At 41.2% G+C, this 122,820-nt stretch overlaps 2 protein-coding genes and 1 non-coding gene across 4 annotated transcripts; 2 read left to right on the forward strand and 1 right to left on the reverse strand.

The window, feature by feature from the left end:
* Nucleotides 1–5,694: 5,694 nt before the first annotated feature.
* SUZ12 (SUZ12 polycomb repressive complex 2 subunit) lies at nt 5,695–56,839 on the forward strand. 2 transcript variants are annotated; one of them, XM_066363777.1, is made up of 16 exons: nt 5,695–6,221; nt 8,432–8,478; nt 8,568–8,632; nt 13,230–13,298; nt 23,673–23,722; nt 31,300–31,385; nt 35,547–35,778; nt 37,119–37,212; nt 43,175–43,280; nt 46,215–46,392; nt 50,098–50,189; nt 50,385–50,528; nt 51,788–51,945; nt 52,296–52,494; nt 52,914–52,993; nt 54,550–56,839. In XM_066363777.1, exons 1-16 carry the CDS (start codon nt 5,930–5,932, stop codon nt 54,893–54,895), a joined length of 2,238 nt encoding a protein of 745 aa, XP_066219874.1. In that variant the 5' UTR covers nt 5,695–5,929; the 3' UTR covers nt 54,896–56,839. The 2 variants fall into 2 exon arrangements, with proteins under 2 accessions (XP_066219874.1, XP_066219875.1); XM_066363778.1 differs by lacking the exon at nt 13,230–13,298.
* Nucleotides 56,840–71,869: 15,030 nt separating this feature from the next.
* Nucleotides 71,870–116,012, reverse strand: CRLF3 (cytokine receptor like factor 3). Its single transcript, XM_066363779.1, has 8 exons — nt 115,819–116,012; nt 97,688–97,895; nt 92,649–92,736; nt 90,909–91,086; nt 88,902–89,124; nt 87,947–88,079; nt 74,510–74,622; nt 71,870–73,314 (listed from the first exon to the last, which is right to left on the reverse strand). The coding sequence occupies exons 1-8, from the start codon at nt 115,933–115,935 to the stop codon at nt 73,058–73,060; spliced, it is 1,317 nt and encodes a 438-aa protein (XP_066219876.1). The 5' UTR covers nt 115,936–116,012; the 3' UTR covers nt 71,870–73,057.
* Nucleotides 113,438–113,573, forward strand: LOC136396068 (small nucleolar RNA SNORA5). The gene has a single exon (XR_010749494.1). It is a non-coding gene; the product is annotated as a small nucleolar RNA SNORA5 (small nucleolar RNA).
* Nucleotides 116,013–122,820: the final 6,808 nt, after the last annotated feature.

A 122,820-nucleotide genomic window follows, 5' to 3' on the forward strand; every position in this document is an offset into this window, starting at 1 on the left:
TAGCCTGACCTGTGGTGGCGCAGTGGGTAAAGCATCGACCTGGAAATGCTGAGGTCGCCGGTTCGAAACCCTGGGCTTGCCTGGTCAAGGCACATATGGGAGTTGATGTTTCCAGCTCCTCCCCCCCTTCTCTCTCTCTCTGTCTCTCCTCTCTCTCTCTGTCTCTCTCTCTCTCTCTCTCTGTCTCTTCCTCTCCTCTCTAAAATGAATAAATAAATAAAAAGAAGGAAATAAAGAAATATACCATTATTCTTTAAAAAAAAAAGACACTGTAAAAGTAAAATCGAAATCTAGGTTATTTTCAGCAAATGCATTCAATACCAATGATTATTCATTTCAATGCATCAGAGGCAATATTTACTGATCTTTCCTGACCTAGAAACATCATGTACAAATATGTCTCTAAAACGCTTTAGTTTCATAACATCATGGTCAAGACTGAGGGCTCTGGAGACTGACTGTCTGGGTTAGAATACCAGCTTGGTTACTTACCTTGTACAAGTTGCTTGTTAAGTCTTACATTTGTTTCTTCATCTATGAAATGAGGATAATAATAGTTGCCTACATCAGAGAGTTGTGTAAGGATTGAATGAGCTAAAAATGTTAAAAAACCTAAAATACTGCCTGGCACATAGTACACACTCAATAATTATTATAATTATTTGTATTTGTGCACTGATGTCCTTATACTTCAAAATTAATTGGATGAGCCCCTCTTCTAGACACCTCAGTTACTAAGACAAATCAGCCATCATCCTGCCTCCAAGAACTTACAGTGAAGTAGAAAGAAAAAGACTTGTTGCTATAATGAAGGGGTTGTTAACTTGAATTTGATTCAGGGAGTGCAGGAATTTAAATGAGAAAAAAAATTAAGTATTTACATAAACCTCCAACTGAAATTTGGCATTTCCTTCAACTTCTAATATACTCAATAAATCACAATAGTGTTAGCGGTGCCTGTGGCTTTATTTGCAAGAGAAATTAGGTATTTCCATATCAACTTACAGTTCTTGCAGGTATCTCAAAATATTCCTTACCCTCACCACTATTTACAAATTATAGTAGTTATAGACTGGTCTGCTGCTAGATCTTATTTGGGACAATCAAAAGGAAGCACTTATATTAATACATCATAACTTAACTTTTTACATTTTTGGTAATATTTTATTATAATTGGCTTATTTTCTAATCTGATAAATTTCATATTTGTGCATTATTTTATTTTATTTTATTTTTTTGTATTTTTCTGAAGTTGGAAACGAGGAGGCAGTCAGACAGACTCCTGCATGCGCCCAACCGGGATCCACCCGGCACGCCCACTAGGGGGGCGATGCTCTGCCCATCTTGGGGCGTCGCTCTGTTGTGACCAGAGCCATTCTAGCGCCTGGGGCAGAGGCCATGGAGCCATCCTCAGTGCCCGGGCCAACTCCGCTCCAATGGAGCCTCGGCTGTGGGAGGGGAAGAGAGAGACAGAGAGGAAGGAGAGGGGGAGGGGTGTAGAAGCAGATGCGCGCCTCTCCTGTGTGCCCTGGCCGGGAATCCTGCACGCCAGGCCGATGCTCTACCACTGAGCAAACCGGCCAGGGTCTGTGCATTTTTAAAAGGAGGGGTCCACAGTCTTCATTAGACTGCCAAAGGGGTCCATGCCACAAGGAAAATAAAAATCCCACCACAGAAGCCTGTGGAAGGCAAAGTGGGGGTACTAATAAAAGAGTGATAATTGGGAAGAGTACCAAATGTGTTTTGTTTTGTTCTTGTAAGAGAAGCAAGGTGGTCCTCGGTTTTTTTGTTTTTTTTTTTATTTTTTTTAAAAATTTTTTATTTTATTTATTCATTTTAGAAAGGAGAGAGAGAGAGAAGAGAGAGACAGACAGACAGAGAGAGAGAAGGGGGGGAGGAGCTGGAAGCATCAACTCCCATATGTGCCTTGACCAGACAAGCCCAGGGTTTCGAACCGGCGACCTCAGCATTCCAGGTCGACGCTTTATCCACTGCGCCACCACAGGTCAGGCTGGTCCTCGTTTTTAAAACAAACTTAAAAACAGTCAACTTGAAGTACTAAGAATTACTTTATTCTGATTGCAAAAGTGCACAGGAATTTGGAGTTTAAAAACCTGAATCCGACTCACAGCTCTGCTACTACATGAGCAAGTTAACCTCTCTGAGGCTATTTTCTCATCTGTTAAATGAAATTAATGCCAATTTCGTAGAATCATTATGACAAAGGCAATATATGTATTCAATAAAAGCATATCGATAACTATAAAGATTAAAACAATTGCTATTCTTTCCTTGAGCACATATCTAGTCCTGTGCTAGGAAATATAAAAGAAATGGACAACAGCCTTTGCCTTTTAGGAGTTTATCAATTACAGATATGGCATGAAAGCAAAAACAAACAAAACTCTAAAAGCAATTCAAATTAAGTGTGAGGTAGGGAACTTGTGAATTGGTGCTGCAAGTCTGAAAAACAGGTGCCACACCAAACTTAGAAATAATGAATAAAATAAAAATAAAAATTTAGCTGGCTGCAAAATTGACCAATCCTGAAATCATCTGTAAATGTTTTACCTATAGAACAAAATCTGATTAAGAAAACTGTAATGTAACCAATGTAATCAAGATAACCCCTCCATTAATTACTTGTCTGAGTTAAGAAGTCATCTTTTTTTGTGTGTGTGTGCTCTACATACATAGTAGACAAAGGAGAATACAAAAAGCAAGAATTTGCTTCTATGCCTTTCCCAAGACCAGTACTGGTTAGCTGCTGGACATTAAAACCATGCCCATGCTGAAGCTTAGAATGCTACCCTGGTGTTCTTTTTTTTTTCCAAGTGAGAGAACAGGAGGATAGATCAACTCCCACATGCACCTGGACCAGGATCCACCCTGCAACCCCCCCCCCCCTCAATCTGGGGCCAATGCTCCACCCATCTGGGGCCATGCTCACAACAGAGCTATTTTCAATGCCTTAGATGGAGGCTCCAAGGAGTCATCCTCAGTGCCCAGGGGTGATGCACTCAAATCAATCAAGCCATGGCTACTGGAGAGGAAGAAGGGGGGGCGGTTTAGAAGCAGATGGTAGCTTCTCCTGTGTGCCCTAAGAATCAAAACCCAGGACATCCACACGTCAAGCCAAAGCTCTAGCACTGAGCCAATTGGCCAGGGCCTACAGTTGTGTTCACTTTTTAAAAAAGATTTTATTTATCCATTTTAGAGAGGGGGAAGAGAGAGAGAAAGAGGGGAGGAGTAGGAAGCATCAACTCCCATAGGTGCCTTGACCTATGGGAATCCTGTGGTTTCAAACTGGCAAACGTCAGCGTTACAGGTTGACGCTGTATCAGTTATTGTTGCGTTCTTAAAGGATTTCCTTTTAAGCACATCCCTACTGCCTTCACTCCATGTCTCTGTTCATCAAAGATTTATGATAACCTATAACATGGTCTTTTCTTTTGACTGTACCTGTTCCCCCATACTACTTCCAAGAAGGAGGACCCCATATAAATGATGAACACTGATAATTTTGCCATTTATATTTACTGTTAATTAATAAGTTAGCATTCTGGTTTATAACTTGTCATTTTGTGATCTGCTCCATGTGATTTAATTCTCCAGACATTGACTGAATTGATGAAACCTCATTTTCTAACCCAGTAAAGCTAAAAACCAGCAATTTACTAAGATCTAAAAACCCCACGGACTCTGTGGGTTGGCATTAAATCAGAGAAGGCTTTTTTCAGAAATCTAAAAAAAACCCCAAAAACTCTTTTGGGGGGAGAGGGAACTAAAAAAACAGTAGCTAGTAATTAGTATAACAAATAGTATAACAAAAGAAGCATTCTGAATTTAGATTGTCTGATGAAAAAATATTCCTGAAATGCCACATTTTATATTAAATGCATCATTTGTTGAGTTGTGTTTTGTTTTTGTTTGTTTGTTTGTTTGTTTGTTTTGGGTTTTTTTAGCGAGAAAGACACACAGAGAGAGAGAGAGAGAGAGAGAGAGAGAGGGACAGAAAGGGACAGACAGACAGGAAGGGAGAGAGCTGAGAAGCATCATTCTTCATTGTAGTACCTTTGTTGTTCATTGATTGCTTTCTCATCTGTGCCTTGATCAGGGGGCTCCAACCGAGCCATGACCCCTTACTCAAGTCAGTGACCTTGGGCTCAAGCCAGTGATCATGGGGTCATGTCTATGATCCCGTGCTCAAGCCAGGGCCCCGTGCTCAAGCTGGCGACCTCAGGGTTTCCAACCTGGGTCCTCAGCGTTCCAGGTTGATGCACTGTGTCACCGCCTGGACAGGCAAGTTCACTTTCTTAAGTAGCAAATGCTTTGATATTTTAGATTTTTAAGTCACCAAAGATACAAACGTTTTGTAAACAATTTGAATAACCATTCCAAAGACTTGTTTACTTGTGAAGTATTTTTGAAACTAACTGTAAAGACCAACGCAGACATTTAAAAAATGTTATTGAGCCTGACCTGTGGTGACGCAGTGGATAAAGTTTCAACCTGAAACACTGAGGTTGCTGGTTCAAATCCCTGGGTATGCCTAGTTAAGGCACATATGGGAGTTGATGCTTCCTACTCCTTTCCCTGCTTCTCTCTCTCTCCTCTCTAAAATGAATAAATACAATCTTAAAAATATATATTAAAAAATGTTATCGAAAGCATGAAATGGTTATGTTTATAGATTGGGGTTTTGGAAGATTAGACATTAGAGCCCAGGATTTGAATTGGAAAAACATCCTTAGAAGATTACCATACTCAACTCCAAACCTGTCTGCACCGGAAGGTTGAATCGGGTCTATACATCTATCTTTTTAAGCAATACCCGCAAAACTTAGGGTTCAAGTTTTTGAGCCGCAAAATTAATCAAGGTGTCTGTACTTCTAAGAGATCATCCAGTTTATCCCCTTGACCGCTCCTATGGTGTCTGCGATGGGAATAAAATATATCATATATCTAGGTTTGTCTTCTACCACGTTGAGAAGCCACTACGTCTCTCAGTAACGATCCTAAAAGCCTCACAGCACCTACAGAAAATAGCTTTCCTCACTTAATAGGACATTCTTGTTACATATAAATCTTTCCCTTTGGTGGAGCCCAGTCGCGTCCCCTTGGCTGCCCCCAGGCCTCTCAGGGGCTTTGCAAGATAGGATTCGGCCAAGGGTGGTCTGAGACACGTGGTGACAAGGGGACTTGATCCCCGCCCCGGTACCCTTCCTACGAGAAGCGACCCGACCAACACCCCAGGCAGGCCCCTTCCAGGGAAGTTAGAGACTCGATGGTCAGTAATGGATCTCACTTCATTTAACAGGCCCCTCACCCCCAGTTCCTCAGAGGCCCGCCTCTCGTCAGGAGTCCTGTACCCCCTGGGGGCGGTGACTGACGACGCTCATAAGGCGAGAAACGGCTCCCTAAGCAGCTCGCTGGGTCCCTCTCTCCCCAGAATGCACCGGGGCCAGCAGGAAGGCCGCTCCGACCCCTAATTTTCCCGCGAATTCAGTTCAAAGAGGCGGCCGGGCCCGCGATCGGCAGCGCGCACGGGCCAACCAAGCCGCGCCTCCGCGAGAAGCGCCTCCGCGTGACTGACGGGGAAATCCGCGGGCCAACGAGCTAGGCGGTCGGGCGGCGCGCGCTCCCGCCGGCCAATCAGGACGCCGGGCGGGGAAGTGGGTGGAGCCAGGCCAGGCTAGGGTGAGCGGCCTCCCGAGCGGAGCAGGGCTCTCAGGAGGAGACACTTTTTTTTTTTTTTTCCTCCCTCCTTCCCTCCTCTCCTCCTCCCTTCCCTTCCCCTCTCCTCCCCTGTCTCCTCCTTCCCCCCTCGGTCCGCCGGAGCCTACTGGGGCGAGCGGTTGGTATTGCAGGCGCTTACTCTCCGGGGCCGCCCGGCGGGTAGCTGGCGGGGGAGGAGGCAGGAACCGCGATGGCGCCTCAGAAGCACGGCGGTGGGGGAGGGGGCGGCTCGGGGCCCAGCGCGGGGTCCGGGGGAGGCGGCTTCGGGGGTTCGGCGGCGGTGGCGGCGGCGACGGCGTCGGGCGGCAAATCTGGTGGCGGGGGCTGTGGAGGCGGCGGCAGTTACTCGGCCTCCTCCTCCTCCTCCTCCTCCGCGGCGGCGGCGGCGGCGGCAGCGGCGGGGGCTGCGGTGTTGCCGGTGAAGAAGCCGAAAATGGAGCACGTCCAGGCTGACCACGAGCTTTTCCTTCAGGCCTTTGAGAGTGAGTGCGTTTGAGGCTTGGAGGGCAGAAATGCCCACTCTTCCAGCATTCGGGGGACAGGACACTCATGCCGGGCCCCCTTTCTCGCCGGCAGCGGACTTGATTTGGGAGTGGAGGGAGAAATTGTGGAGGGAGCTGTTCCCGGGTCAGGGACGGCGGCTCCCGGGGCCCGAAGTCTCGGCTCAGTGGGCAAAGTGGACTGGGAAGTCCAGGTGAGGGTCCGGGCGCCCGGAGGGTTCCACGGGAGGCTCGCCGCGGGGCCTCGCGGGCGGAGCGGGCTTCGTGCGGCTGAGCTTCCAGTCGGGCTGGAGAGCCGCACGGGCTCGGAGCTGCGGGCGGCGCGCGGGACCCGCTCGGGCTTCGCCCCTGCCCCTCGCTCTCCAGAAGTCCGGGGCTCTCGGTGGGAGGTTTGGAGGAGCACATGCAGCCTGGGAAGGGAAGAATGCGGTAAAAACCGACCTGATTGTCGGGAGCCTGAAATGCCTTCGCACCAACTTGGTGCTTGCTGCCTGTTAACATGGCACCTTGTGATGCTTTAAACCTTTCAAACCCCTCCGCCCATTTCGTGGACACGCAGACTGAGACGGGGAGTGTTTAAGCAGTGGACTGTCTTGCAGTCGATCTCGGGAATCTGCCCGGTGGTGCTTGTCTGGATTCCGGCACATTTTCTTACGTCCATTTCTGTGTTAAGGTCTGTTTTGAGGGCAGAACTACGACTTAATTTGGAAAGGGGGACAGAGTGGCAGAGACAAACAATAGAATTCATTTTAAAAAATAAATAATTTCAACTGTTCTTTCATGAATATTATATCCTGGTTGGTTTCCCCTTTTGCTTTTGCGTGGATGTTATCGCTTGGATGATCTTTAATACTGAATATCTTACAGAAACTTGAATAAACTCGGCTCTACCGCGGAATGTCTTTATTTACAATTTTTCCGTGGCATATGTTAAGGGCATGGTATCAGCTGTGCTTGGAAAGACGTATTACATTGTGTAATACCCTTCTTTCATTCCCTCATTAGTGCTTCATGAAATTCTAATTGGAATTTAGTACAGAGAATTTCGATTTTTATTGAAGCGAATATTGGACCTGCTTGAGAGAGATTCACAGTATTTTTACTTTTGCTTAATATATTTTTAAAAATCTGAAGAGGATTTAAATTGGAAATATGGTACTGAACTGAAGTGTAGTAATGACAAACACGTTTGTACCCTTTTAAAATACCTTTATTTGGAGCAAAATAAAGGTTAAGTCGATATTTGAAAAATTATTTCTAAGTGTTATGAGAAGACAAGTTCTCCAAGAAAGTTTAGTTTTTTTGCTTTCTGTTGAGTCTACCATGGAGAAGCGAACTGTCATTAAGTACTTGCTTCTTTAATACCTTTGATGTATTTAATAATCATGTTTAGTTAATTTTGATACTGCTTTATTTAAAGAAATGTGGTACTAATAGGTCTGCAATGTATTTGATATGGTGTTGTATATAAAACATTTTCTGTTTAATCTAAGTCTTTTATACCATTAAATTTTAACTACACTCAGTATTAAAGAGATTTTGGGAATCTATTACTTTAAAAATAAATGTTGAGTTAGTATTTACATTGGGTAAGGTAGATGAAAACTTGAGCTAAAACTAGAAATGTTCATTGAAAAATTGAAAACTACAGTTTGTGTGTGAGATTTCTTTCGATAATACTTTAATTATATCTGTATTAGGACATGTAGGAGTTTTATTCTGTTTCAGCTTACTACTATAAATTTTTTCAAAGACCAATTAAGAAGTGGGAATTACACATTTATTTGGCATCAGTAAATAATTAGATCTTTTGCTGAATCCAGCTATTTTCATTCCAGTTGCTTTTTGGAAGAAGATGAGATATAAATAAATTAGCTAAATTAAATGAATGTAACTAGTTCTCTTCAGTTCTACAAACTAGTTTAAAAAGTAGCTAAGAAATGCAGGACCTAAGAATGAGATTGTTGAACATCTTATAGTAAATGTAGACTAATTTTGTGAATGTATGCCATAAGTCCACTATCTTTTACCATGCTTACTAATTTTCGTGATGTAAATATTTAGTACATGATTTTTTATAACAGGTGGTTATGTTTATATTGGTTATAACATGGAGTGGGTTGGTATTTTCTTGACAAATTGAGGAATAAATAAATTTAGGTAATGTTTGGATTTTGTTTTCTGTTACCTAGAACCAACGCAGATCTATAGATTTCTTCGAACTCGAAATCTTATTGCGGTAAGTCATCAACAAAATTCATCAGTGTTACTTTTTTTTCTTAGAATTTTACCTGTGTAATTTTAATATTTTTAAAACTTTTCTTATAGCCAATATTTTTGCACAGAACTCTTACTTACATGTCCCATCGAAACTCCAGAACAAACATCAAAAGGTACATTTTATGAGTCTTATTTCAAGTTAATCAAACCATGTTTTAAAGTACTATTTCTAATTAAAGATTAAATATAAAAACTTAGGTGAAAGAGTGATCATTTTAGTAAATGCCAATTTATTACCAGTTTTTTTCTAATAGAAATGATGTAGTAGTTTAAGTGAATGCAATGATTTTACTGACTTACGTTTTCACTCTGTGCTACTAGTTATTTTTCAAGTTCAGTAGAAGTTGAGGATTTAAATATTTACCAGAGGGCTTAGGGGAACTATCTTTGATACATAAACTTAACAGTTAACTTTTTAATATTATATATATATATATATATATATTTTTTTTTTTTTTTTTTTTTTTTTTTTTAGTGAGAGAGAGAAGAGGGACAGACAGGGACAGACAGGAAAGGAGAGAGATGAGAAGCATCAGTTCTTCATTGCAGCACCTTAGTTGTTCATTGATTGCTTTCTCATATGTACCTTGACCGGGTACCTCCGGCCAAGCCAGTGATCCCTTGCTCAAGCCAGTGGACTTGGGCTTCAAGCCAGCCACCTTGTGATCATGTCAATGATCCCACACACAAGCCTGTGACCCGCACTCAAGCTGGATAAGCCAGTGCTCAAGCTGGTGATCTTGGGGTTTAGAACCTGAGTCCTAAACGTACCAGGCCAATGCTTTAATCCACTATGCCACTCCCTGGTTAGGCCTTCTTACAGGTTTTAACAATAAAGAATTTGCTTCTGTAATGACAGGTTCAGAAAGTCTCATTTTATATCTTTGATGGTGGTCTTACTAAAGGAGAAGTACTTTGATGTCAGTAGGATGAATGTTCTTAAAAAGGCAAGAATTCTTAATCATTTAGTCTAAGTGGAGTCCAGAAGTGTCAGAGCTTATATTTGCTTTGTAATATTTAATATTTAACCATATATTATTAGGTAATGCTAGTTTCTGGTCCTTCATGAGGGTTATTTATTGAGTATTTCAAGTGAACAACTTCTAATTTAAAGGAGATAACATTTTTACTAAGCATTTGGTATTGTTGTCTTGACTTGGTGAAACAATTAAACTATCCCAGTAGACTTTTAAACTAAACTCGGTGGAGATTTCCTACTGTTTACTAAGTAAGCATGTTTTCTAGAGCAAAACATGCTTTAGCTTTGTAGATACAACTAGATGGATTTTAAAGGATTGAAATGTTAAAACTATTTGTCTTCTGGTAATGTTTCTGAATCTAGAGAGAGAGAGCATTTCTTTTAATAGTTGAAGTTTACTAAGCACTTAAATAATTAGGAAGAGGGTGGCAGATTAGGCAACAGAATTTAATTTATCAGCTCTTTACCTATCTACTTCATTATTTGATTTATGCCTATACAGAGTTTTCCTGTAAAGGACCAGATAGTAGATACATACTTTAGACTTTGTGGTCCAGGAGGCAGAATTGAGGATATTAGGTAGGATGTGGTACTTACACAAAAAGAGAGAAAACAAATGTCTGCAGATTTTTTTATTGGTGAAATTCAAAATAATTTGAATTTAGTACAGGGTTTTGAAATATAGGCCTAGTGAGCAGTGTGAGAATCTCATATTTTGTGGGGTTTGGGGAGATAACATTATCCTAATCGGGTTTTAGAGTTAGTGTTCTTTGTAATCAAATCAGTGGCAAATGTTTATCTGTAAAAACCTTTCTTAGTTTGTGGGCTGTGTAAAAATGGACAGTAGGCTGGATTAAGTAGTGGTTAACTTTTTCCTGTAGTATTGTTAATATGGAAGATTACCTGAGTTATCATCTAGGTTGCTGCCTGATTTATATTTAAAAGCGTTCAAAGTTTTTTCAAAATAAATTTGAGCTAATCAATAAATGGATAAAAACATTGTATTCATGTGAAGCCTAAATTCATCGTTTTCCTATCATGTTTGTTAGACTATTTGTCTCCTGGGATATGTTTGTTATCTGCTAATACGTGGAGGCAATTTTAAAAGCTTGGTAGTAGAAACTAATTTTTTTAACTTACTGCCTTTTAGGTAAAAAAAATTATCTTTTGAGGGAGTATTGAAACAGTTTGCCAGCCAACAAACATAAATTCCACTTAGTTTATTTCCATACAAAAAATGCATTATAGGGAAAAAATCCTATAGGAATCACCTAATTCATTTGTTCTATCCCTGGCCTATATAAGACATTAAGACTAATTTTTAAAAAATTACACCACAGTTTATATTTTCAAATGAGTGTTGTCTTATTCAAGGTAGTTGGTGGCTTTGACATTGGAGTTTAGTTCAGTAACTGTGTTCTTTGTTTAAACTGTTTTGGAACTCCTTTTATAAAATTGCTTTTAGTATACTGTTTGCTCAAAATGTTTTTAAAACTAACCTTGTCTTTTAGTCTCACTTCATAAATGTATTCAAACTCTATAGCAGGGGTCCCCAAACTACAGCCCGTGGGCCGCATGCGGCCCCCTGAGGCCATTTATCCGCCCCCCCCCCCCCCCCCCGCACTTCTGGAAGGGGCACCTCTTTCATTGGTGGTCAATGAGAGGAGCACATTGACCATCTCATTAGCTAAAAGCAGGCCCATAGTTCCCATTGAAATACTGGTCAGTTTGTTGATTTAAATTTACTTGTTATTTATTTTAAATATTGTATTTGTTCCCATTTTGTTTTTTACTTTAAAATAAGGTATGTGCAGTGTGCATAGGGATTTATTCATAGTTTATTTTATAGTCCGGCCCTCGAATGGTCTGAGGGACAGTGAACTGGCCCCCTGTGTAAAATGTTTGGGGACCCCTGCTCTATAGGCTAACATTACTCTGACAAAATGGAAATACCAGTGAGAAGCGGGACATCTTTTATTGAATCTATTTTATAGTCTTATGTGAGCTGGTTTTGAATTCTCCCCCCAAAATTTATTGAATTTAAAAATATTCTCCTTTTTAAATGACTTTTTGATGACTATTTCTGTTGTTAAATCTGAGCTATGGTAGTGGCACCTTTCTAAAGAACAGAAATAGTCAGTGTTGGGGGATGGGGCTGCTTTTGTATAATTGCTTTTTGTTACTTGTTTTTCCTAAGGATGGATGGGTTGTCTTTATCTTACCTGTTTGAAATGGTTGTTGATATTTAGTTCTCCTTGGCAGAACTCCGTAATTTTGGAAGAGGTGAACCTTGTGACTTAGTCTTATCTTTTCTTCCAACAGACAGGATTTCATCTTAATTATTACATAAAGATAAATGTTCTTAAAAGTTTTTAGTAGTTTTACAACCCTTCTCAGTAGTACATTTTAGTGTTTATACTGAAAGTTCTTTGTGACTAGCCTAAAGGAATCTTACATTTTTCTTCTTTCTTCTCTCTTATCTGTGAAAATTGAAAATGTATTGCCCTCCTTCGCAAAGTACTTCTTACTATGCTCTATTGGATGAAATTTTATTATTAAAGTTTTTAGTAACTCTAAAGGTAAAGAGAGAAGCTTTTTTGAAAAAAGATCTTTTGTTAATGGAGGCTTTTGTTAATGGAGGCTATTTATAACCTTGAAATATAGATTGTATCAATTCTGCTCTTCCTATCAGTATTTTACTGCAACACATTTATATTACTATTTCTCTACTGATAATTTTTATTTTAGCAGTTGAGTACAATAGCTGGCTTTGAGGAATGAGCATACTAGTAATTTCTAGTATCTGAATTCAAGCTTTACAGAGTATTAATGTGGAATACATTAAGCTTTTCAAGTCCTAAATTTGAAGAGAGTGTATGAGTATAAAGAAATACGTGTTTCCAATTAACATATTATATGTGGATCTTGATTTTTAATAGACTAACTTAAGAACTAAGATTAGGCTTCTTTTAGAATCTATTCATTCTTAAATTGCTTGGAAAGATGGGTTATTCTTAAGTTTCTAGTTTGTGGAAAAATTACTTTTAAACTGGTCAAGTTAAATGAGAGTAATAATATGACTTGATGGGTGTGCCCTCTTAATTTCAAAAATTTTTCATGATGATAACCATCTCTTTAACATGGCGTATTGTTAACTTCAGCCATTGCTAATAATCTTTGTTGATGTTTTGATTACTAGTTTTTCTACAGAATAATCATTTTTATGTGATAGTGCTAGCACATATTTGTCAGGTTACTTAATAAAGATAAATATTTCAAAATACACATAATTTGCATTTGTTTGGCTCAGTCCAACAGATGCTTGAATACCAACCAAGTATATGTGACTTTCCTTGAAAAAAAGCAGTCTCTGTCTATCAGGAACTTATAGCAGGAGAAATCAATATATATGCAAGTTTCACATTTAGGAAACTAAATATTAAATATAAACCAAGTGCCATTGATAAGGAGAAATCACTCTGGTTTGGGAATAATTACAAAAGGTTTCATGGAAAAAGTAGCATTTGAGATGGGACTTGAGGGCTTGTCTGCTGTACTATAATATACACTGTCTCAGTAGTATTCATTGTTATGGCTAACCATCCATAATTTATCTTATTAAAAATAATAAAAATCAGATTTCCAACTTGCCTATTATAGTGACAATAAAGTATAATCTGTTTGTTTTTCCCAGTTGAGAAGTGATTATTTTGTTTATCTGTTTCTTCCAGGAAAACATTTAAAGTTGATGATATGTTATCAAAAGTAGAGAAAATGAAAGGAGAGCAAGAATCTCATAGGTAAGATAACCTATCAGTATACATTAAGTGACATACTTGAGGAAAGAGGAAAATGAGAGCGATCATTTCTCTAGTGATCATCTCAATATCATAAGGAGTTAGAAAGAACCTTAGATGTCACTTGGTCCAAACTCTTCCACAAATCAGGAATTACTTCCTTTGTATCTTCCCTGGCAGATAATTCTTAAGCCTCATCTCTAGTACCTCCAATGCTGAAACTCACTGTTTTCTAAGGCAGCTGTTTTCATTATTAATTATCTCTATTGCCAGTTTCTTACATTTTGAATTCAAGTTTCTGTAATTTCTGCAGTTGCTGTATAATCTTGTATCATCTATGGAGGGATGGAGACTCATATTTATGATAAACTTACTATATGCTAGGTGCTATGCCAGGTGCTACACAACATTATATCTCTTCCAAGTGCTAACCCTCAAATCTGAAGAGAGGCTCTCTTTTTTTCTGTTTTGTTTTTTCTCTTGTTTACATCTTTCAGGCAAAATATTTCTAACTTTATTTTATATTTGAAATATGTTTATCACATGATAGTTTTATAAATTTGATCTTTTGGGCAGAATCTACTTACTGTATGTTTTCAAATGTGATACCCAGAACTAATTTCCTAAATGTCCTAACTAGCCTAATACCTGCGTAGGCTAGACAGTATGCGTCTATTTATTCTTTAATATGTAAACTAAAGAAAGTTGAATATTCTCAAGACAAACAGGAACTTACGTGATATTTATTCATTGACTACTTTTAGGGAAAATGCAAAACTAAAAATAATAAATTTTTTAAAAATGGAGTTGAAAAATTGCCACAGTGGATTTTTCTTTTTCTTTTGAAGCTTTAAATCATATCTTACCAATTTAGAAAGGCTACATATGCTGACTCAGTAGTGCTTCATGTATGGTTTCTCATTTTAGTGACTGGTGTAAGATGTCATTTTTGCAGATGCTTATATTTAAAGTTTGGCTTTTGGATATTAGTTTGGCTTTTGAGATTAGATTATTTTGTTACTCAAGTTATAAAGTTACATTTTTTATTTTATATCCTGCAATCTTGTAGGACTGAAGTGTAATTCTATTTTTTTTTTTTTTTTAAGTGAGAGGAGGGAAGATAGTGGGACAGACTCCTGCATGTGCCCCAACTGGGATCCACCCAGCAACCCCTGTCTGGGGCTGATGCTCAAATCCACTGAGCTATTTTTAGCACCTGAGGCTGCCGTACTTAGACCAACTGAGCTATCCTCAGCACCCGGGGCTGAGACACAAACCAGTTGAGCCACTGGCTGCAAAAAGGGGAAAGGGAAAAAAGGGGGAGAGGAAGAGGGAAGAGAAGCAGATGGTCGCTTCTCATGTGTACTCTGACTGGGAATCATACCTGGGACATTTGCACACCAGGCTGTGATGCTCAATCTACTGGGCCAACTGGCCAGGGCCTGAAGTGTAATTTCTATTTCTGTATCTAGGCACTTCTGACTTGAAATAAGTTTATATGTATACACATACACACACACACACACACACACACACACACACATTTACATATATACGGCACACAGATATATATGTTTAAGATACTATTTATTGATTTTTAGAGAGAGGAGAGAGGGAAAGTAAGTGGTAGGGAGAAGTGGGAAGCATGAACTCGTAGTAGTTGCTTCCTGTATGTGCCTTGACCAGGCAAGCCCAGAGTTTTGAATCAGCGACCTCAGTGTCCCAGGTCAGTGCTTTATTCACTGTGCCACCACAGGCCAGGCAAATTTAAAAGACTTTTTTTTCTTCAGATTTTAATGTTTATTGTATTGATTTTAGAGAGAGAAGCATAGAGAGAGAGACAGAAACATCAATCTGTTCCTGTCTGTGCCCTGACTGGGAATTGGACCAGCAAGCTCTGTGCTCTGGGATGATACTCTAACCAACGGAGCCTGATACAGCCGAGACTATAAATAAGTTTTGATAGTGTGTTCTAGAAGCTAAGATCACAGATTTTTACATAGTGTATACCTGCCAAGGGAGTACCGTACAATACAAGACTAAGAATATTTTCAGTATATGTACTCTATTCTTTGCTTGAATTTCTATTCCAGATCCTTGTCTGACCACTTACCCTGGACAAAGCTCTTGAAATCCTCAGGGCCTTTTTAAAGTGTAAATTGTGTTCTTACCTCTCTGCTTCTTATCTCCTGAACACTGAACACCTTAATAGTTTGCCTGCCGGGTCTTTCAGGGTTCATGTGAGAAGGAAGACTGCACCAAGAAGAAGAAAATTTAATCCTTTTCTTCATCTTCCCTACTGAGGTTCTATACCTTCATCACTGCTAAACTCGGCTACTGTCTCTTTGATAAATACTACAGAGCTTGCGTTTGAGGGTGTGTTGTGAGGAAGATAGAACATACTGGTCGCTTCTTTCTGAAAAGAGCACTCAATAATTTTGTTCCTTTTGACCCAATGGGTTCAAAAAAACTAGACCTGTACTGTAACAGAGGTGCTGTTAACCAACTCATAGAAACATCAGAGGTTTGCATAGAATTCCTGCTTGTAATTGTGAAAAAGAACTTTTTAAAATCTTTATGATCCTGCTGGAACCAGTGAATTGGACATTTCAACCTCTTAAGATATATTTTTTTAACCTAATTCTTGTGTTGGAGTTTACCATGCTTAATACCCAACAGGGCACTTGAGGCTAAGGAGGGTACTGAGTTAATATAGTAGGTGTTTCAATGCCCCCCTCCGCCAAGATCATTATGAATGTCTTAGTGGTGCTCTCAGAGTCACTAAAACAAATTGGGAAATTGCTTAAAGTTTACCTCCATACTATTATTAAATGTCTTCAATGTATTTCTCATCTCTAATTAGGTAAAATCCTATTGTTTACTCAAATTATCACATAAGATTGTAAGAAATTTCCTAGAAACCACTATGTAATGCCAGCACTATAAAATTTTACAAGCATCTATTACAAGAGAACAAAATAAATCTTTGTTGTTCCATGACTTTAATTACTAGAAGTTAAAATCTTAAACCTCATATTAAAAAGTATCTTTTCTGTCTATATTTTTGTTCTGTATCATTTTAGATATAGAAATCTTATTCAGTTTAATTGAATCCTGGATCTGTTCAACAAAGCTGTAGTCTGGGAGTCTTCTACTATAACTTATGTTCTTTCAGCACTTACCAAGTTGTCATAGCTCTACCCCCAAACCCAATGTATTTCATGCTGCAAAGTTCTTGGGGACTATCAAGAAACACAAAAAAGCTCCAAAGTTCCAGAGGAATGTCAAGATACACAAAAATACCATAGTACTACAGCCTAAAATTAGAATAATCAAAAGCCTGACCTATTTATTCCATTTGTAGTGACTTATAAACCAAATCAAATTCTCAGCATTATCTGTGCAAAGTGAAGTTCGTGTTCCAGGATTTTTTAATGTACTTTCTACTGTAGATATACAGTTGTCTTACTAGTCACAGATTGTGGCAGAAACTTATTTAGGAGAAGGAGCCGATAGAAAAAATAAAAACACAGCTCTGGCCAGTTGGCTCAGTGGTAGAGCATTGGCCCGGTGTGTGGAGGTCCCACGTTAGATTCCTGGTCAGGGCACACTGGAGAAGCGCCTATCTGCTTCTCCACCCCTCCTTTCTCCTTTCTATCTCTCTCTTCCCCTCCTGCAGCCATGGCTCAGTTGTAACAAGTTCGCCTTTGGCATTGAGGATGGCTCCATGACCTTGCCTCAGGTGCTAGAATATAAAAGCTCAGTTACCCAATGGAACAACATTCAGATGGGCAGAGCTCCGCCAGTAGGGGCTTGCTGGATGGATTCTGGGTCCAGTTGTCTGTCTCTGCCTCCCCACTTCTCACTTAAGGAAAAAGAAAAACATGAACATTTCATGGTTTGTAGTTCTTTAAGGTGTTGGTCAGTTCATGACAATAGACCAGAATTTCTGTAACCTTAGAACTCAATTAAAAAGCCTACCAGCCATGAAAATGTTTCTTTTCTAAAAAGGGTTTCCGGAAACCACAGCATTGAGCAAATTTTAGAAATTTATAGTGGTCTTACCTTTAGTCTTCCAAGTTTTTACTTATGTTTCCCCTTGCTTTTTTGGTGTAATTATAATTAAAATATTTGTATTTTCTTTTTAGAATGCCTTCTAATTCTCTCTAGCTCTTGTTTTTGGCATTCCAATTTATTGTGGGTTTTTAAATTATTTTGGGTTTTAAACAACCACTGCGGCTTACTGGAACAAATCTCTGGTATTTCGGAGTTTTCTGTCTTAGCAGGATCCCCAGGGGTCTCATGTGTTATTAATCCTACCAATTTTGGAATTACTAGTTATAACTCTTGACATCTAAGTGTGCATTTCTACTAACTGGAGGGTCAGCATGAAAAGATTTCCAAATTGGAGTGGCTTCCAAAAGTATTTTCTGAGGCCAGATGAGAAGCAGAATATCTCTTGTCTTTTCTCCTTAATCATGTTTCATTTCTGGTCCACTGTTAATAGCTGGAGAAATCTCCTCAAAAGATATCTGAACTACAGCTTTTTTTTTTTTTTTTTTTTTTTTTTTTTTTTTTTGACAGAGAGAGAGAGGGATAGATAGGGACAGACAGGAAGGGAGAGAGATGAGAAGCATCCATTTTTTATTGGAGCACTTCAGTTCATTAATTGCTTTCTTAGATGTGCTTTAACTGGAAGGCTACAGCAGAGCAAGTGACCCTTTGCTTAAGCCAGCGACCTTGGGGTTTCAAACCTGGGTCTCTCTCGTCCCAGTCTGACACTCTGTCTACTGCGCTACCGCCTGGTCAGGCTGAACTATGGCTTTTACGGAGGTTATTTTCAAGCCTCTTTTTAGTAGGTTAATAAAGTTAAGTACCTTTTATCGTTTTTTGTAGTTTTACAACCCAAGCTTTAAAATTACCAATCTTTTCTAAGCATCTTTTTTTACTATAACAGGGCCCATATCTTTTTTTTTTTTCTGGGATTTCCATTTACTTAGGGTACCATGTCCCAGACACTATGCTAAAGTCCTAGGGGATATAAATGGTGAACATAATAGCTGAGACCCAACCTTTATGAAGACTATTGGCATTTTGGGGGAAAGACAACATAATTGTATCATAACTATAATTATAAAATAAGTGCTGGTAAAGAAAAGTATAATGAAACTAAGTGTATAGAGCAGGAGAACCACTTCTTATTTGAGATGTTTGCTTTGGGAATAGTGATGGTTAGGAAGGGTTTTTCAGAAAAGATGAGCTGAACTTTGAAAGATAATATAGGAGTAAAATGGGGTGAGAGGATGAGCAAATAGCTGATTCTAGATAAAGGGAATATTATACATATGTCATTTGAGGCCAGGGTAGCTGACAGAGGAACATTAGAAGAGGCTAGAACAGATGGCCTTGGCCAGATAATGTAGAGCCTTGTAGGCTATTTAAGGATGTTGGTCTTTATCCTAAGAAAATAATAATACTGTCTTGACTGTACATTTTCTAGTTGTTTTCAAATCAATATCTTTTCACACCTGAAGTTTATTTGTTCCTTTTTCAGAACCTGTACCATAAATTTCTTTTTACATACCTATTTCTCAAATGTGCTTTATAAGTCTCCACTGAGCATATCTTATTCTTTTACAATATTGTGGTTGACAGTTATTTCTGTTTTTTTCTGTACTGCTTCTAGAAAGTAATTGATTTATGTATAATAGATTCCCTCCCTTCATTCAACTTGATCTGCTCACTCTTGTGTCTCAACCTCAAAAGAAACACCAGATTCCAAAACAGTGGGCTTGGAGTAGTCACCAATTCCTGAGCTTTATACATTATGCATTAAATGTATAAGAAAAATTGGGTAACTTAACATCTAACAATGTAGATGCAGAATAGGTTATCAAACTTATCCTGTTATGAGGTAATACAGTCTTGACCCTAGAAATGCAACTATATACCTGCCACTGTTAGATTGAAGTGTACAAACAAGGGGCACTAATCTGGGTCTCTTTCCAGCATAGCAACTTTGGTCCTTCTGTGGGATTTGGCTATTTTTAAAATTTGAGTTTCCTGTGTGAATCTCATCTCAAAATGTTAATCCCATATGAATTTAAATGTCCATTAACCTCATCCTACAGACTACTTTAGAATTGTCAGGTACTTATGCTTGGAATCTTAGCCCAGATTTTCAAGTTGCTCATCTAGTTTCCTATTGTCATGTTGCTTGCTTCCTCAGAAAATACAGACAGGAAACATATCATATTCTAATACCTTAATACTGATTATCTTAGCTAGATCCTGTGCAGCCTGAAATCAAATATGCTGGACCATACATCTTTCTTTCCCTTCCATTTTTCTGATCCAGTTTATCTAATTAAGATGGTAGTACAGTAGCGGTAAGAGAGGGAAGAGGGTAAGTCTGGAAGGGGAAGAAAACTGGCCTTTTTCCTTGGATGAAACCACCTGTGAAAGGGATCAGCTCGGCCTCATTGTTACATTTTAATCCCAATGTTGAGTGTTAGGAGGGAGAGGAGGAAGAGAAAGTGTGCATAGCAAATTACATTCTCAGAGTTACTTTTTAAGTTGGTTAATTGAAATTTAGAATGTCTTTTCTCAAAGAAAATGGTATATTGATTACTGAATGTCCTTGCTATCTCATTTAACTCATAATGTACCACTTTAAACTGTCTCAAACCCTCTGTGGTGAAGGAACTTTCTATTTGTTTTTAATCCCCAATCTTTTGTAGATGGATACTTTTGTAAATATACTGTACACATGCTTGGATGTTATGGTAATACCAAATTTCTATAAAAGTTTTTAAAACCTTAGTCTCAATTTCTTGCCTTGTTGTGGAATGGTAAGACACTGCTAGGTTCTAGGGACACTAATACAATAAAAATGATTCTTGCAAGACAACCTGTGTGTAAAAAATAGTGACAAATAAGTGGTAAATACTCTTATCAAAGAACTGTGTATAAAGGAAATTAGGTGTTTATAAAGGGAATTAAGCTCTGATCATTAAGTTTTGGAATGGTTGGTGATGTGTTTTTTGTAGAAGCGGTTTTATGCAAGCCTCAATCCTGAGATATCGTTTCTTGTTTTATACATATCAGGTCACAGTAACTGGAGCCAAAATTCAAACTTGGAATGTCTGTATCTAATTAATCATTCTGATCTGTTTTCTTACTCTATTTTACCATTGTAATCTATTTTTTTATATTAGGCTTTAGTGGAGATATAAAGAAATGGGAGCCATGTTATATAGACTGTAGTAAGACAAAAAATTTGGCATTTGAGACTCATTAGAAAATTTGGAGTGGCCCTGGCCGGTTGGCTCAGTGGTAGAGCGTCGGCCTGGCGTGCAGAGGTCCCGGGTTCGATTCCCGGCCAGGGCACACAGGAGAGGCACCCATCTGCTTCTCCACCCCTCCCCCTCTCCTTCCTCTCTGTCTCTCTCTTCCCCTCCCACAGCCAAGGCTCCATTGGAGCAAAGATGGCCCGGGCACTGGGGATGGCTCCTTGGCCACTGCCCTGGGCGCTAGAGTGGCTCTGGTCGCAACAGAGCGACGCCCTGGTGGGGCAGAGCATCGCCCCCTGGTGGGCATGCCGGGTGGATCCCAGTCGGGCGCATGCGGGAGTCTGTCTGACTGTCTCTCCCCGTTTCCAGCTTCAGAAAAATACAAAAAAAAAAAAAAAAAAGAAAATTTGGAGAAAGTAATGATACATCCAAAACAGAGTTTTTAAGAAAATTAATATGGTCTTAGTATGAAGGTTTAACTGTTAACAACTAAGAATAGAATAGATTGGTGGTGACTAATGTATTTTCCAACATGTGGAAAATATAGAATATTTCTCTATCTTGCAGTGATGTTTTGGAGTTTCACTAATTCTGCTTTGTAAGGTGACAATATAGAAATTACAGGAAAATACTAGATATCTTTCAGTACAGTGGGATGTAGATGTTGAAAATAGAGATACACTTCTTACAAAATCAATTTTGGGTATAATTAACATTCAAAAAATGCATTCACCTTAAGTATCTAGTTTGAGACTTGACAAGTGTATACACTTGCATAAATAACCACAACAATCAAATTACAGAACATTTCCATCACCTTGAAAAATTCTTAGGCTTCTTTACAGTCAATCCTCTTATGTACCTTCTTTTTGAAGTATGAATTATATGCAAAGTCACTCCTTGTTATATACCATTTTTATTTTGTTATACTTGTTGTAATTGTTATTCTTAGTTTTCCTCTTGTATTGATGCTTTCTAACTCTGCTTGGACCCTTACACTCTTTTTGTATAGAGTTTTAACAAATGTATATAGCCAGGTAACCATTATAGTTGAGAAAAAGAACTCTAAAAATTCCATCATGCCTTTTATAGCCAAGCCTCTTCCCCACTCCTGATATACTTTTAAAATGTATCTGTCTTATTTCAGAAAATGAATAATATACATGAATTACCTGTTCTTAAGAATTTCACTGTGTACTTTTTTTATTTTGTTACCCTTGTTATAATTATTATTCTTTCTTTTTCCTTCATATTTATACTAACTCTGCCTTACACTTCTTTCTACTCTTCCATAGTTATTTTGTCTTCTAATGATATTCTGGTATACCTTTCTTAGCACTATTCTAGAAATTCCCTTTAAGACCTTTAACCTGTAGGGTTTTTTTTAGCATTGTTTTATGGCTTATCTCATTGAGAACATAGAGGCATCCTTACATTTTCTGTTGAAATATCTTACTCGCCTCTTATTTCATTAAGAAAAAGGAATCCCAGGCAAAGTTAAAAAGCTAACCTCTTGGCCCTGGTCAGTTGGCTTGGTGGTAGAGCGTCGGCCTGGCGTGCGGAAGTCCCGGGTTCGATTCCCAGCCAGGGCACACAGGAGAGGCGCCCATCTGCTTCTCCACCCCTCCCCCTCTCCTTACTCTCTCTCTCTCTCTTCCCCTCTGGCAGCCAAGGCTCCATTGGAGCAAAAGATGGCCCGGGCGCTGGGGATGGCTCCTTGGCCTTTGCCCCAGGCGCTAGAGTGGCTCTAGTCACGACAGAGCGACGCCCTGGATGAGCAGAGCATCGTCCCTTGGTGGGCGTGCCGGGTGGATCCCCGTCAGGCGCATGCGGGAGTCTGTCTGACTGCCTCCCCGTTTCCAGCTTCAGAAAAATACAAAAAAAAAGAAAGAAAGCTAACCTCTTTATAATATGTTCACATTTCCAGTCATGACTCACTCCTGAATACTGTCTTGCCTCAGTGTCTTTGCATAACCTTTACCCTCTGCTTATAAGAATGCCTAGATTGTCACCATCACTTTGTTTTGTTTGTTAACAAAAACATACCCTTTATGGATTCTTATTGCCCTTTAACTACTATATATATTTACTTTTATTCATTACACTAGTAAATTTCTTGAGTAAGACATCAGTACTGCTGCCCTTTCCCCAGGAAAGGCAACTATAGCCCTCTATCTGATGTCTATCACACTACAGAAACTGTTCTTGAAAGTTATGAATGGCTCCTGATCAACAAATAGGTTGCTTTGTCTTGCAGTTTAAAAGTACTACAAAAGCCTGTTGATGTTTCTATTTATCACATTTTAGTTTTTCCACTGGCCTGACCTGTGGTGGCGCAGTGGATAAAGCGTCGACCTGGAAATGCTGAGGTCGCTGGTTCAAAACCCTGAGCTTGCCTGGTCAAGGCACATATGGGAGTTGATGCTTCCTGCTCCTCCCTCCCTCCCTCCCTCTCTCTCCTCTCTAAAATGAATAAATAAAATAAAAATTTTTTAAAAAGTTTTTTCCACTGTTAGCAGATATTTTCAAAACAAATAGGATCACTATAATTTGTTTCCTTTTCTAGTGCTTCTAAAACAAATTGAAAATGACATGTTGAAACAGTAAATTTCAAATTTACAATACCTTTGTTCTGTAATTGTGTATTTCACCCCGGGTTGAAGTAGAAAGTGATGGTTCTGCATAATTTGTTAGAAGGTTGAATTCCTGTACCTTTAAAATACTCAGATACTTACCAAAAAACTTTCGAGGGGTGGAAAGGGAAATGTGTTCCCATTTTGTAGCTACAACAATAAAGCAAAATATATTTTACCTTGTGTCTCATTCAGTGATTGTTTTATCTGCCTTATCCTTTGTTGTTTTTATTTTTGTGTTACGGTTTTCTTTTTTTTTAATGTCTATAGACACATTTTGGATACCATACTTAACAGGAAAAACATGGAATCATAGGCTTGAATAGAATTAAGAATAAGAGAATCAGATATTTATAAATTACCTGAAGTAGCTTTTATTTTAATGTTTAAAGTCTGGGCTATTATTATTATAGGGCATTAAAGTGATAAACTATTCTGTTTGTTTTGTTTAGCTTGTCAGCTCATCTGCAGCTTACCTTTACTGGTTTCTTCCACAAAAATGGTATGTACTTAAAAGCAAACATACTGGCATTCTAACAACAGCTTTGTGAATGAAAAAATAATTATTTTCTGTGTATGTAATTTTATAATTTATATTGTACTTAATGGAAAAGATGTTGATTCTGATAATTAAATTTCTCATTAGTTGACCCGCCAGTGACTTCCATTATTGCTTTATGTGGTTGATAATGGGATCGAAGGATGTAATGTGCAACTCTTTAAAAATAGTGGTGGTCCTCTAATTTTAGTGCTTTTAAAAACATTTTGACACTTCGTTTAAAATCCATGTACCTGGACCCTACAAAGACTCATCTCTGCTAGAATTTGGTGGAGTTGAGCAGGCATTTTAATAAAGCACCAAGATAACTCAAAAGTAAGTTGCTGCCTGACCTGTAGTGGCGTAATGGATAAAGCGTCGACCTGGAATGTGGAGGTCACAGGTTCGAAACCCTGGGCTTGCCTGGTCAAGGTACATATGGGAGTTGATGCTTCCTGCTCCTCCTTCCTTCTTTCTCTCTCTCTCCCCCCCTCCCTCTCTTTCTTTCCCTCTCTCTCTCTCCCCCCTCTAAAAATGAATTAATAAAATCTAAAAAATTAAGTTGTCTGAGGAACAAATTTTAGAAAACTCTTCCTTAAAAGATTTTAAAAATTGTAGGTAGAGCCTGACCGCGCAGTGGATAGAGCGTCGGACTGGGATGCAGAGGACCCACGTTCGAGACCCTGAGGTCACCAGCTTGAGTGTGGGCTCATCTGGTTTGAGCAAAGCTCACCAGCTTGGATCCAGGGTCGCTAGCTCGAGCAAGGTGTTACTCAGTCTGCTGTAGCCCCACGGTCAAGGCACATATGAGAAAGCAGTCAATGAACAACTAAAGTGTTGCAACAAAAAACTGATGATTGATGCTTTTCATCTCTCTCTGTTCCTATCTGTCTGTCCCTATCTATCCCTCTCTCTGTCTCTGTAAAAAAAATAAAATAAAATAAAATTGTAGGTAGACCTTATACATAAAATTGTTTATAGTTTTGTCTCATTGCTTTGCTGCTATCCATTTAAGTTTTGCCTGACCTGTGGTGGCGCAGTGGATAAAGTGTAGACCTGGAATGCTGAGGTCACCGGTTCAAAACCCTGGGCTTGCCTGGTCAAGGCACATATGGGAGTTGATGCTTCCTGCTCCTCCCTCCCCCTTCTCTCTCTCTTTCTCTCTCTCTCACTTTCTCCTCTCTAAAAATTAATAAAAATAATAATAATAAAAAAGTTTTAAGATTTTGAAATTGTTAAATTAATCAATGCTGTTAGATCATTCTCAGAGACAAATGTTACTTTCATCTGGCTCACATCAAATATATATAGCAGAAATTCCAGCTCTTATCTCTAAACTGTACTTTTTCAGGCTCTAACTGTTGCTGGGTTTTTTGATTGTTTGTTTTGTGACAGAGACTGAGTGTCAGAGAGAGGGACAGATAGGGACAGAGAGACAGGATGGGAGAGAGCTGAGACGCATCAGTTCTTCATTGCAGCATCTTAGTTGTTCATTGATTGCTTTCTCATATGTATCTTGACCAGGGGGCTCCAGCTGAGCCAGTGACCCCATGCTCAAGCCAGTGTCCTTTGGGCTCAAGCTAGCCACCGTGGGTTCATGTCTATGATCCCATGCTCAAACCAGTGACTTTGGGGTTTCAAATATAGGTCATCCACGTCTTAGCCTCTACCACCTGGCCAGGCAAACTGTTGCTGTTTTAAAAAGCTGTATGAACCTGACCTATGGTGGCTTTATAGTGGATAAAGCATTGACGTAGAATGCTGAGGTCACCAGTTCGAAACCCTAGGCTTTCCAGTTCAAGGCACATACAAGAAGCAATGAGTTAATGCATCCTCCCCCTCTTCTACCTCTCTCTTTCTCTCCTCTAAAATGAATAAATAAAATCTTTTTTAAAAAAAGCTGTAGGCCCTGGCCGGTTGGCTCAGCGGTAGAGCGTCAGCCTGGCGTGCGGGGGACCCGGGTTCGATTCCCGGCCAGGGCACATAGGAGAAGCGCCCATTTGCTTCTCCACCCCCCCCCCTTCCTCTCTGTCTCTCTCTTCCCCTCCCGCAGCCAAGGCTCCATTGGAGCAAAGATGGCCTGGGCGCTGGGGATGGCTCCTTGGCCTCTGCCCCAGGCGCTAGAGTGGCTCTGGTCCCGGCAGAGCGACGCCCTGGAGGGGCAGAGCATCGCCCCCTGGTGGGCAGAGCATCGCCCCTGGTGGGCATGCCGGGTGGATCCCGGTCGGGCGCATGCGGGAGTCTGTCTGACTGTCTCTCCCTGTTTCCAGCTTCAGAAAAATACCAAAAAAAAAAAAAAAAAAAAAAAAAAAAAAAAGCCGTATAATATCTCATCCAACTCAGAGCCATCATCTTTCCAGAGGTCATAAGTAGAAAATAATAGAATTTTTAAAGTTTCTTTTCATTTTTTTTATTTTTAGCAAGAAACATTCAGGGACAGACAGACAGGAAGGGAGATGAAAAGCATCAACTCATAGATTTAGCATTTTAATTGTTCATTGATTGCTTTCTCATATATGCCTTGAATAGTGGGCTCCAGCCCAGCCAGTGATCCCTTGCTAAAGCTGGAGACCTTTAGTCTCAAGCCAGCAACCATAGAGTAATGTCTATGATCCCTGCTCAATCTGGCAACCTCGGGGTTTTGAACATGGGTTCTCAGTGCCTCAGGCTGACACTAGATCCATTGTGCCACCACCTGGTCAGGCAGAAAAAATATTTTTTTATAAAATTGAATTTTGTGGCCCTGGCCAGTTGGCTCAGTGGTAGAGTGTCAGCCCAGTGTGTGGAAGTCCTGGGTTCGATTTTCAGGAGAAACGCCCATCTGCTTCTCTACCCTTCCCTTCTCCTTTCTCTCCCCCCCCCCCCCCCACAGTCAAGGCTCCACTGAAGCAAAGTTGGCCCAAGCACTGAGGATGGGTCCATGGCCTCCTCCTCAGACGCTAGAATGGCTCTGGTTGCAATTGAGCAATGCCACAGATGGGCAGAGCATTACCCCCTAGTGGGCTTGCCGGGTGAATCCCCATTGAGCGCATGCAGGAGTCTGTCTCTCTGCCTCCCTGCTTTTCACTTCAGAAAAATTTAAAAGAAAAAATTGAATTTTGTCTTTTTTTTTAATTCAGTGAGGAAGAAAATATTTTTATTTATATTTATTCATCATTATTTGGTTTTCTGTGGTACTTCTAAAGTACATGGACTCTAATACTTTAGAATCTGATCATTTGAATTTTGTGGGTCTGTGAGCCATTTGTTTCCAGGAACTTAAATAAAACATAAATTATCACTGAAATTAACACTGGATATTAATTGAAAAATATTTACTGATTGATATTATTTGGTTAGTTAATATTAGTTGAATTAATGTTACTTGAATGTTAATGTTAGTTGAAATTAATTGGAAAATAATTTGATTAAAAAACTTATCATGTCTGCATGACAAAATGTGTAAAGTTCAAAAATTGCTTCCTGGCTAGGTAGCTTAGTTGCTTGGAGGGTCATCCTGATGAACCAGGGTTGTGGGTTCAGTCCCCAATCAGGGCACATACAAGAATCAACCAGTGAATGCATAACTAAGTGGAACAAATCAATGTCCCCCCCCCCCCTTTCTTTCTTTCTCTCTTTCCTTCTCTCCCTCCCCCTTCTGCCTCTGTCACTCCCTCTTTTTTGCTCCTCCCTCTTTCCCTTTCTCTAAAATCAGTAAATAAAATTTTTTAGGAAATTGGCTAGAATTCACTTGAAGTTTTTTTTATTTTTGTGACAGAGAGAGGGACAGATAGGGACAGACAGGAAGGGAGAGAGATGAGAAACATGAATTCTTCGTTGCGGCACCTTAGTTTGTTCATTGATTACTTTCTCATGTGCCGTGACTGGGAAGGGGGGGTGCTACAGCAGACCGAGTGACCCCCTTGCTCGAGCCAGCGACCTTTGGCTCAAGCTCGTGAGCTTTGTTCAAACCAGAAGAGCCCATGGTCAAGCTGGCATCCTTGGGGTTTCAAACCTGGGTCCTCTGCGTCTCAATCTGATGCTCTATCCATTGTATCACCCCCACCTAGTCAGGCGAAGTTTTTTTTTCTTTATGTTACTGAAGTAAATGAGAAAGTAAACTTTGTTGATAATTCTGTTTCCAGAAAATTCCCATTATAATCAAATTAGTGGAATTTGGGAAGAAGCAGATATATTGCCTTTTTTGTCTATTCATGGTATATTTATAGGTTGTTTTTTGTTTTGTTTTTTTTTTTCATTTTTCTGAAGCTGGAAACAGGGAGAGACAGTCAGACAGACTCCCGCATGCGCCCGACCGGGATCCACCCGGCACGCCCACCAGGGGCGACGCTCTGCCCACCAGGGGGCGATGCTCTGCCCATCCTGGGCGTCGCCATGTTGCGACCAGAGCCACTCTAGCGCCTGGGGCAGAGGCCACAGAGCCATCCCCAGCGCCCGGGCCATCTTTGCTCCAATGGAGCCTTGGCTGCGGGAGGGGAAGAGAGAGACAGAGAGGAAAGTGCGGCGGAGGGGTGGAGAAGCAAATAGGCGCTTCTCCTGTGTGCCCTGGCCGGGAATCGAACCCGGGTCCTCCGCACGCTAGGCTGACGCTCTACCGCTGAGCCAACCGACCAGGGCCTGGGTTTTGTTCTTTTTAAGAAATATATATATATATTTTTTTGTTTTGTTTTGTTTTTCATTTTTCTGAAGCTGGAAACAGGGAGAGATAGTCAGACAGACTCCCGCTTGCGCCCGACCGGGATCCACCCGGCATGCCCACCAGGGGCGACGCTCTGCCCACCAGGGGGCGGTGCTCTGCCCATCCTGGGTGTCGCCATGTTGCGACCAGAGCCACTTCTAGCGCCTGAGGCAGAGGCCACAGAGCCATGCCCAGCGCCCGGGCCATCTTTGCTCCAATGGAGCCTTGGCAGCGGGAGGGGAAGAGAGAGACAGAGAGGAAAGCACGGTGGAGGGGTGGAGAAGCAAATGGGCGCTTCTCCTGTGTGCCCTGGCCGGGAATCGAACCCGGGTCCTCCGCACGCTAGGCCGACGCTCTACCGCTGAGCCAACCGGCCAGGGCCTTTAAGAAATATTTTTAAGAAGCCTTTTTTCTTTTTTTTTTTTCCTTTTCTGAAGCTGGAAACGGGGAGAGACAGACAGACTCCCGCATGCGCCCAACCGGGATCCACCCGGCACGCCCACCAGGGGCGATGCTCTGCCCCTCCGGGGCGTTCCTCCGCCATGACCAGAGCCACTCTAGCGCATGGGGCAGAGGCCAAGGAGCCATCCCCAGCGCCTGGGCCATCCTTCCAATGGAGCCCCGGCTGCGGGAGGGGAAGAGAGAGACAGAGAGGAAGGAGGGGGTGGGGGTGGAGAAGCAAATGGGCGCCTCTCCCATGTGCCCTGGCCGGAACCGAACCCGGGTCCCCCGCACGCCAGGCTGACGCTCCACCGCTGAGCCAACTGGCCAGGGCCAAAAATCTGATTTTTTTTTTTTGTTTAAAGACTTTTTGTTTAGCAGTTACTATTTGAAACTGCTTAGAATGAATACACAAAGGTTTATTAGGGTGCTATTTTTGTGATGAGTAATGTTCGGAGAGGTTTTTTGTTTGTTTTGCATTTTAGGCATTGGATTATTTTTGCTATAAATATATTAAAGTATTTTTATCCTGGATATAACTTTCAAAGAGATTGATGCAAATGCATTTTATGCACATATCCTGCATGAGAAGAAGCTTCTTTTTTTTTTTTCTTTTTTTCTTTTTCTTTTTTTTTTTTTTCCTCTGAAGCTGGAAATGGGGAGAGACAGTCAGACAGACTCCCGCATGCGCCCGACCGGGATCCACCCGGCACGCCCACCAGGGGCTACGCTCTGCCCACCAGGGGGCGTCGCTCTGCCACGACCAGAGCCACTCTAGCGCCTGGGGCAGAGACCGAGGAGCCATCCCCAGTGCCGGGCCATCTTTGCTCCAATGGAGCCTTGGCTGCAGGAGGGGAAGAGAGAGACAGAGAGGAAGGAGGGGGGGGGGGTGTGGAGAAGCAATTGGGCGCTTCTCCTATGTGCCCTGGCCGGGAATCCAACCCGGATCCCCCGCACGCCAGGCCAACGCTCTACCGCTGAGCCAACCGGCCAGGGCCGAGAAGAAGCTTCTTAAATAGAAAAAATTGTCTAAAGTCTCGACAAAATTTTTTTCTGTATGTTTATAGATTCATCTATTCTGTACTTCTACATATTATTGAAACTTGATGAATTAATAAATATTCAAAGTCTTGAACTGATAATGCCTTTGAGATTTAAAGAAATATTATATAAAAGAACTCTGGAACTTTAATTTGCAGAAGGATTTGTTGATACAGAGAATATAGACTGTATTTTAAGATTAAAATGTTTAAACTTTGTGTACCAAGAAATTTCTCTAGGTAGTAAATAGTATCTTAATTTTTACTATCCCATTAAGCCTTTAGAGAAATTCTGGGGAAAAGATCAAATAATACGTATTTTTCTTTTAAATGATATATGATGTGTGTATTATGTAACTTTTACAACATAGACTATTTTTTGAAATCCATTTTCTTATCTCTGGTTATGAGTCCTAGTCCAATCAAAGATTTTTTTAGTTTAACATCTCTGCATTCAAAATGAAACATCTATCATAGTAACTAGTTTAAATGTAGCTAAAACTAAGTAATTTTTTAATGATAGATATTGGGAGAAGGAAAATATTTTTAATGTTTATTTTGTGTGGTTGTCTCTCCTTCATTTTGTTTTCCTCCTGAACTATTTTATTTGTGCTTTCTACCAAGAATCTTTACTTGTGTTTGTCAAAAAACAACTTTTTTTGAGAAGTACAGACTAATGCAGTTTATTACATTCTTTTATTATAATTGTCAAATCTTTACAGAATTGGAAATTTTTTTGTTTTTATTAAAATAATTGAACCATTATTAGAATCAAAAGAAAATCACAGTATATAAGAAGGTAATTATAACCTGACCAGGCAGTGGCTCAGTGGATAGAGTATCAGACTGGGATGCAGAGGACCTAGGTTCGAGACCCTGAGGTCACCAGCTTGAACGCGGGCTCATCTGGTTTGACCAAAGCTCACCTGCTTGGACCCAAGGTCGCTGGCTTGAGCAAGGGGTTACTTGGTCTGCTGTAGCCCCACGGTCAAGGCACAAATGAGAAAGCAATCAATGAACAACTAAGGTGTCGCAACGAAAAACTAATGATTGATGCTTCTCATTTCTCTCTGTTCCTGTCTGTCCCTATCTATTCCTCTCTCTCTCTCTCTCTCTCTCTCTCTCTCTGACTCTCTCTCTCTCTTAAAAAAAAAGGGTAATAGTAATTATCTTATGAAAAGTTTATTTAAGTGTCTATGTAAAGACTTTTTAATTGTTTGCTTCAATTTGAAACTGATTTTGGGGTGGAAAGAATGAATAAACTGAGAAGCCTTCATTATAGGAAGTCTTTTTTGTTTGAAATTTCTAGACTTCTTAGCAAAATGAGTACTGTATTTATATATTTTTTAAAATACATTTTAAGTATTGATTTTTCTATTTAGATAAGCCATCACAAAACTCAGAAAATGAACAAAATTCCGTTACTCTGGAAGTCCTGCTTGTGAAAGTTTGCCACAAAAAAAGAAAGGTAACATATAAAATGATATTGGTAGATTAAGTAGAATAGTATTTTAAACTGAACATGCTTATACATATATACTGTTTTTAAACCTTGAAAGTTTTTACATATGTTGGTGCCTGAATTGTAAAACTGATAACCTCTTTCCCATGCTTCCAGCTCTGTGTGTTTTTCCCCATCTGACTATAGGTATATGTGTGGAATATGACAAGGGAAGAAGCTGTCCTGTAGCATTTTAAGACATAAATTCAGCTATTACCACTTCAGTTTCAGCTTATTTTTTTGATACTTGTACCCATTGAAATTTTAAATAAGGGCTTAGAGCAGGAGTAGTCAACCTTTTTATACCTACCACCCACTTTTGTACCTCTGCTAGTAGTAAAATTTTCTAACTGCCCACAGGTTCCACAGTAATGGTGATTTATAAAGTAGGAAAGTAACTTTACTTTATAAAATTTATAAAGCAGAGTTACAGCAAGTTAAAGCATATAATAATAATTATTTACCAAGTACTTTATGTTGGATTTTCGCTAAGTTTGGCAGAATAAATCTTTATAAAACAACTTACGATAGTTAAATCTATCTTTTTATTTATACTTTGGTTGCTCCGCTACCGCCCACCATGAAAGCTGGAACGCCCACTACTGGGCAGTAGGGACCAGGTTGACTACCACTGGCTTAGAGTTTTTCCAAAAAGTATTATTATTATTATTATTATTTAAATTTTTTATTTATTGGTTTTAAAGGTTTTATTTATGATTTTACAGAGTAGAGGGAGTGGGGGATGAGAAGTATTAACTCTTGCTTCACTCTTGCTATTCATTGACTGCTTCATGTATGTGCCTTGACCAGGCAAGCTTAGGGTTTTTTTGTTTTTGTTTTTGTGACAGAGAGGGACAGACAGGGACAGACAAGACAAGAAGGGAGAGAGGTGAGAAGCATCAGTTCTTCGTTGCAGCACCTTAGTTGTTCATTGATTGCTTTCTCATGTGCCTTGACTGGGGGCTACAGCAAACTGAGTGACCCCAGCGTGGGCTCAAGCCAGCGACCTTGGGGGTCTTGAACCTGGTTCCTCCACATCCCAGTCTGACGTTCTATCCACTGCGCCACCGCCTGGTCAGGCAAGCCCAAGGTTTTGAACTGGTGACCTCAGCGTTCTAGACAGAAGACAGAAGCTCTATCCAGTGCACCACCGTAGGTCAGGTTATTTATTGATTTTAGAGATAGAGGAAGGGAAAGAGAGACAGAAACATCGATCTATCTCTGTGTGTGTCCTGACGAGGGATCAAACATTCAACCTCTGTACCGGTACAATGCTCTAACCAACTGAGATATCCAGCCAGGGCAACGATTATTTCTTGTAACAGTACTTTCAGGCATAGAAATTCTCTTCCCTGACAGCCATTAACTTGTTAATACATTGGTTCAAGATGTTATTATACGATGAAATCATTTTGTTATAGAAACAAGTGTTAATAGTGGTTAAATTTCCTGGAAAACCTACCAAAGCTAACAGATACAGTCTTAGTAACCTTAAATCAAGTTCTTGGGTATCTTTTTTTTTTTTTTTTTTTCCTGTATTTTTCTGAAGCTGGAGACGGGGAGAGACAGTCAGACAGACTCCCGCATGCGCCCGACCGGGATCCACCCGGCACGCCCACCAAGGGGCGATGCTCTGTTGTGACCAGAGCCACTCTAGTGCCTGGGGCAGAGGCCGAGGAGCCATCCCCAGCGCCCGGGCCATCTTTGCTCCAATGGAGCCTTGGCTGCAGGAGGGGAAGAGAGAGACAGAGAGGAAGGAGAGGGGGAGGGGTGGAGAAGCAGATGGGCGCTTCTCCTGTGTGCCCTGGCCGGGAATCGAACCTGGGACTTCTGCACGCCAGGCCGATGCTCTACCACTGAGCCAGCCGGCCAGGGCCAGTTCTTGGGTATCTTAAGAATAGAAATGACCTGGCGCTGGCCAGTTGGCCCAGTGGTAGAGCATTGGCCTGGAATGTGGATGGGTCTTGGATCAATTCCTAGTCAGGGCACCAAGAGAAGTAACCATCTGCTTCTCCACTCTCCCCCTTTTTCCCTTCCCCTTTCCCCTGCCCTTTTCTGCTCCCGTTTTCTTTCCCCTTCCCCTTTCTCTTCCCCTTCCCCTTATCACTGTCTCTCTTCCTCTCCCACAGCCATGGATCAACTGATTTGAACAAGTGGAGCCTTCACCTCAGGCACTAAAAAAAATAGCTTGGTTGCTGAACAACAGCCGTAGATGGGGAGAGCATCCCCAGCAAGGGGCTTGCCGGGTGGATCCTGGTCAGGGAACATGTGGGAGTTTGTCTCTCTGTCTCCCTTTTTCTCACTTAGAAAAGAAAGAATAGGAATGACCTGTATGAAGTTCTAAAATTGTCGTAAAGTGATAAGGGCTTGAAAACTATGCTAGAGCATTGATATGGAGTGTACTAAGATGACAGGAGATGGCAGAGTAAGTATATATTAAAAACTTTTAAAGTTAAGCCTGACCAGGCAGTGGTGCAGTGGATAGAGCGTCGGAATGGGATGCGGAGGACCCAGGTTCGAGACCCTGAGGTCACCAGCTTGAGCGTAGGCTCATCTGGTTTGAGCAAAGCTCACCAGCTTGGACCCAAGGTCACTGGCTTGAGCAAGGGGTTACTTGGTCTGCTGAAGGCCCGCGGTCAAGGCACATATGAGAAAGCAATCAATGAACAACTAATGGTATCACAACGAGAAACTGATGATTGATGCTTCTCATCTCTCTCCGTTCCTGTCTGTCTGTCCCTGTCTATCCTTCTCTCTGACTCTCTCTCTGTCTCTGTAAAAAACAAGGAACAAAAAACTCTGAAGTTTAGAAATCTCTCTCTCTCTATGTGCCCACAACATTGATACCCACATGACATGCAGTAATATGAAAATAAATTATTGACTGATTGATTGACTGTTGATTGATTTTAGTTAGAGACAGAAACACATGTTTCTGTATGTGCCTTGACCAGGGATCAAACTGGCCACCTTTACATGGTCGAACAATGCTCTGACCAACTGGGTTATTCAGCCAGGGCATGAAAATTTCTTAATATATATTTTTATTTAGGTAAAAATATGTGACTATACCTATAGTGTCCTTTTTGTGTTTCAAACAAAACAATAGGCATAAGCATTTCCTTGGAAAGATAGACTAATAACAGACATCTATAGATTATAAGATCTGGTGGGTAGGGGACACATTTCTTAGTTTATACTCTTAAGAAATAGAAATTTTTTTGACCTATAAGCATGTATTTCTCATAAAAATTAGCAACAATGAAGTATGTACTATATTTTTTTTGTTATAAACGTCTTACTGTATTTCCCCATGTATAAGACACAGTTTTTTCCAAAAAAATTGGGATTTAAAAATTGGGTGAGTCTTATACAGTGGTTGTAGATTTTTTTACTTGCATTTACTGCTGTTTTGCACTTGTTTTTGTGCTCATTGTTTTTAATAGTCATGAGGAGTTGTATGAATTTTATGATGAATAAAACTTGAGTTCAGTAACTTTGTGTAATACTTTTTTTTTTTTTTTAATTTTGGGCCCCAAAATTAAGGTGCATCTTATACATGGGGTTGTCTTATACATGGGGAAATACGGTATATTATTTCTGATTTTTCAACTGTGCTCTTTCAGCATAATTCTAGTTATATAATTATAGAACATTTCTCATAAGATGAATAAAATTGCTTCTGTTAAACAACATACTTAAATGTATGAATTTACTATTTCAATTGTTGATAGTGGGTTATTCTTTTTATTTTTAATAGTCATACAGTTTTGTTAAAATAGGAGTTTAATGGAAAAGGTTAATTCACATAAGTTTAACATTTTAAGCTTGATTTTAATTCCATATTCCTAATTTTAAACTCTTTTAGATGATCAACTAAATATTGAATGTACTGTATCATTATTGTCAATAGATTGGAGAAATCTTCATTAGTAAAATATTTAGAACATAATTGTTCCAATTTTATTTTTGTTCCATCTTAATTTTCAGAACTACTGTTAGAATTTTAGTATGTCATTTGGTAATCTTGGCCTATACCATGTTTTCTGTAGCTGTGATTACAAGTTTCATTATAATTCCTATAATTGCATATGTATAAATATAATTTAATAATCTTTACTTTTGCAGGATGTAAGTTGTCCAATAAGGCAAGTTCCTACAGGTAAAAAGCAGGTGCCTTTGAATCCTGACCTCAATCAAACAAAACCTGGAAATTTCCCATCCCTTGCAGTTTCCAGTAATGAATTTGAACCTAGTAACAGCCATATGGTGAAGTCTTACTCATTGCTATTTAGAGTGACTCGTCCGGGAAGAAGAGAGTTTAATGGAATGATTAATGGAGAAACCAATGAAAATATTGGTAATTTGTATTTTAGTACTTTTACTAGATTTTGTTACTGGAGATTAAGGTGGTTAATGAAAATTGTTGAACCAGTATATCTTTATAATATTCATAATTTTGTATTGAGTATTTCTTTTTGAGTTTTTTTAACAATGTATTTAAGACTGCTATTCTAAGGGAGAAAATGGTGCAGAACTAGAAATAAATTGCATGTGTTCTAATAGCATGGCATTTATTTGCAAATCTCTGATACTCTAATGAGATAATTTTATGGTAGATTGCCCAAGCTCTTGGACTGTTGGCTGTTGTGCTATACTAGGTACTTTATTTATAAAGTTCTCATTATTACATGATGGAACATATTTCATTTAGTAAAAACAAAAGAAAACACTGGATGAAAAAGACTGGTATTTCAAATTAGTCTCTCAGCCAACAATAAATTCACCACATCCCCCTTAACATTTTATTGTGGAAAATTTCATACATACAGAACAGTCAGAAGAATTTGTGAACACCTATATCTTCACATTCTACACATAGATTGGGCAATTAATATTTTATTACACTTGGTTATCATGTATATCCCAACAGTTCTGAATTCACCTTTGAGGTAATCATTCAACCAACATATAGGTGCTAGGGATACAAAAATTATTAAAACATCCAGTTTTATCCTCCAAAGGCTCACAACCTAGAGTTTGGAGATAGACAAATACAAAATACAGTTGACCCTTGAAGAAACGCAGGGGTTAGGGGTGCCTAACCTACTCCTATCTCATTTACGCCTGCAGTTGAAAGTCTGTATATAACTTAAGCTGGCTCTCCACATCCATGGGTTCCCAACTGCAGAATGAAAATACAGTTGATCCTTGAACAAAATGTGTTTGAAGTACACGCAGTGTATAGGTGGACCTGTATAGTTCAAACCTGTGTTCTGGGATCACCGAAGTTGTAGCAAAATGATGAGTGGTATAATAAAGGTACTGTATATGTGGGTATATATTCAGTAGGGAAGCACCTTGAAAGAAATAACCTTGAGTCTTGAAGTACCCTTCCTTTGAAGTTCTTGAAAGGTAACCATGAATGAGGATTTTTTTTCTCCTTGCCTAGCAAAGTCATTATGAACAGAAAATAACATTGCCCAAATGTAGGGTTTCTGTAAATGAATGTCAAAAAGCAAGGACATATGATAAAAACATAGAATGATAGTGTGTAAGGCTGGATATTATATTGCAACCTAAGTATAATTATACATCATTTGGGAAAATGTAGCATGGTATATTATAGGATCATCTATCATAAGTAGGACATTTTTGCTTGAATATATTTGATTCATGAGAAATGTTTGTTAAATTCAGATGTCAATGAAGAACTTCCAGCTAGAAGAAAACGAAGTCGTGAAGATGGGGAAAAGACATTTGTTGCACAAATGACAGTATTTGATAAAAACAGGTAATGTTGATAAAAACAGGACAAGTGAGGCTCCCATGAAGTTCTAGCTATCTTTTTATTCTGAAGCAGAACATAGTGGTGGTATTACTTCTGTGCCTTTGTTTCTCCTTATTCTTATAACTAAAAAGAAAACAAACAAAAAATATTTTTATCTTTATCCCATAGAAAGCAATAAACAAAAATCAGGAACTATTTCAATGGCTCAGTTAAGATTGTTTATTTGGTAAGTGTTTTTTGAGCGCCTACTCTTTGTCAGACAGTGTTCTAGGCAAGAAAAGGCAACAATATTCCTGCCTTCATGGAGTTTAACTTCTAGTGAAAGAAACACACATCATTTCTCCAAAAAATTAAATGAACTTATGTCACTTAATGGTGAGTGCCATGAATTAAAAAGAGAATAAATGGTTTTATAGAGAAAGCTTCTGAGAGAAGGGAATATTTGAGCAGAGACCTGAATAAAGTGTGTCTTACACAAATTTTGACCTAAAATTAAGGGAGAAAGTTGTGTGTAATCATTGTATAGCTCTGTGCATTTGACACAGTTGCAAAGAACATTTAGATTTAAAGTTATCTCAGCAGTTTTCATTTGGGAGCATATTAGTGCCAGTAAAATAAGTTCTAGGAGACAAATGCAGCATTCTTTTTTGACAGGATTGGAGGTAAAACCTATAATGTATTTCTTGTCCCAGGCTGCCCACTGGTAGTTCACATAGTTCACTGTCAGGCATAGAAAAAAGAGCTGAGTATAGTAACTAGTATGTTTCTAGTAGTCTTTAAAAAGTAGTAGATGCCTGACCTGTAGTGGCGCAGTGGATAAATACTGTAGTTGCCGGTTCAAAGCTCTGGTCTTGCCTAGTCAAGGCACGTATTGGAGTTGATGCTTCCTGCTTCTCCCCCTTTCTCTCTGTCTGTCTCTCTCTCTCTCTAAAATGAATAAAATCTTAAAAAGTAATAAAAATCTTAAAAAATTAGATTGTTGAGCCCTGTCCAGATAGCTCAGTTGGTTCGAGTTGTCCCCAGGCTTAGATGTTGCTGGTTCGATCCCTGGATTGGGCACATATAGGAACAGGTTGATGTTTCTGTTTCTGTCTCTTCCTCTCTCTCTCTCTAAAATCAATAAAAAAAAATTTGAAAAGTACTAGAGTGTTGCTTTAATACCATCACTTATTAGCCATGAAGTAAAGAAGGGCACAAGGCTTTTAATAGGAAGGCAAAGATTATTAGGAGTAATATATTGTCTTACAGTATATCAGTTAATTTCACTAGCAGAACAAATAGTGTCTTTGTTTTTTGGTATTTTTCTGAAGTGAGAAGCAGGGAGTCAGGGAGACAGATTCCTGCATGTGCCCAACCAGGATACACCTGGCATGCCCACTAGGGGGCGATGCTCTGCCCATCTGGGCCGTTGCTCTGTTGCAACCGGAGCCATTCTGGCACCTGAGGCAGAGGCCATGGAGCTATCCTCAGCGCCCAGGCCAACTTTGCTCCAGTGGAGTTTTGGCTGCGGGAGGGGAAGAGAAAGACAGAAAGGAGAGGGAGAAGGGTGGAGAAGCAGATGAGCGCTTCTCCTCTGTGCCCTGGCTGGGAATCAACCCAGGACTTCCACACGCTGGGCCGATCGATGCTCTACCACTGAGCCAACCAGCCAGGGCCAAGTGTCTTTTTCAAGTCAGAAATTGTGGATCAGATATTTGAATGGAGAATAACATGATCTAGGAGGGAGATAATGGCTATCTGTGTGGCAGAAACAATGAGGATGTGGCACTCTGGGCTTTATTACGTTGGTAGATGTTCTGTTTTAGGTAGCATGGGAAAGAATGTTCTTTTTAAAATTCTTTACATATATGTAACCTTACACATATTAACATATATTTTGTACATATGGAATACTGATTTTTATTTAATGATAAAAAGAACCAAGAAAAACCAGAGTTTTCCCCAAAATTTATTTATTTATTTTATTTTTTTATTTTTATTTTTTCTGAAGCTGGAAACGGGGAGAGACAGTCAGACAGACTCCCGCATGCGTCCGACCGGGATCCACCCGGGATCCACCCGGCATGCCCACCATGGGGCGACGCTCTGCCCACCAGGGGGCGATGCTCTGCCCATCCTGGGCGTCGCCATATTGCGACCAGAGCCACTCTAGCGCCTGGGGCAGAGGCCACAGAGCCATCCCCAGCGCCCGGGCCATCTTTGCTCCAATGGAGCCTTGGCTGCGGGAGGGGAAGAGAGAGACAGACAGGAAAGCGCGGCGGAGGGGTGGAGAAGCAAATGGGCGCTTCTCCTGTGTGCCCTGGCCGGGAATCGAACCCGGGTCCTCCGCACGCTAGGCCGACGCTCTACCGCTGAGCCAACCGGCCAGGGCTTCCCCAAAATTTGAAAACTCCAAAACCTACAAAATACTGTATTTCCCCACATATAAGATGCATCCTTTTCCGAAAAATTTGGGGCCTAACAACTGGGTGCATCTCATACAGTAGTTGTATATCTTTTACTTGCATTTCCTGCATTATTGCGCCTTTTTTTTTGCGCTCGTTGTTGAAGACATTGATTCGTCATCAGACACAGGTGAGGACAAGCTAACGGATGGGGGTTTTGACAGTGATGAGGAGTTGTATGAATTCTATGATGAATAAAACTTGAGTTCAATAATTTTATGTAATATATTTTTCCCCCCACAAAATTCTGGCCCCAAAATTAAGGTGCTTATACATTGGGGAACATGGTAGTTGAAAGAACAATACAGGTAGTTGATATCCATATACCCTTGATCTAGATTCATCAGTTAACATTTGACTACATTTGCTTTTTTTGTGATGAAACATTTGATTGTGGCCTGACCAGTGATAGCACTGTGGATGGAGAGTCAACCTAAGATGCTGTGGTCCCAGGTTCGAGACCCCAAGGTTGTCAGCTTGAGCACAGGCTCATCTGGCTTGAGTGCGGAGTTCCTGGGTTGAGCGCGGGGTCACTGGCTTGGCTGGATCCCTTTCTCCTCCCATCAGGGCACGTGTGAGAAGCAATCAATGAACACCTAAAGTGCCACAATTACGAGTTGATGCTTCTCATCTCTCTGTCTTCCTTCCTCTCTCTTTCTCGTCTCACAAAAATAATAAAAGTTTGGTTGTGACCCTCAAACTTCATTTCTTCTAAATACTTCAGGAGATGTCTGCTAAGAACAAGAATGTTTCTCTTCATAACCACAATACACCAGTCATATTAGGGAAATTTAATACTGTCTCCTCAATTGACCCCAATGTTCTTTATAGCTCTTCCCCCTCCACCCACAATTTAGGACTGATCTGTAGTTGCCTGTCAGCTGCCATATCTTTTTCTTTTTTTTATTCATTTTAGGGATGGGGGGAGCAGGAAGCATCAACTCCCATATGTGCCTTGACCAAGTAAGCCGGTGGTTTTGAACCGGTGACCTTAGTGTTCCAGGTTGACATTTTATCCACTGCACCATCACAGGTCAGGCTGCCGTATCTATTCAGTCTCCTTCGAATTGGAATAAATCTCCAGCTTTCTTTTTTTCTTTTGTGACCCTTGTATAGGCCAATAGTTTTGCAGAATTGTCTTGATTTGGACTTTTTTTTTTTCCTTAATAGATTCAGGTTAAACATTTTGGGCAGAAACTACTAAATAGTGTGTTCTTTGCACATCACAGACACAGAATATATTAGGTGTGATCACTTGGTTAGAGTGGTATCACCATATTTCTCCATTGTAACTACCTTTTCCCTTTAACTAATTAGTATGTAATCTCTGTGGTAATATATGAAACTAAGTATGTTCCCACCCACCCACCTTTTACCCAGCAGTTTAGTATTCATTGAGGATTCTTGATTGAATTAATTATTCCCATGACAATTTCTAGTTGGGAACTTTCTATCATTTCTTCAAAGTTTATCGTCAGTTTCCTATAAAGAGCATTCCTTCCCTCTACTTAAAAAAAAAAATCAGTATGGATTAAAATATCCCATTTTTTATTTAATCTGTTGATGTGGTTATTCATTTTAATGTTCAGATTATCCCAGATTTGGTCATGAGGAACCGTTCTAAGCAGGCACTTGTGTCCTTTTGACTCACGTATTTTGTCTTTTTATTTTCTGGAATAGTAAAACATTCTAGGCTTACAGTGTCTTTTTTTCTACCTCTGCTCTGGAATTGGCCATTTCCTCAAGTAGTCTTGGCTCCTTCTAGTAAAGAAAAGTATATATTTGCAAGCCAAGATCTGGGGAGTTAGATGTGTAAAAATTATTTTTATAATCTCAGAGAAATTAAAGTCTCCTTCAAGAATAACCAAAATTGACCCTGACCGTTGTAGTGTTGTCCTGGAGTGTAGAGGTTGCGGTTTGATTCTCTGATCAGGGCACATACAGGAACAGCTCAATGTCACTGTCTCTCTCTCCCTGCCTCTTTCTCAAAAATAAAAAAAATTAATAGCTATATTGAAATAGTGTGAAATACTGAGCAAAGTAAAAAACTTCTGAAACAAAAATAAAACAAGTCAAAAATGATGTCCAGAAAATTAATTTTAACTCACACTGAGAATACATGAGCAAGAAATGATAGAAATGTTTACAGAAATATATATAGCTTTTAGACAATTAAAAAATAAGACATCAGTATATAAAAATACACTGAGATGTCATTTTTTTCACTTACCAGTTTTGCAGAGATCAAAATACTTGATAAAGCACTATTGATCAGGCTTTGGGGAAAAGGGCCTCCTCATACATTACAGGTAGGAAGGTAAATTTGAACCTATCCGATATGTAATTATAAAATAGAATATTATGTAGGTGCTTGAGGGAAGCTCTTTTTCAATTTAGATGTATAAGAATGTATCACCTATTTAAATAAAATTAGCTTTTAAAAATATTTAGTTTTACAGCTATACTAATGAAGTACAATAAAGTCAAGTAGTACAGTGTATAGTCTAGTATAGATAAAAGTTCTTAAGTCTCAAAATCACTTATATTAAAAGTCAGTCTTTGGAGACAGACTACCTGGATTTAATTGCTAACTGGCTACTTACTGTGTCATCTCAAGGCAAGTCTGTAACCTCTCTGTTCCTCATTTTTCTCTTCTGAAAAATGAAGTAATAGCATTTTCATAGAGCTGTTGGGAAGATTAAATGAACTGTGCAAAGTCTTTAAAATACTGCCTGGCACATCGTAAGCACTCAATAAATGTTAGCTATTATCACCTAATAAAATTTCTCTTAAGACTGAAAAAGAAAAGCCAGATTTTTCTTGCTTATATACAATTATTGAGAATAATTGAAGAATGGTGTTTAGAGTAGTAGTGGTATCAGTGTTTGAAAGTATGGAAAAAAATAATATAAACTATACATTAAAACTATACTGTAAGTATAGGTATATTTTAGTTGTTCCTTTGATTCAATTGGCATTTCATTTCTTCATTTACCCATGAAATGTTTATTGAGCACCTATATGTGCCTGGTGCCCCCAAGATCTTAGCATTATTAGAGTCGTCATTATAATCATAAATTTGATTACTGTTCAAGTATAAAAGTCCAAGTATTCTAGTTCAAGTATTTATAATAGTTAAAAATAAGTCATAATTCTTAGTGGTCCCCTAAGGCAAGTATTGTTAACACTATCCCATTTTTCCAAGTATAAAGTCTGCATACATGCTTGATACTAATATTTAAAACTAAGTTTTGAGACCTTAGGCATATTATACTTTAAATGTTTAAAGTTATATCTGAGTAACTACATTAATAAAGTAATTTTCTAGTAATAATAGTTAACAGTAGAAATAAAATTGCTTTTATCAACAATAGAGTATAGGTATATCTTAAATTTTTCTTGGGTATATATATATAAGCTAGTTTATAAATTTAATGCTTTTGAGTATAAATCTAAAGGTGCAGAATTTGTGTACTTACAATAACACAGGTTACTTTAAAGTGTATGTGTTTGTCTAACAGGCGTTTACAGCTTTTAGATGGGGAATATGAAGTAGCCATGCAGGAAATGGAAGAATGTCCAATAAGCAAGAAAAGAGCAACATGGGAGACTATTCTTGATGGGAAGGTATGGACTACTTAGACGGTTGAGCACATTATAATTATGAACTCCCATTTTTTATTGATGTTTTCTACCCCAAATACAGATTCATGTTGAAAGTAGAGTCCTTTGTTTTTATACTTTGGAAAACAAACGAAATTTTCTAGTCAGATCATTTAATGGAAGGCATTCTCCTTAGAACCAGACCAAATTCATATTTTCACTCCTGATTATGTGACATCTGGCAAGTTTTTTAAGCTTTGTGTCTCAGTGTTCTCATCTGTAAAATGAGGCATAGAATTGGTGGATTAAATGAAATAATTAATGAGGTATGCTTAGCACCATGCCTGGCATAAAATAAGTGCTCAATAAATGTTAACTGCTATTTTAAATCCCATTCATAGAAACAGCAGGTAAATGATGACTAGTAATTTATCAAGAAATCTGCAGAAACTAAATGAAGCACACTTAAAGTAACTTCTAAGAGACTATACATTTTTTGAATAGGAAGACTCAACAGAACATCACTCATTTCTAAATATATTAGGTCAGTGTACCATCACAAGCAAAATCCTAAAAGGATTTTTTTAAACTTTAAAATTGGTTTCAAGTAAACTTCGAACATGTAGTAATACTAAGGAAAATGAAGGAAAAGTTTTCTGAGAACCTTTACTTACCAGCAGGTAGAATATACTATAAAGTAAAAAGAACTTGAATGGTATGATGTAGGTATAGGAATAAACAAGCAGATCACTGAAGCATAGTTCTGAAATCATTTCATATACATTTGGGATTTGTCATGATAAAAGAGATGTTGGATCTGTATGGGAAAGAAAGACTTCATTAATTGTGACAGAACTGGTCTCTGGCCATCTGGAAATAAATTTAGACTAATAAATTCCAGAAGGTTTGTAAATATTATATAAATGTATAATTACATAACAAAAAAATGTGGGTGAATATTCATATAATCTTGCTATGAGGAAGGCTCTTCTAAGTGTGATGCAACTGCTAAAAAGTATAAAGTACAAATGACTCAAGTGAATTATTTCTACATGCAAAAATCTAAATTTAAAAAGAAATATACTGGTAAAGTATTTGTAACATACAGAAGGTTAATATTATGAATACACAGTTTTATAAATCAGTAACAAAAAAGTAAATATTCTAATTAGAAAAACAGGTGAAGTATCAGGCAGTTATAGAAGCAACAAATAAGATGTCCAGGAAATTCAACCTTATTACTATTCAAAGACATGCAAACAAAATTAGATTACTTTTGACTACTCATTTGACAACAGTGTAAAAGATTGATAGTTAGTAGTTGCATATGTGAGGATACATACTCTCAAATAATGCTTTAATGTAAGAATAAGTGTACAGCCTTACTCAAGGGTAGATGGATATGGATAAAAATCTAAATTGAATATATATAGTCATTAACAATTCTATTTCTGCCATTTTGTAACAAGATACTAACTGGTAGCTGAAAATATACAGGTAACAAGTATAAATTTTTTTTTAAATAGTGAAAAACTAGAAACACCTTATTCTAAAAAGTCATTAAGAAGGATAATACTTTGATAGAATTTCCATGATATTTAATTTTTATGTAATAGTATATGTGCACTTTTTCTAAAATAAATGATAATAATGGTTACTTGTTACTTACAGGAGATGGGATTTCAAGTAATTTTTATTTATATTTACGCTGTTTGAATTTTCTGCTGGTACTTATAATCTTTATGCTTTAAATTTCTTATTTAAAGTTTCTTAGGTTTATCTCTGAGGAAATAAAGATTGTATTTATATGCATTGTTGGTTTTTCCCAAGATACTGTTTAAGGCAGTGTGACAATGGCATCCTTTTAAGTCAAATCATCAAATAGATTTGTTGCTTTTTAAAAGTGCTGTGGTATTTTAAATGTCCCATAATTTATTAAACCAATGCCATTTTAATGGGTAATTTGGTTATTTAAATTTTTTTACATTTTCAAAAATATAAATACATTTGTATCTTTTTGCATTGCAAATATTTTTATTTTTGTATGTAAATTCCTAGATAAAGACTTATGATGTCAAAACCAGTTTATATGACATTTTTATCTTGTTCCAGTCTAAAATTATAGTTTTAAGAATTATTTGCATTAAAGATCTAGAAGGAGTTTAGGCTTTTATGGCAATAAAATGTAAATAGGAGCTCTTAGGTCCAAGAGGCAATTGGAGATATATGGGCTTAAAGCTCAGGTATAAAGAATGAAGAACTAATTTGGGATCATCAGCCTAATGATAGATAAATCCTTCAGGATGGGTGAGAGATAGGGAAACATGGCTTAAGTGTTAGCTAGGAACTTAGGAAACCAAGAGAAGAATAAGTAGTCTTATAAGTGACTAGAGGTGGAAGAGGAAAGCCAAGATAGACCAGTGTGCCAAACCTAAAGAATAGAAGCAGGGGCAATCGTTGTTGAAGCTAAGAGAAGTCAAGGAAAATAACTGTTTAACTTCAACTTAGAAATAATTAGTCATCAAACAGTGTCTGCACACTGGCAGGCTTTAAATAGTGTAGTTTTCCTGTTGTTTTTAAAGACATTTTAAATTGGTTACCAACATAAAAATGGCAACATTTTCCCATGAACTTGAATTTAAGACTTCTTTTGAAAATTCTGTCTATGCTGAGCCAAAGTTTGCACGTGGTAACAATTCAGCTGCTGTGGTAAGTGGCTGCCTTTTTTAGATAACCTGAGCTCTCCGTTATTAGAGTCAGCTGTGCTGTACATTTACTTGAGTTGCCTGGCCATTGGTGAAGGCATTTCATGAAGGGTTTTCAAGAAAAAAAGGTCTGTTGATTTAAATCAAATCCACATTAACTTATAATAAATACTGTTTTTTTCAGTTCCTGTAGTTTCTTTCAGTTCGTTATACAGAATCTTCGGTCACTCTTTTCATGTTTTTTCTTTTTTAGAGATTGCCTCCATTTGAAACATTTTCTCAGGGACCTACGTTACAGTTCACTCTTCGATGGACAGGGGAGACCAATGATAAATCTACAGCTCCTATTGCTAAGCCTCTTGCCACTAGAAATTCAGAGAGTCTCCATCAAGAGAATAAGCCTGGTTCAGTTAAACCTACTCAAACTATTGGTAAGAAAATATTGTCAGAATAATGCTTTGCAGAGTTAAGGCTTAGGCTTTAGATTAATTTGTCCTTTGCTCTAAAAATTATTCTTTTGGAAATGTTTGACTTATTAAAGAGACAAATTAAGAACCATGGTAAATTAGGGTTCTCCTATATTAAGTGTAAAGGTTTTTTTCCTTTTTTTAGAAAGATTTTATTTATTGATTGTACAGAGAGAGAGGAGGGGAGAGGGATGGGAGGAACGAGAAGTATCAACTCATAGTTACTTCACTTCAGCTGATCATTGATTGTTTGTTGTATGTGCCTTGATTAGGCAAGCTTAGGGGTTTTTTTTGTTTTTTTTTTGCATTTTTCTGAAGCTGGAAACAGGGAGAGACAGTCAGACAGACTCCCGCATGCGCCCGACCGGGATCCACCCGGCACGCCCACCAGGGGGGGCGCTCTGCCCACCAGGGGGCGATGCTCTGCCCATCCTGGGCGTCGCCATGTTGCGACCAGAGCCACTCTAGCGCCTTGGGCAGAGGCCACAGAGCCATCCCCAGCGCCCGGGCCATCTTTGCTCCAATGGAGCCTTGGCTGCGGGAGGGGAAGAGAGAGACAGAGAGGAAGGTGCGGCGGAGGGGTGGAGAAGCAAATGTGCGCTTCTCCTGTGTGCCCTGGCCGGGAATCGAACCCGGGTCCTCTGCACGCTAGGCCGACGCTCTACCGCTGAGCCAACCAGCCAGGGCCAAGCTTAGGGTTTTAAACCTGTGACCTCAATGTTCCAGGCCAATGCCCTATCCCAGGCTAAATGTAAAGTGCAAATGAACAGTTCTTTATCCAAAACGTTTGTGTCACGGATTTTTTTTTTCTTCTTTTCCAAATGAGAGGAGGGGAGATAGACAGAAGCCTGTGTCCCCAACCAGGATCCACCAGACCCCTGGTCGGCAAACTGTGACTCACTAGCCACATGCAGCTCTTTGGCCCCTTGAGTGTGCTTCTTCCACAAAATAACCACGTGCAGACACTACCTCAATAAGGAATGCACCTACCTATATAGTTTAAGTTTAAAAAATTTGGCTCTCAAAAGAAATTTCAATCGTTGTACTGTTGATATTTGGCTCTGTTGACTAATGAGTTTGCCGACCACTGCACCAGACAATCCCCATCTGGGGCCATGCTTCCAACTGAGCTATTTTTAGTGCCCAGGGCTGAAGCTCGAACCAGTTGAGTCACTGCTGCGAGAGGGGAAGAGAGAGAGAATGGGGGGAGGGGGTGGAGAAGCAGATGATCCCTTCTCCTTTGTGCCCTGACCAGAAATTGAACCCAGGACCTCCACACACTGGGCCAACACTCTCTACCACTGAGCAAACCAGCCAGGACTGATTTTTTTTTTTTTTTTTTTTTTTTTTTTAGCGAGAAAGAGGGACCACCACCTCATCAGGCAGGATTTTATGCTTTTTATAATCTGTGTAAAACTTCATATATGTTGTAGAACTGAATTTAATATTTGAGGATGTTTTTATCATTTTAGAGCTGGAAGAGGATCGTCATAACCTGAATTTTGCCAGGTTAAATTTTAATTTTTTTTTTTCTTTAGTTGGAAACAGGGAGGCAGTCAGACAGACTCCCGCATGCACCTGACCGGGATCCACCCGGCATGCCCACCAGAGGGCGATGCTCTGCCCATCTGGGGCATTGCTCTGTTGTGACCAGAGCCATTCTAGCACCTGAGGCAGAGGCCATGGAGCCATCCTCAGCGCCCGGGCCAACTTTGCTCCAGTGGAACCTTGGCTGCCGGAGGGGAAGAGAGAGATAGAGAGGAAGGAGAGGGCAGGGTAGAGAAGCAGATGGGCGCTTCTCCTGTGTGCCCTGGCCGGGAATCGAACCTGGGACTCCTGCACGCCAGGCCAACGCTCTACCACTGAGCCAACCAGCCAGGGCCTTGAGTAAATTTTTAAGAGGGAAAACATTGGCCCTGGCCGGTTGGCTCAGCGGTAGAGCGTCGGCCTGGCGTGCTGGGGACCCGGGTTCGATTCCCGGCCAGGGCACATAGGAGAAGTGCCCATTTGCTTCTCCACACCCCCCCTCCTTCCTCTCTGTCTCTCTCTTCCCCTCCCGCAGCCAAGGCTCCATTGGAGCAAGGATGGCCCGGGCGCTGGGGATGGCTCCTTGGCCTCTGCCCCAGGCGCTAGAGTGGCTCTGGTCGCTGCAGAGCGACGCCCCGGAGGGGCAGAGCATCGCCCCTGGTGGGTGTGCCGGGTGGATCCCGGTCGGGCGCATGCGGGAGTCTGTCTGACTGTCTCTCCCCGTTTCCAGCTTCAGAAAAATACAAAAAAATAAAATAAAAAAAAATTTAAAAAAAAGGGAAAACATTTACAAATGGAATTGACTCTGCTCAGTTAAGGTTCAGGTTGTACTGATCTGTCATTTTGTATCTGCCTGATAGGAACACTGTCCCTGACCTTAGAGTATCCAGGTCTCAGTCTGTTTAAAGAAGGCAGAAGGCTTAAGATAGCTGTCTTTGACATTGACCATTCATGTCCATTTATTTTGTGCAAGTCATAAGAGTCAGATTAAAGAGATATAAAAAACGGCCTGTGTCATGCCTGGCCTGTGGTGGCACAGTAGATAGAGCACCAATCTGTAAAGCTGAGGTCACTGATTTAAAGCCCTGGGCTTGCCCAGTCAAGGCACATACAACAAGCAACCAATGAACAACTAGAGTGAAGCAACTACTTCTCTCATCTCCCCTCCGACCCCTTAAAATCAATAAATAAAATTTTTTTTTCAAAAAGGCTTGTATCAGATAAAAGGTATCTCAAGTAAATTGTGGTCTGGGCACTTCTCAAAATATTCTGTTGGCCAGTCAGTCAAATAGGTAAAAGGTTTTCAAAAAACAGAAAAAAGTTTTATACAAAATTGTATATATAAAATGGTTATGTCTGGGAAAATAAAAACATTTTGTCCATCAATAAATATACCAAAATTATTAATCTTGATTATCTCTTGGATTTGGAATGATATTAATGCAATCATTTTTTACTTAATTTTTGTTAGACCAACACTTAGTGGAAATCTGCTCCCTTCTTTGCACCAATCAAAACCACACTCTGATCTCCAAGTAGATGTGATTCCATATAATTACTTAGGGTTAATTTTATAATGATTTAGGACTAAGAGATGGTCTTTAAAGGAAAAGTATGGCTTTTGCCAATAAAGACCTAAATATAGCCTGACCAGGTGGTAGCATAGTGAGTGGATAGAGTGTCGGACTGGGACACGGAGAACCCAGGTTTGAGACCCCAATGTCACCAGCTTGAGCGCAGGTTCATCTGGTTTGAGCAAAGCTCACCAGCTTGGGCCCAAGGTCACTGGCTTGAGCAAGGGGTCACTTGGTCTGCTGTATAGCCCTCCATCCAGTCAAGGTACATATGAGAAAGCAATCGATGAACAACTAAAGTGCTGCAACGTAAAATTGATGCTTCTCCTCTCTCCCTTCCTGTCTGTCCCTATCTGTCCCTCTTTCTGACTCTCTCTGTCACAAAAAAAACAACTAAATATATAATTAGGAGTATTGATTAAGGGAGATGACTCCTTTGAGGGTAAGAGAAAAAATTATATTAATAAACACAAGTAGAATTCTGTGAAATCTTTTAATGTTTAATTATTTTCACAAGATATAGTAGAAGCAACAATTTGCATTAAATATAAGAGTATTGTATTTTCAGCTGTTAAAGAATCATTGACTGCAGATCTGCAAACAAGAAAAGAAAAAGATACTTCAAATGAAAACCGACAAAAATTAAGAATATTTTATCAGGTAAATGTAGCTGACCCTTCTTTAAATAATCATGAAATTGCCTTTGTTTTGCATTTTACAAACATTACATCTGAAATAGTTGGGATATTTAAATAAAAAGAATGTCTCTGATTTTTAATTTAACTATTTTTAAAGATATTGAAAAAATGATTTTAAGATGTGTAAGTTGGAGCTTTGCTTTTTTTTGTTTTAAAGTTCCTTTATAACAATAATACAAGACAACAAACTGAAGCAAGAGATGACCTACATTGTCCTTGGTGCACTCTGAACTGTCGCAAACTTTATAGTTTACTCAAGCACCTTAAACTCTGCCATAGCAGATTTATCTTCAATTATGTTGTAAGTAACTTTATTTTCTTTTTTATTAATACATTATAAGCCCATCTAACTTTCAAAAATTGTAGTTTGGGCCTGACCTGTGGTGGCGCAGTGGATAAAGCGTCAACCTGGAAACGCTGAGGTTGCCGGTTCAAAACCCTGGGCTTGCCTGGTCAAGGCACATATGGGAGTTGATGCTTCTTGCTCTTCCCCCTTCTCTCTCTCTCTCCCCTCTCTATAATGAATAAATAAAATCTTTTAAAAAAATTTAAAAAAAATTAAAAATTAAAAAAAATAAAATAAAAAATTGTAGTTTGGCCTGACCTGTAGTGGTGCAGTGGATAGACTGTTGACCCTGAACATTGAGGTCACCAGTTTGAATTCGGGCTCGCCCAGTCAAGGCACATAGGAGAAGCAACTACTACAAATTGATGCTTCCTGCTCTTCCCCCACGTCTCTCCCCCCCTTTCGACTCTGAAAATAAAAAATTTTAAAAATTGTACTTTGTACAAAATAACATTTCTGCATTTAATGAATTGCTATATTCATAAATTAGAATGTTTCATAGTTTACATATTGTGCACCTATATTGACTCCCATAATCTTCAGACCAACTCTTTGAATTAAGTGATAATTTACTTATTCTTGTTCAGACAAGAAATACTTTGTGAAGTTACCAAGTCAATAAATGGCATTGCCAGGATATCTTTTTTTTTTTTTTTTTAATTTTTTTTCTTCTTTTCCAAATGAGAGGAGGAGAGATAGAGAAACAGGACTCCTGCATACACCCGGATCAGGATCCATCTGGCAACCCCATCTGGGGCTGATGCTCTGCCTATCTTGGGTCAAGCTCACAACCAAGCTATTTTTAGCACCTGAGGCAGAGGCCTCTCAGTGCCCAGGGCCAATGCTCAAACCAATTGAACCATGACTACCGGAGGAGAATAGAGAGGGAAAGAGAAGAGGGAAGTTGGAGGAGTGGAGAAGCAGATGGTCACTTCTCCTGTGACCTGACTGGGAATCAAACCTGGAACATCCACATGCCAGGCCGACACTGTACCTCTGAGCTAACCAGCCAGGGCCATAGCCAGAATTTTAATACAGATCTTTTTGACTCTAGTTTATCTGACTTCCTGTTCATCATGCTTATATGCCTGGCTTATTTTGGTTTACAAAACATTAAAAACCACAAGCACTTTTAAAATTAATTAAATTGGAGTGATGGGTATTAAGATAATTAATACTTTCTTTTCCTAAAATTCTTGCCATTTTTGTTACAGTATCATCCAAAAGGTGCTAGGATAGATGTTTCTATCAACGAGTGTTATGATGGCTCCTATGCAGGAAATCCTCAGGATATTCATCGCCAACCTGGATTTGCTTTTAGTCGCAATGGACCTGTAAAAAGAACGCCTATCACACACATTCTTGTGTGCAGGTAGGTAAAAAGGTCATACAACAAAAGTTTATTCTCTGGCTTTTAATGATGATGGTGGAGGAACAAAGGGAACATTAGCTAAGTGTCTGGGTGGTATCATATATATACTGCTTTATAGCCCTCTCAGCTCCTGCTTCTGCAGGGTTTTCTCACTTCCTTACAGCTTTTTCCTGTGTTTTAAATGTTAATGTCACTAGTGCTGCAGTGGTTGGGGGGATTAAAGAATTATTTTAGGAAAGCCAGGTACAGACCCCAAAAAAGGAATGTAAACTACCGTACTTGGGTGGTGTGAAATATAAAAGAACCCTATCCCTGTCACTTAATATTACATCAACATTTCTTTTAATTAGGCCAAAACGAACAAAAGCAAGTATGTCTGAATTTCTTGAATCTGAAGATGGAGAAGTAGAACAGCAACGAACGTACAGTAGCGGACACAATCGTCTGTATTTCCATAGTGATACTTGTTTACCTCTGCGTCCACAAGAAATGGAAGTAGATAGTGAAGATGAAAAAGATCCTGAATGGCTAAGAGAAAAAACCATTACAGTAATTACTATTGTCATTATACGATGATTTTAGAATTTTGATTGATTTTTGTTTTAAAGCTGTTATTTAAAAATGAGTTAAACTTTTACTTAAAGGAACTTTTTCTAAATTAAGGTGTTTGGGAATCCACAATTTCTATCATTTAAACAGTTACCAAGTAAAGAAACTACAGATTTTTTTTCTTGTGATTTTATAGTGTGTTCATTTTATTTATAGGTAACTAGTTCATAAGTTAGGAATTCCTGCTTAAATAGTTGTTTTTAAGAAATATTGCCACTTTGTTGTATAAATAAGTTGCAGTATTTTTAGTTACAAGAAATCTGTTTTTGACATTCTCACATTTTTTTCTTAGAAATACCAATTATATTTATTCTGCATTTAATAGGTGTTTTTCTTTTTAAAATTTTTTTTATTTTTAGCAAATTGAGGAATTTTCTGATGTTAATGAAGGAGAGAAAGAAGTGATGAAACTATGGAATCTCCATGTCATGAAGCATGGGTAGGGTATTTCTAAATTCAAATATTCCATTTTCTTTATATACTTTTTGCTTCTTCACATTCTATAAATCTGTGTGTGTCAGAATCTTATATAAAATTCCACTAGATACAGTGTGTTCTAAATCTTATCCTAATCAAAAGTATTATAATTGCATAAAGAAAAATGGTAATGCTCAGGGAATGTATTAAGGAAGATGCTAGCTCTAACAGCAGAGTTTATTTTTAATATGTCCACTTTTTAAATGACCAAATTCCATTCCTCTTATTGCCAAGGAATACAAAAGTAAAATATCATGTGCTATATTCCTGGAAATCCTGAAATTACTTATCAGTTATTACCAGTTTTTAAAAGTTACTTAATTATTCAGAATAAAATATAAGTAGCTTTTCTGATTTATAACCATTTCATGGGAGGCAAGGTAAAACAATCCTTATTTCTCATGCCTTTGTTGCTACAAGTATGATCCAAAACATTGTTTTTCCTGCAGATGTCTCCTCCCTGTATGAATTATATTCCTGTCAATATACATTTTCTTCTCTACCTTCATTATTATTAGATCCTCACGTAAGGCTTTCTTCTATAGCACAAACATCCAAAGTGTTTTCATTTATAGATAAGTGAAATAAATGGAGGGAACATTGTTGTTTCTTTACTCGTGGGGAAAGAAGAGTTGTTGGTATGATATCTGGGGCATGGCCTGTAGCCTTTTTTTGGTATACTACCTTCATCTAATAGTCTTCACATGTTTAATGGGCCCTAAAAAAGAAAAAAGAGGAAGATCACATATAGCTTACGTAGCCTTAAATATATAGTCTAATTTTTTACAGACCATGTTTGCCTGGTCCCATCTAGGGGAACTAAGGAATAAAGTGTTTATGTGGAGGCTTGGGTTAAATCTGTTTTTCCATTTGTTCTGATATGCCAGTTGCAAGACAGAATTTTAGTCACATTACTTTATTGAGTTCTATTTTAATATAAACTCTTCAGATATTTTAAAGTCTATAGGAAGGCCTTATGGACTCTGTTGGAATCTCAGTTCCACTGAATAACTGAGCAGTCCTTCTCCTATTTGGTTCTCTCAAATTTTTTTTCATGGTCTATGACCCCAACTCACTTTCCACCAACATAACCACATGCTACCACATTTGTTATTTGTTATGACATCTTCAGTTTTTTAGAGGTTTGCCGTGAACGGAAAATGTAGGGAAACATTAGAAGTATGTCAAAATCAGGGAGAGAATAAAGGGGATACGATAGTGTGTATATTGAGTTAATGAAAGTGGTGCTGACAAGAGAAAATATTTTATCCTACTAATCGGCGATGTGTAATTAGGAAAAACAGAAATGATATCTATTTAATAAGCTCTGATGAAATTAAATCTCTTTAAAAGGGTAAACTCATTCAGGTTATTGAATCTCACATTCACTATAGTTTACTTCTTACTAAATCATAGTTTACTAGGTTTGGAGTATTACTGTTCTATAATGGTTATTGCTCCATTTGACAAAAATCCTTATGTCACTATAGATGTTTTGTGTTTTTTTTTATTAAATAGGTTTATTGCTGACAATCAAATGAATCATGCCTGTATGCTGTTTGTAGAAAACTATGGACAAAAAATAATTAAGAAGAATTTATGTCGAAACTTCATGCTTCATCTAGTCAGCATGCATGACTTTAATCTTATCAGCATAATGTCAATAGATAAAGCTGTTACCAAGCTCCGTGAAATGCAGCAAAAATTAGAAAAAGGAGAATCGGCTTCCCCTGCAAATGAAGAGCTCACTGAAGAACAAATTGGGACAGCAAATGGATTTAGTGAAATTAACTCAAAAGAGAAAGCTTTGGAAACAGATAGTGTCTCAGGGGTTTCAAAACAGAGCAAAAAACAAAAACTCTGAAAATAAAAAGGCTCAACCCTGTGTTATGGACAAACACTGAAATTGTATTCTAGGGAGTTCAGCCTCTAGAAAGAGTTTTTTGTTGTTTTGGGGTTTTTGTTTTTTTAAATCAGATTTCAAACAGGCACTGTTAGATGAAGTAAATGATTTCAACAAGGATATTTGTATCAGGGTTCTCCATGTCATCATGCAGCATTACATGTGTATCAGGTTTGGTGTGTCATTAAAAACATTCTTGTTTGAGCAGGAAAAGTAATACTTCTAAAAAAGTATTTTTAATTTCAACAGTTGTCTTATAAAATAAACTGATAATATAGAAATTATTTCATATATTTAAATTATAATTCTTTTGCATTTATGACTGGCTGTTTTTCTACTTTGTAATTGTGACATTTTCTTGGGGAGGGAAAGTTGGAATGTGATTCCCTTTGTTGAAAAATAGACCATTTTTGTGAAATTTTGTTGCATTACCTACTATTTGCAATCAAACCTTGATCCTTGATTTTGAAATTAATCCATTTAAAATGAAAATATTACAACACAAAATACATTTTGCATTGCATAAGTTCATTTTACAATGTTAAAATAGCACTTCTTCATCTTATGCCTGTTTGAGAAGATAATTTTTCACATTTGACAGTGAAATGTCATAATACGTTTATAAAGTTACTTAACATGTTTATGTAGATAATTCAGTACATTGCTCACCCAGTATTTTTTTAAACTTGAAACTTGTTTGGTTTCCCACCACCTTTAGGTAGTCACATGGAAAATTAAACGGTCCGCATTTTTCATTGGGATTGTAAACCAAGGGAAGAACAAGTTTGAGATTATTTAAGAGGACACTTTTCGAGGGAAGAAATGTTCTATAAAAACGAACCAGGAAATGTTACATTTTTCTCTTTGCAAGGATGTCTTTGTAATGTGTTTCACGGATTAGAATACCCAATACAGATAAGCTGACTTGAATTGTTTAGAGCAATTTTGCCCTGTGTGATATGTGTTATGCACATATTTGCAGTTGGATTTTCTCCAACAGAAAGTGGTTTCACTACTGGCACATTAACAAGCACCAATAGATTTTTATTCCAACTTCAAGCACTGTGGTTGAGTAACATCACCTCAATTTTTTATTATCCTTAAAGATAATTGCATTTTCATATTCTTTATTTATAAAGGAACAATGCTGCTGTAAATACAGGTATTTTTAATTTCATTCCACCACCATCAGACGCAGTTCCCTATTTTGTTTAATGAAGGGATATATAAGCTTTCTAATGGTGTCTTCAGAAATTTATAAAATGTAAATACTGATTTCATTGGTCTTTACGATGTGTTTAACTGTGAGGCTATTTAACTGATAGTGTGGATGTGATTTGTCATCCAGTATTCTTAGTCATTGATTTTTGTGTTAAAAATATAGGAAAGAGGGAAACTGCAGCTTTCATTACAGAGTTCTTGACTGGTAAGCTCTCCAAATGATAAGTTAGTCAACTCTTATCATGCTTCTGGATAGTGGATCTTGATTGAGCATTTCTCTCGGGCTTTAATTTGCTAAAGCTGTGCACATATGTAAAAATAATAGATTATTTTAGGGGAGATGTAGGTGTAGAAATATTGCTTATGTCATTTCTTAAGCAGTTATGCTCTTAATGCTTAAAAGAAGGCTAGCATTGTTTGCACAAAAAGTTGGTGATTCCCTCCCCCAAATAGTAATGAAATTACTTCTGTTGAGTAAACTTTTTATGTCATCTTATAATAAAAGCTGAAAAAGTCCCTTTGTTTCTATTTATAAAAAAATGCTTTTCTATATGTACCCTTGATAAGAGATTTTGAAGAAGTCATGTAAGATGATAAAAGCATTTGAATGGTACAGTAGATGTAAAAAAAATCAGTTTAAAAAAAAACATTTGTTTTTACATTAAATGTTTATTTGAAATCAAATGATTTTGTACATAAAGTTCAATAATATAAAAGTTGTATTGTTTTTATTTTATGCATTGTTAATGTGTACACTAAAACTTGGGCTTGTTTACGATAGATAGTAAGGTCCAGAAGTACAACCCATGAGTAAGAGCTAATTAAGAAAGGACTTGCCAACCTCCAGAAATGTGAAAAATAAATGTCTGTTGTTTAAGCCAAAAAGGAAAAAAAAATGTGAAACCTGCTCTCAGTTTTAGTAAGTTTCAACCTAAGTATGTTATTTATGGTAATACATAAAAAGTATTTTTTTTTTTTTTTTTTGTATTTTTCCGAAGCCAGAAACGGGGAGGCAGTCAGACTCCTGCATGCGCCCATCCGGGGCGTTGCTCTGTTGTGACCAGAGCCACTCTAGTGCCTGAGGCAGAGGCTACAGACCCATCCTCAGCGCCTGGGCCAACTTGGCTCCAATGGAGCCTTGGCTGCGGGAGGGGAAGAGAGAGACAGGAAGAAGAGGGGGAGGGGTGGAGAAGCAGATGGGCGCTTCTCCTGTGTGCCCTGGCCAGAAATCAAACCTGGGACTCCTGCACGCCAGCCGACGCCCTACCACTGAGCAAACCGGCCAGGGCCCATAAAATGTATTTTTAAGTTTACAGTTCAGCCTGACCAGGTGGTGGTGCAATGGATAGAGCATCAACCTGGGACACTGAGGAGCCAAATTCGAAATTCTGGTCACCAGCTTGAGCATGGGTTTGCTGGCTTGAGCCCAAAGGTCACTGGCTTGGCTGGAGCCCCCTAGTCAAGGCACATAAGAGAAAGCAATGAACTACTAAGGTGCCAAAACTATGAGCTCATGCTTCTCATCTTTCTCCCTCTCTCTCACTTAAAAAAAAGAAAAATCAGAATGTCAATTTGAACAGCTATCCATCTTTGGTTGTGGATTCTCTACATTTCCTTTTTAATGAAAGTTTTAGGCCCTGGCTGGTTAACTCAGTGGTAGAGTGTTGGCCCCCATGTGGCAGTCCGGGTTTGATTCCCGGTCAAGGTACACAGGACAAGTGACCATCTATTTCTCCAGCCCCCTGCCCCCAGCCATGGCTCAAATGGTTGGAGCCGGTTGTCCCCAGGAGCAGAGGATGGCACCATGGACTCACCTCAGGTGTTAAAATAGTTTGGTTGCCCAAGCAACAGAGCAATAGCCCTAGATGGGCAGAACACTGCCCCATAGGGGGTATGCCAGGTGAATCCCAGCCGGGGTGCACATGGGAGTCTGTTTTTTTGCCTCCCTGCCTCAAAAAAAGTTATGAGAATATTTGTTTTAATTATCTTGGACTTCAAAAAGTTCAGACTAGAGGGATACAAATGATAGGTATATAAAGTAGTATAAGAAAATTATACGCTGCATTTCATGAGATTAGCATGATATTAGGCATAGAAGTTAACTAGAAAAGGGGAAAATTTGACAGAAGAGTTGAAAATTCTCTTGATTTACTGTTAAAAGGCATTTTGCCAGTACACGTTGCTGTGTATTTGAACTGAGTACCCTTTTTCAAAAGCTTGATGGGTTTTAAGCACTTGATTTCCTTTTTATTAGACTGCTAAATCCATCTCACTGTCTAATGGTCTTGGTGCTCAGGTATTTAGTGAGAAGATGAGAGTTTAACGTGCTGTGCTCAAGGTTTGGATTTTAGGCAGTAGGAGGTATTTAGAGATTTACTGCAGATATGACAAACCAATTTGTAATTTAGGCAAGCTATGCTGTAAGAATTTGAGAAGAGACTACATAGGAAGAAGCACTAGAATGCTATTGTAATAGTCCAGGAAAAATATTCAACTATTAGAACACTGCCTGTCATGAAGTGCCCAAGAATTAATTGTTGAGTGGTACTGCAGTATAGAGAAATGATGAGTGATGAAGAGAGAAGTTTTTAAAAAGGAAGCAGTTCCCCAACAGATAATGAATAAAACAGCAACTTCAAGGGGATTAAGTGATAGGAAATAGGTTTATTGAGTTTATTAAATCGAAAATGAGTTAAATTTAACACAAAAAGTAAAAAGAGGGAAATAGGCTAAGAATTTATGTGAGAGTGAAGGAGCAAGTTGAGCATAATTGTAAACTGACAGGAAAAGACAGACCAAAGGTAAAAACAGAAAAAGGAATAAGATCAATACAGATGTAGCCTGTCCAGGTAATATAGCACAGTGGACAAAGCATCAGACTGGGGTGCAGAAAACCCAGGTTCGAGCACCAAGGTTGATGGCTTGAGTGCAGTCTCATTTGGCTTGAGCGTGGGATCACTAGCTTGAGCAGGGGTAGTTGGCTTGAGCATGGGATCATAGACATGACCTCATGGTGGCTGGCTTGAAGCCTAAGGTCGCTGGTTTGAGCAAGGGATCACTTGCTCTGCTGGAGCCCCCTGGTCAAGGCACACATGGGAAAGCAATCAATGAACAACTAAGGTGCCGCAACAAAGAATTGATCCTTCTTATCTCTCTCCCTTCCTGTCTGCCCTTATCTATCCCTCTCTCTCTGTCTCTCTCTTGATTAAAAAGAAAAAATACAGGTGGAGCCTGACCTGTGGTGGTACAGTGAGTAAAGTGTCAACCTGGAATGCTGGGGTTGCCAGTTTGAAGCCTCAGGCTTGCCTGATCAGGAAACATGCGAGAAGCAACTAGGAGTGATGCTTAATGTTCCTCTGCCACCTTCCCCACACCTTTCTCTCTCCTGCAGCCATGGCTCTATTGGAGCGAGTTGGCCCCGGGTGCTGATGATGGATCCCTGGCCTCCACCTCAGACTCTAAGAAGAGCAACAGAGCAATGCCCCAGATGGGCAGAGCATTGCCCCCTAGTGGGTTTGCCAGGTGGATCTTGGTCAGAGCTCATGCAGGAGTCTTTCTCTACCTCCCCTCCTCTCACTGAATAAAAGTAAATAAATTTTTTTATGAAGAACAGTATTAGTACTAATACAAAACAAAGGTAATAAAATATTTTTTAAATTAAAAAAATGATTAATATTTGTTTTTGTTTTAATTTTTCTGAAGTGAGAAGCAGGAAGGCAGAGAGACTCCTGCATGCGCCCAACCGGGATCCACCTGGCATGCCCACTAGTGGGCGATGCTCTGTTCATCTGGGGCATTGCTCCATAGCAACCAGAGCCATTCTAGTGCCTGAGGCAGAGGCGTGGGACCATCCTCAGCACCCAGACCTACTTTGCTCCAATGGAGCCTTGGCTGCAGGAGGAGGAGATAGAAAGGAGAGGGGGTGGGTGGAGAAGCAGATGGTTGCTTCTTCTGTGTGCACTGGCCGGAAATCAAACCTGGGACATCCACACGCCATGCTGATGCTCTACCGCTGAGCCAACCAGCCAGGGCTGATAATTAATTTTTAAAAGATTTTTGGTGGGGTACCAGCCAGGGCTGATGATTGATTTTTAAATTTATTTTTGTTTTGTTGTTTTCATTTTTCTGAAGCTGGAAATGGGGAGGCAGTCAGACAGACTCCCGCATGTGCCCGACGGGGATCCACCAGGTATGCCCACCAGGGGGCGATGTTCTGCCCCTCTGGGGCGTCACTCTGTTGCATCCAGAGCCATTCTAGCGCCTGAGGCAGAGGCCACAGAGCCATCCCCAGCGCCCGGGCCATCTTTGCTCCAGTAGAGCCTCGGCGGCAGGAGGGAAAGAGAGAGACAGAGAGGAAGGAGAGGAGGAGGGGTGGAGCAGATGGGCGCTTCTCCTGTGTGCCCTGGCCGGGAATCGAACCCAGGACTCCTGCACGCCAGGCCAACGCTCTACCGCTGAGCCAACCGGCCAGGGCCCGATGATTGATTTTTTTTTTTTTTTTTGTATTTTTCTGAAACTGGAAACGGGGAGAGACAGTCAGACAGACTCCCGCATGCGCCCGACCGGGATCCACCCGGCACGCCCACCAGGGGCGATGCTCTGCCCCTCAGGGGTGTCGCTCTGCCATGACCAGAGCCACTCTAGCGCCTGGGGCAGAGGCCAAGGAGCCATCCCCAGCGCCCGGGCCATCTTTGCTCTAACGGAGCCTTGGCTGCGGGAGGGGAAGAGAGAGACAGAGAGGAAGGAGGGGGGGGTGGAGAAGCAAATGGGCGCTTCTCCCATGTGCCCTGCCCGGGAATCGAACCCGGGTCCCCCGCACGCCAGGCCGACACTCTACCGCTGAGCCAACCGGCCAGGGCCCTGATGATTGATTTTTAAAGAAGATTTTTGGTGGAGGCCCAGGCTGGTTGACTCAGTGGTAGAGCATCAGCCCAGTGTGTTGAGCTCCACCCTTCCTCCTCTCCTTTCTCTTTCTCTCTTCCTATCCTGTAGCCATGATTGATTTGAGCGAGTTGGTCCTAGTGCTGAGGATGGCTGCTTGACCTCCACCTCTGGCACTAAGAGCTGGGTTGCAGATCAACGAAGCAATGCCCCAGATGGGCAGAACATCGCCCCCTACTGGCTTGCTGAGTGGATCACGGACGGGGTGCACCAGGAGTCTGTCTCTGCCTCCCTGCCTCTCACTGAATAAAGTAAAAGAAAATAATGAGATTTTTGGTGGGAAATAAATTGGTATAATCTCTCAAGAGAACAATCTGATACCTTTTATTAAAATTGCAATGGCCTGACCAGGCAATGGCACAGTGGATAGAGCGTCAGACTGGGATGCAGAAGACCCGGGTTCAAGACCCCAAGGTCACCAGCTTGAGCGTGGGCTCATCTGGTTTGAGGAAAAGCCAACCAGCTTGAACACAAGGTCACTGACTCCAGCAAGGGGTTACTCGGTCTGCTGAAGGCCCACGGTCAAGGCACATATGAAAAAGCAATCAATGAACAACTAAGGTGTTACAACGCACAATGAAAAACTAATGATTGATGCTTCTCATCTCTCTCCGTTCCTGTCTGTCTGTCCCTGTCTATCCCTCTCTCTGACTCACTGTTTCTGTAAAAAATAAATAAAATTAAAATCGCAATGGCCTGCCTAACCAGGTGGTGGTGCAGTGGATAGAGCATCAGATTGCAACACAGAGGACCCAGGTTCAAAACCCTGAAGTCACTGGATTGAGCGTGGGGTCACTGGCTTGGCTGGAGCCATAGTCAAGCCACATAGGAGAAAACAATCAATGAACAACTAACATGCTGCAACTTTGAGTAGAAGCTTCTCATCTCGTTTTGTCTGTTCCTCTCTAGCAAAAAAAAAAAAAAAAAAAAAAATCACAATGCATTTTATTATTTGCCCTAACAATACCATCTTTAGGAATTTACCCCATAGCCAAGTAGGCAGACAGGACGTTCACCCCACCAGGCAGTGATGAGCACCCCTATCCCCTGTGATGACAAAGGAGCCTGGAATTCCATCCCCACTAGCATTAATGAGGAACCTCTTCCCTTCTCTAATGGGGTAGTACAGGACATTTACCATTGACTAAAGTAGTGGAAGCCACCCCAAATGCAATGTCACTGGAGAATATATACGGAACCAGAATAGTCAGCCAATGCAGCAGTAGTGGAGTCTCCCCCCTTGGCTGTCAATGGAGGTAGAATGGAAGCCACATTTCTACCTCCATTTGGCAGTTATGAGGCAGTGCCCCTTCCCTCAGTCTTCTGCTAGAAGTGGCGCCAAAAACCCAGCTGACAAAGGTTTAACTAAGATCCATTCTCATAACAAAAATGTCCATATTTCAATAAAAAATCACAAGACCAGCCCTGGCTGGTTGGCTCAGTGGTATGGCGTCGGCCTGGCGTGCAGAAGTCCCGGGTTCGATTCCCAGCCAGGGCACACAGGAGAAGCACCCATCTGCTTCTCCACCCCTCCCTCTCCTTCCTCTCTGTCTCTCTCTTCCCCTCCCGCAGCTGAGGCTCCATTGGAGCAAAGTTGGCCAGGGCGCTGAGGATGGTTCTGTGGCCTCTGTCTCAGGCGCCAGAATGGCTCTGGTCGCAACAGAGCGACGCCCTGGATGGGCAGAGCATCACCTCCTGGTGGGCATGCTGGGTGGATTCCAGTCGGGCGCATGCGGGAGTCTGTCTGACTGCCTCCCCGTTTCCAACTTCAGAAAGATTAAAAAAAAAAAAATCACAAGACCCAAAAAGATGTCAAACTGAATGAAGAAAATAGATGCTAACACTAAGCAAACTAAGATATTAGAATTACATGACAAAGATTTTAAAGCAGCTATATTAGTTTTCTCTACAAAAACAAAACCAATACAAGATTATAGATGCTGAGAAGTCCTATGATCTGCCTGCAAGGTGATAAACTAGGAAAGCCAGTGGTGTAATTTGATGGCCTGAAAGCCAAATGGTGTTAGATTCCAGTCCATATCCAAAGGCCCTAAAACCAGGAATGCTGAAGGCAGATCGATGTCCCAGCTCAACAGTCAGACATAGAGTGAATTCAACCTTCCTCCACCTGTTTTTTCTATTCAGGCCCTCAACAGATTGGAAGATATTCATACACATTGGGGGGGGGGGGGGTAAGGCCGGTGGCCATGGCCACGCAGGTTCCCATTGGATTCGGGCAGACGGTAAAGGAACTGTGGAACCAGAGGACGGGGGACCATTCTGTTTATTAGAGTCTCACAACAACGGATGAGCACGCAGGCAGGGACAACAGCTTCCTTCTCTTTGTCCGGACTCATGAGCAAAACAGGAGCAAAACAGGCAGGGGCGGGGAGGAGGACCCCTTCTTGGGCAAACAGTAGCAAACAATGGCCCCTCCCAATGTGGGAGGCAACTTGCAATTTACAATCTGTCACCCTGAGGGCAAACACCCACGGCTCCACACAGACCATACACACGTGGCGCTGCCCCGTGCTCATGCACCGATCAGGCAAAGTACAAGCGAGCAAGCCTAACACATTTATTACACCCTTGTTTGCCCAACAAGGGAAATATGCTTTACTCAGTCTATCAATTCAAATGCTAATCTTTTCCAGAAACATCCTCACAGACACACCCAGAAATAATGTTTAACTACACGCCTGAACATCCCTTAACCAGTCAAGTAGACACTAGGACTAACCATCATAGCAACCACGATAAAAATGGTTCAACGAGCAACTATGAACACCGTTGAAACATGAGAAAATGAAAAATAGCCTTAAGCAAAAAATATTGAAAATCTTAGCAGAGAAACAGAAGATATACAGAAGAGCCACATAAACATTTTAGAACTGAAAAAAATAGTAAACAAAATAAAAAGCTCATAGGTGGGCCCACTGGTAAAAGGGAGGAGACAGGAAAGAATCAATGATAAGAGACAGAACAACAGAAATAGCTGATCTGAACAACACAAAGAAAACAGACTTAAATAAACAGAACCTCAGGAATCAGTGGGACTAAATAAAAGATGTAAATTTTAGGTCACTGGAGGTCCAGGAGAGGAACAAACTAGTAAAACTGGAAATAAAGTAATTGAATAACTGAAATCTCCCCAAATTTGGCCAGAGACATAAAACTAAAGATTCAAAAAGCTGAGGAAAACAAAATAACCCAAAGAAATCCATGCAAAGATATAACATCACTGAATTTCTAAAAACTAAAGACAAAAGATATATATATATAAATATATATATCTTATGGTTAAAGCAAAAGTTGTAACATTGTCTGATCGATTCTAAATATATGTAGAGAAAATATTTAAGAAAGAAAATTATGTCATCAATGGGGGAAGAATAAAGAAAGGTACCTGAACTGGTAAAATAATGACAGCAATACACTGAAAAACTTACAGGCAGTCCCCAGGTTACAAATAAGAAAGGTTCTGTAGGTTTGAAAATGTGACAAACATCTAAGCTGCATTTAATAGGTAAATGTACCGTTCCAAGTTACATACAAATTCAACTTAAGAACAAACCTACAGAACCGTCTCATTCGTAACCTGAGGACAGCCTGTATTTAGATTGGTAAGTTATATACATAAAACATACATATGCAATATATATAATATAAATATCTTAATGTATATACATGTTAATGTAGATACATATATGGGTATTATATATATACATACATACATATATATTAATACCTAGAACTACTAAAGAAACTATATAGAGACTCTCAAATACTACAGAAATCAAAATAAAAATGAGAGAACAAAAATGACAGACTTGGCCCTGGCCGGTTGGCTCAATGGTAGAGCATCAGCCTGGCGTGCAGAAGTCCCGGGTTCGATTCCCGGACAGGGCACACAGGAGAAGCGCCCATCTGCTTCCCCACACCTCCCCCTCTCCTTCCTCTCTGTCTCTCTCTTCCCCTCCGGCAGCGAGGCTCCATTAGAGCAAAGATGGCCCGGGCGCTGGGGATGGCTCCTTGGCCTCTGCCCCAGGCGCTGGAGTGGCTCTGGTTGCAACAGAGCAACGCCCTGGAGGGGCAGAGCATCACCCCCTGGTGGACAGAGCTTCGTCCCCTGGTGGGCATGCCAGGTGGATCCCGGTTGGGCGGATGCGGAGTCTGTCTGACTATCTCTCCCCGCTTCCAGCTTCAGAAAAAAAAAAAAAAATGACAGACTTAAGTCCTAACATATCAGTAACACTATATGTAAATACAGTGTGTCCATAAAGTCATGGTGCACTTTTGACCGGTCAGAGGAAAGCAACAAAAGACGTTAGAAATGTGAAATCTGCACCAAATAAAAGGAAAACCCTCCCAGTTTCTGTAGGATGATGTGGCAGCATGTGGGCATGCGCAGATGATGACGTAACACCGTGTATACAGCGGAGCAGCCCACGGCCATGCCAGTCGAGATGTAGATGGTACAGAGGAAAGTTCAGTGTGTTCTGTGGCTCACTAAATTCGAATCTGTGACCAAAGTGCAACGTGAATATCGGCGCATTTATAACGAAGTGCCACGACATTAATCACTTAAACAGAGAATCACAGACAATATTCACTCTGTTACACCAGACGTCCTTACCCGTGTGTGGCAAGAACTTCACTATCGTTTGGATGTGTGTAGGGCAACAAATGGAGCCCACATCGAACTGCATTGAATAGGTATGAAACTGGGAGAGTTTTCCTTTCATTTGGTGCAGATTTCACAATTCTATCGTCTTTTGTTGCTTTCCTGTGACCGGTCAAAAGTGCACCATGACTTTATGAACACACTGTAGTTTAAGCAGACCAAATAAAACGCCAGAGTACACAAAAAAATAATAAAACCATGACCCAACTATATGATGTCTACAAGAAACTCACTCTAAATATGTTATAGACAAATTGAAAGTAAAAAGACAGAAATATAAGGCCCTGGCCCTGGCCGGTTGGCTCAGCGGTAGAGCGTCAGCCTGGCATGCGGGGGACCCGGGTTCTATTCCCAGCCAGGGCACATAGGAGAAGCGCCCATTTGCTTCTCCACCCCCACCCCCTCCTTCCTCTCTGTCTCTCTCTTCCCCTCCTGCAGCCAAGGCTCCATTGGAGCAAAGATGGCCCGGGCGCTGGGGATGGCTCCTTGGCCTCTGCCCCAGGCGCTAGAGTGGCTCTGGTCATGGCAGAGCATCGCCCCCTGGTGGGCAGAGCGTCACCCCTGGTGGGCGTGCCGGGTGGATCCCGGTTGGGCGCATGCGGGAGTCTGTCTGACTGTCTCTCTCCGTTTCCAGCTTCAGAAAAATACAAAAGAAAAAAGAAAAATAAGGCCCTGTTGGTTAGAGCACTGTCCCAATATGCCAAGGTTATAGGTTCAATCCTTGGTTAGAGCACTTACAAGAATCAACCAATGAATGCATAAATAAGAATAGCAAATTGATGTTCCTCTTTCTAAAGTAATTTTTCTTTTTCTTTTTTTTTGGTGAGACAGACAGGAAGGGAGAGAGATGAGAAGTATCAACTTATAGTTGCATCACTTTCGTTGTTCATTGATTGCTTCTCAAATACACCTTGACCAGGCGGCTTCAAGCTAAGCCAGTGACTCCTTGCTCAAGACAGCAATCTTGGCCTCAAACCAGCAACTTTGGCCTCAAGCCAGCAACCTTGGGCTTGAAGCCAGCGACCTTTGGGCTCGAATCAGTGATCATGGGATCACTTTGATGATTACATGCTTAAGCTGGCAACCCCATGCTCAAACCAGATGAGCCCACACTCAAGCCAGCACCTTGGAGTTAGTTTCAAAGCTGGGACCTCAGCGTCCCAGGTCAATCAATGTTCTGTCCCCTGCGCCACCACCAATCAGGCTAAAATTCACAAATTTTTTAAAAAGTCTTATTATTAAAAAAAAAAACTTAGGTGTCAAACTAACAAAATACATGCAGAACTTGTATGTTAGAAACTATAAAATGCCGATGAAAGAAGTCAAAGATCTAAATTGGAGGGACATACTGTGTTCATAAAGTGGAAAACAACACAGTAAAGATGTCAACTCCTGCCAAATTGATACAAAGTTTAACATAATATTTTTTTATTATTATTCATTTTAGAGAAGAGAGAGAGAGAAGGGAGGAGGAGCAGGAAGCATCACTCCCATATGTGCTTTGACCAGGCAAGCCCAGGGTTTTGAACCATAGACTACAGTGTTCCAGGTTGGTGCTTATGCACTGTACACCACCACAGTTCAAGCAACACATTTTTCTATCAAAATTTCAGCAAGATTTTTTGTAAGTAAAGATCACTCTAATCTACAGGGAAAGACAATGGAGCAAAAACAATTTTGAGCCCTGGCCGGTTGGCTCAGTGGTAGAGCATCGGCCTGGCGTGTAGGAGTCCTGGATTCGATTCTCGGCCAGGGCACACAGGAGAAGCGTCCATCTGCTTCTCCACCCCTCCCTCTCTCCTTCCTCTCTGTCTCTCTCTTCCCCTCACACAGCCAAGGCTCCATTGGAGCAAAGTTTGCCCGGGCGCTGAGGATGGCTCTATGGCCTCTGCCTCAGGCGCTAGAATGGCTCTGGTTGCAATAGAGCGACACCCCAGATGGGCAGAGCATCGTCCCCTGGTGGGCATGCCAGGTGGAACCCAGTTGGGCACATGCGGGAATCTGACTGCCTCCCCGTTTCCAGCTTCAGAAAAATACAAAAAAAAATTTTTTTTAATTAAAAAAAAATTTGTTTTAAAAGAGAGGAACCAGTCTACCTGATTTTAAAACATTATATAGCTCAGTGATCATACTGTGTGGTATCGGCAGAGAAATGGATCCAAAGATCAGTGGAAAAGAACAGAGAACTCAGAAATAGACCCATACAAATACGCCCCACTGATTCTTGACAAAGGTGCAAAAACTATTCAATGGAGAAAAGACAGCCTTTGCAACAAATGGTACTGGAGCAACGGGTCATCTACAGGAGCAGATAATGTTCAAAAAAGACCCTTAACTTGAGTCTCACACTGTACAAAAAAGTAATTCAAATGGATCCACAGACTTTAATGTAAAATGTTAAACCAAAAATTTTTAGGAAAAAACATAGAGAAAAAAATCTTCGGGATCCAGAGCGACATAGAGTTCTTAGACTTGACACCAAAAGCCTGATCCATAAATGCAAAAACTAATAAATGGAACGTCATCAAAATTAAAAATTTGCTTGACCAGGCGGTGGCGCAGTGGATAGAGCGTCGGACTGGGATGCAGAAGACCCAGGTTCAAGACCCCGAGGTCGCCAACTTGAGCGTGGGCTCATCTGGTTTGAGCAAAAGTTCACCAGCTTGGACCCAAGGTCGCTGACTCGAGCAAGGGGTCACTTGGTCTGCTGAAGGCCTGTGGTCAAGGCACATATGAGAAAGCAATCAATGAACAACTAAGGTGTCACAATGAAAAACTGATGATTGATGCTTCTCATCTCTCTCTGTTCCTGTCTGTCTGTTCCTATCTATCACCCTATCTGACTCTCTCTCTGTTTTTGTAAAAAAAAAAATAATTCAAAATTTTTGCTGTGGGAAGGATCCTGGTAACTGATGAAAAGGCAAGTTACAGGCAAGATATTTGTAAACTACAAACCCCATAATACACTGGTATCTAGAGTACATAAAGAACTACTGTACAGCAGTGGTCCCCACCTTTTTTGGGCCACGGACCAGTTTAATGTCAGAAAATATTTTCACAGACCGGCCTTTAGGGTGGGACAGATAACTGTATCACGTGACCGAGACAAGCGTCAAGAATGAGTCTTAGACCAATGTAACAGAGGGAATCTGGTCACTTTTTAAAAATAAAACATCGTTCAGACTTAAATATACATAAAACGGAAATACTGTAAGTTATTTGTTCTTTCTCTGCGGACCGGTACTGGTCCGCGGCCCGAGGGTTGGGGACCACTGCTGTACAGTATTACAACTTAATAGTACACAAACCTGGATCCAATTAGAAAACATGTACAACTTAATAGTACACAAACCTGGAACCAATTAGAAAACATGTAAAGTTCACTGAAGATTTACTAGTGGCAAATAAACATAATGAAAAGATGTCCAACAGCATTAGCCATTAGAGAAATGCAAATTAAAACCACAATGAGATATCACTGCACATCAGAAAGGCTAAAATAAAAAAGTGACAACTGGCTTTGGCCAATTAGCTCAGTTGGTTAGAACATCAAGATCACAGGTTCAAATCCTGGTCAGGGCACATACAGGAAGCAACCAATGAATGTACCATTAAGTGGAACAACAAATGAATGTTTCTTTCTATCTGTCTTTTAAAAAAAAAAAATTAATCAATCATTAAAAAAAAGATTTAAAAAAGTGACAATCAATACTGGGGAGGATTCAAACACACTGCTAGAGGGAATGTAAAAATGGTATACCCTCGTGGAAATCAGTTCGGCAATTTCAAAAAAACAGAAAAACGCAGCTTCTCTGCACTCCTCAGACCTTCACTGCATGCTCACATACCACGACCCCCAGATACTTGCACTATTCTCACCTCCATCATGACTGCAAACTCTTTCCTTCTTCAAATGCCAGTCTGTGCTTATCAAATTTCTACTCATTTTGGTGTTTTGTTTTGTTTTTTAATTTCTATTTATTCATTTTAGAGAGGAGAGGAAGAGACAGAGAGGAGAGGAGAGACAGAAGGGGTGGAGGAGCTGGAAGTTTCAACTCCCATATGTGCCTTGACCAGGCAAGCCCAGGGTTTCGAACTGGCGACCTCAGCATTTCCAGGTCGACGCTTTATCCACTGCGCCACCACAGGTCGGTGTTTGTTTTTTCTAAGTCTATTAAAGTGGGGATAATGAAACAAGGTAGGGCCTACAATCGAATAAACTACATAGGAAAGAAATGAGCCCACACTGGGAAGTTCAAGAAAAGGGGGCATCGGAGACAGGTGCAGGGGTTAGTCCGGGGTGGGCAGCCGCTGCCCACTGCTCCCTTGCACCCGTGAAGCTTAGGAAATACACGACTGTGGGGGGGAGGGGACGGGGGAAGAGCAGAAGAGGAAGGAAGGGAAGGGGAAAAGAAGGAAGAGGAAGGGAAAGATGCAGGCATGCTCGCTGGAGGGAGAGCTCATCCACTCATTGTTTAAGAGCTACTCTGCTCCTGGAGAGCTTCATGTAAATTCAGTCCATCCTTTGTCAGTGCTACTCCTGCCATTTTCTACCCCTTATCCCAGGGCTGGTTATTATGTACACCTGGGGCCTTCCTGTTAGTGTCCACTCCTCCCAGGAGCACCTTCATTAAGAGCCCCTGCACTAGACCAGTTATTAGTCATGACCTTAGCCAAATTAGCATACATCTATTGAGCCTGTTTTCTCATCTATAAAATAGAAATAATAGTAATGACAATATAATGTGAATTAAATGAGATAATGAATATATTTTGAAATTTTAGCATTTTGCCTAGCATGTAGTAGGGATTCGATAAATATCAATTTTTATATCATTATCACCACCCAAACTCTCTTGTTCTTGCAGACACACAAGCAGATTTGGAATACTAGAGTCCTTTAACTATTTCAATCTTCTCTCCACGGTTCAAGAAAAAAAAAAATTATTTTTAAATAAATTTCAGAGTTCAAAATACTAAAATCCACACCTGTCTAAAATTAAGTTAGATTTAAGTCACTTTTATAAATAGGCAGGTTCTATAGGTATAAATTTAAGATGTTGTTCTCCAATGGAGGATAAGTAAGATGTTCAATAAATATTTGCTGAATGGCCTGACCAGGCAGTGGCATAGTGGGTAGAACGTCGACCTGGGATGCTGAGGACCCAGGTTTGAAAACCCAAAGTCACCAGTTTAAGCGCGGGCTCACCAGCTTGAGCGTAGGGTCACTGACTTGAGTCCCAGGTCACTGGCTTGGCTGGAGCCCCCCATTCAAGGCACATATGAGAAAGCAATCAGTGAACAACTAAGGTGCCACAACAAGTTGATGCTTCTCATCTCTCTCCCTTCCTGTCTGTCTGTCCCTGCCTGTCCCTCTGTCTTTCTCTCTTGCTTGCTAAAAAAAATTTGCTGAATGAAGGCAAGGAGATGACACTCTGGAGAAAACAATTTGTCTACATTCATTCAATCAAACATTTATTTTGCATGTGTTATGTGTCAGGCACTATGCTATCAGGGAAAGTTTATAAACTTAAACACAGAACATAAGTCTAAGTAACTCTTTACAAGTTATAATAATACCTGAATTAAAATCACTGGAGCCACAAGAAATCCTTTCCTCCCTCTACTTAAAAAGTAAAGATTAGCCTGAACAGGCGGTGGCACAGAGTGTCAGACTGGGACACGGAGGACCCAGGTTTGAGACCCCAAGATAGCGGCTTGAGTGTAGGCTCACCAGCTTGAGCGCAGGCTCGCTGGCTTGAGAGTGGGATCACAGACATGACACTCCAAGTCGCTGGCTGGAGCCCAAAGGACACTGGCTTGAAGCCCAAGGTCGCTGGCTTGAGCCCAAGGTCGCTGGCTTGAGTAAAGGGTCACTTGCTCTGCTGTAGGCCCCCAGTCAAGGAACATATAAGAAATCAATCAATGAACAAGCAATCAATGGAAAACTAAGATGCTGCAACAAAAAATTGATGCTTCTCATCTCTCTTTGTTCCTGTCTGTCCCTTTCTCTCTCTCTCTCTGTCAAAAAAAAAGGTAAAGATTAAAATCAGATTCATCAAGTCTCATCAAAGAAAAAAATACACACATTTAACATTTAGTTTTTTATTTTGTTTCAGAGAGCTGGACGAGGCATCTACATTCTAGCACATCTTCTTCAGTGAAAGACGACTTACTTATATATAAAAAGGCAAGGGAAAAGAAAGGTCATGATTGTCTAACAGGGAATTTGAATCCCCAAATAAATTATCTTACAAAAATATCAAACTTGCTTTTCTAATTTTCTACTGTTAAAAATGAAAAAAAAAAAAATCACATTAGAAAGAAATCTGTAGGCTGGTATATAGCAAATTAAAATAACCATTTTTACATACTAAGTAAGTCCTTCAAATAAATATTGTACACAAATTTAAGTTTTCAAAAATAGGTCAAGTATTTACCCTATATTTGTTTGGTCCACTAAAAGACCATTATAAAACTGACTTTAAACTGGACTACAGCTTATACGTTAAAAATAGTAATATGCATATCACTGTGGCTGGATATGCACATATACATATTACATACATGTGAAACGTATGTTAACACTGCCGTGCATACTACTTCCACAAGTAGTTTTACCCTGTAAAAAATCCTCTAGCGTATTAAGAATCAAATTTTAAGAACAAAAGAAAATACTTTGCCTATTAAAAATATTTGCTCAGTAATTGCAAAAAATGTAAAACTTTTCATACCTTCGGACTTTAAGAATACTTAACATGAGTTAAAATTCAATACTGCTTACAAATACCTGAATATGGGCAGCACATTCGACACGTATGTGGAGAGCACACCAGAGAACCAACGTGACAGGACTTGGCCTCCTACCTGGCCCATTCCTGCTGTTTTATCTCAAGTTTTACAAAGCCTTGGGTCTTTAAAAGATGGAGATTCAATAAAATAATGTTACATTAAGTTTTTCTGTTTTAATAACCAACTTTAAGTACTGTGAAAGGGTATATATAGTAGAGCCTTCTGAATCTCCTCATATTTTAAAAGTCAATCTGATTTTTATTGTGATGTGTTTTAATTAACACTATGCTAAAAACAAAAATGACTGCTTTAGGTTTTGTCCACAAGAGTCAAACCTCTTATTACTAAAATAAATCCAGTAAGTAAGTTCCATTTCCAATGGCCTGAGAGATGAATCTAACAGTTTGTTTTAATCAATTACAACTAAATTGGGCTGAGGGCAGCTACATTAAAACCCTGCAAAGCAAAGCTAATCACCCAAAAATCTAGAACACCAACACTTTCCATCCAGGATAGAAAAATGAACATCCAAAGTAAAGAGAACCACAAGATTGATCAAGTAACCAATCAAAAACCACTTCTCTGTTATTTGAGCTAATAGTTACTCGAAGCTTGAAGTTTCCGCCTTCGTTATTATTGGTGGATCCTAGAGTCACAGCTTCAATGTCAAATGTGACAGTGGACCCAGAAGTAACGGCGGGCAACTGATTAGTCATTTCTTTTCCATTTACAAAAACTGCACCTAAAATGTTAAGGTAAAAAGTCATTTACATGTGAGCAAAAACTAAGAACTAAAATAGATTTTAGATTATTGATAACACAGCTAATTTCCTAATTCAAATAAAGAAACATTTTGAAATGCCAACTGGTCAAAGATAATGCATTTAATTAACCTTCATCCTCATGGCAGAAAGTAAAAGCTTTTATAACATTTTAGAGCTCTGGTCCAGTGTTTTACTCTTTTAGAACAGAGACTGAATTTCCCATATGGATGGTACCAAAAGAAACAACTCCATTATAAAATGATATCCTCTGGAAAAGCAAGATAGTTTCACACAGAATAAACAAGAATCTTGTTCTACCTACTGCTTGACCCACATTACAACATATTATCATGTCTTGGTAGACTTCTGAAAGTGTGATTACAGTGAAATAAGGGACCAAACAACTCTAGAACTATATAACAAATTAAGTAAACTCTCTTCCTAGTTCCCTAATCTGTGTTGAATTTAGATGTCTGGCCCTGGCTGGCTGGCGCAGCAGCAGAGCATAGGCCCAGTGTGTGGAAGTCCCACGTTCGATTCCTCATCAGGGAAAACAGGCAAGACAACCATCTGCTTCTCCCTTCCTCCTCCTCCCCTTCGTCTCCCGCAGCCATGGCTCAAATGGTTCGAGCAAGTTGGCCCTGGGTGCTGAGGACAGCGCCACAGCCTCATCTCACGTGCTAAAATAGCTCTGTTGGCGAGCAATGGGCCAGCAGCCCCAGATGGGCAGAGTATCACCTGGTAGGGGGCTTGCCAGGTGGATCCTGGTTGGGGCGCATGCAGGAGTCTCTCTCTCTGCCTCCCTGCCTCTCACTTTAATAAAAAAAAATTTAGATGACCTATGCACAAAGAATTTAGAGGGAGACTCCCTAAAGCAAGTCTCAACCCACCCACCTCCAGTTACTTAACCTCTCTCCCTATGGCTCACTTTTCATCATCTACAAAACAGATATAATATTGCTCCCCACTTCAATAAGTTATCTAAAAAATTAAATAATTTATTATTTATTAAGGGTATAGAACAATGCCTGGTACACAGCAGCCATATAGATAAGTCATTCAGATCTATATCTTCTCATCTCCTGCTGCAATTGTGTGCTACTGGGATAGATTTATATCTAATTATAGTAATTCATTTAGTATTTCAGAGAATGACAGTTATTTATCTCTTACCGTTAGTGCTGATACACACTGCCTGGTCCCGCTGCAGAGAGTCATGTCCGTTCTGTTTCTCTGCACACACTCCAATACTATCTCTTCTGTCTGGCTGTCCCACAGTTTCCACTCTGTAACAGAGGTAGAAAGATCATTCAATCTTTTCATTTTTTTAAAAGATTTGATTGATTTTAAAGAGAGGAGGAAGAATGAGAGAGAAAAGGGGGGAGGGGCAGGAAGCACAAACTCGTAGTAGTTGCTTCTTGTATGTGCCTTGACCCAGCAAGCCGGGGTATCGAACCAGTGAGCTCAGCATTCTAGATCAACACTTCATCCACTGCACCACCACAGGTCAATCTCAATCTTTTTTTTAAAACGTGACATATAACAGTTCTTAAGTTTAAAAAGAATAATCTCATCACAACTGCTCTTAATAATAGCTAACAATTATCTAGTATTTCCTAAATTCCAGGCACTGTTCTAAAAATTCTGTATTTATAAATCACCTCATTCAATCTACAAAACAACCCATGGCCCTGGCCGGTTGGCTCAGTGGTAGAGCGTCAGCCTGGTGTGCAGAAGTCCTGGGTTCGATTCTCGACCAGGGCACACAGGAGAGGTGCCCATCTGCTTCTCCACCCCTCCCCCTCTCCTTCCTCCCTGTCTCTCTCTTCCCCTCCCGTAGCCAAGGCTCCACTGGAGCAAAGATGGCCTGAGCGCTGGGGATGGCTCCTTGGCCTCTGCCCCAGGCGCTAGAGTGGCTCTAGTCGCAACAGAGTGACGCCCCAGAGGGGCAGAGCATCACCCCCTGGTGGGCAGAGTGTCCCCCCTGGTGGGCGTGCTGGGTGGATCCCGGTCGGGCGCATGCGAAAGTCTGTCTGACTGTCTCTCCCCGTTTCCAGCTTCAGAAAAATACAAAAAAAAAACCAAAAAACAAAAAAAACCATGAGGTAGGTGCTATTATTATCATGCCCAGTTTATACATGAGGAAACTGAGACACAAAAGAAAAAAAAAAAGATGAACAAAAAGGCTAACTAACTTTACCTTAATCTCTGGTGAGTGGCAGAACTAGGATCCTCCCTCAGGCATTCTGACTGTAAAGTCTATGTTAATGGCTTATAGCTACGATGACACATTTCTATTTTATGTTCTGGCTCTGGACATGTAGAAAACTTTGTTGTACCTGCCATTATAATAAATGTGACCATTACTGTCATCATTATGAGAGTCTAGCAAAGGTTTTACTGTTTATCTAGATTTAAAAGCATTTTTAAAAGATAGTATAGTCTCGCCTGACCAGGTGGTGGTGCAGTGGATATAGCGTCAGACTAGGACACGGAGGACCCAGGCTGGAAACCCCGAGGTCGCCGGCTTGAGTGCGGGTTCATCCAGCTTGAGCGCAGGGTTGCTAGCTTGAGCATGGGATCATAGACATGACCCCATGGTCAATGGCTTAAGCCCAAAGGTCACTGGCTTGAAGCCCAATGTCACTGGCTTGAGCCCAAGATCGCTGGCTTGAGCAAGAGGTCACTCACTATGCTGCAGACCCCAGGTCAAGGCACATGTGAGAAAGCAATCAATGAACAACTAAGGTGCCGCAACGAAGAATTGATGCTTCTCATCTCTTTCCCTTCCTGCCTGTCTCTCTTTCTGTCTTTCTGTCTCTGTCACAAAAACAAAATAAAACATTACAGTCTTTTAAAAAGAATAATGTGGTTATAAACATACAGTGTGTCCGTAAAGTCATGGTGCACTTTTGACCGGTCACAGGAAAGCAACAAAAGACGATAGAAATGTGAAATCTGCACCAAATAAAAGGAAAACCCTCCCAGTTTCTGTAGGATGATGTGGCAGCATGTTTGCATGCGCAGGTGATGCTGTAACAATATGTATACAGCGGAGCAGCCCACGGCCATGCCAGTCGAGATGTGGACGGTACAGAGGAAAGTTCAATGTGTTCTGTGGCTTGCTAAATTCAAATCTGTGACCAAGGTGCAACGTGAATATCGGCGCGTTTATAACGAAGCGCCACCACATAGGAATAACATTACTCGGTGGGATAAGCAGTTGAAGGAAACCAGCAGTTTGGTGGAGAAGCCCCGTTATGGTAGGCCATCAGTCAGTGACGAGTCTGTAGAGGCTATACGGGATAGCTACCTAAGGAGCCCTAAAAAATCTGTGTGTGAACCCACATCAAACTGCACTGAATAGGTATGAAACTGGGAGTTTTCCTTTATTTGGTACAGATTTCATTTACGAACTTTACAGACACACTGTATTTTGCTTGGAGAACTTCATATGTGGAAAGTTTAAGCATTTCTTTTTGTGGCTTAGTCTCAAATAATGCATCATCATGCACTATACACATAAGAAACCTAAACATAAAGGTCAACCTATATTCTTATTACCAGGCTCATCTTTCCCTCCATTCCAAAAAGCCAGGCTTTACAAGGACAGAAAAAGAAAACTTAGTAAGGAACCAAATGTAGCTTTAGCAAGGAAAGATGCGATCATTTATACTCAGTGTGGCTTCCAATGTCTTTCACAGTAACATGACAAACATACAGGACCATCATCACTGTGTGAGTGGGTTTCTGAAGTCCTTTCTTCTGTAGCCAGCAGTCCGATGAAGTGTGGGGAGGAGAGAGACCCCAGCACTATGGCAGAAGAGTAAGCAACTGCCCTCCTTCTATCACAGAACTGTTGAACAATGATGTGCAGACTAAAAGATCTTTATGAGGGTTCCAGATTAAGTTGTAATACCCCAAGGGAGCACGAAGCTCTGAAAACAGCTGCACTGCAATGGGCAGGAGGAACAATTTTACTTTCCCCATGTCAGCCCCTCTCGAAGCTACCACAGCTCGGTGCCAGGCAGGAACAGCTCGGTGTCTGCCCTTTCCTTTAGGAGGGAGAGAGAGGAGTGAAGGCTGCATCCAGCATTCCAACTCTGCGGAGGGTGGCCCACAGCACTGCAGCACTATCGGAACTGCCATGGTATGGATGTCTGCATGCTGCTGAGATCAAAGAAAAGGGAAGGAAGGTGGCATCCTGTAGCCCATGCAACTTGGCATGATTGGGAGAAGGCACATAACTCAAGGCTGTTCTCCCTTGGGAGAGAGGGAGAAGAATAGAAAGTGTTTCCGGTGTGTCAGCTTCTCATAGAGCGGCTGAAAGGAATGGGATGTCTCCCCCGATGTGGGCACTGATAAGGAGCCCACAAGCTCTGGATAGCTGATGGCAACTCAGTATAACAGCAAACAGGGCAGCTTGCCACTGGAGCACCAGAAAACTTGCAGTGCCAGGAACAGGCACCAGAGGGAGCAAGCAAGGGCCTCCAATTGAGAAATTGCATACAAAAGCCCAGAGAAATCACATTCCCTATCAAAAGATTTTAGAGACGCCTCAGAATCTCTAGCTGGGCTCATTTTTGAGGGTCTTCTCCTGTACAAAGCCAGGCCATAAAGGCTGGGAAAGGTAGCTGTTTTCATATATGCAGATCCCAACACAAAATTACAAGACATATGAAGAAATAGGGAAACATGGTACAAATAATAAAACAGATCTCCAGAAAATTACCCTAATGAAACAAAGGTGTATGAATTATCTGACAACTCAAAATAACCATCATAAAGATTCTCTATTTGCTCTAGAAAATGAGGCATGAACAAAATGAGAGTATAACAAAGACAAAAACTGAGAAAATATCTTGAGACAAAAACACAAATATATCGCAGAACATACGGGATGCAGTAGAAGCATCAAAGCGGTAAGTTTACAGAGATAAACGCATACAGTACATTAAAAGTGATCTAAAAATCAGTCCTTAACTTTATACCTCAAAGAATAAAAAAAAAACTAAGCCAGAAGTTAGCAGAAGAAAGGAAATAATTAAGCGTAGAACAGGCCCTGGCCGGTTGGCTCAGTGGTAGAGCGTCAGCCTGGCGTGCAGGAGTCCCGGGTTTGATTCCCAGCCAGGACACACAGGAGAAGCGCCCATCTGCTTCTCCACCCCTCCCCCTCTTCTTCCTCTTTGTCTCTCTCTTCCCCTCCTGCAGCCAAGGCTTCATTGGAGCAAAGTTGACCCGGGTGCTGAGGATGGCTCCGTAGCCTCTGCCTCAGGTGCTGGAATGGCTCTGGTCGCATCAGAGCGACGCCCCAGATGGGCAGAGCATCACCCCCTGGTGGGCATGCCGGTTGGATCCCGGTTGGGCACATGCGGGAGTCTGTCTGACTGCCTCCCAGTTTCCAACTTCAGAAAAATACAAAAAAAAAAAAAAAAAAAGAGTAGAAAACTAAACAGAGAATGAAAAATAATCAACAAAACTAATAGCTGGGTTTTTGAAATTAACAAAATTGACAAACTTTTAGATTAAGAAAAAGAGAAATGCAAATAAAATTAGAATTGAAGAGGAGTCATTATAACTAATGTCAAAGAAATTAAAAGAATTATAAGAGAATCGTATGAACAATATACACAAAAATTGAGTATTCTAGAAAAAATGGATAAATTCCCACAAACATAACCTACCAAGACCAATTGTGAAAAATGAGAAAACCTGAAGACCTATAACTAGAGATTAGATTAAACAGTACTCAGAAACACCCCAACAACACACACATATACACACACACACAGCCCAGGACCAACTGGCTTCTCTGGTGACTTCTACCACTTAAAGAATAATTAATGACAATCCTTCTCAAGCTCTTCCAAAAAATTGATGAGGGACTTCTTCAAAACTTATTCTATGTCCTGACCTTTGGTGGCACAGTGTATAAACCTTTGACCTGGAATGCTGAGGTCACCAGTTTGAAACCCCAGGCTTGCCTGGGTCAAAGGTACAGATGAAAAGCACTACTGAGTTGATGCTTCCCGCCATGCCCCCCATTCTATCTCCTCTCTCGAAAATTAATAAATAAAGTCTTTAAAAAATAAACTTATTGCCCTGGCCGGTTGGCTCAGCGGTAGAGTGTCTGCCTGGTGTGCGGGGGACCCGGGTTCGATTCCCGGCCAGGGCACATAGGAAAAGCGCCCATTTGCTCCTCCACCTCCCCCCTCCTTCCTCTCTGTCTCTCTCTTCCCCTCCCACAGCCAAGGCTCCATTGGAGCAAAGATGACCCGGGCGCTGGGGATGGCTCCTTGGCCTCTGCCCCAGGCGCTAGAGTGGCTCTGGTCGCCACAGAGCGACGCCCCGGAGGGGCAGAGCATCGCCCCCTGGTGGGCAGAGCATCGCCCCTGGTGGGCGTGCCGGGTGGATCCCGGTCGGGCGCATGCGGGAGTCTGACTGTCTCACCCCGTTTCCAGCTTAAGAAAAAAAATAATAATAATGAAAAAAATAATAATAAATAAACTTATTTTATGAGGCTCATATTATCCTAAACCAAAATCAGAAAAAAGATAGAAGAAAAGAAAACTACAGGCCAGTAACTCTGATGACTAAAGATGCAAATATCCCAAACTAAGTACCGCAGTATTGGCGGGAATCTAAAATGGTGCAGCTGCTATGTAAAACAGTAGGAAGGTTCCTCACAAAATTAAAAACAGAACTACCACATGATTTGGCAATTTCACTTCTGGGTATATACTGTAAAGAATTCAATGCACTGAGAAGAACATAGTATTACTTCTATAATATTCCTGGCAAAGATGCATAACCTGTATCCAATCATTAGGAAACATCAAACAACTACAAATTGAAGAATATTGGCCTGTATTCTTCAAAACTGTCAAGATCATGAAAGTTAAAAGAGAAATGGAGGCCCTGGCCGGTTGGCTCAGTGATCGAGTATCAGCCCAGTGTGTGGATGTCCCAGGTTTGATTCCCTTTCAGGGCACACAAAGAGAAGCGCCCATCTGCTTCTCTATCCTTCACCCTCTCCTTTCTTTCTATCTCTCTCTTCCTCTCCCACAACCAAGGTTCCATTGGAGCAAAGTTGGCCCAGGCACTGAGGATGGCTCCATGGCCTCCGCCTCAGGTGCTAGAATGGCTCTGGCTGCAAGGGAACAATGCCCCAGATGGGCAGAGCATCGCCCCCTAGTAGGCTTGCCAGGTGGATCCCGGTTGGGCGCATGTAGGAGTCTGTCTCTCTGCCTCCCTGCTTCTCACTTCAAAAAAATACAAAAGAAAAAAAAAAAGGAGAGTCCTGACCTGTGGTGGCACAGTGGATAAAGCGTCGACCTGGAAATGCTGAGGTTGCTGGTTCGAAACCCTGGGCTTGCCTGGTCAAGGCACATATGGGAGTTGATGCTTCCTGCTCCTCCCCCCCTTCTCTTTCTCCTTCTCTCTTCCCCCCCCCCTCCTTTCTAAAATGAATAAATAAAAATTAAAAATAAAATAAAATAAAAAATGGAGAAACAGTTCCAGATTAAGAGAGACTAAAGAGATGTGACAAATGATTATAACATATGATCCAATATTATTCTTTCTATAAAGAATATTAATTGGGGCCCTGGCCAGTTGACTCAGTGGTATAGAGCAACGACCCAGCATATGGACATCCTGGGTTCAATTCCAGGTCATAGCACACAGGAGAAGTGACCAACTACTTCTCCAACCCTCACCCTCCCCTTTCTCTGTCTCTTCTCCTCCTGTAGCCATGCCTCAACTGATCTGAGCACATCACCCTAGGCACTGAGCGCATTGCCCCAAGTGCTAAAAATAGCTCAGTTGTGAGTATTGGCCCCAGATGGGCAGAGCATCACCCCAGACAGGGGTTGCTGGGTGGATCCTACTCGGGGTGCATACAGGAGTCTGTCTCCCCTCCTCTTACTTAAGAAAAAAAAAAGAACATTAATTGGAGCCTGACCAGTGGGGGTGCAGTGGACAGAGCATCAATCTGGGATGATAAGGTCCCAGGTTTGAAACCCCAAGGTCACCAGCTTGAGTGTGGATTCATCTAGCTTGAGTGCAGGCTCACCAGCTTAAGTGCAGTGTCGCTGGCTTGATCAAGAGGTCACTGGCTTGGCTGGAGTCCCCCAGTCAAGACATATATGAGAAGGAATTAAAGATCAACTAAAGTGCCGTAACTACAAGTTTATGCTTCTCATCTCTCTCCCTTCTTTCCTCTCTCCCTACCTTCCTCTTCTTCCTACCCTATCTCGCTCTCTAAAACAAATTTTTAAAAAAGGATCCTCTTTGGCCCTGGCCAGTTGGCTCAGTGGTAGAGCATCAGCCTGGAGTGCGGGAGTCCCGGATTCAATTCCCGGCCAGGGCACACAGGAGAAGCGCCCATCTGCTTCTCTACCCCTCCCCCTCTCCTTCCTCTCTGTCTCTCTCTTCCCCTCCTGCAGCCAAGGCTCCATTGGAGCCAAGATGGCCCAGGTGCTGAGGATGGCTCCAGGGCCTCTGCCTCAGGCACTGGAATGACCCTGGTTGCAACAGAGCAACGCCTCAGATGGGCAGAGTATCGCCCCCTGGGGGGCATGCCGAGTGGATCCCGGTAGGGCACATGTGGGAGTCTGTCTGACTGCTTCCCCGTTTCCAACTTCAGAAAAATAAAAAATAATAAAATAATAAAAAAAGGATCCTCTTTAAAAAACAAGAGGCACTAACAATTAGTATTGAAGATACCCCTTGTAATAACAAAGACTAGCCTTGTACGGAAAAAAATCTCCTCAAGCTTAATTCAGAAAAGTTAATGCTAATGCTTAACCAAAGTCAAGTACTAAATCAAATTCACATATTCTTTCTAACAATCATCAACCAGGGCATTTCTAAGATAAAGCCCCCAAATTCTTTGACGCTTCTTGCATCAAGAAGTGGAGTCAGCCCTAGCTCAGTGGATAGAGCATCAGCCCAGCATATGGATGCCCTGAGTTCAATCCCCAGTCAGGGCACACAGGAAAAGCGATCATCGGCTTCTCTCCCTCTCCATCTTCCCCTTTTCTCCCTCTTCCCCTCCCACAGCCAGTAGCTAAATTGGTTCAAGCGTGGCCCCAGGTGCTGAGGATAGCTATGTGGTCTGAGCGCATCAACCTCAGGAGTTAAAAATCGCTTGGTACTCGAGCATCGGTTTCAGATGGGATTGCCAGGTGAATCCTGATTAGGGTGCATGAGGGAGTCTGCCTCACTATCACTCCTCTAACCTTAAAATTAAAAAAAAGAAAAAAGAACTGAGTTTCCACTTTCTACCTCTTGAAATGTACATTCTTGGAACCTAGCTACCATGGTGTAATGAAGCCCAAGCAGTGCCTGGAGGCCTACATAGAGAGGCATCAAGAACTAGATTTCATCTGCCAGCCTGTCAGTGAGCCATCTTGGAAACTGATCCACCACCCCTAGTCCAACTACCCCAGCTAACACCACACAAGCAAACATGATTGAACTTGCAACGCTCTGCAAGTTGTAGTTTCCTGAGCAAAAAAAATAACTATTGTTTTAAGCCTTCAAGTTTTGGGGTGGTTTATTACACAACAATAGATAAGTGGAACATTAATTTTTTAATGGTCTCTGAAGGAAAAAGTTATTAATAAAAAATAGCTAGCCTGACCAAGCGGTGGCGCAGTGGATGGAGCGTAGGACTGGGATGTGGAGGACCCAGGTTCAAGACCCCAAGGTCGCCAGCTTGAGCGCGGGCTCATCTGGTTTGAGCAAAAGCTCATCAGCTTGGACCCAAGGTCGCTGACTCGAGCAAGGGGTTATTCGGTCTGCTGAAGGCCCGCGGTCAAGGCACATATGAGAAAGCAATCAAATGAACTAAGGTGTCACAACAAAAAACTGATGATTGATGCTTCTCATCTCTCTCTGTTCCTGGCTGTCCCTATCTATCCCTTTCTCTGACTCTCTCTGTCCCTGTATAAAAAAAAAAAAAAAAAAAAAAAAAAAAAGCTAGCCTACTGCCCCTTGATTTACTACCTCATGTTACTAGTGAAATGCAGAATAGTATAGTAGTTAAGAACACAGGCTTTGAGGCTAGATGGCCAGGATTTGAATATTGGCGAGTCATTTAGTCTCTCTGTGCTTTTGTTTTGTTAACTGTGAAAGGAAGACAATACTCTCCTCGGCTTTAGGATTAAGGAAGGCTGTTTGAAAGGAAGCTGTTTTAAAGAAAAGGGGTAGTAGAGAAGAGAAAGTAAAATAATGGTTTAAAAATAGTAGGGTCAGGAAAAAAAAATAGTAGGGTCAGGAAATCTTAGAAGCAAGGAAAGAGAAGGAAGGAATGTTCAGACAGGAAATCGGGAGAGGCCTGGAAGGTGGCAGTTACTAGCAGACCTGGGCACCAAATGAAACTGGGCTCCAGAGACGGCTAAGAGCGAGCCAGTAACTAGGGCTTCAGCAGCTCTAAGCATTCCAGAAACTTCAGCAGGAAATAGACTGGACTGAGCAACAGAGCAGTATAATCGCCCATTCTAACTACAAGGCCCTGAAATCCCTGAAAAAAACTGAATAAAGTTTCTTTATTCAAGTAGGCCCATTAGTCCCACCCTCATGCAATGTTGGTATGCTCCCAACTCACATCTTCTGACTTAATTGCTGATGCCTGAAATTCTTTTAAACAAGGAGAGAAAACATTTTCATTCCACATTCAGAGGGGGGAAAAATGACAGAAATGCAAAGGTCCAGCTAAGATAATAATACTGAACTTAACTAGTTTCAGTTAATTACCCTGCCAAGTGGGGCCCAGCCTGGCATCTTAGCAGGTGGAGGGAAGAACTAATGGTTTACTGAGGCCTACAGTCCACAGATAGTAAGTGGATTTAAATTTAACCAATAAATCTTCATTGAATGACTGAAGAAACAAACCTAAGTATGCCACCTAGCAGACCTTCCCTGTGTTTACAAAGGAAGAATTTTTTAAAATTTTATTTAGAAAATTAAATTTAACAGGGTAACACTGATCAATAAGAGTACATGGGTTTCAGGTGAACATCTATCTCCATAGCATTTGAACTGCTGATTATGTTGTATACCTGTCACCCAAAGTCAAATCTTTTTCCATCACCTTATATTTGTCCCTCTTTAGCCCCTACCTCCCATCCCTTTCCTACATTCCTCTCCCCCTGGTAACCACTTCACTTTTATCTATGTCCATGAATCTCAGTTTTATAGCTCACCTATGTGTGAAATCATACAGTTCTTAGCTTTTTCTGATTTACTTATTTCACTCAGTCTAATGTTCTCAAAGTCCATCCATGTTGTCGTAAATGGCACTATGTCATTATTTCTTATGGCTAAGTAAGGGGAAGAATTTAAAAGCAGGAGACCACGTGGTTACTATCAACCAGAAATAAATGTCATAGAAGAGGAAAAAGGAAAAGAACTAAGGCTACAGTAGCAGAAAAACTATAGATTTCAGGACTAATTAGAATCACGTTTCCCCACCCAGACTGGTAATTAAGATCACAGACTCTGGAGCCAGACTGCCTTGCATTTAAACCCTAACTTTGGCTTGACCAGGCGGTGGCGCAGTGGATAGAGCGTCAGTCTGGGATGCAGAAAACCTGGGTTCGAGACCCCAAGGTCGCCAGCTTGAGCATGGGCTCATCTGGTTCGAGGAAAAACCCACCAGCTTGAACCCAAGGTCGCTGGCTCCAGCAAGGGGTTACTCAGTCTGCTGAAGACCCACGGTCAAGGGACATATGAGAAAGCAATCAATGAACAACTAAGGTGTTGCAACGCGCAATGAAAAACTAATGATTGATGCTTCTCATCTCTCTCCGTTCCTGTCTCTCTGTCCCTGTCTATCCCTCTCTCTGACTCACTCTCTGTCTCTGTAAAAAAAAAAAAAAAAATTAAACCCTAACTTTGTCATTTACTAGTAACATGACAGTGGGTAAGTGACATCTCTATGCCGTAGCAACCTCATCCCTAAAATGAATAACTGCACCTATTTCATTGGGTTATTGTGCGAATCAAATGAGTTAATGCAAATGAAATGTTTAGAACAGTACCTGGCACGTAGTAAATGGTATTTAAATATTAACTGTGATTATTAGCATTAGGGTCTGAGATATCTGGCCTATATCTATCAACTCAGCAACCCCTACCACTACAGAGAAAGAAGTACCTTGTTCTCTGTAGGTTTACTAATGGAAGTACTTTGTAAGGAAGGGACATTAACAGAGAAGGGGTGTGTTAGTATAGAAAACTCATGATTACTTGGGGAATAATTAAATAGACTTTAGGCAAAAGACTCCTTATTTTTCTCTTTGTTGGTATTTTTCCGGTTATCAAGTCATTCTTTCATCATAATATAAGGGGTGAGAGACAGTATCAAAAATGAGAGAAAGCGCCTGACCAGGCGGTGGTACAGTGGATAGAGCGTTGGACTAGGATATGGAAGACCCAGGTTCGAGACCCCGAGGTCGCCAGCTTGAGTGCGGGCTCATCTGGTTTGAGCAAAAGCTCACCAGCTTGGACCCAAGGTCGCTGGCTCAAGCAAGGGGTTACTCGGTCTGCTGAAGGCCCGCGGTCAAGGCACATATGAGAAAGCAATCAATGAAAAACTAAGGTGTCGCAATGCGCAACGAAAATCTAATGATTGATGCTTCTCATCTCTCCATTCCTGTCTGTCTGTCCCTGTCTATCCCTCTCTCTGACTCTCTGTCTCTGTAAAGGAAAAAAAAAAAGAGAGAGAGAGAGAGAAAGCATTGTGATAACCGCTGACTGTCCAGATGAGCTGGCTGGTGAAGAACACGGCAACAGTGGCTCAGAGAACACTTGCAGACACCCTCCGTGCGTTACACGACAAGGGACTGAGAACAAGAGGAACTCGAGACAAGCTTTCACAATAAAATCTCATGACCTCAAGATGAAAGTTTAGAAGACAGTTTGCTGCACTGTAAGTATGGTGAACATCAGACAAACTTCACTTCTCTAAATCAAAACTAGGCCTGACCTGTAGTAGCGCAGTGAATAGAGTGTCAACTTGGAACACTGAGGTTGCCAGTTCGAAACCTGAGACTTGCTCATTAAAGGCCCATATGGGAAGCAACTACTTCTATGAGTTGATGTTTCCTGCTACCCTAATCATTTCTCTCTCTCTCCACTCTAAATACAATAAAAAAGTCTTTAAATAAATAAATAAAAACTGGGCTTTGGTTTCTAGGAAGAGCTATTCAGAAATATGACCACAGAGCCTGACCAAATGGTGGGACAGTTCATACAGCATCGGACTGGGACGCAGAGGACCCAGGTTCGAAACCCGGGGTCACCAGCTTGAACACAGGCTTACCAGCTTGAGCACGGGGTCACTGGCTTGAGTGTGGGATCATAGCCATGACCCCATGGTCGCTGGCTTGAGCCCAAAGATCACTGACTTGAAGCCCAAGCTCATTGGCTTGAGCAAGGGGTCACTCGCTCTGCTGTAGCCCCCCAGTCAAGGAACATATGAGAAAGCAATCAATGAACAACTAAGGAGACTAAGGAGCCACAAAGACAAATTGATGCTTCTCATCTCTTTCCCTTTCTATTTGTTTGTCCCTATCTGTCCTTCTCTCTGTCTCTGTCAAAAAGAAAAAAGAAAAATGAAATATAACCATAGAGAGTACATCTCAGATAACATGAAAACACAAAAAAGAAAATTTTTCTAATACAGGAAGAAATGGACAAAGAAATAGAAAATTAGTTGGTGGTAATATGGACTTGTTATCAGTTTTATTTTACAGAGACATATATATATGGTATGTTTACACTGTTAGATTGTCTCTCATAGAAACCTGCTTTTATTAATTCACAAAGGGAATAAAACTCTGGGCCTCTGAATTTTTAAGGTTGACCTTTGAGAAGTATTCCGCTTACCGAAGAGAAAAGAGACCTAAACTTAATGAGTACATGCTACCTATCGAATATAAGCAAGGCATTTTATACACTTTATCTCAGTTAATCTTCATAATAACCCCTTTGAATACATGAGAAAACTGAAGCAAAGAAAAATAAAGAAATTTCTCCAAAGTGCCACTGCCTATAATGATGGAATAACCTCAGGACGATTTTGAATCCAAAGCTTAAATATTGCTCTATATACTTCTTTTTTTTTTTTCTGTATTTTTCTTTTTTTTATTTTATTTTATTATTATTTTTTTTTCTGAAGCTGGAAACGGGGAGAGACAGTCAGACAGACTCCCGCATGCGCCCGACCGGGATCCACCCGGCACGCCCACCAGGGGCTACGCTCTGCCCACCAGGGAGCGATGCTCTGCCCCTCCGGGGCGTCGCTGTGCTGCGACCAGAGCCACTTTAGCGCCTGGGGCAGAGGCCAAGGAGCCATCCCCAGCGCTCGGGCCATCTTTGCTCCAATGGAGCCTTGGCTGCGGGAGGGGAAGAGAGAGACAGAGAGGAAGGGGGGGGGTGGAGAAGCAAATGGGCGCTTCTCCTATGTGCCCTGGCCGGGAATCGAACCCAGGTCCTCCGCACGCCAGGCCGACACTCTACCACTGAGCCAACCGGCCAGGGCTGCCCTATATACTTCTTTATACTGCCTATGCCATGACAGATACTTGAATGTCTACTTGCCTGAATGTTAACGTCTGCCCACAGAAGTAGGTCGGAGCACTGGAGTAGAGGACACCTGAGGATTCCGAATCATTCCGAAGCGCTATATTTCTTCGACTGCTCAGACTGTACCCCTCAAAGCCAGCTGTCCACTCTTTTTAAAAAGCAAAGACATTGAAAATTATTAGAATCTTTTCAGGACTATCTTCAGTACAGACATATTAAGTAAAATTTGGAAGTAGAACTATCTTAGGGGTCATGAGTAAGATCAATAAAAGAAAAGATTTTTCCAATGGTTAATCCTACAAATCACAGAAAAGCTTTTAGTCTATTCTTATATAATTTTGGCATGGAAGATCAAGGGAAGTGTTATCTATTGCCTATCTAATAAAACCATGTTTGAGCTTATTTCAACCTGATTAAGAACTAATTAACAAATGAGTCTGTTAAACTAGTGATACATAAGAGATCAATTTCAAATCATACGACTTTTGAGAAAAAACCTCTTGTAGTCTTCAGATACAATATTTAAAACATGTGGTTTTAGGGCATGCTACTAAACCTGTGTGGCAATATTTTGGACTCTGAAGATAAGAATGTTTAAAAATTTTTTTTAATTTACATAAAGTAATTTGAGCAGCAAGACATGTCCCATGTTGTTCTCATCAATTCAGGGTTTACCCTTAGAAAAAGGGGCTGTCAGGATACTGCCTTTAGCACATAATGCAAGAGTTCTTTTTTTTTTTAATTAATTAATTTATTTTTTTATTTATTCATTTTAGAGGGGAGAGAGAGAGAAGGGGGGAGGAGCAGGAAGCATCAACTCCCATATGTTCCTTGACTGGGCAAGCCCAGGGTTTTGAACCGGCGACCTCAGCGTTCCAGGTCGAAGCTTGATCCACTGCGCCACCACAGGTCAGGCTATGCAAAAGTTCTTATACACAGTTAAGCGTCAAGCGAGAAGGCAACAACATACCGTGAGGCACCAATGTGGAATGACCTATCTGGGGGACGCTCCAAGGACTCCACTCCTGCCGGCCATCTCCTCGGGCGCAGACTCGGAACTGATAATCAACATTGGGATCTATATGTAACACTATAAATTCAGTTTCAGCGCCTACATATACATCCTCAAAATGATTTGAAGTACATTTACGGAACTGAAGTCTGTAATCTTGAGCTGTAAAATCGTCATCCACCTAAGGAGAAAGGCTTTATGTTAGGTAAGAAGCAGAGAATAACTTCTATCAGCATCACTGTGTAAGAACTTTGAAGGGGGGCATTTTGGGCCAAGCACACAAGCCCATGTGCTGAATATGCTCAATATAGGGTCTTCTCAGGAAAGTCACAGGAGATATTCCATTATTATCTCCCCTTCTCTTTACTGAACCACGTTTTAGACTCTCCAATCTGATATGAAAATTTCTGCTTTCTTTGATGAAACGGCATGTTTTCTACAAAATAATGCCAAAGATAAAACATTCAAAATTCAAGGAAAGAATCCCACAACTACATCACTCAAATAACCAAGAGAGAATTAATATCCAGAAAAAAAAAAACAACTCCTAAAAATAAATAGAACACAAAACACCCAATAGAAAAGTGGGTAAGACATGAATAAGCATTCTAAAGAATGTAAGAACCAAAAAATATATTAAAATATTCAACCAAGGCCCTGGCCGGTTGGCTCGGTGGTAGAGCGTCGGCCTGGCATGCGGGGGACCCGGGTTGGATTCCCGGCCAGGGCACATAGGAGAAGCGCCCATTTGCTTCTCCATCCCCCCCTCCTTCCTCTCTGTCTCTCTCTTCCCCTCCCGCAGCCAAGGCTCCATTGGAGCAAAGATGGCCCGGGCGCTGGGGATAGCTCCTTGGCCTCTGCCCCAGGCGCTAGAGTGGCTCTGGTCGCGGCAGAGCGACGCCCCGGAGGGGCAGAGCATCGCCCCCTGGTGGGCGTGCCGGGTGGATCCCGGTCGGGCACATGCGGGAGTCTGTCTGACTGTCTCTCCCCGTTTCCAGCTTCAGAAAAATACAAAAATAAATAAATAAATAAATAAATAAAAAATAAAATAAAATATTCAACCAAATTTTTAATATGGAAAATGCAATCCAAAACTACAATGAGAAGCCTATTGGCAAAAATATAAGTCTGACAATACCAAGTGTTGGTCAGTATGCAGATTAACAGGAACTCAGAACTACAACTGGTATAATCACTTTGGAAAGAGTTTAGTATTACCTAGTATAGACCTAATATAATTTATGGGTAAGCATATGCTTTAGAAAAAAATCTTACAACAATGCTTACAGTAAAACAAAACAAATAAACTTGGAAACTGTGGGCCCACTGATACACAAAGAAACAAAATAGAGAAAGAGCCCTTGTTTTGAACCAACAAAAAGCATTTCTACTTCTTCTATACCAGGTGTCATTTTAAAAAATTCTATTTAAGAAGATAGTTTCTAGAAGCTGAGCACGCATCTCTGATGATGTATTTGTCAAAGAACCAAAACACTATGACTCATGCGGACATGGTTTCTGTTGAAAATATGATAGTTCATCTACATAACTGATTTAAAACAGAATTATCAACAATGCTGAGAATGCAAAGAAACCATTCTTTAGACATTTTATTTCAGAGATACTCGCTGAGTATTGAACAAACATATCAGACACCAATATTCATTATCATGATTTAACGCTCTAATGAAGAGAAATGGAAACAATCCTCAACTCACGAAGATTAAGTTTGGAAAACCACGTTGTGATACAGGGATTTAAAAAAGTACCTTCAAAACTGTTTCTCTCAAACTGGATGAGCTACCTCAGTTCATGTTCCCTGTGACTTTTTTTTAATCCCTGTGACTTTAATTGTAAAGCAAAAGGGATTTTTATTTATGAAGAAAATATTTAAAAAAAAATTAAAGGCGCCCAAATCTTAAGTCCATAATGTTAAAGCCACTTCTACGATTCTGAATTACATACCTTACACCATCGCACGATGATGCCTCCAGGTTTCTCTATCAGTTCTTCTATCTGTACTGGTGGGCGAGATGCTACTGTTCCATGCTTAAAAATATGGTCTTTCACTATGTTAAGAATTGAGTCATCTAACTGTGCAGATAAACAAGGCACATCAACCAGTAAAGGCACTTCTGGTAAGCTGAGGAAACAAAGCAAATGGGGTTCTGAGCCTTCTGACTGCGAGTTAAAAATACAAGGAAAATGCACTGGCCAGTTGGCTCAGCAGTAGAGCACTGGCCTGGTATGTGGAAGTCCCAGGTTTGATTCCCGGCCAGGACACACAGGAGAAGCGCCCATCTGCTTCTCCACCCTTCCCCCTCTACTTTCTATCTCTCTCTTCCTCTCCAGCAGCCAGGGCTGCATTGGAGCAAAGTTGGCCCTGGCTGAGGATGGCTCTATGGCCTCTGCCTTAGGCGCTAGAATGGCTCCGGTTGCAACAGAGCCACGCCCCAGATGGGAAGAGCATTGATTGCACCCTAGTGCAATGCCAGGTGGATCCCAGTCAAGCACATGCGGGAGTCGCTCTGCCTCCCTGCTTCTCACTTCAGAAAAATAGAACAACAAAAAAAAATACAAGGAATATATTTTTGTGTGTGTGTGTGTGACAGAGACAGAGTCAGAGAGAGGGACAGACAGGGACAGACAGACAGGAAGGGAGTGAGATGAGAAGCATCAATTCTTTGTTGCGGCTCCGTAGTTGTTCATTGATTGCTTTCTCATATGTGCCTTGACTGGGGGGCTACAGTAGACCGAGTGATCCCTTGCTGGAGCAAGCGACCTTGGGTCCAAGCTGGTGAGCCTTGCTCAAACCAGATGAGCCTGTGCTCAAACTGGCAACCTTGGGGTCTCAAACCTGGGTCCTCCATGGCCCAGTCCAACGCTCTATCCACTGGGCCACCGCCTGGTCAGGCCACAAGGAATATTTTAGATCAGCCACATATTATAAGGATGCAGAAGTTCCCAGTAAATAATGCTAATGGCAGCGGGGGCTTTGCAAGATGTTACATCAAGATTCTCTTCCCAAATAAATATAAGCATAGAAGATAAAAAAGAAGTTGGTAGCATCACAGTTGTCAAGTTGATAACAAAAGATCGGATTTACTGATATATGACCAGTTTCAGTGATATGTTCAATTTTTTAAAAATTAACAATTCTCTTACACATTAGAATTGAAGAAACCCTGTAGTAATACTGTGCCAAAGATTACAATCACAAATATTTCATATTAGTAATACTGGAAATAAGCTGTAAATTTTTTTTTTTTTTTAAAGAGACAGAGTCAAAGAAGGGATAGATAGGGACAGACAGACAGGAACGGAGAGAGATGAGAAGCATCAATCATCAGTTTTTCATTGTGACACCTTAGTGGTTCATTGATTGCTTTCTCATATGTGCCTTGACTGTGGGGCTACAGCAGTCCGAGTAACCCCTTGCTCAAGTCAGCGACCTTGGTTCCAAGCTGGTGAGCTTTTGCTCATACCAGATGAACCCGCGCTCAAGCTGGCGACCTTGGGGTCTCGAACCTGGGTCCTCGGCATCCCAGTCCAACGCTCTATCCACTGAGCCACCGCCTGGTCAAGCTGTGAAATCTTGAAAAACATATTATCTATCGCCCTTCATCAGAGTCTTGAACAGAAAGTGAAAAAAGGCGGATAATTTAAATTCTTAAAAGTAAGCCCGAAAGGCACTAACTCATTTACCTGTCCAACTGAATGTGCGAGGCCTTTTTGGTAAAGCTCCACAGTTTCTCACTCTGTTCTCCCACACCGCCAAGAATGGCAAGTTCACCTACGATCAGAAATAAGAAATCTAGTACAGTGAAAAATGGTCATACTGTAAGTAATCTACATACCCCATGTCAAGGTAGGTCTCTGGTTTTCCTGCAAATAATTCTTAAGTGATACCACAGTCAAATTCCCAAAAAGTAAAGAGGTGAAGGGATTAAGAAGTACAGATCAATAGTTTCGAAACAGAGAATATAAAGTACAGCATAAAAAGTATAGTAAAAAATATTGTAATAACTGTATGGTACTAGGTAGGTACTGGAAATACCAAGGGAACACTTTGTAAAGTATATGACTCTTTAACCACTATAAAATATACCTGAAACTAATACAAAATAATATTAAATGTAAACTGTAATTAAAAAAAAAAATTAAAAAAAAAAATTCCTGCCCTGGTCATTGAGGGTTTGACCATAATCAGGGCACATATGAGAAGCAATCAATGAGGATACAATTAAATGGAACTAAGCAGAACAAATTGATGTTTCTCTCTCCCTTCTCCCTCTCTCTCAAATTAATGGAAAAAGATTATTTTTTAAATCCCAAAAAGTAAAAATAGACACTATTTTATTTATTTACTTACTTTTGACAGGGACAGATAAAGACAGAGAGAGGGACAGATAGAAACAGACAGGAAGAGAGAGAGATGAGAAGCATCAATTGTTCGTTGTGGCTCCTTAGTTGTTCATTGGTTGCTTTCTCATATGTGCCTTGACCGGGGAGCTACAGCAGTGCGAGTGACCCCTTGCTCAATTCAGTGACCCCATGCTAAAGCTGGTAGGCTCGTGCTCAAGCCGGATGAGCCCACACTCAAGCCGGTGACCTCAGGGTCTCGAATCTGGTTCCTCAGCATCCCAGTCCGACGCTCTATCCACTGCACCACCACCTGGTCAGGTAGTAGACACTATTTTAGAAGTGACACTAATGTTATGCTCAAGAGAAAAGGGGGGGTCTAACCCAGTTAAATGGGTTAGAATATCATCCCAATACACCAAGGTTGTAGGTTCGATCCCCAGTCAGGCCAAATACAAGAATCAACCAATGAATTCATAAATAAGTGGAACAACAAATAGATGTTTCTCTCTCTATAACCAACTTCTATGTCCTTCTACAGCCTTACAGAATACCACCAGAACTCTTTCATCTGAATGCATCTTGGAATAACCCAATTTTTTTAGGCCAACTAACATGAGCTTCTCCCTCACCAAAAGGAAAACAGACACACTGCACATTGCCTTCAAATCCTCAAAATTCCATAAGTAAGTGTTTATCCCTTAGGAGGGGAGTAAAAAAAAGAACTTTTAAATTTAAAATATTTCTGAAGTATATTTAAAAAAACATGAGGCACCAGATGCTGTGCCTCAAAAGATTTTCTAAACTTAAAAGCATTTCTCAGTCCTCAGAATGACGGGAGTACACTCCTGACCTGTACTGAACTGATTCTGGGTTTGTTTCCAAATGCAAAGCCTCCAGGGGAAGACATTCTATAATCCTGCTAATAAGAGGTTTTCTCGAAGGCACTATCACGGTCAAGAGCAAATAAGCACTGTTCATTAAAAACTAAAATATAATTAGCATGTTTAACGACAACACTAGTACTACATTCTAAGTGGGACCAAAAAGAAGAATGATTTCCAGTGGGAGTGACAGATTTAAGAAACCCTGTACGCTTTTTATCCTATGCCATGGACAGCACTCAATCTGCAGAATGAGTGGTATTCAATTGCCTTCCCTGGCTCTTTTTTGCTCAACTGCCTTTAAATGTTGGCATCCCCTAGAGCTCTGCCCTCTGCTGCCTTCTCTTCTCATGTTGTAGACTATCTCTTGATGACTTTACTACTTTCCATAGATTCAGATTTGATGTATATGTCATTAACTGTCATATTGACATCTCCAGGTATTATCTCTCTCCTAAGCATCATACCCACCATTGCCAACTCTCTCTTGGCATCGTAAGCACTTCAAAGTCAACATGCCCCAAACCAAATGCCTAAGTACCCACTGAAGCCACCCTTCCTACTTCATTTCCTGTCACTGAAGAGCACAATTTACTGACACCCAAAATCAAGTTGGTTTTTGGTCATCCTAAATTCTTCCCTTTCTCCTCCAACCTATATCCAGACAATCACCAATAATTAACAGTAAAATCATCAATAATTCTATCTCTGAAAAATCTTAAAACCAGCTCTACCTCATCTTTACCTGTTTCTGCCCTTATTCTTTCGTATCTGGATTACTGTCACAACTTCCTAATTAGTCTCTTTTCCTTCTAGTCTTACAATCTTGAATCCAATCCTCAAAATATAGGCAGTATCATTTTTCATAATTTCAAAATGCAAACCTGACTGTGTAACTCTGTTGCCCAAAATACTTTACATATCCCTGATGTACCATTTACTTCACCCATGATGTTACTTCTGCTTCCAATCATGCTGTTATCTGCTTGTTGAATTTCTTTTCTTTTTTTTTTTGGTCAGAGACAGAGTCAAGAGAGAGGGACAGGTAGAAACAGATAGGCAGGAAGGGAAAGAAATGAGAAGAATCTTTGTTGCAGCTCTTTAGTTGTTCATCGATTGCTTTCTCATATGTGCCTTGACTAGGGGGAAGGGGCTACAGCAGAGCGAGTAACCCCTTGCTCAAGCCAGCAACCCCATGCTCAAGCTGGTGAGCCCATGCTCAAGCCGGATGAGCTTGCACTCAAGCTGGAGACCTCAGGGTTTTGAATCTGGGTCCTCTACATCCCAGTCCTATTCTCTATCCACTGTGCCACCGACTGGTCAGGCTTGATGAATTTCTTCAAGCTTCTGTAGAACTCCTCCTACAGAAATCTATCCTGCCTGACCAGGTGGTGGCGCAGTGGATAGAGCGTCAGACTGGGATGCGGAAGGACCCAGGTTCGAGACCCCGAGGTCGCCAGCTTGAGCGCGGGCTCATCTGGCTTGAGCAAAGAGCTCACCAGCTTGGACCCAAGGTCACTGGCTCCAGCAGGGGGTTGCTCAGTCTGCTGAAGGCCCACGGTCAAGGCACATGTGAGAAAGCAATCAATGAACAACTAAGAAGTTGCAACGCGCAACGAGAAACTGATGATTGATGCTTTTCATCTCTCTCCATTCCTGTCTGTCTGTCCCTGTCTATCTCTGCCTCTGTTAAAAAAAAAAAAAAAAAAAAGAAATCTATCCTACATTTTCTGAGAGTTAAGCAATTCACTTTTGTGCTCCCATAAGGTCTCAGATCTCTCTCAGCATGTATGCCTCTACATGTGAGTCCAAGGGGAGAATTTTTATTTAATGTACTTGACAAAGGCTTATGGGAAGGAAGAAGGAATAAGGGAAGGGCAAGAGGGAAAGATGGAAGGAGGGGAAGAGGGACACAGCAAGGCAAGATCTGGGCATGTTTCAATCAAAATAACTGGCTAAAGACAAAAGCATAAAAACTACAATTTCAGGTATGAACACTAATATTTATTAACCTACTGAAAAGAAAAGACTAAAATTAAATTCTATAAACCATGAACACTCTGAAAAATATCCTGAAGACTCAAATGACCTTAAAATTGCTCTGTTAACAGTGAAAGTGGCCTGACCAGGGAGAGGCGCAGTGATAGAGCGTAGGACTGGGACTCAGAGGACCCAGGTTTGAAACCCCAAGGTCACTGGCTTGAGCGTGGGATCATAGACATGACCCCATGGTCGCTGGCTTGACTTCAAGCTTGCTGGCTTGAGCAAGGGGTCACTTGCTCTGCTGTAGCCCCCTGGTCAAGGCACATATGAGAAAGCAATCAATCAACAACTAAGATGCCACAACAAAGAATAGATGCTTCTCATCGCTCTCCCTTCCTGTCTGTCCTTATCTGTCCCTCTGCCTCTCTCTCTGAACAAAAAAAACAAAAAAACAGTGAATGTGACCTGACCTATGGTGGTGCAGTAGATAAGCAACTGCTATGAGTTGATGCTTCCTGCTCCTCCACACCCCTCTCTCTCTTAAATCAGTAAATAAAATCTTTCATAAAAAGTAAATATGGGCCTGAATATTTACCACCAGGTGGTGGTGCAGTGAATAGAGCGTCGGACTGAGATGCCGAGGACCCAGGTTCGAGACCCCGAGGTCGCCAGCTTGAGCACGGGCTCATCTGGTTTGAGCAAAAGATCACCAGCTTGGACTCAAGGTTGCTGGCTAGAGCAAGGGGTTGCTCCGTCTGCTGAAGGCCCGCGGTCAAGGCACATATGAAAAAGCAATCAATTAACAACTAAGGTGTCGCAATGTGCAACGAAAAACTAATGATTGATGCTTCTCATCTCTCCGTTCCTGTCTGTCTATCCCTGTCTATCCCTCTCTCTGTCTCTGTAAAAAAAAAAAAAAGTAAATATGGCCTGACCAGGCGGTGGTGCATGGATAGAGCGTTGGACTGAGATGTGGAGGATCCAGGTTCAAGACCCTGAGGTTGCCAGCTTGAGCACGGGCTCATATGGTTTGAGCAAGGCTCACCAGCTTGAGCCCAAGGTCGCTGGCTCAAGCAAGAGGTCACTCAGTCTGCTGTAGCGCACCCCCCCCCAGTCAAGGCACATATGAGAAATCAATCAATGAACAACTAAGGAGCCGCAATGAAGAATTGATGTTTTTCATCTCTTTCCCTTCCTGTCTGTCTGTCCCTATCTGCCCCTCTCTCTGACTCTTGTCTCTGCCACACACACACACAAAAAGTAAATATGATACTATCATGGAACCATTTGAGGAAAAAAATCATTTACTCCTTGTTTTGTAAATGTTGTAATTAACACTTTAATTGCATTTACCCTGGGATACCTCACTGTATATCTGTTTTCCTATATTACAAACTGTCTCAAGGTAGGTAATATAAGCACCCCACAGATGGCAGGATAGTCTGCTGGCATCCTGAGAAATCAGCAAAGTGTCAATCTGAATTTGCCACACTAACTAGTTCCCTGGACTCCTACCTTCTTGGACCAAGTCGTCTGCAGTGTTAACTCCGTGCTCTATAAGCTTCTGGCAGTCATCCAGTGGTTTAATGGTCTCTTGTTCAATGGTGTCCACTTCTTGCAAAAGGGTTACCAATCGCTCATCCAAGAGTTTCCCAAGGGTTCCCTTTAAATCATTAAAATGCTGTCTGAGGACATCTCTTGTCTGTGATGCACTTTCTTTGATCTGAAAAAAAATAACATAAAAACTCAGAATCACAATAAAGGCTAATCCACCAGCAACACCTATAATTTCAAGGTACTACACAACCATCATCTTCTATTCATTGCAAAACCAAATGTGATTCATTTGCACAAACTTGCAGACTTGCACAGAACTGGCCTTCAGGTGAGACAGAATTGGTTCAAACTCTGGTTCCATCAGTCACAAACTGTGTCAATGTAGTCAAGTTAATTAAGCACTCCATGCCTCAATTTTCTTATTTCTCAAATGAGTATACTAATGCATACCCCATGGGGCTGCTGTTAGAATTAAATAAAAATAACATATGATGCACTTAGTAAAACAACCAGCACACTATTTTTCTCAATAAATAACTGTTAAAAAGTATTATCTTCACAAAGTATAGATCTTGGCAATAGTACATTTCAGTTAAAAAGACTTTTAAGTTAGGAGGAGATTAAAATTCATTTTGCTGAAAAGAAGTAAAGAAATGGTAGACTAGAAAGCCATATTATAAAAAAAAAATTCTCTTCTGGATAAAATGCCCTCATTATGCTAAAAGAAACTAAGAATTTATTTAAAATCCAAGGAGGCTCATAAGAGGCAGAAAATGTTTATGAAAAACACCTTTTTGGGTCAATGCTTAATCTTTTGTGTCATGGTCCTCTTTGCAAATCTCAATGAGAGGTTTATAGACCCTCTTCCCAGAAAATGAATAATCTATACCCTAAAGAAATTATTCAATTTTAAAAATTTCAAATTCCTTTAGATCCCAACCATGGCTTGCTGGGAGCAGTAATTCTAAAACTGGCTTGCAGAAGAAATCACCCAGGCTGCCTGTTATAGTTTAGACTGAAGGGCTCCATCCCAGATCTGCCCAACTAGAAGCCTGTAGGAGGGGCTGGAGGCCTCGATGGAGTTCTCACTTTCACAAGCACACCCGTGGTTCTGCAGTCTATACTTTGAGAAACACTGCCCTAGGTCCACAGAACTGCTGTTCTAAGATAAAAGAAAGAAACATCTTTACATCTCACACATAGTTTGAAAACACGTCAGCTGTCTATACAGACACCAGATTTTTTTCTTACAGAATACAGGTAACACACAATTCACTTTCTCTCACTTAAAAAGGAAATTCTTGCCTGACCTATGGTGGAGCAGTGGATAAAGCATCGACATGAAATGCTGAGGTTTTCAGTTCAAAACCCTGGGCTTGCCTGGTCAAGGCACATATGAGAAGCAACCAATGAACAGCTAGAATGAAGCAACTACTTCTTGCCCCACTCCCCGCCCTCTGTAAAATCAATAAACTCTTAAACAACAACAACCAAAAAAAGGAAATTCTAACCATAAGCAAAACACCTAGTTGAATTAAAGTAAACACATGCTTTAAATTGCAGACATTATCATATGAGTTTCATATGACACATTATGTTTACTGTCCCAATCCTTTTGCTAACTTTATCTTAGAAAGAGTGTTTGAAGTCCAAGAAAAATTCACCTAGAAAGACTGTATCAAAATATGAATAAAACATAGTATATTTCAACAGTTAATACAGAAACTTAGAAAATTTTCTATTTATTCTCTATTATTGAATTTAAAAAGCAGAATACAAAACTGCTTTACAGAAATGTTCACAACCACATAAAAAACAAGATGTCCTGCCCAAAGATAACAAAGAAATAAGTCCAAGAAAAATTCACCTAGAAAGACTATATCAAAATATGACTAAAACACAGTATTTCAACAGTTAATACAAAAACTTAGAAAATTTTCTATTTATTCTCTATTACTGAATTAAAAAAGCAGAATACAAAATTGCTTTACAGAAATGTTCACAACCACATAAAAAACAAGATGTCCTGCCCAAGGATAACAAAGAAATACCCCCCCCCAAAGGAATAATTTGATTGGCTGGGATGGGCAGATCATGGAAACAATTTTTTTCTCCTTTTGTCATTATTGGAAGTTACAATGAATGGTATGTGTGCAGTAACAGAATTCCTTAAATCATAAAGTAAAGGAGAAATCCTAATTTAATTGTTAACTAATCTCTGGAAAGTTACTAAAGAACTTTTATAAAATAAACCCAAATCAAAGTTTTTTACAAGGGCCATATTCAATATGCACTTGATTTGGTTCATCACTCAACTGCAGGACCCTTGAGAGAAAGGCACTCACATAACAGCATTAAGCAAATAAATGTGTTGAATACAAATGGAGTTAGCCTGACCAGGTGGTGGCACAGTGGATGGAGTGTCAGATTGGGACATGGAGGACCTGGGTTCAAAATCCCGAGGTTGCCAGCTTTGAGCACGGGCTCATCTGGTTTGAGCAAGGGGTCACTCAGTGGGCTGTGGCCCCCCGGTCAAGGCACATATGAGAAAGCGATTGGCCTTGGCCGGTTGGCTCAGTGGTAGAGCATCGGCCTGGCGTGCAAAAGTCCTGGGTTCGATTCCCAGCCAGGGCACACAGGAGAAGCGCCCATCTGCTTCTCTACACCCCCCTCCTTCCTCTCTGTCTCTCTCTTCCCCTCCCACAGCGAGGCTCCATCGGAGCAAAGATGGCCCGGGCGCTGGGGATGGCTCCTTGGCCTCTGCCCCAGGCACTAGAGTGGCTCTGGTCGCGGCAGAGCGACGCCCAGGAGGGGCAGAGCGTCACCCCCTGGTGGGCGTGCCGGGTGGATCCCGGTCGGGCGCATGCGGGAGTCTGACTGTCTCTCCCTGTTTCCAGCTTCAGAAAAATACAAAAAAAAACCCAGCAGGGTTTCTTCTCCTCCTTTCTTGGTGCTTCTCCTTCTTAAAAAAATTTAAAAAAAGAAAAAAAAAAAGAGAAAGCGATTAATGAACAACTAAGGGGCTGCAACGAAGAACTAATGCTTCTCATCTCTCTTCCTTCCTTCCTGTCTGTCTGTTCCTATCTGTCCCTCTCTGACTCTTTCTTTGTCACAGAAAAAGTGGAGTTAGTCATGTGTGCTTTTAAGACCTTATTAAAAGAACCAGGGAGAGAATGTCTTTTGATTTTGATACATTACCTGGAATAGTATCAGAAATGCAGAAAATCTCAGGCCTCACCCAGAGCTACTGGATCAGAACCTGCATTTTAAACAAGATCCCCAGGTGACTAAGCCAGAAACAAGTGAAGACAACAAGCCAGAACACTGTAATGTAGTTCACACCCCACCACCACCAAGAGGAAATACTGCAGCTGAACACCATCCCAACCAGGTCTCACTCTCTAACGGATACAGCACATACAGCACATACAGATACAGCACACACAGGAAGTGCACTGGTTAGGTAAAGTCAATTTCCTCTTTAGAAAGAATTCAAAAGCTCCTTCAGCTGTTGCAGGGCCTATGTTTTGTTTTTCTTTCAGAACCTCAGAAAAAAAAGGAAGTATGTGAACACAAAGCAGTGAGAGGGTCAGGGAAGGGATAATGCATTTCCAAATCCCCTCCTGTACTTTCATTGTAAATTTATTCCCTTTAGTTCACAGAAACCCAACCACCGCTGTTTCAAATTTCTTATTACCTTGGCATCATTTTCTTCTCCCTGAAATAGTTCACAGCTTAAAGCCTTGGTCACTTTAAGCCAAGCATGTAAACAAGTGCATTTGCTTAGCTTTATGACCTTTTAAAAAATGAGGGCTTCACTGCTGAGTGAACTTGTTCCTATTTGATGTGGTAACATGGTCCAATGTATTCATGGTTAGCTGATTAAAACTTAATGACTCTGAGAGGTGGGTCTGCACTGTTTATGTCGAAGAAAGTAAAGCTCAAAGATGGCATAAAGCCCTCGCTGGGTTGCTTCGTTGGTTAGAGCGTTGTCCCAATATGCCACGTTGTAGGTTCGAGTCTCAGGGCACACACAAGAATCAACCAATGAAAGCATAAATAAGTTGAACAATAAACTGAGGTTTTCCCTCTCTCTCCCTTTCCTCTCTTCTTTTCTCTCAAATCAATTTTTTAAAAAAAGGATGTCAAATAACTTCCCCAAGACTTGCCAGTGCCAGAAACATTCTGACTCCAAGGAGAAACATTCTGACTCCAAGGACTTCAGTATTCTACATGCCAAGTTGTTTGGTCCTTACAGACCCTATTTTAAAGAACTTCCAGGCCCTGGTCAGCTGGTTCAGTGGTAGAGCGTGGGCCCAGTATGTGGATGTCCCGGGTTTGATTTCTGGCCAGGGCACACAGGAGAAGTGACCATCTGCTTCTCCACCCCTCCCCCTTTTCTCACTCTTTTCCCCCCCTCCCCTTCCTGCAGCCATGGCTCAATTGGTTCAAGTGAGTTGGCACTCAGTGCTAAAGATGGCTCCAAGGCTTCCCTCTCAGGTGCTAAAAATAGTTTAGTTCCTGAGCAATGGGAGCAACAGCCCCAGATGGGCAGCGCATCGCTCCATAGAGGTCTTGCCAGGTAGATCCTGATTGGGCACATGTGGGAGTCTGTCTCTCTGCCTCTTCTCTTCCAAAAAAAAATGGAAGGGAAGGAGGGGGATAGAGAGAAAGGGAAAGAAAGGAGGAAATAAAGGAAGGAAGGAAGAAGGGGAAGGGAAGGAAGGGAAAGAGAAAGACAGAAATCAATCAATCAATCAATCCGAAGTAAACCTGTAAATTACATACTGACTGAGTCACTTCCTGCTGTAACATGAATTTCTTGTCCTTGTAGGAAGAATCGTGTGGTAGTCAACCAATTAGCCTTAAAATGGCATTCTAGGGCAAAACAACTGTGATGGTTTGTAACAAAGTAGATTTAGTAAAATTTAAATAACTTGGGTGGTAAATACACAATAAAATATACAGACACTGTATTATAAAATTGCATACCTAAAACTTACATAACTTTATTAATCAATGTTAGCCCAATAAATTCAACAAAAAAAATTTTTTTAAAATAAAACAATATAAAGGATATTCAACTCAAGGTCTCAAAAAAAGAAACTGTAATATACACTGTTTATCTTGATAATATTCTGAACCAATTTTCCACTAAAACCTTTACTGTAACAGACCATTAAAACTTATTTACAAAGTTTCCACTGCAGTTGCTTAATTCTATATAACAGGACAAACAGGACAGAATAGAATAGAATGCTTATTTCAGGATATTAAGTAACTGAATATCCTCTATCTCCTCTAAAACATGCATCTTCATGACTTTATAGAAAAGAATTTTTATCTTCCAAATTAAATCTAAGAATTTTTCCCCCAATTATTTTGTGAATAGGAAACTAAAACTATTTTAAAATTAGAGACTGGCTTTTAAATACCATTAGTTAACAAGAACATAGGGATGAGATACAAAAGGCAAAGATACAGAACAGTCAACTGAAATTAAAAAGGGTAACCAAAATGTTTCTTCTCAGTTCATATGAAATGTACTGCAGTAGTTAAAATTTGTCTCTGCAATGACACCAAGGCATTAGTCAATAATAACAATATAGTATTATGTAGCTTCGTCTACTAAATACCTACTGTGTGCCAGGCACTTGCATCTATGGTTTTACTTAAATTCTACCACAACCCTATGAAGGAAGCCTCTGTAGATGAGTAACAAACACATGAGTCAGAGAGATGAACTTGCCCACATCACAAAGCTAGTAAAGTGGCAGAGAATTTGAATTATCTGATTCATAAGTATCAGTATGGACTCAAAAGTGCTGCTGTATTTCTTTCTTATCTCTCTTAAGATTAAACTTTTTAAAAATGCTTATTTGGAAACTTTCAAAAAGAAAGTATTTATTATATGATATGGTAGTCTGTTACATTAGCGGCCCCCAGTGAACCACAACTTTTGGTGCTTATGTTCGTGTACAGACCTCTCCCTAGAATATAGACTGGATCTGTAACTAGCAATGCAGTCAATGTACACAGCTATAAAGCAGAACTCATGCTCTGCCAGTTCCAGGTCTCAACCTTCAGAAAACCAGCAATCTTATGTTTTTGGCCTTTTGGGAGTCCTAGGTCGCCATATAAGAAGTATGTCTACCTTTCTGGAGAGAACAAGTGGACAGAGGAGGACAGTGAGAAGGGTGGGAGGGAGGAAAAGAGAGTGGCGATGAGGCCCAGCCATACCAGAATTCTGACTGACTCCTGCCACCACTAAGGCTCCGAAAAGGTTAAGTGAACATTCTATCTTGAACATTCCAGCCTTCGCTGCCATCTGATTGCAATTACATGAGTGTTGCCAGCAAACTTAGGAGAAACGGCCAACTGTGCTCCAGTCAACCCCCAGAAGAGCAAGCAAACAAAATGATTGCTTTTTAAGTCCTTACACTTTAGCATAGTTTATGTAGCAACAAATAACCATATCATACAATCAAACATTTAATTCTTGATTATCTGCATTAATGAGGTGGTGCATATAATCAAGACCATGAACAATATTAAAAAAAAAAATCTGCAAAATTATACCCACAACATTCATAAAGCACTCATTCAGTATTTAATGAAGTCTAGTACATTTCAGGAACTGGGGTTATAAAGATAAATAAGGCATGGTCCTGACCTTAAAAAAAGAAAAAACAGGCCCTGGCCGGTTGGCTCAGTGGTAGAGCGTCAGCCTGGCGTGCAGGAGTCCCAGGTTCGATTCCCGGCCAGGGCACACAGGAGAGGCGCCCATCTGCTTCTCCACCCCTCCCCCTCTCCTTCCTCTCTGTCTCTCTCTTCCCCTCTCACAGCCAGGGCTCCATTGGAGCAGAGTTGGATGGCTCTGTGGCCTCTGCCTCAGGCACTAGAATGGCTCTGGTTGCAACAGAGCGACGCCCCAGATGGGTGGAGCATCGCCTCCTAGTGGGCGGGCCAGGTGGATCCCAGTCTGGTGCATGCGGGAGTCTGTCTGACTGCCTCCCCATTTCCAACTTCAGGAAAAAAAACCCTGTCGCCTGACCAGGCAGTGATGCAGTGGATAGAGCAGCAGACTGGGTCGCGGAGGACCCAGGTTTGAAACCCTGGGGTGGCCGGCTTGAGCACAGGCTCACCAGATTGATCCCAAAGATCGCTGGCTTGAAGCCCAAGGTTGCTTGCTTGAGCAAGGGGTCATTTGCTCTGCTGTAGCCACCCCGCCAATCCCATCAAGGCATATATGAGAAAACAATCAATGAACAACTAAGGTGCTACAATGAATAACTGATGCTTCTCATCTCTCTCCTTTCTTGTATGTTTGTCCCTATCCCTCTCTGACTCTGTCTCTGTCAAAACAACAACAACAAAACTGTCATTATGGTAAAGGAGATAGCTGCATGTACATGTAACTATAGTAAAATGTAGTATTAAGTTCTTACATACGTAGGATAGCCACAAACTGCTATCAGAGCTCAAAAAGAACATTATTTTGGGAAAGAGAGCAGGAGAGAAGTAGGAGATGTCACTTTGAATAACAGAAATATTAAAGGTATTATTATTACAGCTAATATTTATTAAGCATTTCATATGTCTCAGACATTGTGCTAAACATTTAAAATATAGTTCTCATTTTAATTCCCATATTGGCCAAGGAAAATAGGTACAATTCTTATTCTCATTGTACAGATAAGGTAACTGAGGATCAGGAAAGTTAAGTTTCTCAAAGTCTCAAAGCTAGTAGGGGCAAGTACTGACAAAGTAAAATAACTGCAAATATAAGTGATTCATTCATAGCTCTCAATAATAAAAATTCATCCTACAACTGTTTGACTTTTTAGATCAAAAATTAGTCATATTATTTACCAGGTTTACAGTAATAAGAATAGTTCTTTATCGCCTGATCAGGCACTGGTGCAGTGGATAGAGCATCAGCCAAGGATGCTGATGACCCAGGTTTGAAACTCCGAGGTCGCCAGCTTGAGCATGGCTCATCTGGCTTAAGCATGGGATCACAGAAATGACCCCATGGTTATTGGCTTGAAGCCCAAGGTTGCTGGCTAGAGCAAGGGGCCACTGGTTTGACTTGAGCCCCTGGATCAAGGCACATATGAGAAGCAATCAATGAACAACTAAAGTGCCACAACTATGAGCTGATGCTTCTCATCTCTCTTCCTTCCTGTTTCTCTCGCTAAAAAAAAAACCTATACAGTTTCAGCCAGGTGCCTCGATTGGTTAAAGCGTTACCCTGATACACAAAGGTTGTGGGTTTCATCTCTAGTCAGGGCACAAAGCGTAAGAGATCAATGTTTCTGTCTCTTCTCTCTCTAAAAATCAATAAATGAAATTTTAAAAGAAAAAGAAAAACTCTGTACAAAAAACCTGATATTCACACACTTTTGTGTGTGTGTGTGTGTGTGTGTGTGTGTGTGTGTTTCCAAAGTTAGAAGCAGGGAGGCAATCAGACAGACTCTCACATGCGCCTGACCAGGATCCACCTGGCATGCCCACCAGGAGATGATGCTCTGCCCATCTGGGGCATTGTTTCGTTGCAACCAGAACCACTCTAGCACCTGAGACAGAGGCCACGGAGCCATCCTCAGTGCCCAGGCCAACTTTGCTCCAATAGAGCCCTGGCTGCAGGAGGGGAAGAGAGAGAGAGAGGAAGGAGAGGGGGAAGGGTGGAGAAGCAGATGGGCGCTTCTTCTATGTGTCCTGACTGGGAATCGAACCCAGGACTTCCACACGCCAGGCTGACGCTCAACCGCTGAGCCAACTGGCCAAGGCCATTCACACACTTTTTAATTAACATCATTGATTTTTTTTGTGTAACAGAGACATAGAGACAGAGAGAGGGACAGATAGGGACAGACAGACAGAAAGGGAGAGAGATGAGAAGCATCAATTCTTCACTGCAGCTCCTTAGTTGTTCATTCATTGCTTTTTCATATATGCCTTGACCAGGGCGCCACAGCCAATCAAGTGACCGCTTGCTCAAGCCAGGAACCTTGGGCTCAAATTGGTGAGCCTTGCTCAAACCAGATGAGCCCAGGCTCAAGCTGGCGACCTCTGGGTCTCAAACCTGGGTCCTCCGCTTCCCAGTCCAATGCTCTATCCACTGCTCATCACCGCTGGTCAGGCTAACATCACTGATTTTAACATTATTGATTTAGAATGCTTGTTTTAATTCTTATACATATATCATTCTATATTTCAAGTGAGTTTTAGATTCAACAACAGCTTCAGAGTGTCATGTTTAAAGACAATCTGTGAAAAGACTTATTCAAAAGAAGAGGACTGAAAAGCCAATGTAAATAAGTGGTCTTCTGCACACAAATATGTGTTCAGCCTTTTTTTTTTTCCTTGGTTGTTGATTATTTAGTATTGCTTCTAAAGATTTGCTTCTAGTGTTTTGGTGTACCTGAGTCAATTAATTTTAGCCTACCACCAACCAATGCTCCATAGGTACTTATGTAATAAACTCTATTCACCTATTCCACAAAAATTAAATTGCATATGGGAAAATTTTCATAAATGCTTATGCTATAGTTAGTTAAGAGAAAAAACAGGCATAAAGTTACGTATACAGTAGTCTCTCAACTTTGCAAAATAATGCCTAGAGGGATACAGCAAAATGTTAAAAATGGTTGTCTCATGTAGTAGAATTATGGGTTATTTGAAAATTATTTCATCCATTCCTGGTTTTCCTCAGCTCTAGACTTAACCTTTTCTTAGGACACTATAACAGGGGCATTTTAAGTACTATGGCAGTTAGAAATTATTTCAAACAGATTTTTGGACTGTTTTGAAAATGGTAACAGAAGGGGAAGTGGGAGATAAAAGAAGCAATAATAGCTTTCTTTTCTTTGCTGAGCTACTAAGACTTCCTGCCCTGGTTCTCTGAAATAACTTTTTTTTCCTGCCGAGTTCAGTATCTGTCCCTATCTTTAACTACTATGCCATGTTTTCAAATCCTGTGGGTAATAATCTATAAAAATATCTGGAACTGTACATTAGGGATATCAAGAGTATGAGTTAAATCTGCAAGAAATTATCTGAAATCAACTATTAAAAATTGAAAACAAAATACTACAAAAGAAAAATGGTCACATTACAGATGTTAAGACACTCTAGGACAGCACTGGCTTGAGATTGTCAATTATTCACTTGAATATCATTGCATACTTATCTAACAAACCTATGATATTCCAAACAATGTTTCAATCTTTTTGAAACTTGATTTTAGGGAGGAAGAAGGGGGCATTGATTTGTTGTTCCACTTATGTATGCATTGATTGGTTGTTTCTTGTATGTGCCCTGACTGGGAATATAACCTGCAACCTGGGCGTTGTCTGGACAACGCTCTAACCAACTGAGCTAACCAGCCAGGGCCAATGTTCTAATCTTTAGGATAAGCCATAGCAATTTATGACATCACACCTGGGGTTTAGATTAAACTACAGAAATCAGCAGAGAGCTGATAAAGTGGTAAGGATATACTCTAAGGCAGTGTGCCTCAGGTTTTTAATGTGCATATATATCACACCTGGCAATCTCATTAAAGTGTAGGTTATGATTCAGGAGGTCTGGGTGGGGCCTGACTCTTGCATTCTTCACAAACTCTCAGGTCATGATGCCACTGCTGTGGTCACGGACCACACTGGTAGTAGCAAGGATCAAAGGGACACTATTGACCAGAGTTGGGCAGGGTCCTCACTAAATAATATCTTAATTAGGTACAAGGATCTGGCCCTTTACTCTGAAAGAGCAGAGACTTGTTTTTTGTCAATGCCCTGAGAGGCCCTGAATCACACCAACTAAAAACAGAAATGGCCTGACCTGTGGTGGCGCAGTGGATAAAGTGTCAACCTGGAAACGCTGAGGTTGCCGGTTCAAAATCCTGGGCTTGCCTGGTCAAGGCACATATGAGAGTTGATGCTTTCTGCTCCTCCCCCCTTCTGTCTCTCTCTCTCTCTCTCCCCCCCCCCCCTCTATAATGAATAAATAAAATCTTTATAAAAAATTAATTAAAAACAGAAATGCCTGACCTGTGGTGGTGCAGTGGATAAAGTGTTGACCTGGAAAGCCAAGGTCACCAGTTCAAAACCCCGGGGTTGCCCTGTCAAAGCACATAAAGGAAGCAACTACTAGGAGTTGATGCTTCCCACTCCCCACCCCGTCTTTCTCTCTCTCTTTCTTCTCTCTAAAATCAGTAAGTAAAATCTTAAAATAAAAGGCAGAGGAAGACCAACACATTCATTTTAGAGAGTGAACTATACGTACACAGACTAGAATATTGGTATTTCTCACTCCAGTACTTCAAGTTAATCCCCCTTTGATAATATGCAAAGATGAAGTGTCTAGATGTGCAAAGCTGAAGACTAGGCCCTGAATAGTGGCAATGTCATCACGGTAGTGTCACTTTGTAAGGCATATCTGGCTGGCCAGCTGACATCACACTGTGACATCTTTTCTTTTGTTTTGTTTTCTTCTTTTCCAAGCCAGAGGAGAGGAGATAGACTCCCCTTTGTGCCCTGACCAAGATCCACCCAGCCACCCCATCTGGGGCAGATGCTCTGCCCATCTGGGGCCATGCTCACAACTGAGCTATTTTTAGCACCTGCGGCAGTGGCTCCAGGGAGCCATCCTCACTTGAATCAATCAATCAATCCATGGCTGTGAGAGAAGAAGAGAGAGGAGAGAGAAGGAGAAAGAAGGGGGAGGGAGAGCGGTGGAAAAGCAGATGGTTGCTTCTCCTGTGTGCCCTGACTGGGAATTGAACCCAGGGCATCCACGCTCCAAGCTGACACTCTACCACTGAGCCCATCGACTAAGGTTGGTGTTTTTAATTTCTTATTGAATTTATTAGGAGACATTGGTCAATAAAATTATACAGGTTTCAAGTGTACAATTCTGTAACACATCTTCTATAAATTGTACTGTGTTTATCACCCCAAGTCAACCACATGACATCTTTTTTTTTTTTTAACCACATGACATCATGATCAGCTATCTCCACTTACAACAGGCAAGAAAGCCAACTCTATAGAAATAAACAAGTGATGAAAAACACAACGGAAGTAAAACCTAAAAATGAGCCTGACCAGTGGGTGGCGCAGTGGACAGAGCGTCGGACTGGGATGTGGAGGACCCAGGTTCGAGACCCTGAGGTCACCAACTTGAGCATGGGCTCAACTGGTTTGAGCAAAAGCTCACCAGCTTGGACCCAAGGTCGCTGGCTCCAGCAAGGGGTTACTCGGTCTGCTGAAGGCCCACGGTCAAGGTACATATGAGAAAGCAATCAATGAACAACTAAGGTATCAAAATGAAAAACTGATGATTGATGCTTCTCATCTCTCTCCGTTCCTGTCTGTCTGTCCCTATCTATCCCTCTCTCTAAAAAAAAAAAAAAAAAAAATCTAAAAATGAATATACAAGAATTTATTTATTTATTGTACCTGTTTTGCTTTTAAGGGTAGTAGTCTAATGATCAGCTATCAAAGGAAAGAGCAAATCCATGAAGGCTATGGTCTATTTCACTACCCACAATATTTCTGGGACCTAGAACAATCTCTGATCTACAGTAGGCCCCCGATAAATATTTACTGAGTAAATAAAGGAGTATTTAAGGAGAGTTGGAGTTAATTTCTTTGGTATTTTCATCTTAGCACCAAGGATTCCAGGGAGCTATTGAGAACTATTCTAAATAATTTCAACATCAGTTAGGCCAGACGAGCTGTATACATTATCTGATTTCCTGAAGACAACTAATAAACATCTTGACAACCTTTAATTTACTGAAACAGTAAGAGTTACAGACTACCCTTGCATTCCTACATAGAACTTCCTTTTCTCTTAAGACAGAGGGTATAGTGGGGGGGGGGGGGGCATAAACTTAAGGACAAGAGGAGAAACTGCTACATGCTGGCAGCTGTTTTTGACAAAATAACTTAAAAGATTTTTACTCTTCTAGACTTTCATTATTATGACTTATTTACATGAGACAAATATCATGAGAGTTTTAAAAGGTAAGAAAGAAAAGCAAAGATAAAAAGCATGCCAAGAGGTCTTGGAAAAGTTAAAAGGTTACCATACCACTCAGCATTCCTAAGTATATACACACTAAAAAACCTGAAAACCTGTCACATAAAATCTTATACATAAATATTCTTAGCAACATTATTCATAATAGTCAAAAACTGAAAATAACCCAATTGTCTATCAATTGAAGAATAGATAAATAAAATGGTTAGCCACACAGTGAATATTATCCACTCATTAAAAGGAACAAAGTAGCCCGACCAGGCGGTGGCCCAGTGGATAGAGCGTCGGACTGGGATATGGAAGACCCAGGTTAGAGACCCCAAAGTCAACAGCTTGAACGCAGGCTCATCTGGTTTGAGCAAAGCTCACCAGCTTGGACCCAAGGTTGCTGGCTTGAGCAAGAGGTTACTCAGTCTGCTATAGCCCCATGGTCAAGGCACATAAGAGAAAGCAATCAATGAACAACTAAGGTGTCACAATGAAGAACTGATGATTGATGCTTCTCATCTCTCTCCATTCCTGTCTGTCTGTCCCTATCTATCCCTCTCTCTGACTCTCTCTGTCTTGAAAAAAAAAAAAAGGAACAAAGTATTGATACATACTACCTCATGTATGAACCTTGAAAACTTTTTTTTTCCAATGAGGAGGAGATGCAGAGAGACAGACTCCCACATGGACAGAGATCCACCCGGCAAGTCCACTAGGGGGTGATGCTCTGCCCATCTGGGGCACTGCTCTGATGCTCAGCAACTGAGCTCTTTTTAGCACCTGAGGTGGAGGCCATGGAGCCATCCACAGTGCCTGGAGCCAACTTGCTCCAATTGAGCTATGGCTGTAAGAAAGGACAAGAGGGGGACAGGGGGAGAAGCAGACGGGCACTCCTATGTGCCCTCACCAGGAATCAAACCTGGGACATACACACACGCTGGGTCAACACTTTATCACTGAGCCAGCTGGCCAGGGCCAGAACCTGGATAACATGTTAAGTCAAAGAAGTCAGTCATGCCTGACCAGGCAGTGGCGCAGTGGGCAGACTGGGATGCCGAGGACCCAGTTTCGAGACCCCGAGGTCACCAGCTTGAGCGTGGGCTCATCTGGTTTGAGCAAAAGCTCACCAGCTTGAGCCCAAGGTCACTGGCTTGAGCAAGGGGTTACTCTGTCTGCTGGAGGCCCGTGGTCAAGGCACATATGAGAAAGCAGTCAATGAACAACTAAGGTGTCACAATGCACAACGAAAAACTAATGATTGATGCTTCTCATCTCTCTCCGTTCCTGTCTGTCCCTATCTATCCCTCTCTCTCTCTCTCTGTCTCTGTAAAAAAAAAAAAAAAAAAAAAGTCAGTCACAAGAGGCCACAGAGTATATGATTTCATTTATATGAAATGTTCAGAATAAGCAAATCCAGATAAAGAATGAAAGTAGTTTATGCCTAACCTTGGTGATGCAGTGGATGAAGTGTTGACCTGGAATGTTAAGGTCTCAGGTTCAAAACCCCAGACTTGCCCAGTCAAGGTAAATACTAGAAGCAACTACTACGAGCTGATACTTCCCACTTCTCCCTACGTTTATCTCTCTCCTCACTCTAAAATCAACAAATAAAACCTTTAAAAAAGAAAGAGAGAGAGAGAGAGAGAGAAAGAGAGGGAGAGAGGGAGGGAGGGAGGGAGGGAGGGAGGGAGGGAGGGAGGAAGGAAGGAAGGAAGGAAAGTTTAGTGGGGCTGGAGGAGTGACAGCTAACAGGTATGAGATTTCTTTTTGGGGTGATAAAAATATTTTATAATTAGCCTGGCCACATGGTGGCGCAGTGGATAGAGCGTCGGACTGGGATGCGGAAGGATCCAGGTTCGAGACCCCGAGGTCGCCGGCTTGAGCGCAGGCTTATCTGGTTTGAGCAAAAAGCTCACCAGCTTGGACCCAAGGTCGCTGGCTCCAGCAAGGGGTTGCTCGGTCTGCTGAAGGCCCGCGGTCAGGGCACATATGAGAAAGCAATCAATGAACAACTAAGAAGTCACAACGCGCAACGAAAAACTAATGATTGATGCTTCTCATCTCTCTCTGTTTCTGTCTGTCCCTGTCTATCTCTGCCTCTGTAAAAAAAAAAAAAAAAAATTTATAATTAGATTGTGGTCATACTTGCATATCTTTATGAATATACTAAAAACTGCTGACTTGTACACTTGTACACAGATTTTATGGTATGTGAATTATCTCAATTAAAAAAAATCATTCTAGCCTGACCAGGTGGTGGCGCAGTGGAAAGAGCGTCGGACTGGGATGCGGAAGGACCCAGGTTCGAGACCCCGAGGTCGCCAGCTTGAGCGCGGGCTCATCTGGCTTGAGCAAAAAGCTCACCAGCTTGGACCCAAGGTTGCTGGCTCCAGCAAGGGGTTACTCGGTCTGCTGAAGGCCCACGGTCAAGGCACATATGAGAAAGCAATCAATGAACAACTAAGGTGTTGCAACGAAAAACTAATGATTGATGCTTCTCATCTCTCTCCGTTCCTGTCTGTCTGTCCCCGTCTATCTCTGCCTCTGTAAAAAAAAAAAAAAAATCATTCCACCCTGGCTGGGTAGCTCAGTTGGTTAGAGTGTTGTCCTGATACACCAAGGTTGTGGGTTCAATTCCTGGTCAGAGCACATACAAGAATCAACCAATGTCACAGCCAAGTCAAATTCAACACCCATTCCCATCACAGCAGGGGCTGGCCTAAATGGCTGCTACAGCAAGCTCCACAACTCATGGGCTCTGGGTCCCTGCCCTGGGACCTGGGGATAAATTTGGCTGCAGACATGGGGAGGAAAAAAAAAAAAATCAACCAATGAATGCATAAATAAGTGAAACAAACTGATGTTTCTCTCTCCCCCTCCCCCTTCCTCTAAAATCAATAAATGAAAAAAAAATTAAGTCATTCCCCCCAAAATAAAATCAGCAAATAAAAGATACACAAAAAGGGGTGGGGGTGCAGGTGTTATATTCAGTGGGACACTTGAATCTATATAAACATAATCAAATAAAATTAAATAAAAATTTTTTAAATACACAAAAAAGAGGGCATCCATTCCTCTCTGCTCTCCCCAGCCATTCCCCATACAAAATCTTTGACTAAAAAGCCATATTTTATATAGTTATTTGGAAAATGACTGGAACCCTAAAAATACCCTAACCACCAAACAAAAGCAGGTGCTTATTTTGATAACATTTTTGTAGCACAGATCTTCCTTAAAGTGCAAGTTGCCAGGGGGCTTACTCTACAAACACAAACAATCCATTAGAGTTAAGCTTTGAGGAGAAACACCATTGTAACTAGCACTGGTATAAAACAGATTCCAGTTCAGAAGAGACCTACAATATAATCATAAGTCAATGTCCTCAGAAACCAAACTGTGATGGATGTTCTTAGTGTTTTCTGTCTCAATCCCAAGAGAATGGGCCTAAAAAAACAAAAAAAAACAAAACCCCATACTAAACTACACAAAATTATCAGAAAGTATGTCCTGTATTTAAATTATTAGTTATAAAATTTTAAAGAAAAAAGTTTGGAAATTTAATACTAAACCACTCAGCATGTGATCATACAAAAATTATTTGAATGCATTCAGTATCACACCAGAAATCAATAAGTACTAAGGTGCTAAACTCATTCATTGTTAACTCTACTGCTTAATTGCTGATGCTGCTAAACAATAGTCCTGTTCATACATAAGATACCTTAACTGGTTGAAACATTAGTCATATAAGAAGAAATACTTTAATCTCTTTTTAAACTACATCCTAGATTTAAAACCTCTATTTCAAATTAGCAGAAGGAATAATACAGATGTTTTCAAATGGAAATCAAGACAAATACATCGGAAGGCTTAGAAAAGCATTCACTAAACCAAGATAACCATATCTAGGGTTTGCTCCTAAACTATGAATGATGCCTAGTCTACCACAGCTCTATAGGTCTTTAAAATGTATAAAACATAAAGCATTTTGAGTATCCATAATGATGAGACCATCCAAAGACACTGTTTTATAGCACTATTCTGCCAGTTGTACGTTTTCAGATTCTATGCAGCACAGGAGGTACTAGGATGACAACATAGATTAATATCAATGTGATGAAATCCACTCACTCAAATGAACCCACTTACTCAAGATGCATTTGTTATGCATCTACGCTAACAGCAGTTTGGGAATTATCTCTCCTATCACACACTGGGAGTGGGTTATATCTTTTTCTGTTTAAGTTCCAGGGTGTAGTAGGGAAACCATGTGGCTCTCCCATATCTTTGATAACCATGTTCACAGGGAACAGATAACTGCGGTCATCTGAAAGTATATTTAGCTTCTCCTTTCAATACTCTTCTCTTTAAATCTGTTTTGCCATTTCCCTACACCTTTGGATTCCATGTACCAAGTATTTGATTTCCTTTCTTCTGCCTTTCCAACACAGCTTCACCTTGATTTCTAAACTATCCAGCATGAAATATTAAGTACTACTCTCAGGCATCAATCCCATTCATTTTAGCGTTAACTCTACTGCTTCTCTCTCTCTCTCTCTCTCTCTCTCTAATCCTCCCCTTCCAATACCCATTTTGCCCTCACCTTTAACTCCCCAAAGTCACCACCCCACATTTTCCTAAGGCTCTCTAAAACCAGTCTACATTCCCACAGCAGGTTTTCCCCAAAAAACCTTTCCCAACTCTCCCCACTCTTCATTACCCTCTGTGACGTCCTCGGATTTTGCTCAAGTCCCTCGTTCTCCCCAACCTCCGACCCCACCCTATCACCACCTTCGCCGCACTGAATTTAGGGAACGCCCCCTCAGTCTCCGCCGATCCCCCAACCTGTTTCTTCCCCTTAAGATCCCCCCCCCCCGCACCCAACCCCAGAGCCTGCTAGGTCTCCCTGCACCTTCAGAGCCTCTTCCTTTCTCCCTCCATAGTTTTCGGACACTACCACCCCTCCGAGCCCTCCTAGCCCTCGCCCACCCGCCGGGCACCGCGCGGGCTCCCCCGGGCCCACAGCGCCCCTGCGGGCGCGGCCCTCCGACCTGCCTCCGCGCCTCCCTCAGCCCCTGCAGCCTCTGGCCCAGCTCCCGACGGTAGCTCTGCGCTGCCTCCACATTCTCGCGGGCCTCCTGCAGCAGCAGCTCGGGCTCCAGCTCCATCGCTCCTAGATCCGGCCGCTCGGCCCGCGGCTCCGGGCGCGGTTCCCAACTGTCCGGGGCGCCGCCGAGCGGCCCGGCGTGGCCAAGCGCAGGCGGAAGCGCCGCCCCGTCCCGCCCCAGGGCGGCTTTGATTGACAGCCGCCTACCGACGCATCGCGCAACCAGCGTCTGGATCCCTGCGCCGGCGGCAGCTCAGGCCCACCCGGGTTTCTCCCTGTTCCCGTGCAGCGCCTGTCCCCGGGCGACTCCTTAGGACTCGCGTGGAGGCCGGGAAAGGTTAACAACTATACCTTACGAAATGCTTCCCACACCTTATCTCATCTGGCCTCCTTGTATCTCTGTTTCTGAGAGAAGAAAACCGAAGGACAGAGGGCAATCAACGCTGACAAGCAGCAGGAATATCAACCCAGCTGACTTTTTAAATTGTCATTGTCCTACCTCCACACTGAAAGAGAATCCCAGCAGCAGCAGGTATTTTAGGAGGTTGCTTGGAACCAGACACCATAGGCCCTACCACCCAGAAGCTCGTAGTTCAATTAGGAAACCAAGACAGGCCTTAAGCGTGGACCAATGATTGGTGCAGCCCTCCAAGGCACAAGTTCAAGACAAGTGTTTGCAAAAGTTTCCTCCAAGAGCCAGCAAGAGCCATAAGGTCTCTATTATGACATTGTATGTAAAATAGATGTGACCTGTCCCTGGCCAGTTGGCTCAGTGGTAGAGCGTCGGCCTGGCGTGCAGGAGTCCCGGGTTTGATTCCTGGCCAGGGCACACAGGAGAAGCGCCCATCTGCTTCTCCACCCCTCCCCCTCTCCTTTCTCTCTGTCTCTCTATTCCCCTACTGCAGCCAAGGCTCCAGTGGAGCAAAGTTGGTCCCGGCGCTGAGGATGGCTCCATGGCCTCTGCCTCAGGTGCTAGAAGGGCTCTGGTCCCGACAGAGCGATGCCCCAGATAGGCAGAGCATCGCCCCCTGGTGGGTGTGCCAGGTGGATCCCGATGGGGTGCATGCGGGAGTCTGTCTGATTGCCTCCCCATTTCCAACTTCAGAAAAAAAAAAAATAGACGTGACCTTACGCATACAAAACGTTATGGCCTAACCAGGGGGTGGTGCAGTGTATAGAGCAGGGGTCCCAAACTAAAGCCAGGCCCGCAGGCCGCATGCAGCCCCCTGAGGCCATTTATCCGGCCCCAGGCCCCGCTTTCGGAAGGGGCACCTCTTTCATTGGTGGTCAGTGAAAGGAGCACATTGACCATCTCATTAGCCAGAGGCAGGCCCATACTTACCATTGAAATACTGGTCAGTTTGTTGATTTAAATTTACTTGTTCTTTTTTTTTTTTTTTTTAATTTTTATTTATTTATTTATTTTTTACAGAGACAGAGAGTGAGTCAGAGAGAGGGATAGACAGGGACAGACAGACAGGAATGGAGAGAGATGAGAAGCATCAATCATTAGTTTTTCCATTACGCGTTGCAACACCTTAGTTGTTCATTGATTGCTTTCTCATATGTGCCTTGACTGTGGGCCTTCAGCAGACCGAGTAACCCCTTGCTGGAGCCAGCGACCTTGGGTCCAAGCTGGTGAGCTTTGCTCAAACCAGATGAGTCTGCACTCAAGCTGGCGACCTCGGGGTCTCGAACCTGGGTCCTTCCGCATCCCAGTCCAATGCTCTATCCACTGCGCCACCTCCTGGTCAGGCTAAATTTACTTGTTCTTTATTTTAAATATTGTATTTGTTCCTGTTTTGTTTTTTTTACTTTAAAATATGTGCAGTGTGCATAGGGATTTGTTCATAGTTTTTTTTTATAGTCCGACCCTCCAATGGTCTGAGGAACAGTGAACTAGCCCCCTTTGTAAAAAGTTTAGGGACCCTTGGGATAGAGCATTGACCCTAGACCCTGAGGATCCAGGTTCAAAACCCAAGCAGCGGGCTCATCAGCTTGAGCACGGGGTCACTGGCTTGAGCCCAAAGGTCGGAGCCTTGAGCAAGTGGTCATTGGCTCAGCTGGAGTCCTCCAATTAAGGTACCTATGAGAAAGCAATCGCCTGACCAGGCAGTGGCGCAGTGGATAGACTGGGACGCGGAAGACCGGGATGCGGAAGACCCAGGTTCCAGACCCCGAAGTCGCCAGCTTGAGCCCAAGGTCGCTGGCTGGAGCAAGGAGTCACTTGGTCTGCTATAGCCCCCTGGTCAGGACACATATAAGAAAACAATCAATGAACAATGAACAACTAAGGTGCCTCAACGAAAAATTGATGCTTCTCATCTCTCTCCATTCCTGTTTGTCTGTCCCTCTGTCTGGAAAAAAAAAATCAATGAACTAGGACACAACAATAAAGTTGATGCTTCTCATCTCTCTCCTGTCTGTCACTGTCTCACTCTCTCACTTAAAAGAATAAAAACTTTGTGGATGCAAATTTGAATTTCATATAATTTTCACATGTCACAGAATATTCCTCACAAATTTTGTCAACTATTTATTTAGAAAAAGCAAAAACAGGAGGTATGTCAGATTTGGGCAATAGTTTGCTGACTTCTGGCCAGGGACGTTATAGCTGAAAGTTGCCTCAGCCAGGGAACAGAGACAGGATGTCACTTAGTCAAAGTTACACAAGGAATCTGTATTAGAAATTAAATCCCAGTGTTTCTGGCCAAACTAAAGCTTTTTCTATGACACTGTTTTGGGCTAAGTAAATGACACTTGGAACTAGAAAACTTGAGAAAAGAGAAGCCCTTCTGGAGAAAATGGAAAGTTAACTTTATCCTGAAGATAAGGTAGCCAGACATTTAGTAAATACTGTATTGGCCAATGAATCCCTCTTATTGGTTTTTGTTTTTTTTTTAATGTTTATTGTGTTGATTTTAGAGAAAGAGGAAGGGAGAGACAGGAACATTGATCTGTTCCTGTATGTGACCTGACTAGGATGGAACCAGTAACCTCTGCACTTCAGGATGACACTATAACCAACTGAACTATCCAGCCAGGGCCCCTTTATTTTTTTTTTTAAGATTTTTTTTAATTTCACTTGACCTCTGGTGGTGCAGTGGATAAAGCCTCGACGTGGAATGCTGAGGTCGCCAATTTGAAACCCTGGGCTTGCCTGGTCAAGACACATATGGATCAGCAAGGTGGCAGGATATAAAATTAATACTCAGAAATCAGAGGCATTTTTATACACTAACAATGAACTGTCAGAGAAATTAAACCTGACCAGGCGGTGGTGCAGTGGATAGAGCGTCGGACTGGGATGCGGAAGAACCAGGTTCGAGACCCTGAGGTTGTCAGCTTGAGCGCGGGCTCATCTGGTTTGAGCAAAAGCTCACCAACGTGGACCCAAGGTCGCTGGCTCGAGTAAGGGATATGAGAAAGCAATCAATGAACAGCTAAGGTGTTGCAACAAAAAACTGATGATTGATGCTTCTCATCTCTCCCCATTGCTGTCTGTCTGTCCCTATCTATCCCTCTCTCTGACTCTCTCTCTGTCTCTGTCAAAAAAAAAAAAGAGAGAGAGAAATTAAGGAAGCAATCCCCTTCACCATTGCAACCAAAAAAATAAAGTACTTAGGAATAAATTTAACCAGGGAGATTAAAGACTTATACTCGGAAAATTATAAAACATTGATAAAAGAAATCAGGGAAGATACAAACAAGGGGAAGCATATACCGTGCTCATGGTTAAGAAGAATAAACATCATTAAAATGTCTATATTACCGAAAGCAATTTATAAATTCAATGCAACACCAATTAAAATACCAATGACTTACTTCAAAGATATAGAACACATTTTCCAAAAATTTATATGGAACCAAAAAAGAACACGAATAGCCTCAGCAATCTTAAAAAAGAAGAATAAAGTGGGAGGTATCACACTTCCTGATATCAAGTTATACTACAAGGCCATTGTACTCAAAACAACTTGGTACTGGCATAAGAACAGGCATATAGATCAGTGGAACAGAACTGAGAACCCAGAAATAAACCCACACTTTTATGGACAACTGATATTTGACAAAGGAGGTAAGAGCATACAATGGAGTAAAGACAGCCTCTTCAATAAATGGTGTTGGGAAAATTGGACAGCTACCTGCAAAAAAATGAAACTAGACCACCAACTTACACCATTCACAAAAATAAACTCAAAATGGATAAAAGACTTAAATGTAAGCTGTAAAACCATAAGCATCTTAGAAGAAAACATAGGCAGTAAGCTCTCTGACATCTCTCACAGCAATATATTTGCCAACTTATCTCCACGGGCAAGTGAAATAAAAGACAGGATAAACAAATGGGACTATATCAAACTAAAAAGCTTTTGCACAGCTAACGACAATAAGAACAGAATAAAAATACAAACTACACAATGGGAGAACATATTTGACAATACATCTGATAAGGAGTTAATAACCAAAATTTATAAAGAACTTGTAAAACTCAATACCAGGAAGACAAACAATCCAATCAAAAAATGGGAGAAAGAAATGAATAGACACTTCTACAAAGAGGACATACAGATGGCCAATAGGCATATGAAAAAATGCTCAACATCGCTAATCATTAGAGAAATGCAAATTAAAACCACAATGAGATATAACCTCACACCAGACAGAATGGCGCTCATCAACAAAACAACACAGACTAAGTGCTGGCGAGGATGTGGAGAAAAGGGAACCCTCCTGCACTGCTGGTGGGAATGCAGACTGGTGCAGCCACTGTGGAAAACAGTATGGAGATTCCTCAAAAAATTAAAAATTGAACTGCCTTTTGACCCAGCTATACCACTTTTAGGAATATACCCCAAGAACACCATGGCACTGTTTCAAAAGAAGAAATGCACCCCCATGTTTATGGCAGCATTGTTCACAATAGCGAAGATCTGGAAACAGCCCAAGTATCCATCAGTGGATGAGTGGATTAAAAAGTTTTGGTACATATATACTATGGAATACTACTCAGCCATAAGAGATGACATCGGATCATTTACAACAATATGGATGGACCTTGATAACATTATACTGAGTGAAATAAGTAAATCAGAAAAAAATAAGAACTATATGATTCCATACATAGGTGGGACATAAAAATGAGACTCGGAGACATGGACAGGAGAGTGGTGGTTGCGGGGTGGGGGGAGGAAAGGGAGGGGGTTGAGGGAGGGGAGGTGCACGGAGAAAACCGGTTGGAGAGAGATGGAGGACAGTTTGACTTTGGGTGATGGGAATGCAGCATGGTCGGGTCTCAAGGTGGCCTGGAGATGTTCTCTCTGAACATATGTACCCTGGTTTGTTGATGTCACCCCATTAAAATTAATTTAAAAAATCAATTAAAAAAAAGACACAGGCCCTGGCTGGTTGGCTCAGTGGTAGAGCGTCGGCCTGGCGTGCAGAAGTCCCGGGTTCGATTCCCGGCCAGGGCACACAGGAGAGGCGCCCATCTGCCTCTCCACCCCTCCCCCTCTCCTTCCTCTCTGTTTCTCTCTTCCCCTCCCGCAGCCGAGGCTCCATTGGAGCAAAGATGGCCCAGGCGCTGGGGATGGCTCCTTGGCCTCTGCCCCAGGCGCTAGAGTGGCTCTGGTCGCAACAGAGCGACGCCCCGGAGGAGCAGAGCATCGCCCCCTGGTGGGCGTGCCGGGTGGATCCCAGTCGGGCGCATGCGGGAGTCTGACTGTCTCTCCCCGTTTCCAGCTTCAGAAAAATACAAAAAAAAAAAAAAAAAAAAAAAAAGAAAGAAAGAAAATAGCAAATACCATTAAGATTAACACAATTACATCAATAGTTAATATCAGTTTGCATAACCTGACCTAACAAGGTGGCTTCCTGTTGTTATTTGATTTCTTTTTGCCTGTCTTGTTTCAGCTCTTACATACTGTGCAGTTAAAACTATGCACTGAGGCAAAATAAACATACTCTATGTAATTGTAAATCTAATGTAAAAAAGGTAGAAGCTAAATATAATAAGATCCATGAAAACAATGCAAATGAAATACAAAATTATCATCACTACAAAGAAGTAGGTACCTTGAGACACAAGAAAACAGGCAAGAACAGCTGAGTTGATGAAACTGGGCTCCTAGCTGGTTGAGAGAAGAAATCGACAGGAAGAAATGCCTCCTTAATTCAACTAGGGGTAAAAAGTTGAAATGTCGAACCGAATGGGAGTATCTGGAGGTAAAACACTTGCCAAAATAACATTTTTATCCATGTGGGAAGAATTGCAATATATTTTTATTTCGTTTTTTGTATATTTTTTTTTGACAGAGATAGAGTCAGACAGAGGGATAGATAGGGACAAACAGGGAAGAGGGAGAGAAGAAAAGCATCAATTCTTTGTTGCATCACCACTTTTAGTTGTTCATTAATTGCTTTCTCATATGTGCCTTGACCTGGGGGCTACAGCAGACTGAGTAACCCCTTGCTTGAGCCAGCGACCTAGGGCCCAAGCTGGAGAGCCTTGCTCATACCAGATGAGCCCGCGCTCAAGCTAGCGACCTCGAGGGGTTTTTTTGTTTTTGTTTTTGTTTTTTTTAAATTCATTTTAGAGAAGAGGGGGAGAGACAGAGAGAGAGGAGAGACAGAGAGAGAGAGAGAGGAGAGACAGAGAGAGAGAAGGGGGGGAGGAGCTGGAAGCATCAACTCCCATATGTGCCTTGACCAGGCAAGCCCAGGGTTTCGAACCAGCGACATCAGCATTTCCAGGTCGATGCTTTATCCACTGCGCCACCACAGGTCAGGCGACCTCGAGGTTTTGAACCTCGGTCCTCCGCGTTTCAGTCCGAGGCTTCATCCACTGCACCACTGCCTGGTCAGGCCGTTTTCTGCATTTTTTTTTCAAACTTCCACTTTTAAATAGAGGCCAGCCTGAGGCCTCAAAAGTCTAAGGTTTTAATTT

Source organism: Saccopteryx leptura, chromosome 2 (assembly GCF_036850995.1).
Source record: "Saccopteryx leptura isolate mSacLep1 chromosome 2, mSacLep1_pri_phased_curated, whole genome shotgun sequence".
NCBI classification, from domain to species: Eukaryota; Metazoa; Chordata; class Mammalia; order Chiroptera; family Emballonuridae; genus Saccopteryx; species Saccopteryx leptura.

Excerpts from the sequence above, each read along its gene's own strand:
- SUZ12 (XM_066363777.1), top strand. The coding sequence starts at position 5,930 with ATGGCGCCTCAGAAGCACGGCGGTGGGGGAGGGGGCGGCTCGGGGCCC. Across the intron at positions 35,779-37,118 it reads AGAAACCAATGAAAATATTG|ATGTCAATGAAGAACTTCCA; the intron begins GTAATTTGTATT and ends TGTTAAATTCAG. Across the intron at positions 51,946-52,295 it reads ACACACATTCTTGTGTGCAG|GCCAAAACGAACAAAAGCAA; the intron begins GTAGGTAAAAAG and ends TCTTTTAATTAG.
- CRLF3 (XM_066363779.1), bottom strand. The coding sequence starts at position 115,935 with ATGGAGCTGGAGCCCGAGCTGCTGCTGCAGGAGGCCCGCGAGAATGTG. Across the intron at positions 97,896-115,818 it reads TGAGGGAGGCGCGGAGGCAG|ATCAAAGAAAGTGCATCACA; the intron begins GTCGGAGGGCCG and ends ATTTTTTTTCAG. Across the intron at positions 89,125-90,908 it reads TCATCGTGCGATGGTGTAAG|GTGGATGACGATTTTACAGC; the intron begins GTATGTAATTCA and ends CTTTCTCCTTAG.